This window comes from Styela clava, chromosome 10 (genome assembly GCF_964204865.1).
Source record: "Styela clava chromosome 10, kaStyClav1.hap1.2, whole genome shotgun sequence".
In the NCBI taxonomy this organism is placed as follows: domain Eukaryota; kingdom Metazoa; phylum Chordata; class Ascidiacea; order Stolidobranchia; family Styelidae; genus Styela; species Styela clava.
The window spans coordinates 12,057,751-12,200,982 of NC_135259.1; the positions used below are offsets into that span (position 1 = coordinate 12,057,751).

The 143,232-nt window shown below is 35.2% G+C and overlaps 7 protein-coding genes across 16 annotated transcripts; 5 read left to right on the forward strand and 2 right to left on the reverse strand.

Moving 5' to 3' along the window:
- Nucleotides 1-6,258: 6,258 nt before the first annotated feature.
- LOC120337253 (unconventional myosin-VI-like) lies at nt 6,259-57,067 on the reverse strand. Of its 10 annotated transcripts, none has more exons than XM_078116711.1 (32): nt 56,840-57,067; nt 56,552-56,695; nt 55,530-55,659; nt 52,583-52,744; nt 51,662-51,759; nt 48,858-49,022; nt 47,119-47,199; nt 46,470-46,650; nt 45,977-46,112; nt 45,145-45,302; nt 44,111-44,275; nt 42,850-42,977; nt 42,083-42,178; nt 41,558-41,716; nt 41,127-41,189; nt 38,726-38,858; nt 37,652-37,782; nt 36,755-36,832; nt 35,947-36,076; nt 35,200-35,290; nt 34,296-34,443; nt 33,771-33,902; nt 31,979-32,088; nt 31,820-31,898; nt 31,469-31,518; nt 30,355-30,462; nt 29,759-29,776; nt 11,163-11,245; nt 10,289-10,432; nt 9,635-9,850; nt 7,510-7,604; nt 6,259-6,962 (listed from the first exon to the last, which is right to left on the reverse strand). In XM_078116711.1, exons 1-32 carry the CDS (start codon nt 56,954-56,956, stop codon nt 6,855-6,857), a joined length of 3,837 nt encoding a protein of 1,278 aa, XP_077972837.1. In that variant the 5' UTR covers nt 56,957-57,067; the 3' UTR covers nt 6,259-6,854. The 10 variants fall into 10 exon arrangements, 6 of the variants coding, with proteins under 6 accessions (XP_077972837.1, XP_077972839.1, XP_077972836.1 ...); XM_078116710.1 differs by lacking the exons at nt 7,510-7,604; nt 9,635-9,850; nt 10,289-10,432; nt 11,163-11,245 and adding exons at nt 26,432-26,526; nt 26,821-27,036; nt 27,202-27,345; nt 28,079-28,161 and having other exon boundaries at nt 6,290-6,962; XM_039404982.2 differs by lacking the exons at nt 6,259-6,962; nt 7,510-7,604; nt 9,635-9,850; nt 10,289-10,432; nt 11,163-11,245 and adding exons at nt 23,849-25,920; nt 26,432-26,526; nt 26,821-27,036; nt 27,202-27,345; nt 28,079-28,161.
- A 2,716-nt stretch (nt 57,068-59,783) lies between these two features.
- Nucleotides 59,784-60,676, forward strand: LOC144411613 (uncharacterized). Its single transcript, XM_078117449.1, has 3 exons — nt 59,784-60,128; nt 60,270-60,457; nt 60,546-60,676. Exons 1-3 carry the CDS (start codon nt 60,085-60,087, stop codon nt 60,674-60,676), a joined length of 363 nt encoding a protein of 120 aa, XP_077973575.1. The 5' UTR covers nt 59,784-60,084.
- Nucleotides 60,677-65,710: 5,034 nt separating this feature from the next.
- Nucleotides 65,711-73,859, reverse strand: LOC120337858 (ubiquitin carboxyl-terminal hydrolase MINDY-2-like). Its single transcript, XM_039405759.2, has 8 exons — nt 73,357-73,859; nt 72,708-72,765; nt 71,112-71,335; nt 69,425-69,527; nt 68,943-69,085; nt 67,491-67,655; nt 66,634-66,701; nt 65,711-66,561 (listed from the first exon to the last, which is right to left on the reverse strand). The coding sequence occupies exons 1-8, from the start codon at nt 73,729-73,731 to the stop codon at nt 66,351-66,353; spliced, it is 1,347 nt and encodes a 448-aa protein (XP_039261693.2). The 5' UTR covers nt 73,732-73,859; the 3' UTR covers nt 65,711-66,350.
- Nucleotides 73,860-81,420: 7,561 nt separating this feature from the next.
- Nucleotides 81,421-82,338, forward strand: LOC120347876 (uncharacterized). The gene has a single exon (XM_039417991.2). It carries the CDS (start codon nt 81,466-81,468, stop codon nt 82,297-82,299), a length of 834 nt encoding a protein of 277 aa, XP_039273925.2. The 5' UTR covers nt 81,421-81,465; the 3' UTR covers nt 82,300-82,338.
- A 7,629-nt stretch (nt 82,339-89,967) lies between these two features.
- Nucleotides 89,968-97,604, forward strand: LOC120347335 (uncharacterized). Its single transcript, XM_078117003.1, has one exon. The coding sequence runs from the start codon at nt 90,754-90,756 to the stop codon at nt 96,673-96,675; it is 5,922 nt and encodes a 1,973-aa protein (XP_077973129.1). The 5' UTR covers nt 89,968-90,753; the 3' UTR covers nt 96,676-97,604.
- Nucleotides 97,605-112,161: 14,557 nt separating this feature from the next.
- On the forward strand, nt 112,162-127,560 carry LOC120337474 (HEAT repeat-containing protein 1-like). Its single transcript, XM_039405254.2, has 17 exons — nt 112,162-112,344; nt 112,679-112,898; nt 113,385-113,526; nt 113,597-113,698; nt 114,311-114,451; nt 114,834-114,920; nt 115,208-115,329; nt 116,076-116,218; nt 116,605-116,731; nt 117,529-117,724; nt 118,126-118,277; nt 118,886-119,014; nt 119,769-119,986; nt 120,818-125,220; nt 126,074-126,247; nt 127,058-127,166; nt 127,442-127,560. The coding sequence occupies exons 1-17, from the start codon at nt 112,206-112,208 to the stop codon at nt 127,528-127,530; spliced, it is 6,693 nt and encodes a 2,230-aa protein (XP_039261188.2). The 5' UTR covers nt 112,162-112,205; the 3' UTR covers nt 127,531-127,560.
- A 6,745-nt stretch (nt 127,561-134,305) lies between these two features.
- Nucleotides 134,306-143,005, forward strand: LOC120338394 (retinol dehydrogenase 12-like). The gene is made up of 8 exons (XM_039406378.2): nt 134,306-134,535; nt 135,409-135,558; nt 136,490-136,579; nt 136,933-137,085; nt 137,498-137,603; nt 138,820-139,031; nt 141,407-141,578; nt 141,754-143,005. Exons 2-8 carry the CDS (start codon nt 135,432-135,434, stop codon nt 141,926-141,928), a joined length of 1,035 nt encoding a protein of 344 aa, XP_039262312.2. The 5' UTR covers nt 134,306-134,535; nt 135,409-135,431; the 3' UTR covers nt 141,929-143,005.
- The last annotated feature ends 227 nt before the right edge of the window (nt 143,006-143,232 follow it).

Sequence of the window (143,232 nt, forward strand, 5' to 3'; positions counted from 1 at the left end):
TAAGGACACATGAGGATAACAAATCATGCTCAATTCATAACGAGCATTTTCAATATGGCGTTTTTTAAATAACTCTTCATTCTTCCCTATTACTAAAACTTATAGCCTAATGAGAGGTCATTAATTTGCACAATTTGAAACCATTGGGTGCTTCTACAATGAATGAAAGACATTTCGAAAAGGTCCAAACGGAGTTTCCACACGCAACCAGTATTTTTTCCGCTTCTCACTTTACCCTGGAATACAATTTCTTTTTTTTAGCATGGTGAAAGGATAAACTACTGATTACAGTAGCAAGACTGGAAATATATGAACTTAAAAATGATATCATATTTCCAACACACCTATATAGGAAAATTTATGGCTTAAAGGCCAGGTATTCCTAAAACGCCATTTGAACTATTGGGTGTAAAATGAGGCTTGGTAGAGTGTGGCGCAGCTGTACATGTTCAATCTGCTTCTGATAAGATCTTGCTCCTAATTATAAGGAGAAAACCTGTTTTAGATTCTTCTTCTTTTCGAAGTCATTAAAAACGTTTCATTCTGATGAACAGTGCCAATCTTCATATCAATAACAACACTCAGATATTTAATCGTACATTAATTTTTATTAGTCACTAACATTTGAAGAAATTTCACCACAAAATCAAAGATAAACAGAAATCAGACGATTTTAAATTGTACTAAAAGCCTACAACAGAGGTTCAAATGCTGGCAAAACACAAAACTACAGATTACAGAAAATTCAATACCAATCGAGAAAAAATGCAAGTAATACGACATTTTTTTCTGATATTTTCAATTTATGAATAATATTAAAATATTTCCATTTTTTTATGGATATTCAAATGTAGTATGAACTTTGCTATGATTAAAATAAATTGTTACATCTCATAGATATTATTTTTCATAAATGATATATTGGATACCGTAAACGAGCATAAAGTATTTGAAAAGGGATTCAACCAAGGCAACAGCATAGGTATAAGAATACGAAATTTTGACAATACCGGTACACCTCTTCATCTTCATTCTAAATTTCCTTTACAAAAACAAATCATTTTTTCAATCCAATCATTTGATGTGAATTAAATACTAAATACAATATATCAGGATTTTAAATACTACAGTTTTGAAAATATACCTACAAGGAATTGGCAATTTGAAAAATCATACATACACAATTAATAATAGGCAATAAGATTGAAAAGTGCTAAATCATTGAATAATCAATATATATAACTGATAGTGCTAATTTAACTAACTAATCACATTAAACAGTCAAGACTAATTGAAGACATACTATACAAAAAGGCGATTAATTTGACGTATCGCAAGACAGAAAAAAACATGAAAGAATCATTTCATCGCCGACCGAAAACCGATATGTAATTCATGATACGCAGATAAATATTATGTTACTGATATAATACAGTGATCACAATTTTAAAAACATTTTGCATAAAATATGTCACAATGAACAATTTTGCCCAAAATTATACTAATGTTGGCAATAGAATATCTTTTGAAAGAAAAGTACGTAGATAATCACGAATGTAAAATATCTGCTAGAGTAAGATGACCATAATTAAGTCACATATGATAAATTTGCACTTGGAATTATACTAAAATCCAGCGGCGGCGCGTCAATAGGGCCAACCGGGGCAATGCCCGGTTGTTTATTCGGTATAATAAAAAATATTCGAAAAATACCTCAATATCGGTTGCACAGACTGTCTACACTAGCCATATTCTCCCGACATGGTTCATTTTTCGCTCGCAAAGCCTTCGCCGAACGTCGACGGGGCGACGCCGATTTTGCCCCGGTTGCTCATTGTCTATCGTATTCTCTCTTTTATCTTCCACTCGCCGCGTTTGTCTCGTTTGTTTTCTGTTTCTTTTACTAAATCATCGGGGCCGATCGGGGCTAGCCCCGAAATTATGACGACACAATGCCGACGTTTCTTACAACAACGTGTTGACATATTCACGCATTCCTTCTCGTTCGTTGCTTGCTTGAAGAGTTGATAGCTTCCTCGCCTTCGTCTTTGTCGCTTGTTTCGCTATTTGAATCAGTAAGAGACCTTTAGTCCATTTGCTTTCGATTTTCCACATTCCTTTTGAGCTTCTCACTTCTTTCCGGCTTCGCATTTCTTAGCCTTAGACCTCATAATGAATAAGGTTGATGCACTACTTCGCACTCCGTTTTCGCAGCTGCCGCTGGAACAAAAATTAGAGGTACAACGTCTTGGGCCTTATCAACCAAAAAATTGTTCACTGGAACAATCCCATGACGGAAGAAAGCGTCGGCGTACATTCTGCGCAGAAACTTGGTATAAAAAACACGAATGGTTGTGTTACAGCGAGGACAAAAATGCACTTTTTTGTTTTTATTGCCTACTTTTTGCTACCGCCCGTGACTCACGTTGGTGTAAATTTGGTTTTAGAGATCTTAAACATCTTTCCGAGCGTGCCAGGGATCATCAATCTTCTATGGAGCATCTGGACAATGCAGTAAAATACCGAACATTCGGAAATGTTAATATTGCAGCACAGTTGGATGAAGGACGCGCGGTTTCTATTCGTCGGCACAACCAAAACGTCGAGAAAAACCGCCATATTCTCGGTAGATTGATAGATGTTTTGAAGTTCATTGGTTGTCACGAGCTGTCCCTCCGTGGGCACGGTGAACGGGCTGGCTCTTCTAATAGAGGGGTATTTTTGGATATGGTGGAATACACCGCATCCCTAGATACAGTATTGAGAGATCATCTTGATGCCGCAACTGTTTCGAAAGGGACATCTAAGGATATCCAAAATGATTTGCTCGACTAAATGTATAAAATTTATTTACAACATTTGGCTCTGGAAATTGAGAATTGCCAGTTCCTTTCGATTCAGTCTGACGAGACAACTGACATCACGTGCGTTTCCCAACTGGCTGTGATTTTTCGGTTTGTGAAAGATGGTAAATGGTCTGAGCTCATTGAGTGTTTCAATGGCATTCAGAGATTCATGTGAGGGAGTCGACAGGTCTAAAGCGTCTGCTAGAAGATGGTGAGTTTTCCCCATTTTTTCTCGCTTTTTTCTCCACAATATTCTATCACGTGGATGTATTATACGGCGCATTGCAGTCAAGGCTAATGGATGGAGCGTCTGTGCAGTCGTGTATTTCAGACTTCTGCGATGCTGTATCTCGTATCCGGGAAACAATAAAATACGACGACACATGGAGTGCTTCTTTACGCCGCGGGCAAACAACGCAGCGTTTTATTTTGTCTGCAATTTCTCATCCATTCGTTGGCTACTGTCTCCAAATTTTACCCCTTGATAAACGTGGGTAAATTGGAAAATGAATTGCGATGTATATACACCAATCAAACTTTTTTGAACATCACATCAACTTGCGCGCTCTATGGGTTCCTCATAGATAACACTCTAGTAACTACCTTTGCGGCGTCTGCAAAATTTCTGGACATCATTTTGACGACGCCTATTTCTTCCACCGACGCAGAGCGAACATTCAGCACGCTGAAGCGTATTAAAACGTATCTCAGAAACACAATGAAGCAAGATAGATTAAATTCCTTGGCTGTTTTATCCATTCACAGAAACGTTATTTCTGGGATGCATGACTTTAATCAGCGCGTTATTGAGCATTTTGCTTCCAAGAAACCGCGGCGTGTTGCATATATGTTCAAGCAGTAGAAGTCTAGCAGCATATATATCTATGAGTGAGCGACGCATGTCCTTATCTTTGCATTACCTTTCCTTTCTTCATAGTAACGTTTTAAACCCTATTTTAGGTTTTGTCTGCTTTCCCGAAGTTTCTGTTAATATGTCATTGTATTTATCTGGGTAAATATTGCCTTTCCTTTTGAAAGAGGTTTCAAAATAAACTATGTCTATATTTATTAATCCCTTGACTTGGACCGGTTTTAAAGACACTTTCTTATCGTTAAAAATTGTCGCTTTTGCCGATTGGTTGTTACCGATGGAATGGTTTTTATACTCATAAAATGATGGGAGAACTTACAGCGCTCATCCTGTCCCCGTAGATGGGGGTGACTTGGTCCCGCAGTAGCTTGCCCCGGTTGTCAAAATGACCACGCGCCGCCACTGCTAAAATCATTGTACTACGCTAATTACAGGTTGATTATAGAAGCAGCATGAAGATATAAACTTGGCACTGGTTTTATTATTTCACCACCAATGAATGAGACAATTTTAAGTCAGGGGTGTGCAACCTTTTTTACAGGAGGGCCAGATATAAGTAACTGAGTGAAGCGTCGGGCCGCACCTAGGAACTCTACCTACGAAAGGCTGTGGATACAAAAAATCCAACCTACATATTCTTCTCGTAAATATATTGCTTCGTCTAACATAAGATTTTCTAAATACGAAAGGCCAAAAACCGAAAATCTAAAAAATGCGTGTAGTACTATCAGTCTATTTCAGGTTAATATAAATGCAGTGCTTGAATAAGGGATGTCGTCCGTCGAATATCGTTTTTCGTGTTTATATAAAATCCCGAATATGGAGCACATACCCTAGCGTCTCCGTACATGTTTTGATTTAAAACATGTTACAGTTGTTTTCATTACCACAGCTTATGGCGACCTACTTAACTTTAATTTAATTTTCTTTTGTTTTTTTATGACATAACACAGAACACAGCAATGTCTAATCATCGCAAAAATACCGCGTTTCCTTGAAAATAAGACCTGGCCTGAAAATAAGATAATGATTTGAATTTTTAAAATGATTTTCATTAAACCCTACCCTTAAAATAAATTTTAAAATGTGTGGGAGAGGAAAGGTTCATTGGCCTGAAGTAAGGTGAATATCACACCACTATTGAAGATTGTGTGATGTCACAATCACAATTATGATATTTGTCACTTGATTTTTGTATAGGAAATACAAATAAAAACAATGGATGTCGGTTTTTATATAATGTTTAGTAAAAAATCTTGTGATTTTCTACAATGTAATTTTATTTTCGATTTATGAACGCAAAAGACCTCTTCCAAAAAAAACATAGTGTTATTCTTCAAATAAAATAAATCTAAATCCTGTCTAAATTTTGGGGAAACACGGTAAGAAGTTCTATACAGTGTACCAAACTGCTATGTGTAAAAAAAGCCACATGGTCATTTTTTGAAGAGCAAATTTTTGTTCCTTTGAGAAGATCGTAAAATGGAAACTTTCACAGATTAGAATTTAAATTCAATTCAATTTAAGATTTACGTATTCGAGTCGCCACCGATCCTAATAACCAGTATAATTAATAAAAGCTTTCTACATCTTTTCACGACCCACTAAGATTCCTTTTGCTACCCACCAGTGGGTCGCGACCCATAGTTTGGGTAGAGTTTCTACTGTAGATGCAAGCATAAAAATTGTTTCATTTTGTGTTTGATCTTATGACATTGTTAGAAGTCCTTGAAGAAATGTTGAGTTAAAACGCATAAATTTCTAAAGAAAATGGCTTCCCGAATTTTGTGTCACACCGGCTTTAAACGAATTCAATGAGAAATTAGTTTTTATATCATTGTGTATTTTTCAACATGATTTTGCTAGCTAGTTTTGTCAATATGACATTGGTACTCATATACTGGTATGAGCTTTGTGATGTAAATAGATTGGAATCGCTCGCACGTGCCAGATTAACTGAACTAAAAATTCGTTTTGCGGGCACACTATTCAAAATTGACACTTCTCCGTGGGCCACCCAATTTTTGTTTGCGGGTCACATTTGGCCCGCGGGTCGCAGTTTGCACACCCCCCGTTTTAAGTGATAAAATAGCGTAACATGTACCATACTATATAGGGTAAACCACCTGAAGCTAGTGATAGCGAGGAAGACAATTTTCCCACACTAATGTATATCACTGGTCTGTATTCATATATATATATATATAGGTTACTTTTTATGCTTTTCTTAGAACAAGGCTCTGTGCACAGTCAGTCACTGGTATCTGACGACACGTGGGGAGGAACTCTTATTCAAAAGTACCAGAATATTTCCGGTTTGAATTTGCCTACTCAATTTATTACACTCTGAGTGAAGTGGAGGGAATCGTATTTGAACCAGAGATGTACATATTCAAGGAATAACTTATATAGATAAGATATTATATATTATATAGATAGGTAGACCTCAAATTGCCTGTGGGGGACAAATGTAAATAGACCGTATACTGCAATAGCATCCAATTTAATTTTTTAAATCAGAAATTCATATTACCAATGAATAGGAAAAGTAATCCTACTCACAAAACAAAATAGAAACTAGAAAAGTTTTACAAAATCATAATTACGTTGCTTTTGACATAATTGCCATTCAATTGAGCAAAGATATTATGGTGATAAAACTAAACCATCTCTAAATTTAATACACTATAGCTTTATGATAATAATGAAGTGAGTTATATAGACATCAGGAAATTGCTGTTCGGGTTACATTAACGAGAGGGTGTGAACGTTTTAGGCAATCGTGTACCCGTATCATATGATTAGAATTTTAAAAAAAAATAGTTTACCGAGGAAATTTAATTTATTCATGAGTAATGACATTTCAATTTTTTTTTTCAAGAGTACAAATAATTAAAATAATATTTTTTAATACAGTTTACCAATAATTGTTACAAAATCACCATCACATAAATTTTTCACCAGAAAAGATTCAATTTATATTATTTTTTTGAAAAATGAAATACAAAACAATACGAAAATGGTTTTAAACATAAGGTGCCTAGTTCACCAAAACAATGAGGGTACAGTGCACAGAAACTGTAAATTGACCAATATTTTAATGTCCTGTATGGCATGAACAACATGTCCAGCTGTTCTTATCTGCTAGCAGCCTGTTGCATCATAGCAGTGGCATATGTGGGTCTGGCTTGTTTATTTGCTATAGCACGAAGCAAATACTCTCTTCCTCCACTTGAAGCCCATACCTGACAACAACATACAGAATTTACAAACTGTTCGAGTACGATGATTTGCAATAATAATAAAAAACTTAAAGTCTTAAAAAGAGGAGAAAGAGAAAATAAAATACCATTTGTTTATTTCTTTGACTTCAAAGTAAAAATAGTTATTATTAATAATTGGTGTTGTGATAATGCACAAAAATAACTGGCTAATAAACTGTCTGGAGAAGGTATCGTGTCTAAAAGCTTTGAATTCTGGATATGATCGAGGTGGCACAAGTTATGAGTTGCGTACATCCTCGCATATAAGCCTATCTTGTATATAACCCGACCCCTTGAAATGATGAAATTATAAAATTCCTGTATAATCCAACCCTACAAATCGTAACGCATCGTATTTACTAGGAAAACAGACTTTTGAGACTTTATCTATCATTTCCTAACAACGATCTGAAAAGAGCACGGGTTCATAGTGGTACTATTAATAGTATGACCAAAAGAAATTGATCTTACAAAAGTGATTATCTTGAAGTATTTTAGAATGAATTTAGTTTCCAAATTTTTCACTAACTTGTTCAAACTCGTGCTGTAGTATTTCAGCCCCTTTCTTTCTTGCTAAGCCAGTTTCTTCAAGAGTTAATTCACAAATCCGAATGTCATCCTTGCCTGAAAAATGATAATAAAATTTATGACTAACATAATGTTTTTCACTCAAGAATCAATAGAATAACAGAATTGATTGTAAATGTGAGCACAGACATATGTTGCTCTCTACCTAAAGAAATAGCCATATATTTTACATGTAAACATATGTAGAACACATATCAAGCATGATGAATTGACTATGACATCACAGTTAGTTTTTCCATTTGCTATGATAAGGCCAAATTTAATGTTGTTTGACATTATTGAACCGGAAATATAAAAAACACATTTATATTATTGTAACAATTCATAGTTTGGATTATGGAGATGGGTAATATAAAATAATATACTATTCTAGAATACTTAAATCGAATCCACATTACCTGTTCTATTTTCATCGTTATTCAAAAGTGGGAATTCTCCCATTATATTGATGGATTACAATTTTAAATAGGCAGAATTGATTGGATTTTATTTATTACCAAACCGGACAATGGAATCTATGAATTTTAACAAATTACTTTTTGCCTTGAATTGTTCAAAATTTATGGGATCCCTTAGTTACCTTAGTACTTTTATGTTAAAATATATAGCGCATTAATACAATTTGATACTAAATTGCAAAATACAAATATTAGGTATGGGATGACATTAAATTATTCTTATGCTAATGTTAGAGCGCCAAAAACACACAGGCCAGGCTTAGGCCACTGCAATTTATGCGGCCACAACGGGTGCCACACTTGTTAGGGCGCGTTAAATAATGGTGTAAAATAAATTTAACGACTATCAATTATATTCAGGTACATCAGCGTGTTTATTTTCTGGGAGCAAGACTCGTAAAATAACGTCTATAGCAAATCATTTCTCTTGCAAAGTCTTAATTTTCATTTAATATCGTTATATATCTACCCATACTTGGCGATACGCTTTTATAATGTCCATCAACTGTCGTCACCACATGTGGCAACTTTTTTAATTTATCATCGACTAAAATACAGCCCGACACTCGATCAAACGTGTGTCGAGCATGAATGATAAAAACATATTCATCGGCGACTTAAATTCCGAAAAACGTGTATTTTATTAAAAGTGCAAAATAAATGTAACAAAACGTCTTGTTTTGCAATATAAATTCCGATTTTCTGAAATGGGGTGTAATAAAAAATTAAATTTGATCTAAATTACGGTAATCGCAAATAATGTTTTAACATTTAACGTCTGGAACACAGCACTATCCGAGAGAACTCGAAGGCCACGGTAAGTCATTTCATTTAAAATAAAGAACGTTTCACATATTCCAAAAGTTTAAGATTTTGCAATCGGGTAATCGGAAAATCACCAGTAAGTCGGCAGTCAGTGCCTATATTATTATTATTACAAGCGAACTATATACTATAAATGTATAACGCACCAAAGGTGCAGCGCCGTCCTGGTGTCATGAATATGCCAGCTGACATTAGGGTGTTTGATGTCTGCCGCATTTGCGGTTCTATGCGAGAAAATGCGAGTACAATAAAACGAGAGAAATTTTGTTGCGAGTTAAAACGCTCATCACTGATTAATACTTAGAAATCCGAAATATAAAAATTGACGCACGGCGCAAACCGATTCCTTTTATCGGATCCTCCGCATTCGGTATTCTAATTTGCCCATCCCTAACTTAGATACTTCAAAAAGAAGTTTAAAAAAAAATAAATCCGAATTTTGTGTGTAATTTTAATTCTTTGGCGGATCGTAGTTTACCCGTCCCTGGCTTAGAGCGGCGATTCACAACAGAAGGTCCATAAACTCTGACGGGTCAGCAGGAAAGTTTTGGAATTCCGTACAAAGCACTTTATAGGTGAACTTTGATCGTATACTGGTTTAATTTACAGGAGTACATAACTTTAAAGCAATCATGAGAAAGCCGTTTAAAAGTTGACCAGCAGTGGTCCAGAGGTAAGCGCACATATGGTCCCACTATTTGGGGGTAACAGTAAAATACCTCAGTTTGAAACCCAATGTCCGACACTACTCTTAGGATTTAGAAAATAGAAATCTCAACCAACCAGCAACCAAGAGAAGTGGAAGTGTATCAGGATGTAATTCCATTTGTCGAGCGATATATGGTCCATCGAAATGTACAAACCACCATCCTTTTTTACGCATGGTTGCATCTACACCACGATCAGCAGGTCGAATGAACGGAATACGGAAATAACGCTGAGCTTTCATTTCAGCTTGTGGTATCTTTGGAAGGGGTCTCTGTTGAACCATATGAGCAGCTAAAACAAGACAACACCATCGTTAGCATTTTTAAAAAACATAAATTTTGGTTGCATAGGGACGAATTCGCAAATGCTCTTTTTTAAGAAAGAATTTTCAAATTTATTTCAGAAAAGAAAAGTCGATAAAATAATAAACTACAACTTTTCTCCTTATCCTATATATTCACTCTATCAACTCGTTATGTTTGGGAATGACAGATTAATATAGATACAAACATTACAGGTAAATTAACATGATTGAAAGTAGTATTAACCATCCCTAGGAGTGGCGCAATGGATTTTAGCCCAGATAATTCGAAAACACTTTCATCTATCGAAAATAATAATACTAATGAAATTATTTATATTTAAGCTTTGTTTTAAATTTTATCTAAAAAGTACGTCCAAATGAAAGCCTTTAGAATTTCAATATTGTGAATATCTACTCTATATTACCGTGTTGAGTAATTTCAGTGGGTGCTCGTTCCTCTTGCTTATCCTGATTTCCTTGATTTCTTGCTTTATTTGTATTTTTCCACTTATGATAGACTTTTAATCTTCGATGAAACTCAGCACGACATGCTTCCAACAGTGCAACGTCTAGAATAAAAATTGAAAAAAACATAATAACTAGGGATGCTAGAAAGAAACGATAAAACTAGAAAAGTGGTATGGATGTAATCTGCAAGCATAAATTAAGCTTTTTTTCTTCAATTTATCCTGAGAAAGAAAAGCCTATGAGTTTTATTTCAATGCCGAGCTGCAGTCTCTAGTCTCAGCTGAATAATCAATATGGATTAGAAATTGCATGGATGTAGGTTGAATAACAAGAGAGCGATGCTCAAATATATGGACACGGAGGCCAAAACAAAGTCGTAAGGGTATGCAATCTTACACAGTAAAAGACCGGTATTGCAGACTTCACCTGAAAACCAGAACTAATGCAAACACGATACTGCCACAATGATGACGTCTTTGCACACAAATAACAAATCCCACAGAGCTCGCAGAAATTTTTACAAACAAATAAAAGTAATAGCCTTCTGGCGAAATATACAATCTTCAACCGCTGAAAATTTCAAATCAATTGGTCCATTAGTATACAAGAAATGCGATTTTTTTACAACAAGAAGAGGAAAAGAAATACTAGCAACAAGATGATTAGTAACAATAATAACAAAACGTTCCATATGTTCCCTTCGTTCAAGAGCAGACGGAAGATTATTTGAACCTGCGTACTTCATACTGAGTAACCAGATGCAAAATGGAGGCATAATTCTAACGCTTCACGATCACAATTAACATTGCAAAAAAGTATTGGGACATGTACCTGTTGATGTATTAATGGTATCTCTAAGATCAGCATATTTCCATTTTGTCAAGTCAATTTTCTTTCCACTGGAGGATATGACCCTGGTCAAATATAAAAAAAACAATTATTCGACCATAATTGAAATCAACAAAACAGACAAATTTTTTGATCTAAAGAATGCATATTCTTCCATGATTAAATATCATGTAAGATCCCTTATGACGTGTTGGATAGAGTCCTCACATATGGTTTTGACGGTAAATTTAAATTGCGAATGAGACATAATCAAGTCCAAAGTAAGTTTTGTATAGCATTCAAATAAGCATTCAATAAGTAACCAAGTCCAGATGATAAAGATTTGGAAGGTTTCTAATGCTTTTTGTCGGTTCCCAATTCTTTATTTTGGATATTTACATTCACGTATTTTCAACGTGTTTTTTCAATAAAACATACTTTCGCCTTACTACATCTTATTTGTAGCTTATTGTTTTTGAGGTGGGGCACGAGACTTGAAAAGTTTGAGAACATCTGAGCTAGATGATAGTTTTTCATCCTTGGTAATCAAATTAAGATCTGATGTTACAACAATGGTCATTTGATGATGACGAGACGGTGCTCATCATGCAGGCATTTTGGCTCACAAGGTAAAAAAAGACAAAATGCTATTGATTATTATTAAAATAATCTATAAAATCATTTCATGCAGAGAATAATAAATATTTAATAACATAGATCAGCAGTTCCCAAACTGTGCGTCACAACATAGATATTTTCAATTGTGTTGGAAATATCAAACCAAGGGTGTGCAACATTTTTTTCCCAGTGGGCCATATAACCAAGTAACCAACTTCAGACATCTTGTTGGGCCACGAAAAAAATTAGTTTTTTCCATGTACATAACCAATTAAAAAATTCTCACAATGCAAAATTTTTCATTTATTTAACATTTTAGTAGAACACTTGAAATCTGAGTTCTTGCATTGTTTGTTAACAACAGCTTTTATTGAAGTTGTAGCAACCTGACTGACTAAATACATTAGCGACAACCAGAGCGTCTCAGAAAAAGGCAAAAGGAGAGAATGCGGCTTTTGCTTAAAAGTAATAAAGGCATCGGGCAAAACGGTGATAGATTTAACCCAGCGGCAAGATAAACATAAACTGTCAGATTAGGATTTTATGCTTGATGGGGCAAATCTAAACATTGACAAGGTCCACACTATATTTCTTGCGCTACCTGTTGCACACCCCTGTAATAAACCCTCAAACCAAGAGTGGAATACGACAGGACATATCTAACATTTAGTTCTAGTGTGATCGCTTATGTATAGAATTAATTAAATGTCTTTCCTGTCGTAATTTGATGTTAATTATAAAGCCAAGCTTTTCTTTTCAAAGCATCACAATTTGTATTACAGAAAGAATATGCATCCAAGTTTAAAAAGTGTAAAAACCTCCAAGAGTATAAACAGAAAAATCAAATAAAAAAGACATCTTTTTAAACTGGAAAAATCATTAAAACAATTAAAAAGAGGATATAACAAACGAGATCTGAAGTAGGTCAATCAAGTTCATGCCCATTTGTTAGCTAATACTACTGAAAGAAATCAATAATCATCGAGCCTGACAATTCTTGGATAGTATTAGCAGTTAGTAACATAGTCAGATTAAAACATTATACATTTAGTTAGTATTAGAAATATTTGAAAACCTGTACCTTTTCTATTTTGTATATTACCGTAAATTTAGATCATGGATTTTAGTTTTCAATTTAAATTGAAAGGAAGCAGATTTAGAAGTTGAAAAATTGTGTTTATATTTTATGCCCTGATGAAATTTCAAAATGCAGTTGAAAAAATGGGTATTATAGTTTTGAAGATGAAACGTCTTCGAGTGAAATCATTTTTCAATTCAGAAAGTTAAAAATTTGCCAGTTCCTTTAAAAATGAACATTTTGATTTTGGGACAAATATAACAATGTACAATAGGCTTATAATATGATTTTGATTCAAAATGTATGTCATTATTAGAATCAATTTGCAGGTAAAATGAATGAAAAGATTTTCAATATAAAAAAACCGATTGCAAAGAGAATTAAAAATAGGTTAAAATAGAAAGTTTTACATCAAGTTAATCAAACAACAAACAAAATCATATCTTTATAGAAAATCAAGCGCATGCTTCATTTTAATATCATATGAAATCAAATGATATTTATTTCTGCATTACTATCATGCAACATAAACACAAATACAAAAAATTCATACTTTGCTCATGGTTCATCCCTGCAATTAAGAGTTATTTTAATAAAAACTCGATTAATAGAATACTAAAATATAATATCTTCATATTTATGAATATTCCTCATAGCATAGAATATAGTCCATGGCTATACGTGACGAAGCGCTACCATAATTGAAACCACCAAAATTTTTAACACTATAAAATTTCTGATTTAACATAGTCTGTTACATCAAGGTTGAGATGGAGGATATAGAGCAGGGGTAGGCAAGGTTTTGGGGGGTCAAAAATTATGCCCCTCTAGACTGGCGCGACATTATATACTGTTTATGCACCTGGCAGGAAAAAAGGGATGTCTAAGATGAATCGGATATTTAAACATGATCGAAATTTTGCAAAAGAAAAAAATAAATTCAGATTCAGATAAAAGTCTGAAAGCTGTAAATAACAAAGAAGCATGATATCTGATATCACTGGATAGGACATTTAATAAGCAGGATTTTTTTAATGCAATTTTTACGGCATTTACAGTGAGACATAAAGCTAGCCACGCACACTCACTCAGAAGTGAGGAAGACCATCTAGGAGGTGTTCGAAGCGTCAACTGAAATTGAAAACTGAACTTATTCGAAATTATACCAACTTTACAAGCAAAATTGTGAATGTACTACTATACCCTTGTATTTAATTGAAATCACCCTGAGCGTTGGATTTTATTCGTTACCAAACAGGACAATGAAATATGAGAATTTGAAAAAATTACTTTTTTGTTTTGAATTGTTCAAATTTTATGTGATCCCTAAATACTTACCGTATATGATAAAATAAATACCGCGTCATACACTTTAATACTAAATTGTGAAATACACAAAATAGATATGAAAAAACATTAAATTATTACTAATGTGGATGCGCCGAAAATACACAGTCCAGACCAAAGTGACGATATGTTATAGTCACTTTGGTCCAGACCGTGGCCATTGCAATTTATGCGCCGCACTCAGTAGGGCGCATTAATCAATGGTGTAAAATAAATTTAACGACTATTACTGTAAATATAATCAACTACGTCAGGGTGTTTATTTTCTGCGAGCAAAACTCGTAAAATAACATATATTGACAAATTCACAATTATTATTGCAAAATCTAATTTTCAGTTATTAACGTTATATATACCACGTGTAGGAACTTTAATTTATAGTCGACTAAAATACTGCCGACACCCGGCCAAACGTGTGTCGAACCAATGACATTAAACAACATGATAGGCAACTCTGACGTCACTCCATAAGACTACAGGCAAAACATTGTATTTCATGATACGCTCCAATGCACATATTTCTCGTCGCCTTTCGCGTCCGTTTTCCGCTCGCTTTTGCTACTCGGCATCTTTTTTACGTGTAGTACCTGCCTTTTTGCGCCTGTAACGAAACAAAATAATCTCTATATCTAAGAAGTTTTGCTTACTTGGAAAGCTGGAATAACAGGCAAGCTGTAAAGAGCAATTCTGGACATCATAGACGTTTTTTTTTATCAGAGAAGATTACAAACGCGATAGCGGAAAGATTTGTGTGGAACATTTTGCAGATAATGACAAAGTTCAAAGTTAGTAATTTTAATGTTTGCGCTTAATCATTGAAATTTCATTTAAAGAGGGTGTCATACAAAACTGTGCTGCGATACAATTCCATAACACAAAGTTTGCACCTATCGAATTTGCTTTTGTAGGTGAATTTATTAGACATATTACATATTCAGTTAATCGTAGGTAACATTGCTGGTACATAATGCATCGTAGATAGGTTTGTTTAAATTTAGGAATTTAGCTTATAGCCCACTAATTAATATTATCTTCTATGCAGGAGGTTGTAGGGCTGAATTCAACTTGCAGCCTTACCGATCACCTGACGATGCTCATTTAGTTTGGCTCGAGCAAGTGTTCTTGAAATGCTTGTGTGAATGGAAACTACCTATATTTTTTGCCTTCCTCCGATTTTAGACAAATTTATTCTGAGGGATTTCGCATATAATTCTCACTGATTGTTGGCTGTTTATAATTCCTATTGATTGTGAATTCTGATTATAACAATGAGTTGAAAATTTTTTTACCTAATTTACTGGCACCTTTTTCTTGTCAATACTCCAAGCTGAGGTAATAAACATGACAATACATTTATGTCATCTGGAAGCAAAATATGCACACAAATTAATAGTTTGGCACATTGAGATAATACATCATGACAGAAAATACAAGTTAAAGATATGTATGACCATCACATGGTAATTAAAATTAAAAAAAATTAATAGGGGCTGTGGAGTATGGAAAGTCCAAGACAAAGAAAAGAACAAATGTTCATAGCTCATGAACTCTCAATTTTGCCTCCATTGCTTTGTGAAGGCCAATATATTTCGAGTGGCTGAATTGGTTTACCTTTATGATAACAACGATTTTGTATTTAATATAGCGAGATTATTTCAATTTAATTGAAGTGATATAATTTCCCAAAGCAATGCTTGAATCGTCTAGAATAGATCAGTGGTGTCAAACTCATGGGTTTTCGAGAGCCGCATTGCATTTTGAAAATTGTAAAAAGAGCCGCAAACAGTTTTTGATGATGTATACTTAAAAGATATTTTTTAGATAGTTTTAGTTTGTGACATATATTGTGATGCAACTAAACAGTTGGATTAAGTTTTATTATTTTCTTCAATTTCAAATGCAATTACATATTAATATTTGCATTCCACTATTATTGCAACATTTGCAAGTTACAGTATTTATTATGAAAAATCGTAAAATTCTATGTACAACCATCAAAATCATTTTTGAACAAGCTTTGAATAAGGAAAGAATGATACATACACTAAAAATAACTTAATCTAAATATATGAACCTAAAATTAACAAAAATACTACAGTATAAACTCAATGTTTTAATAATTACATTCGTCCTGGCGTTTGGCATCTTTTTTGTGTCACCAGCATACTAAGGCCAGTCTGAAATGATTTTATAGTACCAACTCTAACTAATGAGGCCGCATGATCATGGGTTTATCTGGATCTTTACGAATGTTTAATTAATTCCAGTAATGCAAAAAAGTTACTTTTATCATTTCATGTATAGATCAATAAAAAAACAAATGACAGATTTTTTCGACAAGACATTTCGCACTACATTGCGTGGCATAGGATTGCTTGAATTATTATTGATATTGATTTTTAGTAACTAAGTCGTTGTATAATTGTATTAATATACAAACACATGGAAATTTTCTGTTCGAAGTTGGTCCTCGAATTTGTCATATTGACTGCTGAGCTTATTGTGTTTTTTGATTGTATTGATGGAAATATGACAAATTAAACAATGTGCTTCAGAATTTTGTAAAGAGCAGAAATGTTACAACTCCCATTTTCTTCGAAAATGCCACCTTCTTCGTGTACTTTGCGTTTAATTTAATTACTCAAGTGTTTTATTCAAGTATTCTTTTGCTAGCTTGATGTGTATTCTTAATTGGGTCAAAATGTGGACAAAAAAAATTAATATTCCAAAACTACTTTAAGTAAATTGTTTTCTGTGTGAATAATCAATTTCACTTTAGAAGGTTTAAAAAATCTATTACATTTAGATAAAAAAAAAACTTCCAAAATACTATTACAATTATTGTTAAGCGTTCGAGGGCCGCACTGGAAGTTCTCTGGGGCCGCGAGTTTGAGATCCCTGGTCTAGATTGAAGTTGTTCAAAAAATATATGATAGTATTTTATCATGAATGATGATTATACCCCTTCCGGAATTTCTTCTATAGTACTTCCAAAAGTTGATGAACCAAATATAACAAAGGTGCAGTGAGGTACCCGCAATCCTCATTTCCAAAGCTGTTTTAAGTATGTCTGGCGTGTTTTGTGCCTTTTTACAAATAAGACCGCTTATGCAATCTTACGCTTTGGAATTTTTAGTTATTTTCCTAAGCCCTGCAGGATGTGGGGGCCATACACAACTCTACCGGATGGTCAAATGTCTTTGCATGCCTCCATAGGTTGTTTTTCTATTGCAATTTTCAATTGCATTATATTTCTTGGAATCACACTGTCACTGATATGTCGCCAGACTTCTGATATCTCCCCGTCTGCTATAGTTGTCCTGTGAATAAATAATAGGAAATTGAGTTTAGACGAATAGTTGAAAGTTTTGCTTTATGTCGGCTTAATTTCTTGATTGATATACTTACTATTTCTGCTATTGCCTCTTGTGCTGCAAGAGTCTCACAATGCTTAGACAGGTTTGTCCACAACTTTCACATCTGAAGAAAGAGAGGAGATTTATTAATTTTCGTTAAGAATAAATAAAGCAGTCTATATGATTCAGAATGGAAAAGCTAATAAATCCAATATCTCATGTTTTATTTAAAAAATATTTTACTGAATTTTGGAAAATAAACCAACTAATAAAAGGGTTTAGTCAGAAAATTACAAGCATTCGTGGCTCCAAATACTTGAGAAATCAGACTATACAATATAGACCGGTATGAGTGAAATGTTAGTTGAACTTGTTAACACTTTGATTCAATACGCAAATGAAAGTGAATGCGTAATAGTATGTTACAATGAGCAGCAATCAACAATGAGTATATATCCTCACTGATTAAAAAAATCTAACTGAAGGTGCATGAACTATTTGAAACCATAAGGAGTAAGTAAATATGTAATTTCGGCAAATGGGCAACTACGTACCGTACTGAATTAATAACTTCGTAGTATTTGACAAAGGCTGGCTTTCCCATATGTACTTAACAGTGCGATGCCCGGGTGTGATATACAACAATAGTATTCACCTTACCTTTTACCGATTTCTTTTTACCCCAACTTTCAAAAATATCATTAAAATCGACAACAACTGTCAAAGCAGGCACGAACACCATTCGTGCTACGCCTTGAAAGCAGCACACATCCGCTCGTTTTCGTCTCGTCAAGTATGTGCATTGGAGCGTGCTATCGAATACGATCTTCGGACAAAAATGCCGGAGTTGCGCATCATGTTGTTTAATGTCATTGGTCGAACTTGGACGATAGGAACGGATTCATCGGCGACTTGAATTCCGAAAAATATGTACCGCTTTCGCGATTCTTTGCGAGAAAACACAAGTATAATCAAACGAGAGATATTTCGTCAACGCTCGTCACTGATTAATGAATCTGAAATACAAAAGTTAATCGCACGGCGCCGAAGAGATGGTAACCGAATCGTGTTATTGAATACTTTTGGATTCGAATACTCAGAGATTTGAATCCTCCGGATTCGGTATTCTATATTGCCATCCCTGGTCAAAGCTCAATAAAAAAAAACTCAATATTTTTATGGTTATTGTATTTTATAAAAATAACATAAAACGATGGTTTGTTCATGAAACAATAATACTGAAGCTACTTGATCCATACATTAGGTACACCAACTTATAAGGCGTACTGCGTACGGTCAAATTTCGAGAGAAATAAGGGCTTAAAGTTCGCCTTATGGTCATTAAGACACGGTAATTGATTGATTATTTTCATAAATCAATTTGACTTATATTACCTTTTATCTTCTTCGATTCTCTTTCGTTCCATTTCCGTAGCAATTTGTGCCTGTTTTATATTTACAACGTAAACGCAGTGTTTTTTTGTTTTTTTTGTATGGACTACAAAGTAATACAAGGCGACTTAGGCCTTGTTGCAATGAACAAATTTTTATGAATGTAAATTTCGTTAATCAAACATTTCATTTCGGAATAAACAATGATGGTTGATTTTAAAAATTTGCTTTTAAAACTGATTTTTAGAATTCTTATACAAATGGCCTTTCTGATAAATGTCAGGTCAATGTGGTTCAGTATCAATTTGTTATGATTTTAAGGAGAAATGCGCTCAAGAGAAACATAGCATATTTATGTTTATTGATGAATAAATACTTTGCAATGGTATAATATTGCTGTTCTAAATAAATACTTATATTACAAGATATTTTAGAACGTACTACACATTTTGATTAGTCGAACAAAATCGATCGAAACCATAAGTACAACCCCAAGATAGTTGTGGTTTGTCAAAATCTAAAAGTACAAGGAAAATATTCAACGAGGCGAGCTATTCCATATTGCAACCTTTTTTTTCAAATAGAACCAAGACGTATTTCCTGAAATGCTTCAAACCGATTCTAAAACTTACATTCATAATTATGACCTTGGTGCTGTTGACCCTATTCCTTACTACCTAAATATTACTAACCTAGTCCAGTTTTGACATAAGCTAGTGTGTATTTATTCAATACAACAGAACAAACATTTATTGTTTAAATTGGACCAATTCTGAAAAGTCTTCAAACAAAAGACGTAACATTAAAACTGTTGGTTTCAAATCATGTGTCTTCGAAAAACATGGGGGATTGATCTAAACATTAACTTGTTAAATCAGATAGATTTATTGTCACTATCTTTGGAAATTTGAAAGCATTTCTGGGTACTGAAAAAATTTGATTGTCAATTAAAAGAGTGAATACAAACTATCTACCAACTAACTCTAGGTAGTATCTCATTTTTATATGGTAAACTTATACTATATTTAGTTTGATCATTATTGAAATTTAACAGAATGGAAAACTTTCGTATATGTGAATATTGATTCTAGGTGCTCATCAAATTTCCTGTACCACGGGTAGTTCAAATTCCAATCAAAATATTGTTTCAATAATACGAAATGACAAAAAACGGCATATCGACGTAAACAAAGTCTGTTATCGGCCTTTACTTTTTCTCTCGTTCTTGTTTGTTTATCATTTCGAATCATTGCCAGTCGGCTGTTTACAATTTACTTCGTGTTAGTTTGCCGTTATAGTAGTGTTAATTTATATGTCGCGTTGAAGTGGGTTGTTTTCTTGTCTTGTCTTTACGTGATAGGGTTTGATTCGTTTTGCATAATTTAATGTTGCTATTGTTTGCATATTCTAGAATTAAGTATGTAGTTAACCTGCCTGTTGGGTTGGTCGTAAACTTTAGCAACCCTCTACAATTGATCTTTCGTATTCTACAATGATCATTTCGACCTCGACAGTTGATCGTTGCGTCTCAACAATGATCATTTGACCTCAACATTACTTGATTTGGACCTCTACATTCTACAATACTGTGATCATTTGTGTCTCTACAATACTGGAATTATTTCAGTATTTGTTCTTATCATCACACAATTTCGTCGTTCATTTATTCGTCTATATCGTACTTGTGCACGTAGACTGGTATTTTATCGACTGCAATATATTTCGTTCATATTCAAAGTTGGGGAGTTGTTAATTATTATCGAGAAACCTGGCAGGTTATACATAAAAGGAAGTTAATAGCGCGAAGTGTCACCGCCCAACACGTTATAGGCTTCTTGTAGAGCCTCACCATAAGCACTAAGTCGCTTATAATCTACAAGACCATAACAATTATTTTTCCACTCGCTCATTGAGATTATCTGTACCTAAACTTGAGTGTAAATGGGCATGTCCATATCGTCAGTAAATATATGGGGTGAAAAGGCTTATGTCCATCATATTGGAAATTAGGCCTGTTCTCAACTTCTGAAAATTATTATATTCCAAAGTCCAGCTAAAATTTTTAATATTGAGAAATTCAGGATTTCAAGACCACCATATTGTAGAATGTAGAGCATGGCTCAAGACCCCAAAGAAAAAAGTGAGTTTCCCGAAATGTGACTTAGGCCCCTTCTGTTCTTATCCGACGATATGTAAACGAAAATGCATTGAATCAATTTTGCGCCCAGTATTGTTGTCCCCTCCAACTTATTAGAAGTGTCTTTTTTTGAGGAATTCGATGGTGAAGTTTCAGATTGCGCTTCCTTTTGGTTTATTGCGCAGTGCCAAATTGCCGATATGGAGGCCGAGACTGTGACGTTATATGGTATTCTCCGTTACTATGGATGATTCCTCGATGCTTGATCCCAGTGAAACTCTCCCCTTAAAAATAAATATTGTTTTTTAAATTAAAACATTCAACCACATGCCTCGTGCCTGATATGTACAAATAAATTGCTAGAATCCTGGGCTCCAAAGGATGGGGCTTTCATCCCCATCAAGTCCATGCATCTGAAAAATTACTGGCAACTAACTAGTAACCGGACGAAAGGCCATGATTCGCCATGTGATTTCCTTTCCCCCAGGATAAATATGTAAACCCTATAGCAGTGATTTTCAACCGGTGTTCCGCGAGAGACCTCCAGGTGTTCCGCGAAAAATTGCTTTTTCGAAGTATTATGACGTCATTCAAATAATATAAATAGAGTCGATTTGAAAACGGCGAGTCAGAATTTTGGAAAGTCGGTATAAAAAACTTGTAACCAGATAAGAAATGACAGGCCATATTCCCTTTTAATAGACTTTATCCCAGCGTGTATTTTTAGTGATCCATTCCATTCTTGACCATATAATGTTTCGAAAATGTGAACATTATACTCGACCATGAATGGAGTCATCATCGGAGTTGATTACATTCGTTGCATTTTGAAGCTTTTCTCGAAGTAATAATTAGGCCGTGGCATCATCAAAATCGTCAAGTGAAGTGTTAAATTTGCAAATTCCGTAAATAAAATTGTGAATTTGTAGTTAACGATTTTAGCTATGACAATGGTCGCGGTATTGTTTTGTTGGAATAGAAAACGTTAACACTCGAGATGATTAATTCTAATCAGCGTCTAATCAGCACAAAATAAATTGGGCAAAAATTGTTCACAATTTTTTTTGCATCAGGTCGCACATGTAAGATATCGTTAAAGAAGTGCTCTTCATCGTCATCTCGCTTAATGACCACGTAGAAATGCCTTTGTTTCAGCTTTTGAATCAACATTCAGGATTCACGCAATCACAGATTTATCTAATCACAGTATCTAATTGATTTATTCCGGAAATAACACTGACACCAGCCTGGTGCATAAGAAACTCAATTATCGTCTTAATAAATGTGTGCATCCCGTTGTCGATAATGATAATATTATTCGCTAAACTGGGACGTTTAATTTGCAAACGGCGATAAGTTAGATCTAAGCCAGCGCAAAAGATAAAAATCAGAAGAAAATTAAGTTGGAATTTAAAATAACTCCTTAATGTCATTAACATCTCTCGCCGATGTGAACGCATATAGTTATGCCAAAATATGAAACTTCGATCTCCGCCGATCGACAAGAATTAATACTTGCGCACAAGAACAAAGGCGGTGATAAGAAAACGTTCAGGGGGCGAAAAAAGTAGCGATTATGACGGAATTAAACAGTAAAAATCGCTTTGCTGCCAATTTTCAATGTTTCTATTAATTTCCAAATCGACCTCCAACTTTCTGGACTCCTGTTGCGTATAAAAAAAAACGCGAGAAATTGAGAGCCGTTGAGAAAGAGCTGCGTGTTTGTCTCTCCTCGATAACAGAATAAAATATTTGAAACTCATCGAAACAAACCCAAATATCACACTAAAATACCATTTCTGTTTCTAGCTACCATAATCATAGTATTCATAAGCAAACTTGCAAAAACATATATTTGTACCGTACTTTAGCTCTTGTAGCTCTGAATCGGAATGTGTCACGTCTTTTCCTGAAGTTGACAAGCTATATTATTGATTTTGTTATTTTATTTTCATGCCGAAATGATCGACGTCAGTTAATTGCATAATATAGTTTATTTCCAAAAATTTCGATTGGTGTTCCGCCACAATTTCAGATTAAAAAAAGTGTTCCGCGGTACATAAAAGGTTGAAAATCACTGCTATAGAATGTAGATGGCGATAAAACGCCATTGCCACATAACATCGCCTGCTGAGCGCATGTTTTGTATAATTTCTAAACACATGAGGATAACAAATCATGCTCAATTCATAACGAGCATTTTCAATATGGCGTTTTTTAAATAACTCTTCATTCTTCCGTATTACTAAAACTTATAACCTAATGAGAGGTCATTAATTTGCACAATTTGAAACCATTGGGTGCTTCTACAATGAATGAAAGACATTTCGAAAAGGTCCAAACTGAGTTTCCACACGCAACCAGTATTGGTTTCCGCTTCTCACTTTACCCTGGAATGCAATTTCTTTATATATAATTTGTATGTTGCAAGTGCTTTTTTAGCATGATGAAAACATAAACTACTGATTACAGTAGCAAGACTGGAAATATATGAACTTAAAAATGATATCTTATTTCCAACACACCTATATAGGAAAACTTAGGGCTTAAAGATCAGAATTTCTAAAACCCCATTTGAACAATTGGGTGTAAAATGAGGCTTGGTAGAGTGTGGCGCAGCTGTACATGTTCAATCTGCTTCTGATAAGATCTTGATTCTAATTTTGAAGGAGAAAACCAGTTTTAGATTCTTCTTCTTTTCGAAGTCATTAAAAACGTTTCATTCTGATGAACAGTGCCAATCTTCATATCAATAACAACACTTAGATATTTAATCATACATTCATTTTTATTATTCACTAACATTTGAAGAAATTTCACCACAAAATCAAAGATAAACAGAAATCAGACGATTTTAAATTGTACTAAAAGCCTACAACAGAGGTTCAAATGCTGGCGAAAAAACAAAACTACAAATTACAGAAAATTCAATACCAATCGAGAAAATATGCATGTAATACGATTATTTTTTCCTAATATTTTAAATTTATGAATAATATTAAAATATTTCCATTTTCATATGGTTATTCAAATGTAGTATGAACTTTGCTATGATTAAAATAAATTGTTACGTCTAATAGATATTATATTTCATAAATGATATATTGGATACCGTAAGCGAGCATAAAGTATTTGAAAAGGGATTCAACCAAGGCAACAGCATAAGGTATAAGAAATTTGTTATTATCAGTACCGTACGAAATTTTGACAATACCGGTACACCTCTTCATCTTCATTATAAATTTTCTTTACAAAAACAAATCATTTTTTCAATCCAATCATTTGATGTGAATTAAATACTAAATACAATATATCAGGATTTTAAATAATACAGTTTTGAATATATACCTACAAGAAATTGGCAATTTGAAAAATCATACATATACAATTAATAAGAGGCAATAAGATTGAAAAGTGCTAAAATCATTGAATAATCAATATATATAATTGATAGTGCTAATTAAAACTAACTAATCACATTAAACAGTCAAGACTAATTGAAGACATACTATACAAAAAGGCGATTAATTTGACGTATCGCAAGACAGAAAAAAACATGAAAGAATCATTTCATCGCCGACCGAAAACCGATTATGTATTTCATGATACGCAGATAAATATTATGTTACTGATATAATACAGTGATCACAATTTTAAAAACATTTTGCATAAAATATGTCACAATGAACAATTTTGCCCAAAATTATACTAATGTTGGCAATAGAATATCTATTGAAGGAAAAGTACGTAGATAATCACGAATGTAAAATATCTGTTAGATGACTATAATAAAGTCACATATGATAGTCCAAGTTGCACTTGGAATTACACTAAAATCATTGCACTATGCTAATTACAGGTTGATTATAGAAGCAGCATGACGATATAAACTTGGCAATGGTTTTATTATTTCACCACCAATGAATAAGACAATATTTGGTGCCAAAATAGCGCAAGATGTACCACACTATAGGGTAAATCTACCTCAAGCTTGTGACAGCGAGGGAGACCATTTTCCGTAACTTAAATAGATAAGACTTGGTAGATCTTAGACTGGGTAGACGACAAATGGAAGATGACCTTCTGCTGTAATAGCATCCAATTTTTTATATCAGAAATAGACAAGAAAATTACCTACTCACAAAACAAAAAATTTAACCAGAAAAATATCCACAATATCATAACTACATCGCATTTTTGACAATTTCGCCATTTTATTGAGCAAAGACATTAGTGTGATAATATTGAACCATCTCTGAATTTATTACACTTGATGCAACGATGAAGTGAATTATATACATATATATATGTATCAGAAAATAGCTGTTCGGATTACATTAACGAGAGAGTGTGTACGTTTTGGGCAATGATGTACCGGTATCATACGATTATAAATATATATACGATTGGAAACAATAAAAAATTTAGTTCATTAAGAATATTTAATTTATTCATGAATAATGACATTCCAAATATGTATTCAAGATTGCCATAATTTTGGACTAAAATGTGTCTATATTCTAATTAAATCATGATCATGGCATTTTAGCAAGAAAAGATTCAATTTAGAACATTTCTCCTAAGAATGAATCGCAAAACCAACGAAAATAGTGTCAAACACAAGGTGCCTAGTTCACTAAAACAACGAAGATACAGTGCACAAAAACTGTAAATTGCCCGATATTTCAATACCTCATATGACATGGTCAATTTGTCTGTTGTGTCTTATCTAGCAGTAGCCTGTTGCATCATAGCAGTGGCATATGTGGGCCTGGCTTGTTTATTTGCTATAGCACGAAGTAAGTACTCTCTTCCTCCACTTGAAACCCATACCTGAATACAACATACAGCATTTAGAAACTGTTCGAGTATGAGAACTTGCAATAATAAATAACAAAATTCAAAAGAGCGGCAGGCGAAAAGAAAATAGCATTTTCTCGGGTTACGAGTTGAACCAGAGTTAACCCGAGGGTGACCGTACATTTGAACCCACGTACATTTGAACCCATGTGTATATCCGCGGGTTCGATCTATATGCGGGTGCTAAAACCCACGGGTTAGGGTTAGTATGGGTTCAAATATCCGCAAAACAAAAAAAATTTCCATAGGTGCAATAGTATGCAGGTGCAGTTGTCGTGGGTTCAAATGTACGGGAACCTAACCCGAGACATATCGTATACCCTTGCACATAAGCATATCTCACATATAAACCGACCCCCTAAAAACGGCCCTAAAACGGTGAATTTATGAAATTCTCATATAGGCAGACCCTTTAAATGGTAACGTGCCGTACAAATTATAGCTGTTGCAATTAAGTTAGCTAGTTTCCAAATTTTTTACTTACTTGTTCAAACTCGTGCTGTAGTATTTCAGCCCCTTTCTTTCTTGCTAATCCAGTTTCTTCAAGAGTTAATTCACATATCTGAATGTCATCCTTGCCTAAAAATAACAATTAAATATAGAAAATCTGTGACTAAAATATCGTTTCTACCGGAGGAATCAATAGAACAACACAACTGAATGTATATGTGAGCAGGACAGACTCTATGTAACAAAAACAAAAACACATATCAGGTATGAATCAATAATGAAAATACACTTTAAATGTCTGTTGGCAGTGAGGTATGCGTACATATGGCCTCACTATTTGGGGGTGACATTAAAAAAACCTCAGTTTTAAACCCAATTTCCGACACCTCTTTAGGGTTTTAGAACATGATAATCTCAACCCACCAGCAACTAGAAGAAGTGGAACTTTATCAGGATGTAATTCCATTTGTCGAGCGATATATGGTCCATCGAAATGTGCGAACCACCATCCTTTTTTACGCATGGTTGCATCTACACCACGATCAGCAGGTCGAATAAACGGAATACGGAAATAACGCTGAGCTTTCATTTCAGCTTGTGGTATCTTTGGAAGAGCTCTCTGCTGGACCCCATGAGCAGCTAGAACAAGACAACACCATTGTTAGACTTACAACCTTCTAATTATCTTACTTATTCACTCTATCAACTTGTTTGATTTGGGAGTAACAGATTAATATAGATTATAACATTACTGGTAAATTAACATGATTGAAAGTAGTATTAACCATCCAATGTCTTTATTACCATGTTGAGTAATTTCAGTCGGTGCTCGTTCCTCTTGTTTATCCTGATTTCCTTGATTTCTTGCTTTATTTGTATTTTTCCACTTATGATAGACTTTTAATCTTCGATGAAACTCAGCACGACATGCTTCCAACAGTGCAACGTCTAGAATAAAAATTTAAAAAAACATAATAACTAGGGATGCTAGAAAGAAACGATAAAACTAGAAAAGTGGTATGAATGTAATCTGCAAGCATAAATTAAGCTTTTTTTCTTCAATTTATCCTGAGAAAGAAAAGCCTATGAGTTTTATTTCAATGGCGAGCTGCAGTCACTAGTCTCAGTTGAATAATCAATATGGATTGGAAATTGCATGGATGTAGGTTGAATAACAAGAGAGCGATGCTCAAATATATGGACACGGAGGCCAAAACAAAGTAGTACGGGTATGCAATCTTACACAGTAAAAGACCGGTACCGCAGTCTTCACGCCTTCACCTGAAAACCAGAACTAATGCAAACACGATACTGCCACAATGATGACGTCTTTGCACACAAATAACAAATCCCACAGAGCTCGCAGAAATTTTTGAAACAAATAAAAGTAATAGCCTTCTGGCGAAATATACAATCTTTAACCACTGAAAATTTCAAATCAATTGGTCCATTAGTATACAAGAAATGCGATTTTTTTACAACAAGAAGAGGAAAAGAAATACTAGCAACAAGATGATTAGTAACAATAATAACAAAACGTTCCATTCCCTTCGTTCCTGAGCAGAGGAAAGATTATTTGAACCTGCGTACTTCATACTGAGTAACCAGATGCAAAATGGAGGCATAATTCTAACGCTTCACGATCACAATTAACATTGCAAAAAAGTATTGCGACATGTACCTGTTGATGTATTAATGGTATCTCTGAGATCAGCATATTTCCATTTTGTCAAGTCAATGTTCTTTCCACTGGAGGATATGACCCTGGTCGAATATAAAAAAAAAATTATTCGACCATAATTGAAATAAACAAAACAGACAAATTTTTTGATCTAAAGAATGCATATTCTTCCATGATTAAATATCATGTAAGATCTCTTCTGACATGTTGGATAGAGTCCTCACATATGGTTTTGACGGTATATTCAAATTGCGAATGAGACATTATCAAGTCCAAAGTAAGTTTTGTATAGCATTCAATAAGTAACCAAGTCCAGTTGATAAAAATTTGGCAAGGTTTCCAGTGCTTTTTGACGGTTTTTCACAGTTTTTGCACATTTAGGCAAGGTTTCTAGTGCTTTTTGTCGGTTCCCATTTCTTTATTTTGGATAATTACATTCTATTCACGTATTTTCAACGTGTTTTTTCAATAAAACATACTTTCGCCTTACTATGTCTTATTTGTAGCTTATTGTTTTTGAGGTGGAGCGCGAGACTTAAAAAGTTTTGAGAACATCTGAGCTAGATGGTGGTTTTTCATACTTCGTAATCAAATTAAGATCTGACGTTACAACAATGGTCATTTAACATTATGAGACGATGCTCATCATGCAGGCATTTTGACTCACAAGGTAAAAAAGGACAAAATGCTATTGATTATTATTAAAATAATCTATAAAATCATTTCATGCAGAGATTAATAAATATTTAATAACATAGATCAGCAGTTCCCAAACTGTGCGTCACAACATAGATATTTTCGATTGTGTTGGAAATATCAAACCAAGGGTGTGCAACATTTTTTTCCCAGTGGGCCATATAACCAACTTCAGACATCTTGTTGGGCCACGAAAAAAAATTACCCGGAAGTTTTTTCCATGTACATAACCAATTAAAAAATTCTCACAATGCAAAAAATTTAATTTATTTAAGATTAGTTGGACACTTAAAATTTTGACATCTTGCATAGTTTGTTAACATCAGCTTTAACAGAAGTTGTAGAACCTTCATCTAACGAAGTACATTAGCAACAACCAGAGCACTGCGAGAAAGGCAAAATGAGAGAATGCCACTTTCACTTTAACTTACAGTAATAAAGGCACCAGGCAAAACAGTGATAAAGTTAACGCAGCTATAAGAGAAAAAAACATTGTGTAAAATTACCCATGTGAGCGCTTTTTCAAACATAAACTGTCAAATTAGGATTTTATGCTTCAAGAGGAAAATCCGAGTGTTGACAAGGGCCACACTATATTTTTTGGGCTTCCTGTTGCCCACCCTTGTATCAAACCATTGAACTAAAGTGGGGTATGGCAGGACATATCTAACATTAAGTTGTAGTATGATCACAAAATAACAATGTAAAATAGGGCTTATAATATGATTTTGATTCAAAATGTATGTCATTATTAGAATCAATTCGCAGGTAAAATGAATGAAAAGATTTTCAATATATAAACCGATTGCACAGAGAATCAAAAATAGATTAAAATAGAAAGTTTTACATCAAGTTAATCAAACAACAAACAAAATCATATCTTTATAGAAAATCAAGCGCATGCTTCATTTTAATATCATATGAAATCAAATGATATTTATTCCTGCATTACTATCATGCAACATAAATACAATAAATTCATACTTTGCTCCTGGCTCGTCCCTGAAATGAACAGTTTTTTTTAATAAAAACTCGATAAATGGAATACTAAAATAGGATATCTCTAATGGTATAAATAATTTTCACCCAAAACGAGTGGATAAGATAGAATTTACATATTTATCCTGGGGGAGATGGAAGCCGATGAGACAGCTTAATCATATGACGAACCACGGCCACTCGTCCGGTCACCAGTCCATGTCAAGTATGGGATTAGTAAGACAAATATTTGTTTCAAATGCATGGACTTGATGGTGGAGGAAGCTGTAACCGACCAGCGGTTACGTGAATCATCCTATTAGCGGCGAGGAGTCCTGCAATCATCTCGCACATAGTTATCCCCCATGGAATTCGAACCTGTGCACCCATGCAGGATGATGGGGTAATCAGAGATGCAACACTTAGCGCTATGCGCTACACTACCGAGCCATCATATCAATGTGTGATTCGATAAACAGTTTTTCAAACTCACTCAGAAGTGAAGAAGACTCTCTAAGTGGTGTTGAAAGCGTCAACCGAAGTGCCAACAATCACCATGTAAATGTTCCAAAAAAGTAAAAAGAAGCAATTATAAAACATACGGTTTCTGGAATGGTTTGGGTGTTTCTTCAATAACTTGTTGGCCCTCATCTTGAGCAATACGCATTGCGAGTTCTCTGTCACGTTTTTCTTGCTCTATGATGGCTTGTCTAAATTTAAAAAAAGTAAAGTTGAAGTAAGAAGTGAACAGTTTACAAAGTTAAAGAAGTTGGAGAAAACTCAACATTTAAATTATTCCAAAAAAGTGTATCTGATTGTTTAAATAAAACGTTTCTTCTAATTGTGCCATTTTATGCTATGAAATTTGGCAAATATAAAGAATTGCGGACAAATACGCCTATATAGAATATTACAAATCTAAATTGGTTTTAAAGCAAAACTCCAGAACCCCAACTATTCAGTCATGCACATGTACATAACTATGCCCATAACTAATATTGTACAGCCTTTTACGAACCATAAGGCGCACTGCACTGTCAATAAATTGATGAGATTGGGGTCTCGTCTATAAATAAGGCATACCGGTCTATAGGACGCAATGGTTTTCAAGAAGTATCAGGTTACAGTACCAAGCTCATTGAACAAACAAAAAACTCAATATTTATTCTATTTATGGCAATTGTATTATATTCGAAGAAAATGTAAAACAGTGGTTTGTTTATAAAACAATAGTACTGGTACTGATTTTAAGTGTAGGCAATGAAGCATGAAGCACTATCTGATTCATACATTAGGTGCACCAGCTTATAAGACGCACCATCGATTTTTGATAAAAAAAAAGTGGACGTCCGTATCGGGGGAGATGGGGGAGGGCATATTTTAACCAGTACAATCTCATTGATCCTGATGGGTGTATAGATATGGAAGGAGGAACATCAATGGGCAAAGCCAGGCCGTAAGTACCTTTAAATTTTCTAGCAACGATTAATTTACAGGAATTGCCCAAGATCTGACCGTAAAATACAGTTATTGATCGTCCTTGTCTATTTTCCCAAATCCATTTTTGCAATCATGTAAATATGTTTAATAAACAAATGAAAGGAAGCTATTACAGTTTTTTTTTCATCAAATTCGGCATTTTTTCACTGTTTGATGATTTGTAACAAATTTTTAAGATCAAAATCAATTAACTCAATAATACTACCCAAATATTACCTTTTTTCTTCTTCGATTCTCTCTCGTTCCATTTCCGCAGCCATTTGTGCCTGTTTTATATGTATAGAAATATTAGAGCAAAATTGCGGGCGATCCCTGTAATACCTAGAAGCTACAGGAAACTAAACACAATTATGACGGTGCAGTACGTGTATTCACTGCATGAAAAAATGTAATTCAATTCCAAAACACAATTATTGCAGTCTTGATAGAAAATTTCAAAAAATACAGAGCAATGTTTTTTAAAGCAAAGATACAGAGTAATATATTTAGTTTATTCAAATATCTTTTTAATACTTAGTAATATAAAAACAATTGTACACCAACAAAAATGCATTTTATTTCCCTTACCTCGATTCTTCTTGCTTCCTCCTCCTTTTTCTTGCGTTCCTCTTCTTCTTTCCTTCTTTTGGCTTCCATCTCCAGTTTTCTAAGATAAATAAGTAACAAAAATTCTTCAATCATAAATATGACAGAATTTTAATTGGGAAAAAAATCATTCAACCGTACAATCGTTTAATTTCTTCTTCTTCTCTCTTCTTTCTGGCTCTCTCTTCTTCTTCCTTTTTCTTTCTTGCTTCCTCCTCCTCTCTCCTTTTTCTTTCACGTTCCATTTCCTCCTGGAAGCCAATTTGAAAATTTAGAAAAAATCAAAATTTCATTAGCTTCTTTTAAATTTATAAACCAATTCCAATTATGACATCACACTGATATTACGTTCCACAAACCCGCGCTTTATCTTGTCCATTGGTTTGTGTAGCAGCAATAATACAATTATTGATTCCTAAGAAAAATGGCAGAAAAACGATGAAAAACCCACCATTTTCACGATGATCGGGAGGTGGATATATTTTTACCACCATGAAAACAGCCTGTATGTGTGTCTCATTTGTGGGGTGATTGTAGCGACGGCAAAGCGAAGAGATATTTCACATCTTGTCACGCAATCTATCGCGCTAACTATCCGCTCACTGGTCAGCGCAGTACAGACAGAAAAAGTTCGCGATTCAAATCATACAGCAATCCTATTTTACGAGACCATTGTTTGGTTCAACCTATCTTTGTGAATCAACATTTTTGACGTAAACTCACCATAGGATGGGATTTACATATTTATCCCGGTAGAAAGATAGCTGATAAGACGGCTTAACCATATGGCGAACCAGGTACTATCGTACAGTTACTATTTCACGTTGGGTATGCCAGTTAATTATTTGTTTTCGGAAGCTTGGTCTTGATGGCGAAGGAAGCCGTAACCGATCAGCGGTTACGTGAAACACCCAACGGCGGCGAAGAGTCCAGCACATCCTTCGCACATAACTATCCCCGCATGGGATTCTAACCTTTAAATCACATTTATATGGGAACTGGGAATGACACTATATTAATTGTTGTAACCATCAACACAGCCGCGACTCACTCATGAACTCATGACACGCCTCACTGATGAAAATCTGCAAAACACGCTCAGAGTTACAGTGTCAAGTTACACGTCGGAGTACAACACTCTGCAACATTTGATTGTACAACTGTTGAGTCCATTTTATCTTGGACTGTGCAGACTGTTTGTGAATAATCCAACTACATTGTGGTTCTACATCATGGTTCCTAGGGTATTATAGTAGTGATCACTTCAAAATCAATTTCAAAACACTCAGGTTTGAAATGCAAGTGTCATTGATAAAAATTTATTTGATATGTTGTGATATTCGTTCGATTTCCTGAAGAATCCTCCTAAAGTTTATCTATGTGCTTCTACTTGACTAAATACCAGTAATTATCAATATTTGAAGCTTAATTGAGCAAACTGACTTTTTTTAGAAGTGTACATTAAACTGGTAGCCCGCAGCTTGATCTGCACCTAGAAAGTAGCCCTCGGCCTCGAAAAGGTTGGTGACCCCTGGTATATACTATATTCAGAAAGGTACATTTGAATTTGATAGATTTCATTAGCTTCAGCCTGCATTACAAACTATTAGTTGTGTGTGCGTGTCCATGTGTGATGTAATGAATTGAAGTATATGTCTCGAAATAGAATAAAATGTCTAATTGTCTAGAAAGTCATATACAAGTGTCATGAATTTTATTAGCTTCTTCTCAATTTATAAACCATTTGTCACGTGTGTGTGTATGTGTGTGATTTATCAATATCAAATAAAATGTCCAGAAAGGTATATTCATTTTAATGAAGTTTCATCAGCTTTTTTCTGATTTATAAACCATTGTCATGATTGTATGAGTTAGTGTGTGTGCGTGTCATGTGCACATTTTGTGTGACCCATCCCAAATAACAAAAACAAACCTTAATCTTCCTTGCCCTTTCAGCCTCAGCTTCAGCAAGTAATTTCTTGTGAATTTCATTGATGATGCCTTCTTCTTGTTTTCTCAACTTATTATAACTATCTTCCATGACAGTTGGTTGCAGGACAGATGACTAAGGAATGTAAGAAAGAGCGTAATTACAAGAAAAGAAAAAGCAGATACAAAATTTATTACAGTATAAGTTTATTTCGACACCATAATCAGTATAACAGATGATAAAATAGTTGAGTCAGGTGTCATCCGAGTCGAGTCTGAGTCAAGCACTGACACTGAGCTTCCCTGGCAGTTAGTTGAGTTTGGGTCATTTTATCTAACATGTGTCATGTCATATGACATCCGAGATGAGTCAGAGTCAATCACTCAATTGAGCATCACCGAGGTTCGTTGAGTCCGAGTCATCTAATCGACTCGAGTTACTTTGATAATTGATAAATATGATTCGAGTATCTCGAGCTTCCTCAACACTCAGACATATTAATATATTTTCAAAATAACATATAGTCACCTTAATTTTGTTCATGTGAGCACGGACATTTTTCTCGTGTAGGTCGACTTTAGCAACCATATCTGCTTTTGTTTTGAGTCCTTCAGCCAGGTGACGCATTTTTGTAATTTGTATGACAAGTGGCATGGCCATCTTCAAAGCTTGGATACTGAGTATATGAATAATAACATTGATAGTAAAAAAAGCGTTTGTGGCCCAGGCATTAAAGCGTTAGAGTCAACTGTGTTGGCATCGATAGGCAATGTGAGCAACTGCTTACGCATCGTTAAAAATCAGCTGGTGATTGTATAAGCCCTTGTTTCAAGCAAAAGGCGTGAATAAGTGCCGTATAAAAAAGTTCAAAAAACAAAACCCCATATATATAGATAGAAGCACTTTAGAACCCAAAGTACCAGATAACCAGAATCATTAGAGTTAAATAACTAACTTGGCAAGTAACCTGAATGAGGTGGTGTACCAAAGATTGATGTGGGGATGCCAACAAACCGTATTTCACAGACCATAAGGCGGACTTTAAATCCTGCGGCTTATAAGACGATGAGCATAACGTATGGACCAGGTAGTGCTTTAGGCTTTATTGCTGATACTCGAGACCAGTACCGATCGTAATGCTTCATAAACAAACAATCATTTTATGTTTTCTTTGAATAAAGTACTATAATCATAAAAAAGTTTTTTTTGTTTAATGAGCTTTGAACGGTAACAAGATACTCCTTAATAAGCATTGCGTCTTATAACCCAGTGCGCCCTATATATGGACAAAACCACAATATAAGCAGTTTATTGATGGTGTGCCTTATGGTTCGTGAAATATGGTAATTCAATTTTGTTAAAAACACCTTAAAAACGGGTGATGGGAAAATAAAAAAATTCTATTTTCAAGATATCTAATTCAAATAACTACCGAGGTCTGTGTTTTTTTCTTGCAATCATTCCTCTCACACGTTTCTGAATGAGAACATATTGTGCTCGTCTCCATGCCATTTTGTTTTTGACTGTTAAAAAAATATATATTTTATTTTCAAATACCTCGAAAAAATGATTTTTCATTGAGCAAATGAAAAAATCATGAAACAATAAAACAGAATACCCATAATAAGCAAATCTAATACCTATAGATGTGTGAGGAAAATTATCCAGGTTGTTATGTATGGGCCAAGGTAGTGACAGTGATTATTTTTCATACCATTGGGTGATTTTACAGAATTTTCGGCGCTCTAGAAGTATGTGTACCAATATAGAAGTAACTAATTTTGTTCGCTACTTTACGTCAAGTTGTGTAAACGGACTGAAGCCTATGGGCAGGGGGTATTCACTTGGCTAACGAAAACCGTCCCCCAAATCGTAATAGAATGTGCAAAGCCTAACAAATTTGGTATTGTAGAATTTTTTCTACAAAAAACGGTATTACATTTTTCTGAATTTCCAAATCATAAATTTTTGAAATTTCAAATTTATTTTGTTTGGACATCTGCAATTGCCGAATCTATAAATGTGCCACCTAAAACCTAATCACATGATAAAATTGTTATTTTAATTTCATTTGGTCATTTCCATAAATACAGGAGTCAAAACAAAGCATCACAGATGTGAGTTTATCATGTGAATTTAGTACCTAATAAAATATAATTCAGAAACCAACTATACTCACGTTTTATGACTGTCAAAGAACACCATTGTACTTTCCTCCATCTTGCTCTGAGCAACCATTTCTGGACCTTTTTGATCAAAGCTTTCAAGTGTTGTGGGTCAGAATGCAAAAGTTCATCAAATTCAGCAAACTAAATAATGAATTTTTATATGAAATAAATACATAGAATTCGAAGAAATATTGGGTACTCCTGTAGTGTGTATACCAGGTTAGGGTTAGGCCATAATTTTATTCAGATTTTCCTTATTTCAGTTCTATTACAAATTCGAGGACTATCTGTGTTAGCTAAATGAATAAACACCCTGCCCCTAGGTTTCAGTCCCTTCACACAACTTGATGTAAAATAGGCGAACAAAATTTGTTACCTCTATATTGTTACACACACTTCTGGAGCGCCCTATAAATTATCTTATTCTTGTCATTGCATTTTTTGAAATAGGAGCGTTTTTTTTGATGAATGTTGTGGTTTACGGAAAAAGTCTGTGTCCAACTACTAGAACATTAGCTTTCAAATATGTTGTCATCTTAAGATGAAAGTGTTTACTTTAAATTTGATCATTCGGTCCCCCTTGGGCCATTTATTGTTCTACCCGTATCTTTGCTGATTTTGTGAAAAATTTGGTTATCACACCGATTTTCAATCTACCAAATTTGGCTAATTCGCAACAAAGAGAATATGACAATACCGATACTTCAGATCCATAATAATAGAGCTTTGTGCTCACATGTTAGGATTTAATAAACAGGGCTGAAAATGAATATAGGAGCAATTGGAAGCAATATTTCACACTAGAATATCTATACTAACCTTTCCTGGTCTGAAAAAAATCTTTGTCATCCCAAATTTGAAATCTTTCTCATTGAGTCCAAGAGCTTTGAAGAGTGCCTGAAAAAAATTTGGAAAATTGATTTTATGCAATTCCAGTCGGTAACCCTAACAAATTGAAACTTAGGAAATGCAAGAGAAATTTCTTTTTGTAAAATAGACTTCGAGTTCAAGTATTGGCCAGGCAGAAAATCCTCAATCTTTACCACCGGTCTTCAACCATTGGGCCATGGCCCACTTCTGGGCCGCAGAAATATTTCAAGATGGGCCACAAATCTATGAAAAATTTACAGAGATATTGACAAATATGTTAAACTTTGATTGAAATGAATGATGTTGATCCTTTTTCGCTCTGGGTGGTAATTCTCATTTCAATCATTTAGAGCAGGAGTGGGCAACTTCTCTAGTCGGCGGCCGGATGTGGGAAAAGGAAGTCCACGCGTGCTGTATGTTGCCCACCCCTGATTTAGAGTGTCCATCTTTGCGTAAAGACTTCTTGTCGTTTTTTCTTGCATCAGAAAGTTAATGGGCCACATAATTTTTTGTGCAACAAATGTGGGCCACGAAAGAAAAGAGGTTGGAAACAACCGATCTAGGCACAACAAACGTGCAAGGGTGTTAACAATCTACTGAAATGCATATGTCAAAATTAGGAACATTTTTAGGCCTAATGGATGCTATGTCTACACTTCGATGGTCAAGATTAGTCTTTAGTGATTCTGATAATGTGTGTGACCTTGATTCAAATAAGTTTTCATATAAAAAAAAGCTGTGAAGTTCAGAAGACAACCCATTCAAGTGGTTGAAATAGAAATATGATGTCAATTGGCAAGACAAAAATAGGCAAAAGTTATTGGGAACACAGAATATTGTCCTTACCTTACAGAACAATCTTGGATCCAATCTTTTCATATGCTCAGGCATCAACTTCTTGTACATGTCGTAAAGATCTGAGAATTGTGCTCTCGATGGAAAACCACCTTGCATTAGATCAAGCACAGATACCATTCCTGTAAAGAAAAATTTTTCAAGGTTCGATCAACCTTAATTAAGAAAAAAAAATAAAAATAGCAAAGAACAATATTTCTGCAAAGATTACAACTGAATACCATATATCCTCACACATAAGCCACCCCTAATATGGCGAATTTATTAAAATCCACATATAAGCCGACCCCTAACACGGTGTACGTAAGTATGACAGCAAATGATAGCAAAAGAGAATTAGAGTGAACAAAGTTATGCGCGTATAAGCCGAATTTTCAGCACGATCAGAGGTATGTGCGTATAGGTTGACCCCTCAGTTTGGCACCTTATTTAGTTTTATGCAATCCACATTCAAATACAATGCCTACCACCTCACCTAGGGTGTAATAAATTAGGTAAGTAACGTCGAACTGCAAAAACAGTGGTCATTCCAAAAACAGCAGCTCTTTTCATATCAGAGGCTGCTTGTGTAAGCCAGGGGTGTGCAACCTTAATAAATACACGAGGGCCGGATATATTAACTGGGTGAAACCGTGGGCCGCACCTTTATTTAACTTAAGGCTTTCTAGTAGTTGCAGGTGCAAATATTTTGGTTATTGATCTCATGATATGCATTGTTTGCTTCGCACAAGCTAGCTGTTAGGGCATTGTAAGGCCATAGGCATAGATAATAAATTGGACTCAGGTATAGGTTTTACAACGCAAATGGATTGGAATTACTCGCACATACCAGATTGAACTAAATTAAAATCTCGTTTTTTTGTGGGCTGCACACTATTCAAAATTGGCACTCCTCCGCGAGTCGCACAATTTTTCTGTGGATTGCATTTGGTCCACGGGTCGCAGGTTGAACACTCCTGGTGTAGAGCCTTTTCAGTAGTGAAGATGCCATATAAAAAATTCAATCCCAAAGCCCTTTATATTTCCAATAATCATAATTTATCCAGATTGATGATAAAAATTTACCTGCACACTGCAGTTGACTAAGAATTTGTGCTCCTTCAAATAAATCATTCTTCATTGCTAAGTTGGGTTTGACACATCTTATGAAACTAGATCCAGTCGTGTTCAATTTTTCCAATAACTTTGACAATTGGGTCTAAAGCATATTGTGAAATGTTATTAGTCTTGTAAAAAAATGAGCCATATTTAAACGTAATTTAACTGTAAATAGTGTTATTTCAATTACAGGTACAATTTAGATTTTAATAGGCATATGAAATTTAGTACCTGTATGGCAATTTTGTTAAAAAATATTTCAATTATATTTGTATTGGGATAACTACCCCAGAATACTATTTACCGTAGTTATGAATGAAATTGAAATTTGGATGGAACTTTACAACTGTGAGAATCTATGATACCCGCGATAAGAATAAGATAATGATAAGGAACAAGCATCCTGGTACTGATGACTTAGAAAGATATCTAATCTACATTAAACTGTTTAAAGGAACTCAATACGCATGCTTTTACACATTCGAAATGAAACAGTATAAAACAATTCCATGAACATGATAGAAATAAGTTTTAGCCGATTTTTTTCTAGCATATCCATCAGCACAAATCTCTGCAGATAGTACATATGGTATTTGCATGTAATGAGCAATATAACTTAAAGTTTCATACAAAGCAAAATAGTGATGTCTCAAATCCATACTCAGAACAAAAGTGCAAGCAACTAAGCTCAAAATATTATGCAATACAATGGTACATGCAGAGACATAAATAAAAAAATAGTAACAATAATTCCTTAGAATATTTACTTATATCTTAGCCGGTACACAAGGTTTTCTTCTTGAAATTGAAAAGCATATTTGAATGTGATGCAAACCATTTTTGTCATAAGAAACAATGTTAATTATTTTGATTTCATTCTTACGCATTCCAAAATACCCAAAATATTAACAAATTATGTACCTAAACAACATAGATAGATTGCATATCTATACTACTTCGTTTCAGCCGTCGTGTCCATATATTTAATCAATGCTCTTTTGTTGAATGGTCAAGAGGCAACCGAGATGTGTGGTTTAGGTCATCTCACTCGGCGACGCGCTCGGGTGTTCGAGCAACAAATTTTAAATCGCATTTTTGACTAGAAATATTTGGTCGACTACAGAATTGTTCCAGTATCAGGTCATTCGACTACTGAGGTATCACAGAATTTCCGCCACAAAATAATGGAGATACTGAGATACAAAGGCAATTATCGAATAGAAAAATTACTCCCCATTGTTAACCAATGCCGAGTCTCATGTTCAAAGTTTTGAAGTAAGAAGTGTCCCAAAATTTAATAGTCTACAATGACCGTTTTCTTCCAAAATACCCTGAATCAGTTAAAATTTTACAATATGTGCTGCTGTACTCCAAATATAATAAAATAAAACAAAGCAAAAATAATTCACCAAACTTTAAATCCAAACAACACAAAAATCAGGTCCAAATAGAGATGCCCAGAATTTTGCACTTTACTTATCACTCGTGCCAACCAACAGTAAGACAATTTTTCTAACCACTTTTGTTTATGGGCATCCCTAATTCGATACAAATTTTAATTAAACTGATTGTATCCGTCAACCAAAGTAACACAAATGATGAGACTTACTGAAGACAGTGCAACGAGCTATATTCTTTGTCCAGCTGTTTATTGTATAAATATGAAAGGTGACATAATATATATAGATAATTTGTTTATCAAAAATGGTATTTATAAAAAAATAAAAATAAGATCTTAACATAAAAAAAAAGCCTAAATTGAAGCCGTGAAAATAAATCGTAATACGCTTTTGGCAGTGACTGAAAACAAGGCATCGTATGTATCATATATATAGGTAAATTATGATGAAGACAAATGATATACTGTTTGCATCAAAATACTAACATGCCAAGAAAAGCAGAAAACAAGTTAAAGAACAGGATTCTAAATTTGATATATTTTCAAATATATCAATTATGCTTTAAAGTTGAATTTCAAAAACCAATGTCTACATTCAAAAAATTTAATGAAGTGAAAATGTTTAAATTTTCCAAAGTTTGAAATTTGATCATTTAGGAGAGTTTCCATGAATTCAAATGGTCAAAACTAATTTATTTATTCAAAAATTTGCTATTTTTAAAAAGTCAACATATATGTCATTTTGCCGTAATTATTGACAATACAGAATTCCACAATCATAGAAATGTAATAAATCTTTAATAAAAATCAATGCACTACTACCAGAATAAGCGAAAAAATGTTATATAAAACTCACAGCAAGCAATGGAAAGTCACAAGTCGAAACTCTATCTTCAGAAAGACTACTTAGGTATAATACAGTTATACACTGCATTCATTTTAGTATCTTTTTCATTTCTCCAAACTTACCCGAAAACAGGCACTGACACTTACAAACTTGAGTGAATTAACTTTCCTCAAAGTTTGATTGATCTAACAATATATCGTGATTATTGATTAAGTATTTTTTCATCAAATCAATGATGATATTTGTAGCTATTTCTACCAAAAAAAATGTGATAAGTGGTAAAATTTATCAGTGGCTACCATTCAAACAATCTTTTACACCACTTTTAGTACAAAATAATGATAAGCTTCTTGCTCTGAACAAGATTCTGCACAAGCAGTCACACAAGCAGGGGTGAACCAGTGGGAGGGGGGGCAGACCTCCCCCCCCCCTTTTTTTTTTTGAAATATAAAACAAAGCATTTTTCTATATAACACATAGCAATTTTTCGCATCTTGAAATGTTTTTTAATCCTTCAAGACTCCTAAGAACTAAACTTTAGACAGAATCTTACCTTGAATTTAGTTCCCACACTGATAAAAGAAAGTTTCCCTTTCGTTGATTTTGCATTTCCATTTTCAAATAGTCGACGAACCAATTGATCTTGACTACTTGAAATAAGAACTTCAAGTGAATGATGGAGAGCGTCATTGTTTTTTTCAACAAATTGTGCCTGAAATATATCAAAAAATGTTATTGAAATGAAAAATCAAACCAAGTTGGAACATTTAGACAGGAAATTATAGGTAAAAGAATAAGGAAACTAAAGTTTAAAATGAAATTTCTATTTATTTGTCAACAAAATCCTGAACATAAATCCCTACTTTATGTGCTGTCTGTAGATAATGGATTTAGAGGAAAATACTCAATGAATACTCAATTTGGTAATATGCAAGCATACATCAAATGTCCCAAAAAGCTTCATTAAAATCTTGGGCAGTATATTCAAAAACAGCATTTCGTTATATACAACCTATCACAGAATATAATTCATAAAACAGGGATGCCATGATGAAATACAAAAAAAAATATATCTTACAGTTTGGTAGCAAACAGCTCCAGCAAAATGACGTATAAGAAAGCCTTCATCATCTCGAAGATTTCGATGCTTCGTCAACTGAGATTTGCGAGGAATCTAATAAAAATATTTATACATGAACTCAATGATTCAATGATAAAAACTAAAGGCCTATAAGAAACGAAAACAATGAGTGTGAAAGCATAACTTTACCACAATAAAATTTAGCACAAAAAAATAGGAAAATCCGTATTCCTCAAAACAAGAGAGCAATGCTCAAATATATGGACACAAAAGGCAAAATGAAATAGCACAGGTACGCAATCTGTCACAGTAGACTATCAGTATCGCAGTCTTCACGACTTCGCTTGACCACCAGATAGCAACTGAAGCGAACACGAAACCGCAACAAGGTGACAATTTTTAATTTTGATGATGTTATTGCACACAAATAACGAATCTCAGTAAACCCACAGAAACTTTGAAATAAATAGAAAATAATATCCTTCTAGCGAAAAATACAATCTTCAATCTTGATGAGAAGAAAGACTTTTCAACAACAACAAGAAAAACACTAACAAGATGAACAACAACAATAACAAAACGATCCATAGCTACACTTAGCGTCCAATAAAGACACAGCCAATAAAAGTAGCCAGCCCGAAATATCACTACAATAATTGCTATTTAAATAGAGTTTTCAGAAACTAAGATCAAAAAGTTAATGAAAAATATCGGGAAATTAAAATACACACAGATTTACATACATTTATAACAAGTGTTCTTACCGAAATGCGAAAATGATTTGAATGTTTCTTGTGAACAGTAGATGTGAAATTAGAAGGAGATGGCCGAGGAAGTTTATTTTCTTCATCAAGAATATCAAGGATTCCTACTTTGGGAGATTCGACCAGATCTACAGATAAAAAATGAAATAAAGATAATTTATACAATCACATTTTTGTTATATATCGTATTTTACGGGCTATAAGGCGCATTTTTAATACTTTTTTTCTTAAAGATCGATTGAGTGCTTCATAAGCCGACGCGCTTTATGTCTGAAAAGGTAATGTTAAATTGCCTACACTCAAAACCAGTATCCGTACAGGTTGTGCTTTATAGCTCGGTACGCCGTATGTATGAATATAAACCCAATCTGGGCAATTTTTTGATAGTCTCATAGTCCGTAAAATACAGTAATGAAAATCTTCAATGATTCCGCGGCCGCAGCCAGGGATGTCAATAACTTGGTATTCTAGAATTCTACAGAGTAACTCGTCAAAATGGAAATCAAAGCTTCAGATTAAAATGAATAAAAAAATGTTCTGTTGGCCAAGCATTCTCAATATACAATTAAAAAAAGCTTGATTAGGCAGTAAGATTTTGTGTTCAAGATTGGTTATTTTCAAAATCTGAAGTTTAAGTAAAACTTTCTTCTATCTCAAGTTGAAGTCAAAATTTTTTGTAACTGCCGAGACAGGAGTCATTTTTTTAATAGCATTGGGTTTGGAATGGTAGTCATGTTTATATTTTATCACACTTCGTACTCCTACTTAAGAACACGACCGACTAGAATCAAACCAATCAAATTGAACTGCCATTATGCTAGTATCATTAGATGTACAACACATAAAGATAGGATTTACGTATTTATCCAGGGGGAAAAGAAAGTCGATAAGAAGGCTCAATCATATGGCAAACCATGGCCTCTCATTCGTTTACCAGTCCATGTCAGGTATGGGATTAGTTAGCCAGTTATTGTTTTTAGAAGGGTGTACTTGATGTTGGAGGAAGCCGTAATCGGCCAGCGGAAACCAGTCTGTGGCGGCGAGGAATTCAGCAATCCTCTCACACATAATTAGGCCTGCATAGGATTCAAACCTGCAATGCATGCAGGGCAATCACAGGTGCGGTGGATAGCGTATTCCTCAGGCTTAGCACTATGCTCCACATCATAAGTTCATCAATAGATTTATTACGTCAAGTGTCATGGAGTAAGTTATTTAACAGCATACTGCTATAATTAAAAACAATAAAATTCACAATTACCAATGCAGTCTTGATTATCTGTGTAATTCACTTCATGGACTCCCAATCCTTCCTTGGAATAAAGTTCTTGTTCATCGTGCAAAACTCTCATGTTGAAGAATTGTTGAAGTTTTTCGTTACAATAGTTGATGCAAAATTGTTCGAAGCTGTTGGTTTCAAAGTATTCTGAATGTAAGAAAACACGCAAGAATAATAGATATCACAGAGAAAAACAAATACAACAAGTGAATTTGTAAGCAGGTGGACATAAACAGGCAGGTAACATATGGATGTTCAGCCATGGCTGTGGATCTGTCCGGCATGTTTTCACTAGAGTGGGAGTCAAAATTGTGAGTCAAGATTTTGATGGTGATAAAAGAAATTCGAACCACAACAAGTTTACTGAGCGAAATTGAAAATATTCAAAGTTGGAAATTAAATTCAAATGTTCTGACAATTCTCAAAAATTATTAAATTGACTATGCATTCTCAACAGAACAATTGAAGCGGGTTACATATGCTATACCGAACTCTTTCGAGGCAACTGTTGACTGAAAATGCTTCAGTCAAATCCCTGCTTTTTTGGAACATATCAGGACTTCAGATATTAAAATTTTGGGGCTCCCGAAGTATGCGAACCAAGATGGCGGACATCGGAATGTAATATGTGTACTAGGTTAGGGTTAGGCCATAATTTTAGGTATAAATACTACGGGAGGCTCTTGGCTAGTCTTCGAACTGATAATAGGACTAAAATAAGGAAAATTGGAAAAAAATTATCGCCTAACCCTAACCTGTTACCCATGTTACGTTCCGATGTCCGCCATCTTGGTTCGCATACTTCGGGAGCACCAAAATTTTTAAATTTATACAGACTCCCAATGCCAGAGAGTTAAAAATTTTGACGCATGTTCTGACTCCAAGGAAACTGGAGAAACGCTACCTACTACAATGTCAATGAATAGATGCATCCCAAAAAATCAGATTTCTGAATCTGGTCCCACTGTCCTGACTATACGTCAATTGTCAATTAAGTAAAGGACAAAAAATCTCACCAAATCCAGCAATATCTAGAACTCCGATATAGCATTGGGAAGATTCAAATGGAAAGCATTCATTGATTCTAGCAACGACATGATCAAATAAATGAGAGTAGATTGCTTTAGCAAGAGCTTCTCTGGCACTTGATGCTTGCTCTTCTTTGAGAGGTACTCTGCAATGGAAATGAAAATCTTCCTAAAAAATCCGAAAGAATAGAAAAACTAAAAAAAATAAGAATAAGATGGTGAAATGCTATTCAGGTGATACTCTAGTGATGCTAAGATCTTTTGAAATTCAGTATCCGTCGGACCTATAGTTGAAAAAACAGAGTCAACTCTTTTTAAAATGAGTCAAAGTTTATTGTAAACAGAAATCATTGTACCCAACTAGCATAGCAAGCTAATCAGAAAATAATCTGATTACAGTCAGCACTTAATCACATTTACGCTGAATACATATGGCAAAGCATGGAATCCTCCAAGTTTAGCAAATAATAGTCTTTCTGACGTTTGAAAAACCAAAAAGTCGGATATTTTCAATTTAGTACTTCAAATTAAAAATGCATAAAAACCAATATGTTTACTATTCCGAATATACTTTGAAATAAGGTTTATTATAAAATAGTATATTTATTAAAGTAAACAGCTTAGGTATATCTTTGAACAAGGCTTTGGTCAAGTCACTCCTATTTTAGAAAAACGAAAATTTTTTGTTGGACGTTGTTCACCCAATTCAATTCACCCTGGGTATGGGGTTTAAAACTAATATCTTAATTCTAGGATGCTAAAATGATAAGATTGAATTATGGAATTGATGAAATTTTTATCAGCTTTAACTTGTACATACTTTATAGTGTTTGTTTCTCCAGCAGAAGTCATAGATCTTGTGGTGAGAGCTTCAGTCAAGGCCTCTTGATCAAGTCCAAGTAATTTTGCAACAATGCGAACAGTTTCTACACTGCTGTCACAAACCATGCAACCGCCTGAACATTGGAAAATATACTTTTCAGATCGTTTACATGTCTTTCACTTTGAACAAAGTTCTTGAAATAAATAAAGTAATAGCCTTCTGGCGAAAAATACAATCTTCAACCAACGAAACTTTTCAAAGCAATTGGTCCGGTAGTTAATGGTAAAAGCGATTTTTTCCACACCAATAAGAAGAAATGAATAACAAGAACAACAACATAATAACAAAATGATCCATATGTACACTTCATGTCCAACAAGAGAAAGAGAACTCAAATGTATAAACACAGGTAGCCCATGTAAGTTACGTGGCAAAAACAACAATTTTGGAAACACTAAAACCTCTATGTTCAAAAAATCAAAACTCAAACCTGAAGATCCTCCACTGTCTTCAAATTTGACGTTACCGAGGTGTAAAACTGCGGCAACAACTCGAAACAAGTGAAACATTTCATCTTTAGAAAGGCCGATATCTGCCATCGAACTTTGCATCCTTGCGAAATCTCTGTAATCGTCCAGCAATGGGTCATGGAGGCTTCCCTTTTTCTTGTGCTGTAATATTTAACAGAGGAAAATATTGACGATTATGAAGCAGTCAGAACCTGAAATATATACCATGAACAAACTTCCTAAAAGTTGCAATTTGCAATTCAAATTACCTTATAAGAAAGAAATGTATAGACAACAAAAATGGGGTAAAATAGCTAGATAGCCCAATTTTAGATATTCCAAAAAAATTAAATTGAAACTAAAATTCACAATATTCAAAACTGTTTTTCGAGAATTATATTTTTTTATTGTAGTGAAATTTTAATAAGTTCAAATTCAACTTAGACATATATCCAACCATATATTCAATTACACAAATTTGAAATTTCAAAGCAAGATTATTCATAATAACACTAAATATATAAAAGATATTATTCGAAATGCAAAATCCAGGAAGACAGAAGATCATACATTGCTCAGGGTAAAATGCTTTATAAAAGAACAATTTATAAAAATAAAATCCATATATACCTCAGCTGATATGCGTTTTGCATCAACTTTAGACGTACTTTCTTTTGACAGGAAATACTGGGTGGATCCATTACTAAGATACTGAACAAAAAAGAATCAATGATATTATTTTAAATTGTCTTCGTACGTTTTGAAACAAAGATATAATGTACAAGAAATGTCATCTGAGGAAGTCTGATTTTGGTCAGACAAAATGTTACAGAAGAAAAATCGTGGAAGTGCAATACAAAATCTTTTAAATACTCAATGTATAAGTACCATAATTTTGATCGGGGGTGTTGCCTGTGAGTTTTTACTCAAGTTTAATTTGGTATGTGGGGGAAATTCAAATCCCTTTCTGTTGCAAAGCCTATACCGGAGTCCACAATTTATTATCTATGCCTAGTACATACAAAGCATGTCATAAAATCAACAACCAAAATTTTTGTGCATTCAACCACTGGAAAGCCTATATTAAAAAAAGGTGTAGGCAGCGGTTTCCCACAGTTTGTATCTGTCCCTGCTGTATTAAAGGTTGCGAACCCATGCTTGATATTACCCAATTTAAGACATTCAATACTTCATATTTGAAGATATTTTCCAAAATGTTCTTCTTTAAAAAATGATTTGTTTTTGGTGGCGTTTCTGGATTTCTGGTTTCATTATTTGAAAATCTTTCAGAAGATACATGCGAGATGCGACACATGCAGGAAATGTTAAAATATTACTATAATAGTTGCATGTTAGTGAAGACTAATGTCAAGTAATATTAATGAGTTAGTCAATTCGGGGAATACACATAAACATCGTTTGTAATAATATTAAAAAAAAAATTATGCCCGGGCATAGCTGGAATGCTATAATATAATGGGCATCATGTACAGCACTATGCCTATGTTACTTATTATGTCTATCTTAATAAGGTTATATTGCATGCATGGAAGCAAGCAAACATACGGAATTAAAGAAGATTGGTTGTCTGTGAAATTGTTATCCAATACTGTTTTCCTTTCAAATTCATCTAAGTTAATAAAGTATAATTTGAATCAATTGTTGCATGTTTATACATTGATATCAATTTTCTACATTGTGTATTTCTTTTCCTCGTACCGAATATATTTTATTTATAAAAAATGACTGATATTTGAACAATTTTCAATTCCAAACGTAAAATGAATTTATTCAACACTGCTTCGAGAAGTTTTTTAATTATAATACTTAATAGTAACTGGTCATATACTGCTGCTTTGAATGCCCAAAAATGTTATTGAATATAAGTACCAGGTGTAATAGATGGGTGGGCAATGCAGAATCAGAAAAATTACTGCCCACTTCCTCCTATCCCCCAAAAAATAATACACTTTTCTTTGAGAAGGCTCAAAAACTAAATTCAAATAATTTTCAATACATATATTTCTGCGCATTTCGAGGATAATAATAGAAGTGTAGGTGTTTTGCCATAATTGACATTCAATCCTATTTTTGAAACTATAAATTATTAAGTTTTTTTTTTAAATTCGAACTAATAAATTACTTGAGAACTGATATCCATTTGGGTAATAAATTTCTTTTTGCAATTTTCATTCAATTTCGTAATATGCCACAACAATTTCTCGTTTTGGGCCAATAAATATTTTATGAAGATATATATATATTCCCGTACTATAAAGTATTTTGCTGTGGGCTTCACATTATTGTCCTTTTTCTGTTTTGAATTAAACTAAGATTAATGTGAAACAAGAAAAAAAAAGCTCACATACTCTGAATTTATCTGGAGACATAAGATGTAATTTCTCTTGAATATCTTGTGGTGCTCCACAACACAGTCTATAAAAAATGTGATAATTTCTTTCCTTGGAGTTTTGCAGCACAATTCGTGATTTTTCAAGCAAATAATGAGATACAAAACCACCGACAACTTTGTTCTAAATAGAAATATTTTGCTTTAAGCAAGGTCATGAGAAGTAAACTCATCCAGAAGTAAAGGAAGCTCATTTAGGAGGGAAGATACAGACAACCAGTGAGGGGCCAAGAACCACTAGGATTGTACAAATTTACGATGGTGAATTATGCGCTAGCAAGTACAGATTGCACAAGGCAATATGATCAGAAAATAGTTACAGGGTGCTGGATTCCACATAACTGGGATGAAAATTCCTTTTTACCGAAGGTGAAAGGCAGGGATGTCCAAAACCGAATACTTTACTATTTCAAATACATTCTGAGAAAATATTTCTCGAATATGAAATATTAAATACGAGTACATTCTAAATTGGAGGCACGCTCACATGAAAAATTACGTAAAGCACTATATCTTCATGTTGATCACATCTAAAATGACTTTAATATAAAGGACATTTTTTTTTCCTTGTGTTGTTTTGTTACCAGTTGAGATATGATTCGTTTTGATCTACTTGTTTGACGACTCAAAATCCCCAGTGTATTTGAATATTCGATTTGGTTTGGACAACTGACAGCAGTCTCAGTCAGTCAACTCCGACAGTAAAAAGACCTCTCAGTCAATAGAGTATAATGGCTGTGAAGATTTTCGATGGACAAATTTTACAAAAATCAGAAAAATGGTGAAAAACAATAGGGCATCAACATTTTGAAAAAGGCCCGCAGGATACTTCATATAACTTTTAATATGATCACTATCGTGCCAGAAGGCCAAATCAGAATCCCCGCTTTTTCAGTACATGTTAATTGGATGTTTAAAATGTGATTTGGTCAGCAATATGGTGAATCAAAAATTTCCATGTAAATAAGTGATGATTATCAATTTATGGGTTCAATAAGAATAAATAAACAATAATTTTCATTTCAAACCATCTGAGGATTTGTATTTTAATAAATTCCTGCTTTGAATTTATGGGATAACTACCGGTAATCGATATTTATTAGTTACATATGGATGGATACAGAAAAGCAAATAGGACTCCTAATATCATTAATCACATCAAATCACGAAACCACAAAAACCACCCCAAGTCTCAAATTATAATCCAACATAGGTACTGAGTTTCCCCGAAAATAAGACGGGTCTTTTTTCAATTTTCTTTCAAAAAATGACACTAGAGCTTATTTTGGAAGGAGGGCTTATAGTAAAATCATTTTTCAAATTCAGGCTAGGTCTTATTTTCGGGGAAACATGATAGGCAAATCATGAATGAGCAAAAATATTTTTATACACCAGTCTGGCCTGTGGATCATTTTGTAAAATTGCTGTAGTTGCGAAATATCTCCGTGCTCCAAAACTAATGGACCAATGATCTCAAATTGTCAGTACTTGAAGATGGAATGAATCGCAAGAATAGGAAAATTTTAACTTTGAATATACGTGACTTTTTTTCAGTTTTCTCTGGGTTGAACAGCGTGATCTTTCAATCCAAATTTTGATTGTTTTTATATGATAATCGGCACTATTCTTATACCATTTGGCTGGGATTTTACTGACAACACCGTAGTCATTTTGATTTTTGACCTTCACGCCCATATACTAGTATTTTCTTCTATATTACCAAATTATGTTTTGTCTTTGAAATTTTCATTATATATTAAATCGAATACATTCAAGGGCAAAGCATACCGTCAGCGACAACGACAATGAAAACACTTATTCTCTTGTCTTGATTGAAAATAATTGTTTGAATATGAATGAAAAGAACAAAGGCCAAAATCAATGTCGTTCTGGTTGATTCATTCTCAATAATGTTTTGTTTTCAGAATATATATATTCAGTAATATATTAGTGCAAAATGAAACTAACGTAACCCTTGCGCCTTTGTTGCGCTAATGAACCAAGCATGTATGGTACTATATAGGCCCTTACTTCATCCGCATTTTCCTAAATGTACTAATATTACTTCATTTCATCAAACATAAAATTATTTCAATATTGTCATTAGCAACAGGCTCACAACAATAATTGAAAAGTAGAGACATTTGGAAGGAAACATGAAAATTCTTAATGTAGGACAAAATAGAATATGACAGTGAGGGTTGTGAAGCATTTTTAGGCATCGAGATATGACATCATGCTAATATGACATCATTTTTCATTTGGAAATATTTCTATGACCTTCCATGTATTTCAAGGTTCTGAAAAATTGATTTGCTTTGTATTAATAAAACAGATACATGCATTTTCTCCTAAAGATTAACCATATTTTATTTTCAACTGAGCATAGGCTTGTATAAGATATTCGACAGTGGAAAAGTAACAAACCGGTTGAATAATAGTATGGTACTTTTTTGTATTAGTTAAGGACTCCTAACTTAACATTGACAATTTTCTTTGTTTTATCTCTTTTTCGCCAGCGAACTTTCATAAGAAAATGCGTTCTGGATAGCAGTTCTCCCAAACAAGCTTGAACTGCTTAAATTCTAATATCTGATGCAAAATATATAGAAAGCATTTAGCTCACATTCGAGCTCTTCTATCATTAGTTTTCAGCTCTTACCAGTGTTCAGACATCTAACTTGAAAGATAAATTGCCAAAGTCACTGGAATTTCACCAGATTGACTAAATTAAATGAAAACTAAAATGAAAATCAGCCAAACCTTTTCATCGAAATGAATCTCAACAAATTTTCCAAATCTGCTGCTGTTGTTGTTACGAACAGTTTTAGCATTACCAAATGCTTCCAGTAGTGGATTTGCTAAAAATAAGTTTGAAATCTTAATAATTAAGACGATAATATTTTTTTTTTCATCGAGGCCAAAACCTAAAAACCCAATCCCAACCCCAGTGTAACCCAGCGGTTCCCAACCGGGGGTCAAAGAGCAGTTAGAGAGGGGCAACAATGCAAGGTGCAAAACTGATTTTTTTTTCCCTTTACAAGAAAACTTTCGTTCCACCCAGTTTCATTGCTTAACAAGGTTATTTCACACAGCGTTTTCACCTTGCCGAGCATGAATTGTTTGAACTTAATTATTGGGATTCGAAATCCACCAATAAAAATAACACTACAAATGCGACTGTAGTGACAAACGGGGCGCTAAAATCTTTCGCAAGTGTGCCACGAGCCATAATAGGTTGGGAACCACTGGAGTAACCAAGGTTCTCAAAATGGAGAAATCCCCACTTAACTCAAGTTCAAATGCGTTGACATTATTTTAAAATTTTATCAGTAATTGAATGAAGTCTCTGTTTGATCAGACTTCATGTCTTCGAATGTGTGTATTAAGGATGCAAATTTCTTTTACCAGTATTGAGAAGTATTAAAAATAAACCAAATTTTAAATGATTTTTGACATGATCTGCAATTTTCCTTGAAAATTCTTCTCCGTTTAAGACCTCATACAGGATGTAATAATCTGGGCACGCCAGAAAGATTCCTCCCAAACTATGGTAGCTCCTTGTGCAGAGTCTTGTTTGGAGCAAAAGGCATAGAAATATGTTGTGTAATGGCATACAAAACAAGTGAATATATGCTTATAAATCTTTGTATTCTCTTTTTTTGACATTAAAATGAGAAAAACCTTGGACAATTCTTTTATCGATCTGCTCTCCACTTCCATACGAATCCGCAAGATATTTTAAAACAAATTTTGTATTCTCAGTTTTTCCGGCACCACTTTCACCAGACACGATCATTGATTGTGAAAGTTTATTCACTTTCATATCACGATATGCTTTGTCAGCTGAATAAGAAGAAAGGACTTTATTTAATTAGTAAATATACAGGTATATTGTATGACAAAATAATTGGAGAATATTATTTTAAAACTTTGAAATGATTACAAGCCTTCTTATTTGATCTAAAAAACATTGTGATCATTACTTATAAACTTAGTAATCTTAATATAGTACTTTAATTGAAAAAAAATTCTGAAAAAAAAAATATCTGAAACATTTTTAAAAAGCTATTAGTGAGTAATGATCACAATGGAATCATTCTATTGATTTTGGGGAATTATTCAAAATAGTTTCATTTGTGAAAAGAAGAATTCAGAGTTTCAGACAAATTTATTTAAAATAGTAACAAACTCTGAATTCTTCTTTTTATGAATGAAACTATTTTAAATAATTCCCCAAAATCAATAGAATACAAATAATTACAAATGGATGCGAATATCCGAGTACATAATTGTACCGTAATGATTACATTACATTCTCCATGAAACAAAACTTAATTTTCACTATTAACTACCAAAATCATGGAGAGTTCCCGACAAGAAGCCAAGTGGATTGAAGTTGTGATAGTTTTATTCTTTTAAAAATACAACAATCAATTTTATGAATCATGATGATTTTCAAGTGTATTGAGTGCCTAGAAAAGGCATGATAGCAAGTTAATAGTCTATTAGAAAGAAATTTTCAGATGCAAGTGCTGTGCCAACTAGGCAAGCAACAAAATATTTGAATAAAAATTCAGAGTTTCCAACAATAATTCCAATTGTAAAAAGATTATAGTAGAAGCAAACACTTCTTTGTGAAAATGTGAAACATTTATTTGGTATTACGCTAACATATAAGGCAAACTTTATGTTGTAACATTTCACATTATTATAATACACGCCCCAAAGATAAATGAACATTTTGAACTTTAAAAATATTTTTAAACAGGTGTGTCTAAATTATATTTCGATTAAACTAAGTTCTCCAGAAATTTGTGATACGAATTATATAGTCAATCATAAACTTAAATAGACAGAGATACACGTACCATCCCACCCGGTAGGTATGTGTGTTTAATCAATACACACAAAATTACGTCACTTAAATGTCTATAGTTCATACAACAAAATTGCTATTTTAGAAATATCTTTACTCTGCATAAATGAATGTAAACATTCAAATTTATAGAATGAAGAAATCAATAGAGAATAAAAATAATAATCTTTCGATATCAATTTTTAAAATTCTTTACAATAAATTATTTTTCCATTCCTGATTTTTTATAAAAAGTTGGACACACCCATCATATTTGATTTTATTTATATTACAAAAAATTAGTCGATCAGTAGCGGTGTTGGAGCATTTTGAAGATTGCTATTATTCATAAATTAGGCAGTGTTGTGAAAGTTTTATAACATCAGTTGAAAACATTTCTCATGAGTAATTTTTTATTAAATTTTTTTTTGATAATTTCAAATTTAAATTTGATTTGATGAATACCTCAAATAACTTCCGAAAATTCAGATGTCAATTACCACAAAAAAAAGATAATAAATTATACCCATAGTAAACCCCAGGTATCGGATATACCAGTATTTTTTCATATCAATTTTTGGCAAATAAATTATCAAGCTGCATATTACCAAAGAAACGCAATAGCCAATAGACAGGTAGTTTATTATATCTTCAACTATGATGAATATGAAAAAATTACAATATAATCCTTTCAATACATTCCAGCTCAGTATAATACCGAAGCAAAACAAACAATGAATTGGTGAAAATAATAAGTAATAACCAGTTACAACAAGAGTAAACACTATTATAACCCGGTTTAAACAATCAAACTAGCTATCAAATTCAAAATTCACCGACACGCTAAGTAATAAAATTGACATAAAAGACGTGTTGGCTCAAAAAAGGGCGGTGTTAACTCCTCTGGGAAGTTGAATAATGGAAAATCATAATTTGCTTGTACTTCTGTCACATCTTAGAAATACGAGCAGCTATATTTTTCTATGAAACAGTTATACAATTGTAATGGTCTGTGGTTATTGTGTTATGACTATCCTAACTATATTGGTGTCATACAGGGATGGCCAAAACCGAAAATTTTACAATTCAGAATACATTCTGAGAAAATAGTCTTGATTATGGAATACCGAGTACATTCTAATTTGGGGGCGAGTTTACGTGGAAAATTACATAAATCAATACCGGTATTTCTTCATTCGATCATATTTAAAACAACATAAATATAGAATCTTTTTAATCTGCTTGTTTGGCAGTCCATTATCTCTAATTTTCAAATATACAGTAAAGATTCTAAATTCCCAAATTCAAATTTTTTTTATATTGAATAAAATGAAATTTGAATGCAATCGGACATTCGATTCGTTTTGGACATCCCTGGACTCACATTCACATGTCAAATAAAACCCCGTACATACTACACCATCCAAAACGAATAAATTGGGTTAGCAATATCGAATGGGATGTGAAGATTCTGATACTTCCAAAAAAGGGGGCTGCTTGTCCAATGTATACGGACAGCAACTATTCAGATAATCAAATAATATTTCTTATTCAGAATGGTGAAAATAATCAGTTTCAAATTAAACCTTCAAAACCATGAAAACGCAATTAACAGTGTTAAACTCCCTTTGCTTTTAAACGTTGAAAAACGTGCCAAAGTATTTTGAAATATCATAAATAAATCAAACCAAATATCATTAATAATGCTGGAAGATAAACAAGTGGTGGCAGAAATCCTACGTATTCATGAAAAGACTTTATAACTGTACTTGCCTATTGCATAACAGTGAGGTGGCATCACTCCCAGAGATTTTCCCCTGTAATTTTTTATGGAATCAGCATCATACATCTTCTTAATTTCTTTGTAGGGATTCACAGCAATCAAGATGTTAGCTACATAAGTCTGAACAAAACAAGATACATTTTATATAAGTTTGGACAAAGCAAAATCAAGAGTCCCCAACAAACAATTAGGAAATACTAACTGAACTGACTGAATACTAACTGGCGTGGCGGTCTGGCTCAACGGGCCAAGCGTTAGGAATATGCTCGCCCCCGCACCTTTAATTACTCTGCGTGGGTTCGCAGGTTCGAATGCCATGCAGGGATGGTTATGTGCGAGAGGATTGCTGGACTCCTCGCCTTCATGTTCATGTAACCGCTGGTCGGTTACGGCTTCCTCCACCACCTCCAAGTCCATGCTTCCGAAAAATAACAATATAACTAATCCCATACCCGACTTGGAATGGTAACCGGACGAGAGGCCGTGGTTCGCCATATGGATAAGCCGTCTGTCTTATCGGCTTTTGTATCCCCCGGGATAAATATCTAAATCCTATTCCTAAAATTCGTGTTTGGTCTTAGTTAGCCAGGTATTTGGAAACATGGCCTTGATGGTGGAGGCAGTGAGGGGTCCTGCAATCCTCTTGCACATAACTATCCCCACAAGGGATTCGAACCTGCAAACACACGCAGGATGATCAGAGGTGCAGTGCGCCGGTGGCGAGCGTATTCCCAATGCTTAGCATGATGAACCACACCGCCGAGCAGAGTTTTATTCCGATGGTCAGGGATATGGGGTTCAGGACCCGGGTTGACAAAAATTTTGTATTGACTTGAAATTTTGAAGAAAAATAAAATAATATCAACCAATAAAAACATGTCAACCTCGAGATTCCCCAACCTTGTTTATACTCAAGTTAATAAAAATCTAGATTAGTTTCCGTATCACATTACGAAAATCATTTTCTTTTAAATATTTATAATCCTACCAAATAAGTTATATCAAGACTTACATAAATTTTATCCTTTTTGTATCTCACTCTCAGGTTGTGGAGAAGAGTAGCTTCATTGAGGTACATGAGAGCACAATTGTCATCCATCTCTTTATTATTGTCTGGTTCAGATGGAAACACTTGGCTGTAAGGGGCAGACGTGGGCTGAAAAACAATGACAATCATTAAAATTCAGGTTAAATTCTTCGTTTTCTGACAAGTTATTGGATCCAATACTAAAAAATCCACTTTTACTATGTCTCAATGAAATAAATAATAAAACGCAAAAATCTGGAAAAATGAAAATACCTTTTCATTTTTCGAAAATGGTTGAACTGTAATTGTGCTGTGACCAATATCAGTGATGGTTCCCAGCATGAATCCATGTTCAGGGTGCGGAGCCCAAACAACTTTCCCGCTATCCATCGTTGCGTCCTGATTCCTGAGTTCAGGTTGTAACAAGCTATCAAAAGATCATTGGTACACAAGCTACATGAACAAATGGTAATTAACTTAACAATTAGGTTAAATTCCTTGACAAAAATAACAAAATTTTCATGCAATTTGAGTGTAAAACTACTCGTAAAACTGAATTCAAGCTCTGATTTCAATTAGAAATGTATCTTTTTGAATAATTTATTGAGTGTGGGCAGTTAGCTGGTTAAACGATCTTAAAAATGACATCATTGTAAACAAAAAACACGGGCAAAAAATTTAATTGAATCCTAATTGGAATTACATTATACAAAAGAAAAGAATAGAAAAATATATTGATAAGTGAAAGAGTGAATCAAACTGGTTCTCCAGCAAAAAGTCTTAAGCGTTCTTTTAACTTAGTGGGCCACAAACACTTCTGTGGAACCAAACGTCTTCGGCTATGTATACCATACTGAGAATAAAAAGTGAATCACTCGCCTCGATAATTATAAACTATGAGGCCGAGTCTTGAAGCTATGAAGCTTGAGTTATGGACTTGACAGATAACTCTAATTGTACTTGGGTTACTTTTTTATCAAAGTGACTACACTCAACTCAATAAAATAACTTGACATCAACTAACGGCTGTTAGATTTAACTAGTGCTGAAGTGATCGATTCAACTCAGACTACTACTGCAGTACTGTAATTTTGTCGTCTAACATTGCTAGAACTGTAGAAGGCCAGCCCACACTTGTTTTTGTTAGGCCATACTCGGTGTACCTGCAGACCTGATTTTGCATTTGTCTGTTTGTGTGGGATGTATCACCTGGTCTATATATTATTTGAGCAACAAAGTTTTTATGGAATATCGTTTTAAAGCGAATAAAATATAGGAAAATAGTTGGTTAAACTGCAGAACTGTTGAGCGCAGGTTGAGCATATGTAGGCTGGGGTGACTTTCTGACTTTGGTGTAATAGTGACCAGACTCAAATTTATAGACTTCTGTATGTCTGTATGTAAACCTAGTAATGCTGAGCATTACCTCAAACTGCATAAAAGGTCATGTTGATGCCAGGTGTTCAAAAAGTATAACAAACCGCTGGACCGGAAGTTCAATACATTCGAGTATCTTTTGTATGATTATTTCTGGCCCAAGCCTCGTTTTTACTAGGTTTGTGTTTTTTGTAATTTATTTTTGTGTGTGTGCTGGTGGGCGGGCACATGATATCTCTCATGTTTTAAACTTTTTAAAGGTTTTTCCGCTCTCCATAATTCTCCATTTTGAATTTGTGTATATAATAACTGAATAAAGAAAAAAAATATTCTCAGTTCATGACTAAATCCCAATTCTGCAATTTCAGACTACCAACTGACTGACCAAACAGCCAAAAGAGAATTAGTTTTACTACCACTACAGAACTTTGCAATACATCAATACCGGTACCAATACCAGATACAATGTGACTCGTATCTAGTCTATTCATTTCACTGTTGTTTTTGAAATCTACCACGGTTTAATATTGATAGCGTAATATTTCGCACCTCAAGTTTTCGCTCAGAAACGACAGTACCGTACCGGCGTTTATTTGGGAACTACCTTATTAAAGTTCGCATTAAGTAATTGGCACCAAATTGCTTACGTTTTAGTCACTTTGATTGGTACCGACGTCTAAAACAATATTTGTGCGGCGCCTTTGGTGTCGACCCGGACCATGCGATGTGACCATAAATTGGCTACATATTCTTTTTTCGGTGTCAATGAGGGATCCTAAACTCCCCTAGTCACCGTGAAATGGTTTATGCCTCGGAGTGTCCCTACTAAACTCCTCTAGTACCCGCAAATTGGTTTATACCACCATTTGACGGTTACCGACACGGCTTCCTTTACCTTCCTGAATTGTAGCAATCATGAGATAGATATCGGTACATTGATAGTTGGTGACGGGGAATTCATCAACACATTGGTGGATGTTCAATGTGTTATATGCCTTAGCCCGGCTTAGCCGCAATTTATTTAGGTCAGTCACCCTTTGATGGAAACATATACAGTAGTGAAATTTGCCATGGAAACGTGAGCACACGTAAAGAATACTACATATTATGGGAAACTTCACTTACGTACTAACCAGTTTTAGCTACATGGAATGGCGACATGGTGCAGCATAATTTTTATATTAGCATTATAAATACTGGTGACCTAATCAAAGCCATCTGATCTAATCATAACAAGTTTTTGAGTGATGTCTAGCTCCCAGTCGAACAAGATTGGCTCATTAAAAAACAAGACTGAAAAGGCAGTGGAATCAAAACATAAAACTCAAGCTAGGCCTTTTTCACACATATACAGTACTATATATACCGAATGAATTTAAATGTTGTGGCGACCGAAATGAATTCTTTGTGTTTATATAGTTTTAGACATTTGTTTACAATCATGTTTGTTTACGTGTTAGGGCCCATTCACACCAACGCAGTGCGTTGCGTTATATTTTGACGCAGATGCAACGCAATGCGCTGAACTTGTTCACACTGCGTTGCGTTGACGCATGTCAAAAGGTCATATTCCGGGTGCCCGTATTTTGGATCAGGAACTTGATAGGCATTGTGTTTAAGAGCAGAGTAGGTAAGACAGCTGTTGTTTGGATATAAATTTGAGACGTTTTGGCGATTGTATAATGCCGTTGTATATCAATGATAGTTATTATTTTCAAAACAATGAAAAATGTACAATGATTTTTATACAGATTGATTAGATATCGGTATGGCAGGTATGGACTTAGAACATCTCATAGTTGAGGTCAGAGAAAGGAAGTGTCTTTACGCTGAAAAAGAAGCAGCCTACAGGGATACAATTAAAAAGGGAAAGGCGTGGGAAGAGGTCGCAGAGGCGTTGGGAAGAAGTGGTAAGAAAATGAGTATGAGCCTAGAATAGTTATCTGTTACTATATTGCATCTAAAACCAATTAGGAAGAAATTAAGTAAATGCAAGATAACAGAATAAACTTCAAAGTTAATTGCTTTTCAGTGACAGATTGTAAGACCAGATGGAGATCTACAAAGTATAGGTATAGGAAAGAGAAAAGAAGGGAATCAGAGGCTACGAGGAGTGGGGCAGCAGCAGGGGGATATAGAGCATGGAGGTGCTAAAGTTCCTAGACGAGCACGTCGACTTTCGAACGTAAGTATTATTTGCTTTCGTAACAAACGCAATAATATTTCTAATCCCTACCCCACAGTATCAACGGTCGCAAATGACTGACTGACTACTCCAGATCTCGGAACCCCAAACTATGACCATGTAACTTACTCTTTTCCAAAGAACGTCTTCAAATATTGACGAGGATGTCACTCTTGTGGTGCTCCAAGATGGAAATAATGTCCAAATGAGTGGTGAAGCTGACAACTTACCTAATATGAACACCAGTTGCACTACATCAGCATCTGATAAAGATGCACTTACAAAAGCGACTGATCTTGACGAAACTATCATGAGTCTTGTCAACAAAGGTATTTAATTCTAAAACCTTTCCATGAGGCATATTTGTGTCACACAAATGATTTCCAATCTAATAATCATACCTTTATTTACATACAGAGAGTGATGATGCTGAAAAATTTGCATTGAGCCTCGTAGATACTCTACGCAGGCTACCAGTACAACGTTTGCAACTTGCGAAAATTAAAATTCACGAGCTTCTGTACAACATCGAATTTGGGGAAATATAATTTACTTGGAACACATTGTTTTCAATTATTGATTATATGGTAATCCTGAAGTATGTGAACGAAGATGGCAGACACCGAACTTAGTATGTCTACCAGGTTAGGTTTAGGCAAAATTTTCAGGTACAAATACTAAGGGAGTCGCTTGTCTAGTCCCCGAACTAAAATAAGGAAAATTGGAATAAATTATGGCCTAAACCTAACCTGGTAAACATACCAGGTTCAGGTGTCCATCTTGGTTCACATCCTTAGGGAGTACCAAATATACTAGCATATCAGATTTGTAATACCTCTGCAGTTCAGTAATCATCTATAAAATTGTTAAAAGATCAGCAATGGTGCCATTGCCAGGGCACAGCACCTTCCCCTGCAAAGTAGTTGGCAAAGGTGTTGCGAACAGATTGTGCGCTGTGTTGCACGGCCACCACTCCCGGGTATGTCATGCAGCAGTTGAGTGGACACTGTAATATTATCGTCAACTGGTGCAGCCCCAGCAACATCTCTTCTCAAAAAATTGTGTAGGCAGCATGTTGCCTTTATGACAGAGTCGATATTGCTGGGCTTCAATGGTATTGGTCTGTGATAGACTCTCCACTGATTAGCTAAGATGCCAAATGTGCTCTCTACCATTCTTCTTGCCCGCGATAGGCGATAATTAAAGATTCTTTTCTCCTGCGAGAGACCATTGCCAGGAAATGGTCTCATCAGATTTTCTTTCAAGGGAAAGGCTTCATCCCCAATGAATACGAACGGAACAGTAGGTCCATCCGTTACTGGCAATGGCCTGAAAATAAATTTGCCCTATTTAGCCAGAAATACAAAATGAGGTTTAGGTAGGAGGTTTTTCTGCATAAACATGCTTCATTTTTATGGGTTATTACTAAGTTGTTAAAATAATAAGCCTTTATTACTTAGGTGTAAAGAAAAATCATAGCCTGTTTCGTTATAGAAAAAAACATCAGCAGTCATTTTCAAGTCTAGGTGGACTACTAGCTTAAATAACCCACCTTGGTGAGGGTAGACTCAAGGTTCCATTCTGCAGCGACGGCCAAAACATGAGTTCGCAAATATTCCCCCATCGCTTGCTCTGCCATAGGCGCCAATGTCCACCGCAAGAAATTTATAACTGAAAAATATGAATTTCATTGAATTCTTGATGGCACTGTTTGGAATAAATGCCCATGTATAATCCACATAATATTGGGAAATAATTGGTTTCTAATTTATTTAGCCATTCATAGAAAGCAACCACAAGTGGTAAGTTACAAAAATTGTTTACCTATGAATACAAATTAGTGTGATACAAAATCAGGTTTAATATTTACCATGCATCAACAATAGCCAGGAGCACAATGCTATGCGTTTTTTTGTAATTGTAATACAACGATCCAGCATTGCTAGGACATTTAACAACAACATGCTTTCCATCAATAGCGCCCAAACAGTTTGGAAATTGCCATTTTTTGTGAAAAACATCGGCAACCTCAGTCCATTCGGAACAACTTGATGGGCATTTGAGGAAATCCCCTCTCAATGCATCCCATATTGCAGAACATGTTTCTGAGACAATGTTGCTCACAGTTGATATGCCAAGACGATAGCTGTTAGCTATAGTTCTATAGCTATCGCCAGTAGCTAAGAATCTGAAAAAATGAAAGATAAAGTAAAGCAATTGACACATTATGTAATAATAAATAACAAAATATGCTCATGTGTGAATGAATTTATAAATAATAGTCTATCATAAAATGGAAACATATTTTTATATGCGGCCAATGGCAAACACGAGTGCACATTATTATCAGATACAAGCTGATTACTGTGATGTTTATCCCTGGATATACAAATGTTTGTATTTGCTATCTGAATAAGTGTTTCTTAACCTGTTATATCATAGACATAAACTTCTGAATAGCTCATCCATATTTTTGGTTTCACAAAGTGATATAATGAACCGCTTTTGCTAACTTATCAGCTAATGTACCTCAATGTTACTGCAATTCTCTCTTCTGGTGGTATCGGCTTCCTGAATGCTGTAGCTTGTTTACTTATAACAGGCCCAACTAAAGTTATTAAAATTTGAAAGTCTTCGACTGACATGCGGAGGTAGGTCTCAAAATAGCTTCTCCTCTCCAATCTCATCTCTTTCAAAAGCCTGTGGTACTCGCCTGTTAACGTTACAATATTCAGATATTACCCGTTAAGGTACCGGTACCGGTAATCATTCAATATGATATATATTTTCAAACCTCTCAAATACTACTTTTTGCACTAAAATGAGCTGTAGACTATCAGTAGAGGGTACCGTAATACTACAGTACTATGATAAGCACTGTCCAGACTGTCAGAACACCTTTCAGCTTTTTAACTACTGAACTAGATCAAATACCTGAATACTGGAATATGGCACCGGTCTAAAGGGCTACCGTAGTATGGTATGTTAACTGTTAAATCTAGAACCATGTAAGTAGCAAATTCTGTTTATTACAAACGGCTAGAAATACGGTGCAGTCGTATACGTACCGTACCGTACCCAGGTACGGTACCGTACTGGGGTACGGTAGGCCTACCTACTGCTGTACTGTGAAAATACTGCAATACTGGTACCGTACCTCTAGTCTCTCTTCTCTGCAAAATAGGATGCACCCACCACCTTCTTCTTTTGCATCTATTTTTTTTATCCTTGCGTCTTTTCAGCCACAACAGTAATCCCAATTTTTGATGTTTGCTCAAAGCCATCGCCAAACCACAGAACAAAGCACCGGAACTCAACTCAAATCTCAGACAACGCAGCGCGTCAACGCAAAGGAATGTTTCCTCGAGAATTCGTTGCGTTGACGCAGTGCGCCAAAATGATGCGTTAACGCAACAACGCAAGTTTAATTAAACAATTAAAGAATAACGCACTGGTGTGAACAGATGTGAATGGGCCCTTATGTCGTAAATAAATACTAATTTAATTAATATACGTATAAGCTTATTTTGAACGCCAACTCCACAGATTTTCTAATTGCGCTGCGATGTTGGTTTGTTTCACTGGTGTTTCTGTTCATCTATGTTAGGTAGTCCGCATGCATTGCTTGAAAACAATATATTTATTGCGTCATTGTGATAAGATTGTAACCATTTCCTGTTCCCATGTCTTCTAACGTATTTCTCCGCGTGAGATAATGTGTATTTTTAGCACAACAAACTTTGTCAAATGAAATTAAAACACTTTTGACTAATATATGTAAGATTATTAGCCAGATAAGCATAAAATATCGATAATTTTTCATTTGGTATTTGCTAAATTGTAAATATGGCTAAACCAATGTACAAGGTGTCTTAAAAGTAAGTATACACTTTGAATTTAAATTTGTACTTATCATAGAGCGTTCACTACTTCAAAAAATATAGTATGGATAAATAGTAAAATTAAGGTATTATTTGCATTTTTCAACAACCCACAGAATGACCGCAAGGAATGAGGTGCAATATTGCTGTTTGCCAAGAAGCATATAAATCAGTAAGGCAAACCCAGCGCCTCTTTACCAAGAGATCTAGAATTAATTCGGCTCCTACCCGACGAACAACTTATGCAATTCATCGTAAATTTATGGAAACTGGATCTGTAGTTGATGCACAAAGATCAGAAAGACCAAGGAGCGGACGCTCCGAAGAAAACATTCAGAGCCGAATTCTCATCCAAATCCTCTGTTAAAGAGGCGATGAGTTTGCTTTATGGATTTACGGTATATGCTTCTTGCCAAACAGCAATTTCGCACTCATTTCTTGGGCTAATCTCCTTGTTATGTGAAAAATGCAATTAATTCCTAAATTTTACTATTTATGCATACTATGTTTTCTGAAGAAGTGAATGCTCTATGATGAGTACCTGAGACCAAATCGAAATCTGAAACCCTGTATAATACGCACTCCTTATTGCGACAGCAAAACTAGGCCTCGAAAGTGTGCGTTATATACGAAGAAATGTGGTGGCTGTGCTTTTGGTGAAACCACCCAACTGTATACCTGATGAGTAGAATAGGATTTACGTTCTTCCCGGGGGAGAGGGAAGACGGCTTGAACATATGGCGAACCACGGCCTCTCGTCCGGTTACCACTCCCCGTCGGGCATGGGATTGGTTAGTTATTTGTTTTCGGGAGCATGGACTTGATGAAGGAGGAAGCCGTAACCGACCAGCGGTTACGTGAACCACCCTACGGCAACGAGGATTCCAGCAATCCTCTCGCACATAACCATCCCTGCAGGGGATTAGAACCTGGTGGCGAGCGTATTCCTAACGCTTAGCACGATGAGCCACAGCGCCCGCCGCGTCATATAATAACTAGTAGTTGAGAACTTTAAACATAAATTTGATTAAATTATTGTATGGTAATGTTCGATAAAAAAAAGTTTTAGCTTGTAGATTCATCAACTACATTTGGCTTATGAAACTTGCTATTTCTTCGAGTTCCAACTATTAGGAAATACTTCAAATGACTATACAATGGTTTTTTTTCCCAAATCGAATAAAAATTGGATTTATGATCAGAGGCCCACCTAAAAGCTCATGTTGACTATACTTAAATCCCCGGTTTTATATTACGGTAGCTTTGGAACTGTTATGTGTAACCCATCGAATATTTGATCTTGAAACAGCTATTTTTTCCTCCCGAATGTCTTGGCCTAATAGGAATTATTTTAGAGGTCTGTCGACATAGTTGACTTTGTAGTATTGCTTTTGTGCAATGTAGTTGTTGGTATGTGGGCGCGTACTATTACGGGTTTTTTTGTGCAATGTGGTTGTTGGTATGTGGGCGCGTACTTTTTAGTTTTTCTATAGTTATGCTCCCTCCCCGTATCTCCGCATATGTTTACCCTTGTGTTGTTTCAGAATTGATTCATGTCAGAATACCGGAATAGGATTGATAATCGACGTCCACTCACAAGCAACGTCCCTCTCAAGAGTAACTATTTGAATGCAAACACTACTCAATAGTAAAGATATAAAACTTATGCTGAGATATACTAGGAATTCGGCTCAAACCATATTTACAGTCACAAAATTTAATATAATATATTAAGAGCATAAACACAGGATCATATACTTCAACATTCAAACTAACATGAAAAAAAACTTCGTAATAATCCCAATATTTATAATGGTATACCAATTCACACCAAGAGCCAAGGAGAACAATAATACTGCTTTGGGGATTTTGAAGAATCCTGGGAGCCATGTATTTCAACATAGAGCATCTGGGAAACTATATCACATGATCATAAATGATTTACAAACTAGCGTGACATAGGCTAAGACTATAGAGCGTCTAGCAAGCTTCTTTTACATTCATATGTCATGCATTGACATTTTCTTGGTTTCCGTTTGCTTGCGACATCCAGTTCCATTAAAGCAGTCAGATTACAAAATTGACAGATGTGAGCCTTCCATATTACAGAAAGAACTGCTTTTGTAAATCACTATTGTCCTTCTTAAAAAATAAACAGGTTAAAAAGAATCTCATACTACCGAAATTCAAACCAAAAATGTAGATCCTACTGCTTTACAGAAAGTCTCAATTGTGGTAATACATTTTATAACATTTGAACAACATACTACACTATATGGTATGGTACTATTAGTTGAAAAATACCCGGTCCCGTCATTGAGGAGACTTGATATGACAAATGCTATAAAATGATGCAATTCTTATTATTAGAGTTTTCATTGACATGTGTGGAGTGCGGTGCACTCGTAGGACGAGCTGGTCGATGGTCAGTGCCCCTACTGGGTGATACTTGGGCCGTCTGAGGTCTCGGCTGAACTGCATGAGCAGAACCAGATGGACTTTGCTGCTGTGCCCTCAGCTCTTCATTATGTAGTTGCAATGCGATTTCGTAACTGAATTTAAAATAAAATTTAAATGAATATTTTAAGCGATTATTCAATTCAAGCATAAAAAATTACACATACTCTGATTTTTGTGGAGCTGAAGCAGTTTCTGGCATGTCTTGTTGCATACTCAAAGCAATCTGCAAATCCTGAAATAAATACTTTCCATTAATGAAAATTGATGTGGAAATTTATCATTAAAACATCTCAAGAAATATAACAACTAGAGGAGAGCTAACATGAAAACTTTTGATAGAAATAAGAGAGAGAGAAACAGTCAAAGAAATAGAGAAGGCGCATTAGGTGCTAAGCATTAGGTATACTATCGCCACGACCCAGGTTGGCAGGTTCGAATCCCATGCGGAGTAAATTAAGTGCGAGAGTTCTGAATAACCCTTAAATTTTCATTGCTCATTGTAAACCAGTTCATACAGATTTCAAATATCTAAAATGCTAAAATGAAATATGTCATGCTGCACACTAACACAAATATATATGAATTTGTGTATATCTTGAATCACTTAAGATAGGTATCTTTACTCTTGCTACAGCATCCTTGCATTATATGCATACGGATCCGCCGGCACAAAAGCATAGAAGTAGTTAGTCTGGCAGAAACCAAATCATTAGCACATGAAATATGTCGTTGTTGATTTATATTGTTTAAACAAAAGAGCGATAAATGCTATAGGAATTTTTGAATCATTCATTTTAGATATTAATAAAGGTAAGCATATTTAAATGGCGATGTCATTCAATGGTAAAATTACATTGAAAAGTGGGGAATGGAATGGATATTTTCAAGCATGCAAAAAAAATCACTAAAACCAAAAACAACATAAATAAAGGTTTCTTTTATTTCTCTCAAACTTGGATTATACATAACACCAAAGTTATTGATCATCATAAAATTTTCCCTACTTATGACTTTAACTCACATAATCTGTATTTTGCGGACTGTTTGAAGTTTCAGTTTTAGGTGGAGAATTTAAGAAGTTGCCATCTACAAAATTTGAGTCACCGTGGACACCAGATAAAGTTTCCCAAACAACATTGGATTCTTGCAAAAATCCAAAATCAGTAATTAGAGTAAATAGTTCGTCCTGAAAAAAATATAAAATATAAAAATATGCATAACAACGATGAAGTTAACATTTACTGTTTATGTCACATGAATACCATGAGCATTGATGAAGACAAAATTCCACACCCAATTTTTTTTTTAGTTTAGATTAGGGGCGTAGCCAGGATATTCAAAAGGGGGGTTTTAAGAATAGGAATAAAAAATTGCTGTGCAACGTCTTCTAAAACAGACGCCACAATCACGGTACTCATAACAATCGTAGGTGCTCCCGACGTATGCGAACCAAGATGGCGGACATCGGAACGTAACATGGGTAACAGGTTAGGGTTAGGTGATAATTTTTTTCCAATTTTCCTTATTTTAGTCCTAATATCAGTTCGAAGACTAGCCAAGAGCCTCCCGTACTATTTATACCTGAAAAATTATGGCCTAAACCTAACCTAGTACACATATTACATTCCGATGTCCGCCATCTTGGTTCGCATACTTCGGGAGCCCCCAATCGTAAATAAATGCAACTCTTTACCCCAGTGATCCTAAAGCATATTGATGCCGCATACCACATACCGGTAACTATTTTAGTCATGGGCATGTGACACTGAATCGATAGAAAAACATGAAATAGAATAAACTCAATAGAAAATTCACATAAAACCGAGAAACCACAGACAACAATATTATTCCGCAGCATTTTGACTGATAATTACTGTTTTCTTATATAAGAATTGCAAACCCATTGGATCTTAGATTTTACATACCACTGAATTCAATGGAAAAAAATTATGCAAATTCTCGTGAAACCACAATCACAAACAACAATATTATTAGGTATAATACAAAATTTCGTGATTACAGTTCTAACCAAGTATTCTGAATCAATACTGAGTTTCAAATAGAAATATCGGAGCTCCAAAAGTGTATGTACCACTGTAACTAATGGAGGTAACTAATTTTGTTCGCCTAATCCACATCAAGTCGTATAAAGGGACTGAAACCTATGGGCAGGGGGTATATTCACTTAGCTAACACAGACAGTCTCTGAACTCCTAATAGAACTAAAATAAGGAATACATACTACTACGGAAGTACCAAAATTGCAATATCACTCGTTTAAGTCAACCATTTGCATTAGCATTAGGCTACCAAGATTCCAAAAATATCACCCTTTGACCATAAATTCATTTAATCTACTTTCGTTATGCTAACAGTAAGTCTTTTTTAACCCATGTTGGAAAACGCAGCATATAAAACAACTATTTACCAGTACAAAGCCAGGCAAAAGAGTTAGCAAAACAAAATATCATACCTTGTGTCTGTATAATGTAGAAAAATGATTGTTCCGAAATAGAACTGCAAGATCTCCGGAATTCATTTGTTCACAGAGAGATACAATGCCGTGGCAGGTAATTTGAGAAGCAGAAGACTCAAGGAATTGCTGTGCAATCAAACCTGTGAATAAAATTTTCATCATTTGAAAATGGCTACCATTTTTGATAAAAAAATAGAGTACACTTGTAATGCAGCAAATTTTTTATTTAGTCTCAAGTTCTAAAATCTTCTAGATATATACATGCATATATACAAACTATCTTGTTTTAGCCAGCATGATGAAGTATGAGAATAGATACTGGTAAGTAAAGAATATTAAATACAACTTTCTCAATAAATCATAAAATTATTTTCTGTTATTGACATGCATTTTGTGGGGCCTGTTTTCAGCAAAACTCTCCTCTGAAAGTTTTTTTATAATAACTGTGCACTAGGTATATATAGAAATTAAGAGCCTACCTTTTTCAACTGTAGTTTCATTTTCGCTTGATAAACAATTCACAATTTTTTCAACTATTTGGTTGTAGCTGTTGTTCCCTATAATATCACATGCTCGAGAATCCTGGATAAAACAAATTGCTCTTAAAATAAATAAGACATACATTTATAAATATAAGAAAATAATTTGCCTGGTGAATGCAGAAAATTAACATTGGATTAAAATTACAAATTGGGGAAAAAAAAACAATTCATATTTTGAAACTCCCCGAGATTAAGAGTCCCTATTTCAGACGTCCGATTGTGGAAATCAAAGTCAAGAATTCAGGCGAAAACTAAAAAAGCATCGAGATTCGAGGGACTTGGAATTCTCATCAGATAACCGATGTATTAATATTAGGAATGGGCCGGGATTCGGATCCGGACTCCGATTCGAATCCAGGCATTTTTTGGTTTCGGATTCGATTTCGAGTCTACATCGTTTTTACAGAGTCTATAATCAATACTGTTTTTACTAATTTACGCCTATGTTTGTACTTTTACCTCTATAAATCTTACAACATACCTTAATTAATTAAAATTCAAGGTTAAATATGTAACAATATCACTCATGTGTATTATAAACACTCCTAATAAAAACGACGACCGATATCCAAATATTATAACGCACATTAAAAACTATTGATAGCCTATACCAATGATGCGCCAGTCACCTTCAAACTATCTATCCTCTTTGGTATACATGTGGTACACAAGAAAATATGTGTTAGCGCGATTCGAGTTTTCGATTCACGTAAATAAATATGAAACATGCGCAGGATCAACCCAAGGGGGAATCTCATCAATACCTCTTTTAAATCGAGTTTATTATGTGCAATCCTTTCTCTAAAAAGGGAGCAATGGAAAGCATGGAGCGTTTTAGAACGTTTTCTTGAACTACTAAATTGCAAGCATTGTATTGACGACGAGTGGCATCTCTCTACCATTTGCACACGCGACATAGTAAATTTAAGGCTAGAAATATCTGGAATTATGGGAAATCAATGTAGTCAAAAGTTTTGATTTTTCATATTGACATGTAGTAAGAATTTCTAAATAGCCGCCCGGAATTGAAGCAAGGTGGTGGGCTGGAGATCCAGTTCACAGCCAAGGCGCACATTGACCCACGTTTACGTTTGTATTATCGCCGCCAAAAAAGAAGTAAAATATATTTTTAAATTGATCCAACAGCTATCTGTGGAACCATTGGACAAAAAATATGAGCTACGACGTATGTTTGTGAGCGCGCAATGCTGTAGTATGGTCAAAAACGTGTTTTTCTACTTTTACATTGTGACATCACGGACTCGGAGGATTCGACTCAAGTGCTTGACCTATTAATCGGATTCGTCGAATCTCTGTAATGCCGGACTCGTCCCATCCCTAATTAATATGCGATATTCTCTGGGTTCGAAACTGGGGTCAGAATCAAAATTTCCTTCACACTGGCATCAGAGCCAAATCGAGAGTTGGGATTGTTACTTAAATGGGTGTAAATAGTTGGGTGTAAATTGTCAACTACATCTGACAAAAATCAATGATTTAATTAAATATGATGATTCAAAATCATAATGGTAAATCTCGTACACATTGAAGTAGACATGTATTCAAGTTTTTGAAACTTTATAAAGAATATTAGAGAAGAAAACAAAACAAATAACAGTACTACCTGGGGATCAACTAGCCATCCATGATATAATGGTATTCGCAATAGATCAAAAACAGTTAATTCAGGTGTATATTCAAATGATGCAACAGTTGAAAATTTCACATTAACGTCTAATCCTGTTTGAAGATTTGGAAATACAGACATTGCATCTGAGACATTCTGCTCATAATTTAATCGTTCTTCATCTGGTAATTCTCTTGGCATATTTTCCCATATCACATCAGCTGAAATAATGAAAGATTATAAGCTGATTATTAAAGAAAGTAATAGTATAAAAACTATTTGTACTATATAGGTTACCATTAAAACCTAAGAGCAAATTCTGATGTGGGAATTTTTGTCATATTAATACAAGGTCACTCACACTCATTCAGAAATAAAAGAGACCAATCTGTGGGAGAAGTTACGGGAAACCACTGAGGTGCCAAATGTTATTTATAACCAAAATTTGCATCAATAAAATGGCAAATAGGGTACTTTACAGTGAGCCTATTAAAAAAAAAAATAAATAAATGTCTGTGGCAATCATGAAGCGATTGAACATAGTAATAGTAAACCGTATAAAAGTAGCTAAAAAACTCACATCCAAAATAATTTTAACTCGGTTAACGATTATATTCTTTTTCAGTGTACATTATCTGTAAATGATTTTTTTTCTGTGAAACTACAATATAAAATGGTACAAAAAACTCGCGACTTTGAGAAAAATTGATTCGACAGGCAGGGCCCATCACTAAACCTTGTAACATACTTGTGCCAATTTGTTTTTCAAAAAGTCAACAACAACATAATGATAATCAAATATATAATATGAATAACATAATTTATTACAGGAGAACACATGAATCAATCCTTTCACTCAAATTGGCTAACATATTTGTCATTAAAAATCGAAGTCACATTGAAGGAGGTCTCGCAGTTCAGAAATGATATTTAACAAGTTTACAAATGTTTAAGTCCATTTTTCACAGATAGTTTTGTTCGTTGTTTTTTCTTCATAATAACATCTAAATTTATTCTCATCAATTATCAAAATATTCTTAGTATTTGACATTGCATTATTAAAATGAAAAATACCGTTTTCAATACCACATCGTTTTTATAAACACAATAATGAGTGTGAGTGTGTGACTAATACTTAGAGGTTCACCATTCAATTAATCATGGCAATTGAAATATTCTAAATAGCTAAACGCACATCATGAACTGTGACACATTGAGCATTATATCATCAATAAGACTTATTCACAAATATTACTATCATCACTAAAACATAAGGCTGAAACTGTAACAATGGAGTCTTTATTACCAAAGCAATTGTTTATTGGAAGTGATTGTTTTCTGCCATTCCTATAGGATTGTATTTAACAGAAATAAATTTGCATTGATTCACCAAAGCCCAAAAACGATAAAATATGTTATTATTACAAAATTTACCAAAATATATACCATTAAATTGACGGAACTGGAAGCAAACAACTTTCAGACTTTTATCTAATTATAGAGGCGGATTCATTATTATATCAAGATCTCCTCTTATAAAATTAATTGATAAATCATTTACGATAATCAATATTTAAAAATATCAGAACTCACCAACATGCGCAGTTATTTGGTTAGAAGTCATGATTTCGACATCGCTTCCAAGTGTTACCTGAAAAATAATCATTTCGAAATTTAAATTACTTACTTATAAAATTGCAACTTCTGCTTAAAGTTCAAAAAGAATTACAATCATAGGACACCAAAGATGTTATCAATTGGGATCAAGATGTCATGCATCTGAAACGAATACTCGGTAACTATTTTATTAGGCTTTTCTCTCCCTCAAAAAATACGAATAAATTTAATCCTAAAAGTCATATGCTAAACAAGTGGTGTCTTGAACAACTGTTAAAACACAAATTGAGGTATTCAAAACAAGAGGTTAACATTTTTGTACTTCCCATCAATCACACATTTACATATCAAGCATTGCTGGCAGAAATCTGCTAAAAAGGATACTTCTGCAGTGTGTGTACCAGGTTAGGATTAGACCATAATTCTATTCCGATTTTTTTTATTTTAGTTCTACTCATGTTCGGGGACTGTCTGTGTTAGCCAAGTGAATATACAGATATACCACCTGCCGATAAGTTTCAGTCCCTTTACACAACTTGATGTAAAGTGGGCGAACAAAATTAGTTACCTCCATATTGGTATACACACTTTTGTAGCGCCAAAACGTTCAGAAAAATATTATTACCTTTCTTGATAACAATAGTACGTTAAATATTGCAAGTAAAGGACAAGGTCCATTCTCATTCTGTGTCACAATGGGAGTTCTTTCATTTCTCCAACTAATCCATTTTACATGATACAGACTTTGCATATCATCTTTTTTAGCTGCAATCGAACTACTATTCATATTATCGATAGCGTCTGTTTCAGCAGTAACTTGTTCAGCTGTTGAACTACGATTTACATCATTATTTTCATCGGTGATAGCATCTGCTTCAACAGTAACTTGTTGCGTGTGTTCGCTAGTTGTTGGCTCTGAGCTTCTATTATCGGCATCTTCAAAAACTCGTTTAACAACAGTCTCTCCATTACTTTGATCAGTAAATGTTTTTTCCTCCATGATAATTTATATATTATTCAGTACAACATTGATTTTTTCAAATCAAAGATGAAGATTTTCATCAATTTAAATATTCACCAATGTACAATATATATAACAGTATATATACTGATATATATAACAGTATAACTAACACTTGAACATTTACATTAAACGCTTCAATATTTGATATATTTTTACTATAAATTCAGAAATTATATCTATAAAAACAAATAACTAAGTTTATGTACAAAATACATCAAATTTCAAAACTTTGGTATAGCATATAAATTGAAAATGAGTTTCCATATTAAAATTTTACCTCTATGTATGAAACACATACAACATTTCAAATTTTGTCAAAATAAAACAACGATGGATAAAATTGCTTATTTGCTAGGCTTATATAGCCCAGCAGTATAAACAAAATTAATAATGTAGTATGATAATAGGTAGAACATTCATTCAAAACTTAAATTTCTGGTAACGGTAAGCTACCGTAGTAATTCCGCAATGCCTATTACTATCTTACTTAACGGTACAAACTGACAAAGCTGAAACTACTAAACTAACATACCATTCAGTCAGCCACGTACTGAAATAACTCGCAAAAACTATCACCACAACAGCATGCTAGACAAATCTACATTAATCGCTATCACCACATCCTAGGTTTCAGATTATTAGGATTGTCTTTTTACTAATTACGAGAACAAGATTTAAGGAAGAGAAATTCATTGCGGCCTGGTGGAAAAAAAATCCTTGCTTTTTTGCTGAAATGAATTGCGGAGCCAATATAGAAATATTGTTATTCAATTATATTTTAGGTCAATTAAAGTGTCATTTTTTTGTTTGGAAAACTTCACACTCACATTGGACCGGTATGTTAGTCGTTGCATTGGACAATGACTTATTGACGTGAAATAACTTTGCTGTTTTCTACCATTGCAGTGAAATATTCAATAATTAGAGAATAAATATGCAAAAACAAATATATAACTTATATTGAAAGCAGAACTGTTCCATAGCGCCCATTCTTCAAATAATCATTAAGTTGCTTCCATCATTTAGTTGGTTTTTATTGGACACGAAATGGACATAACGATCGTTTCAATATTATGTTGTTGTTGTTGTTGTTCTTGTTCTTTGACACGTTTTTAAAAAGTCGCTTTTCTCTTCGAATACTGGACCAATTGCTTTGAAATTTTCAGTGGTTAAAAATTTTTTCGCTAGAAGGCTATCACTTTTATTTATTTCAAAATTTTGCGTGAATTCTATGAAATTTGATATTTCGTCTAAAATTTTGCTGTATTATTTTTTATCCATGGGAACACGGATTTTAGTCAGTGTCATGACTGGCTGTACGTTTTGATTCTGCAAAATTCTTGCTACTGGAAATTCAGAACTTTTTTGAGGGTACCGGTAGCGTCAAAGGTACCGGTAAGGACTGATTCGCTCTGGTCTAACGTGTCCATATATTTGTGCGTAGCTCTCTTGTAATTATTTGTTATCACAAATACGTTGTATGTATGCCAGGATTCTCCAGATGTCTTCAAGTAGAGACACCTGCAACGCTGGTACCGCCAACAATATGGGTCTACTTCACAGAGCTAGTCCAGCGCCCCTTTTTTCAGTCATGTAATGACTGTTAGTGTCGAGTGATTAAACATTTTTTTAGTTTAGTCTGTATGAGTTTGCTTGGTTAGTTTAATCAGAGCCATTATATAATGGCTCTGGTTTAATGAATCCGACGGGGACATTGTTTTATATTTCTGTATTCAATCTTACATTTGCTATTAAACGCTGCATTGGATTTAGGTTATGTTTTACGAAAAAAGGGGATACCTTTGTGATTCAAGAATTCATTTATATTGTTGAGGATAAGATAGCGTCATCGTACTTGGTTCTCCCAAATTCAAGTCCTGCATCTGACTTTGATGCATCGTCTAAAATTTGATATTATTATTAGAATGTTTTGGTTCACCAAAGCAACTAAACAAAACACGTGTAGCCTATTTTTCTTGGTCGGTGAGTAAGCGCGCAAAGTTTCGTGATGTTCAGCCAAGATTTTGCTGATTTTCTAGCAGTCGCTTTTCGCGTTTGAGTCTTTTATAGACATAGAGACGTTCCAAATGGAATGGCTATACTGTCATGATTGCACAATCAGTTACGCAATGAAAATGTTTCAATGTCAGCGGAAAAGAAAATACGGTCGTAAGGACCGAATCGGGCCGAATGTGGTTTTCTGACACCCCTTCGCTAACGCTAATGACGCACTCTTTGTTCTAGATGAAGATGACGTCATTTAATTCAAGTCCATGATTTGCTAAACAGTTTATATATATGGATGACTAAGTTCTGTTTTCTCCGGATTTTGGCATTGTATATATATATACACATGGACGCAAAGTCAAAAAGGGGTCAGTAATATCATCGATTCTCAAAGTGGGCGATATCGCCCCCAGGCGAAAGAGATAAAGAGGGGGTGAAAATCCGAAGAGGTTGCGACGATTGCGCATTCTCAAAAAGTCAAATTTGGTTAAAATCGCTGATTGTTTTCTTCAGCATGATATTTAGGCCGTGAACATCAGTATTATATCGGTAAAATATATTTCCGGAAATTCCCTCTATCTCCCAGGTATTCCCCTGGACGGTTGGACATGTGGCACACGATGTCGATAAAGGGTTTTTCCTGTCCATAACTGTGTGGTTAAGTATGAAAAACTCGTTATTATGCGACCATCTGAGGGGAGATGCTAAATACATCCGCGACAGATTAAAAACTTTTGTTTAGATGTCGTAAATCGCAAAAAAAAATCGGAGTTTTTGATTGGAAACTATACCAAAGTCACCTGAAGTTGATCAATTTCATTATCCATTTTTAAGTTACCGTCGGTTAGCACTCGACTTCTTTCCGGAATTGTGGTGATGATAGCCTATATAACTAATCAATGTAAAATATTTTTAATAATTTTTTCATCATTCTGAAACAAATTGTACCCTTTGGAAATTTATTGTCGACCTTGGGAATTTTCCAACGGCGATATCTTACAAATAATCAGTATCAATAGTGTTGCAAGAACAGCTCAAATTTCTAAAATCGCAAAAAAAGAATCAAATTTAAATATAATCGGGCAGTTTTCAACATGTACACAGATTGCCTTAGTATTACATTACAGCAGCGTTTCCCAGACTGTGTGCCGCAAGAGATTCTCAGGTGTGTCGCGCTTTTCGTAATTTTAGAAAATACGCTGTTCGTATTACACAAATGCATGCATGCAACGGGCAAGCTTGTGAGACTTGCGTGTACACTGTACACTATCCATTATTAGATAACTAATAATAGTATTGCAGTTACCTTGTCGATGTAGTAATGGTGATTGTCACATTATAATTGTATTGATTGTTATGTTATAATGTGTTTGTAAACAAGACGTCCACCTTCCCCCATGTTGACTAGCGCGCTTAGTTAGGCTAACAGGAGAAGAGCAAGTTTGGATGAGTTTTGGCTATCTGCTTACAAATCCTATTTCATCATTGGTACAAAAATTATCAAAATAATCTTGCCATTTGCATCTTCATGGCTATGTGAACACGGATTTCCTGCTCTGACTGAAATTAAAAACAAAGAAGAGAGCGACTTTCTTGGAATTGACGAAATGTGGGTGTGCTAGGCCGGGGGTCGCAAGACCTTCCACTCTGGGTCGCAAAACTATTTGAACTTGCCATGAATAATAGCCACCGCGATCGTGTATTGTGTTTATAAACTGTCGGGTTTCTTTTAAAGAACTGGATTTTATTTTGCTGTTTGTTTGTCTCCATTTTACTATCCGACCTCGCTAAATTATAGTCCTATTGTCAAATTACTTATTAGCCTATTACATATTCAATTGCAAAAAGGGCTTGTTTTGGAGTATCTTTTGTATTTTTCGTAGAAATATCAATTGCTAGAAATTTTTAAAAAGCTGAAACGAAAAAATATGCCAAAAATCAAAGTCGTTTACTTTAAAGTTTCAATATAACACCTTCAGATATTACTTTCCTAAATATTAATAGTCAAAAATAATCCACTACAATGATTGGAAAAATTTCTTGAAATCATTGCTGAAAAATGTTAATTGCGTTCCACGCGAACATATTCCAAAATAATTCAGGTTTTTCAAAAAAATAAGTATTGGTAATGAATAAAATAAGAACATTATTCAAGGACGACATGGAAAAGGCATTAAGAAATTCAGATTGTACTCGATTCTGTATGTACTCGACAAATACTGGTTCTTATATAAAACCTTACAGATGCAAGAAAGCTAGAAGAAGAAGAAGTATATTTGTTTCAAATTGTGCCTACGTAAACCTATCATTTTAATTTACTGATCAACTATTCATTCAAACAAGTTCTCCATTTCATTTATAAGATGTTTTCAATATCATGCAGTCATGCAAATGACATTTACTATGAACTTATTATAAAGGGACTTTATTTCTGCAGAAGAGTAAAGATATTTACAGCTTTTTTGTAAACTCAGAAAAGATAAAAAGTATAGTGAGTGTGAAGGAATGTTTTATAGTATATATCAAATCAGGGCTGGGGAGTCGGAGCTGGAGCATGGAGCCGTGACATTTTGATGGAGTCGGAGTTGGAGCTGAGCTGGCCATGATAGATGGAGCTGGAGCCAGAGCCGGAGCTGACAGAAATTTCAGCGGCTCCAGCTCCTGACAATAGAATTATTTTTTTTTTTACTTTTCTAATTTTTTAATAATTTCTAGGGTTGAGAAATAATAATTACGCCGATTTTAATTCTATAATTTCTGGCGTCTCCAAACACTTAACAGAACTAAATAGTTGTATAATTACCGGTAATCAAGTTACTATTGTTCTAAAGTAAATAGTGTTGGATTATATCACGGATCTTGGTATTTTTAAACGGCGATAACGATTTGGCAAGATCGCAAAAATATGAATCAAAATTAATTATAATCGGGCAGTTTTCCACACATTTTACGTCCGTAGCTTGTCATTTATGTCAGAGATGCTTTTATTATTTCGTAAGTCGACGCAACATTGAGTTACTTTGAACAGAATAAAAACAATAAGGCAAGTGCTGGTATCGGTAATGGGTTACATTTTTAGCACAATAGAAAATTATTTTCTGACAAGTCGTTTTTTTTTAAATATTATAAACAAAATTATTCGCCAAAGCGCAGGAAAAAGTATAAATTATATTTTCCTAATCTTCCCAATAAAGCAACTTATTTTTCCGACTTGCGAAAGTTTATTGGGGTATCGTAACAAAACGTATGAAAACACCTTATTTAATATATGACCTTGGTTGGATCTAAGCGAGACGTGTGAACATAATAATATTCAAATTTTGATTTCACTTCCATTCGCTCGCGGGATTGGTAAGAATAAACGCTTTGCGGGAAGGTTTTCTAAAAGTTAGTGCGTTTAGTTGTTAATAATAACTTTACATAATTAATAATTTCCCGACGTAACTGGAAATAAATGCGAAAATGGCGACAATATCCACCACGCAACCGTGAAAGAATGCTGTAACGCGCACTGAAAAATGAATATATATACCAAACAATCTTAACAATTCTATTTTGTCGTCTTGAATACACATGACAAAGTGCATAAAATCGTTTGAAGATTTTGCACGGAAACGAAACAAACAAACAGCTTGCGAAAAGTGACTATTACTTTAAAATTTGAAAAAGTATCGGAATACTTTGATTTAGCAATATGGACTGATAAAGTTATTTTGTCGTGAAAAATAGCGGTAATGCATTCTGATATACTGTTTTCTGTGAAACTTTAAGTTTCATGCTTGAGAACTACAAGCAGTCGCGGTCGTTAACGGGGTTGCACACTTAATTCATTTTTTGCTATACAATCAAATTACCATATATATGTATACTAATATTTATTGATGTCGATTAGTGGCCAATGCAACCGGCTATTTTACGATTACCTGATTACAACTCCTCACTGCTTTTCTTTTTCTAATAAATGATATTTACTGGCAAGTGTTAAAAATACTTTTGTAGATAAAAAAAAAACAGACGACTTAAATTTCTCAGAAATATTATTTGCGAATAATTTGATTTCGGCGATCTAAAAAACCTCATTGCCGCTAACGACTACTAGTAAAAAACATAACTATATTGCAAAGATGGGCGTTTTGACTATTTGGGAATCCCTAAATATTATGTAATATTTCCGAATTTAGATCTGAAGTGTCGTATATAAGGTTAGGTCATCGGCTTTCTCAGCTTGGTTATATATAACGAAAAATGGATTCCGAAAAAAATGCGATTTGTTTTCTTGTCTTCGTCTCATAAATTGCACCGCGATATAATGATGCGACGCGGTAGGTCACATGGAGTGTGTTCAGTGGATTTAGTCGAAATCGGGATTGCGCAATAATTGATTGTAGTACAGGTGTGGCTTGCGCAATACATCGGCAATTGTGGACAAGAAAAAAGCGATCGGCCGATCGCTAATTTACCTTTGTGACGTAACTAACAGTAACGACCACGTAGACATGTCTGGGCATGTTCAAGCAATGCTGAAACATGACATGTTGGTTTGCATGCCTAGGTGTCGGAATGGAATGTAGACGATACAATTTCTCGCTTGTAGAAAATGCTTACCTAATCTTAATGCCATTCATGACAATATAATATTTCATTTTAAATAGTATTTAATATTAAATTAGAGAAAATTAATTTGTAAGAATGCAACCCTTGTACCATGGCTTGCAAAAGTAAAAAGTCCGCAGTGTTCAAATATTTCAAAGAGAGTGGAGATAAAAATGCACTAATCTGGAAAATATAATCTTGGAAAGACATCATTTTGATGCATTCGAGTCTGTCAAAAAAGAAGACAGTGAAGACACAAAGAGAGACAGCGATATAAGTAGACAAACCTCTGTCTCAAGCTACTTCACAAGTCAAAAAGTGACCATTTCCATGACTAAAGAAAAATTCCAGAGACATATCATACAGCTGGTGGTGAATAATGCAGCTGCACTTCAACTGTTCTCTTCGAAAGCATTCCTCGGATTAAATGGAGAAATGGCCAAAAAATTGGGAGTATCACTGGAGAGACATGATATAAGAGATATGGTGGTGAAGGAAGCCGAGTGTCAGAAAAGAGCGTTAAAATATATATTACATGGGAAATTTTGTTTTTTGAAAATGGACGCTTGTACTAGACAGAGAACTAATTATTTCGCTATAAATGTTCAATTTGTGGATTATAAAAATGAAATAGCCATCCGTACATTATCAGTACGGGATACACAAGCTCAACACACAAGTGAATTTATTCAAAAATTTGTTGAGGAAGTTCTGAGAGAGTTTGAAATTAGAAAAGAACATATATTAGCGATTGTGACAGATAATGCCTCTAACATGACAAAAACAATAGAGAGACTTAATGCAGATATGATTGGGGACGAGGTTGAACGTGATGATGGGTTGAATGAAGGTGAATCAGATGAAGCTTTAGTTAGTGCTGTAAACAGCATAACAGCTGTTTATACAATTGAGCACATGCGGTGTGCAGTACATACCCTTCAGCTTGCTATTCGTGATGGTTTGAAAGAAAAGCATGTACACACTTTACTAAGTATGCTACGTCAAACCTCATCCATGGCCAGGACGCCTAAAATAGATGCTATATTGAAGCGTAGAACAGGAAAAGGTGCAATAATAGATCAAGCCACTAGGTGGGGTAGCACCTACCTAATGATTCAGCGGCTCTTAGAAATAAAAAACAGTTTAATTGACATGGCCAATCCAGACATAACCTTGACTGATTTGCAATGGCGACAGACACATCAATTAGAAGAATTACTTCGGGAGCCCTATTTAGTCACCAAAAGGTTACAGGCACAAGATTTGACACCAGGGTCTTTTTATAAAGAGTGGAAAAACCTCATTTATAAACTTTCACAATCCAGTAGCATCATTGCAGATGCTATAAAAGCATCTATGCTGCGCAGAGAAAAATGTCTCCTCGATAACCCTGTATTATTAGCGGCTATTTATATTGATCCTATGTACAGGGTTACCCTAAGTGAAGAACAGCTCAATAGAGGAAAGGCAGCGCTATGTGATATAGCTGTCCGAATGCACCGTGGATCACGAGCTACACAATTTGAAGACCAATCACTCTGTGCTAGTGGGCCTTTAAGGAACTCCTCTGATTCTGGTTCCGAATGCGAAATAGATTTTGAAAAACACCTTGACATTGAAGCCAAACGTCGTCGAACAGAGAAAGAAAGTAGAAACTCAAATTCAGATCTATCACCGCTTTCCAAATTCAAAAGAGACTTCTTTTATGCTTTAAATGATGTAGAAAAAATAGATCGCTCATATAAGTTGGATATTCTAAAAGCCATCCCAGAATATCCAGAAATAGTTCAAAATGTGGCATATATGGTGACAGCATTGCCTCCAACCCAAGTTAGTGTGGAAAGATTGTTTTCGGCCTTGCGCATAATTCGTTCGGACCTGCGAGCCTCAATGAAAGAAGATTTAGTAGAAGCGATACTGTTCTTAAGAACAAATTCATTTTAAATGCTCGTATGAATTATGTGATGGCCATTCAATGTTCAATTAGTTTTAATTCACTTTAATTTCAATAACATTTAGTAATATACTGTATTCCCCGGCAAAAAAAGACGATGTCTATTTTTATAGCTATCCAATAAGACGACAGAAAAATTGCTTTTCTGTTGGTCAGTTATGCACTAATATGCGCCATGCGGTAATAATTTTATATGGTTAGAAACAGATCATGTTTGTTCGGTATAATCATACTCACAAAATTAACTATTCATAACAAAAACATGGTAATTTTAAGTTAAAAAGGTAGTGAAAACCATTTTGAATGTTTGTAGGGAATATGACAAATAACAGCTGGCAATACAAAGTCAATTAAATATCATGATTAGCAGACCCTTTGGCGTCTTCGAATACATACGGTAATTAAAACTACTTTTAATAGGCAAGTTGTTATTTTTGAGTGTTCCATTCCATGTACAAAGATTATTGCATTTCACGTTTTCTGTCCTGCATCGACTGTAGTTTATAGAATAGTGCTCAGAGTGCAATTCTATTGTTCAAAAGCAATTTACCAGGTGAAATTTGTGTTACATTCCCATTCACAAATGTGATTTCATTTAAGTATGGCCGTGGTTCGCCATATGTTTAAAACTCTTTGAACCCTGAAAGCTGCTATAGCGGCTTTCCCGAGAAAGTCTTCTGACGCTGAAAGCCGCTTTAGCGGCTTTCGCATCCCGTAAGAGGTATGCAACTTTGAAACCTTATATCTCGCGAACCATTTATTATATTTAGACAAGTTTTACATCGTGTGAAAGATAATCTACAGGACTGTCTGAAAGGGTTTTATCTGCGGCCGAGGATATGATACTGATGCAATGATGACACAATCTGCACTCAAGCTGTGAACGACCAGATGTGCAATTGCGCAATATACCTCACGCAAAAAGTTACGCACGATACGTCGCATGAACGTTATCACGACAATGTCGTCGTCGCCCTTTGCGTCCTTACGCAAACTTGGCGTCAAAATAGTTGATCAATTTTGTTCGCGAACCATTTGAATCGATAGTACAAATTCTGCAATAAAATGAGTTATGCGTATGTTGAGAAAGTCATCCGTATATTCTTCGAAAGGTAATTTTGTGTACTTTTCAAAATCTTACTTATATTGATGATACATTTCTAAAAAATGTGTTAAATATACTCAAAATACAAAAAAATAGTAGATGGGGCTAAAAATAGGCTTACACATCTCATCAAAACATCTCGTGAAAAATAATGCCAGTTAAAAATAAAAGACTAGATAAGCTTTTTCATACATCTTTTATATTACAGACCATCTGATATCTAATGGTTTAGAAGTTATTTTGATTCGAAATTAGGGATATTATAATTTTTTAACGCGTCAAATCGATGCGACGGTGTGGGAGGTCAGGGTGAGAGAGTAGCATCGTTCTGGGGATTCAGAGTTCAAAGAGTTAAGCTCTTTTATCGGTTCCTATATGTAAATCTTTTTTTCACAATATAAAATATATCAACCCAAATGTACGGTTAACACAAATCATGTTTGAGAAAACATCTGCGAAAAATACGCTGATCAGTTGGCCACAGAAATCAAGCAAGCCTAGCTGCCCAATAAGATGCCTCAGGCCAAAAAATGGGGTCTATAACAGCCGGAAAATATAGTAATATAAGATATCCATTGAAACTCACAATATTAAGTGTTAACTTGATTTTTCATGATTCCCTTACCAAGTGTGTGATAAAATCATGAAATAAATAACAGTGAGGCATTGACTTTTTGTGAATGATAAGCTTAGCAGTACTATCAAATACATTATAGTGTGCGGAGCCGGAGCTGGAGCCAGCTCCGGGCTAAAAAAATGAAGCTCCGGAGTTGGGAGTCGAAGCCATAGCTCGAATATACTCTGGCTCTGGAGTTGGAGCTGGAGCCACACTGATTTTAAGCCAGCTCCCCAGCCCTGTATCAAATAGCCTTAATCGTTTTTTCATCTTTTTTTTTCAGATAAAAAAGTTTGCAGAAATACGCAAAAATGCATTCGTGTAGGACTTATATAAAAATGAACAGTTTCACACCTTCATACGTTTTTACTTAATTAATCTTCCCCATGTGACCAGGTAATTTAAAGGATATTAAATACTGTTGATGTTTTATATTTCTGATGTTTTATATCACTTGCTTCAACGCAACCATCGCTGTAGTATAGCTATTCTCAGTGGCGGCGCGTCAATAGGGCCAACCGGGGCAATGCCCCGTTTGTTTTTTCGGTATAATAAAAAATATTCGAAAAATACCTCAATATCGGTTGCACAGACTGTCTAGACTAGCCATATTCTCCCGACATGGTTCATTTTTCGCTCGCAAAGCCTTCGCCGAACGTCGACGGGGCGACTCCGATTTTGCCCCGGTGGCTCATTGTATATCGTATTCTCTCTTTTATCTTCCACTCGCCGCGTTTGTTTTCTGTTTCTTTTACTAAATCATCGGGGCTAGCCCCGAAATTATGACGACACAATGCCGACGTTTCTTAGAACAACGTGTTGACATATTCACGCATTCCTTCTCGTTCGTTGTTTGCTTGAAGAGTTGATAGTTTCCTCGCCTTCGTTTTTGTCGCTTGTTTCGCTATTTGAATCAGTTAGAGACCTTTAGTCCATTTGCTTTCGATTTTCCACATTCCTTTTGAGCTCCTCACTTCTTTCCGGCTTCGCATTTCTTAGCCTTAGACCTCATAATGAATAAGGTTGATGCACTACTTCGCACTCCGTTTTCGCAGCTGCCGCTGGAACAAAAATTAGAGGTACAACGTCTTGGGCCTTATCAACCAAAAAATTGTTCACTGGAACAATCCCATGACGGAGGAAGCGTCGGCGTACATTCTGCGCAGAAACTTGGTATAAAAAACACGAATGGTTATGTTACAGCGAGGACAAAAATGCACTTTTTTGTTTTTATTGCCTACTTTTTGCTACCGCCCGTGACTCACGTTGGTGTAAATTTGGTTTTAGAGATCTTAAACATCTTTCCGAGCGTGCCAGGGATCATCAATCTTCTATGGAGCATCTGGACAATGCAGTAAAATACCGAACATTCGGAACTGTTAATATTGCAGCACAGTTGGATGAAGGACGCGCGGTTTCTATTCGTCGTCACAACCAAAACGTCGAGAAAAACCGCCATGTTCTCGGTCGATTGATAGATGTTTTGAAGTTCATTGGTTGTCACGAGCGATGAACGCGCTGGCTCTTCTAATAGATGGGTATTTTTGGATATGGTGGAATACACCGCATCCCTAGATACAGTATTGAGAGATCATCTTGATGCCGCAACTGTTTCGAAAGGGACATCTAAGGATACCCAAAATGATTTGCTCGACTCAATGTATAAAATTTATTTACAACATTTGGCTCTCGAAATTGATAATTGCCAGTTCCCTTCCAATTCAGCCTGACGAGACAACTGACATCACGTGCGTTTCCCAACTGGCTGTGATTTTTCGGTTTGTGAGAGATGGTAAACCTACCGAGAGATTTCACAGCTTTGTACCAATCGTTGATCGCACGGCTTGCGGGATATCGGCTGTACTGAAAGAAGTGTTACAGCCTTACAACGCGAAGTCAAAATTGATAGCTCAAACTTATGACTAGGCGGCAGTCATGAGTGGGTCGAAACATGGTGTTCAAGTTTATATAAAAGAAGATTTTCCTCATGCGCATTTTTTACATTGTTATGCACACCAATTTAACCTCGTTATTAAAAATATGTGTCTTGATACCCCTCTCGTCCGTATATTTTTTGCAAATGTTTCGGTTTTTTTTTTCATTTTTTTCCGTTTCGCCGAAGCGCTCTGACCTCCTTCGCCAGATATGTAGCCGCCGTCTCCCAGCTTGTGCACCAACACGTTGGAACTTCCAATCACGCGTTGTGCAGGGCGTGTCCGAAATTAGGTCTGAGCTCATTGAGTGTTTCAATGGCATTCAGAGCTCTCCGGTTTGGGACGAACGCTCTGTGAGGGAGGCGGCGTGTCTAAAGCGTCTGCTAGAAGATGGTGTTTTTTCATTTTTTCTCGCTTTTTTCTCCACAATATTCTATCACGTGGATGTTTATACGGCGCATTGCAGTCAAGGCTAATGGATGGAGCGTCTGTGCAGTCGTGTATTTCAGACTTCTGCGATGCTGTATCTCATATCCGGGAAACAATAAAATACGACGAAACATGGAGTGCTTCTTTACGCCGCGGGCAAACAACGCAGCGTTTGATTTTGTCTGCAAAGGAATGCTGTGACATTCTGGTGAATCAAATAGGCGATCGTCTGCGCACTGAACACCTTGCCGCGTTCTCTTTGATGAACCCCAAAAATTTTTCAAAATTTGCGCGTCAATTTCCCATCCATTTGTTGGCTACTGTCTCCAAATTTTACCCCATGATAAACGTGGGTAAATTGGAAAATGAATTGCGATGTATATACACCAATCAAACTTTTTTGAACATCACATCAACTTGCGCGCTCTATGGGTTCCTCATAGATAACACTCTAGTAACTACCTTTGCGGCGTCTGCAAAATTCCTGGACATCATTTTGACGACGCCTATTTCTTCCGCCGACGCAGAGCGAACATTCAGCACGCTGAAGCGTATTGAAACGTATCTCAGAAACACAATGAAGCAAGATAGACTAAATTCCTTGGCTGTTTTATTCATTCACAGAGACGTTATTTCTGGGATGCAGGACTTTAATCAGCGCGTTATTGAGCATTTTGCTTCCAAGAAACCGCGGCGTGTTGCATATATGTTCAAGCAGTAGAAGTCTAGCAGCATATATATCTATGAGTGAGCGACGCATGTCCTTATCTTTGCATTACTTTCCTTTCTTCATGGTAACGTTTTAAACCTTATTTTAGGTTTTGTCTGCTTTCCCGAAGTTTCTGTTAATATGTCATTGTATTTATCTGGGTAAATATTGCCTTTCCTTTTGAAAGAGGTTTCAAAATAAACTATGTCTATATTTAATAATCCCTTGACTTGGACCGGTTTTAATGACACTTTCTTATCGTTAAAAATTGTCGCTTTGCCGATTGGTTGTTACCGATGGAATGGTTTTTGTACTCATAAAATGATGGGAGAACTTACAGCGCTCATCCTGTCCCCGTAGATGGGGGTGACTTGGTCCCGCAGTAGCTTGCCCCGGTTGTCAAAATGACCACGCGCCGCCACTGGCCTATTCTATTTATCTGTTTTATTAATCACATGTAGTTGTGTGTGTGTTTAATAAACCTGGACAAGGTATGATTCAAGGCGGTAAGCAATTATTTTTGAATATTACACTTTTTTTTATTATATACCGGTATTTAAACCGTGTCGAAGCGAGGAATTAATTGTGCTTAATCAATTATGTTAACTTATACTTTTTAAATTATATTGAAAAAGGATTTTTACTGTGTTGTTTGTTATTTGAATATTCTGTAAATATAAATTCACCAAATTTTTGTGTTTTTCGATTATGCAATATTTGATTAACGACTTATTTGAATATCTTTTTTCGTTGTTTTTTCAGTTGAATGAACCAAACAGGTAACACCAGGAATGGCTATGAAGACACAAAACTATAGGCCTTTTAGAAATTCACTGTTCTTATCCATTCTACCTTTTTTATTAATCTTCGCATCTGAACTAAAACTGTTAAAAGTCCCGGGAAAGTGAAAATCCATCTGTATCAGCCAAGCATGATCCAACTTGCGTTAATTCTTGTGCTGCCAGCTGACCTTGATAAATGTTTTTGTTTATGTCTTCGTAGTGGCCCATGTGAAAATGGCAGTTTGGCTTACAGCTAAAAGTTACAGCCCTGTGTCGCATTTGTGTAGCTAATATTGGTCTTCATTCCCGCAGCAGTAGCAACATCTTTTGTGCAGTACCAGCCACTGACATGATCAATATGCCTGTGCTAGGAAACAGACATCCATTTTTATTGAACACCAAGTGTAAATATGGATCATTTCGTTATGTTGTTCTTCTTCTAGGGGGGAAAAAAAATCGATTTTCTCCCTACCTACCGCACCAATCGCAAAACCGTGCGACGGCAAAGCCGAAAGCTCATCGAGACCGGTGTGGCACTGTGGAATAGGTACCGGTATCGTACGGTAAGCTACTGTAAAAGGTGAATTGGTGAAAAAGATTTGATACTACAGTTGTGAGTCGAATCATTGGGCATTTTTAATCAAGTTGGCACGAGACGCATGATCATCAGCGTCCCAGGACCTGATAAAGCTAGGACAGTCCGGTTACCCGTAGCCTACTACTAAGTTCAGATGTTACGATGCTTCACAGTTGCATCTTTGTCAAGGATATGATTTTGGGGGAAACTGTGAGTAAAATATTTCGTTTTGGCCTTTGTGTCTATATATTTGAACATTGCTCTCTTGATGTTGTCTATTTCACATAGCTGTCGAATATCTGGGTCAGAACGTATGTCTATTACTTAATTAAACACAGTCAGGAGGCGCAAGTTCTGAAACAAATATCTTGCTCTTCATGTTCTATTACTTCGAAATTATCTACAAGAAACTTATCCGTTGGAGCATTAAAAAGCGGTAAACGGGAGATAACGACATTTCGGACAACTATAAATTTTTCGGGATCCCAACTCGTCACTGACTTACCGTTTCAACCGAGTATTTTCGGATCTGCATCACTTAGCAATCGTAGTTTTGACTGTTTATTTTTTACCGCCTGGTGATCGCCAATGACAAAATTTTTAAGTCATAATCAGTCTTAATCAACTCATCTTGCCCACGTCAGTTTCCTGTTTCATCATTTTGAAATCCTGTGAGCATGTCACAACCACAAAGGTCCTATGATACTTTCACATTTTACCTCGTTGCACATGATTGTACTTAGCAATCTTAGTTTTGACTGTTTATTTTTTACAGCCTGATAATCGCCAATGACAAAATTTCTAATCCATCTCAATTGTAATGCAGCTTTTTTCTGCTTTTTCGTCACTTAGATTCATAAGGTAGGTTCCCTCAGCTGCTTTTTTGAGTAGATATTAACCAATAATCCTGATTTTGAAACGCCATCATCATTTGAGGAAATATTTGTTATGGCTTTTGAAAACATAAAATATTCGCGTTGAAGCATATTTTCTATGATATTTTTACATTTTGCATTGTTGTACATAATTTAAATTCTACAAATAGCGATGCTAACAGTTTCATATCAGCCATTACGGCTCATCTTTACGTTTACTGTACTTGGCATCGACCGACAGTCTTAATCAACTCATCTTACCCGTGTCAGTTTCCTTTTTCATCATTTTGAAACCCTGTGAGCATGTCACAACCACAAGGTTCCTATATGATACTTTCACATTTTGCTTTGTTGCACATGATTGCACTTAGCAATCTTAGTTTTGACTGTTTATTTTTTACAGCCTGATAATTGCCAATAACAAAATTTCTAATCCATCTCAATTGTAATGCAGCTTTTTTTCTGCTTTTTCGTCACCTAGACTCAAAAGGTAGGTTCCTTCAGCTGCTTTTTTGAGTAGATATTAACCAATAATCCTGATTTTGAAACGCCATCATCATTTGAAGATTTGTTATGGCTTTTGAAAACATAAAATATTCGCGTCGAAGCATATTTTCTTATGATACTGTTGAGGATGATTGCCGTTTCATTCCTAATAAGGCAGTGCATATAGTGTTGCCACATATTGCTTTTCTTATGCAAATATTCTGATGTATTTAGTCACTGCACATTGGTATTTGTATATTATTTCATTTATTTAGAACTGTTTTAGGTATAGACTTAGTATCCACTTTTGATGACTCGCATTCAATTGACATAATACTTTCTGATTGCAATCTAGTGCCCATACGTAATTGGTATATGGTGCATATTGTGGCAACCTGTTGTTGCGACAGTCTCTTGGTTTATCAGCACTGGTAAAAGGGCCGCACGTTTTTTGTTGCAGATTTAATAATAACTTAGGGTTGTATTTTAGTGAACTTAAGGTTGTGTTTTATGTAGACATGTGTTGAAATAGCGATTAAGTTATTAGGATTGTACCTAAAACTGTATTTATTTTTGCATTTAGTTACATATGTATATCTGATTAAGTAGGATTTGGATGCGTTGCAGTCCAAACTATTTTTAAATCACCTGACCTTACACGAGTGGCCACAATAGCACTTTATGTTGAGTGGTAAAATAAAACAAGTTCGATTCGGAACTGTGTCTGGTTTAGTGCATTGGAATTTCAGCGGCAGTCAGGTTAAGCGTATCCAAACCCAGAAGGCAAGCTCCCATCGTTGACTTATCAGAAGGATTCCTGGCACAACAAATAGGCTACTGGCTGATTGAAGTCAGGGAGTGTGTGCCACAGATATTCACCATACCGATCATCATTTAAAAATAGTACACGGTACCCGACTACCGGTGGATTATGGCGAAAAATATACAATACTCTGAAGTTGCTTCCACGCATTCATCTAGCTCAGCGAAAACAAGACTTTCATCAACATCATCAAAGTGCCTCCAGGCAGAACTGATGCTTCTTGAAGCTCAAGAAGAATTGTTGAAAGAAAAAATAGAAACAGCAATGACAGAAGCGAAGAAGAAGAAGGCTGAGCTACTTCTAAAGGCTAGTTCATCAGGGACTTCGTCCAGACATGGCGACTCAGTGGATCTCACGAGATTGCATTTTTCTTCTGATGAAACAGTTCACCAACTACCAATAAGACAATATGCTTCAGATGTAGGTCACGCACATATGGTTCGTGAGCCTTCAAAATCTACTGTTGTTTGGGAATCTTCCCCTATTACAAGTGAAGGAGTGCTGCAGAGCTGCGGTTCTGTACCACCTGTGTTAACACATGCTACTGGTGCGCATCAGCCAGTAGTAAATTCATATGCAAGGGAAGGAGTGCTGCAGAGCTGCGGTTCTGTACCACCTGTGTTAACACATGCTACTGGTGCGCATCAGCCAGTAGTAAATTCATATGCAAGGGAAGGAGTGCTGCAGAGCTGCGGTTCTGTACCACCTGTGTTAACACATGCTACTGGTGCGCATCAGCCAGTAGTAAATTCATATGCAAGAGAAGGAGTGCTGCAGAGCTGCGGTTCTGTACCATCTGTGTTAACACATGCTACTGGTGCGCATCAGCCAGTAGTAAATTCATATGGCAGTGGAGGTGTCGTTCAGAGCGGTTTTGCACCATCTGTGTCAACACTTGCTACTGGTGCGCATCAGCCAGTAGTAAATTCATACGAAAGTGGCAATCGTCAAGTTGGCGATGGGATTTATCAGGCGGTACCGAATTCAGCTTTGCCACTTCAAACAGCAAGAAGTGCTGTTCCTCCAGATTATGGTGCTATGATTAATGCTCTGCGAGAAGGTTTCACATTGCCCAAAGTTGAACTGATGGAGTTTGATGGAAATCCCCTGCGTTTCCATGCCTTCATGAAGTCATTTGAGACTAACATTCATTGTCACCAACATGCGCCTGAAACAAAGCTTGCACAGCTGATTCAATTGTGTTCTGGCATCGCAAAGGATGCCATCAAGAATTTAGTACTAGTGTCGCCACCAAGCAAGGGCTATCAGATGGCGTGGCAAACCTTACATGAACAGTTTGGTAACCGAACTGTGGTAATTGAAGCTACAAGTAAAGAGGTAACAAATGGTCCCAAGATTATGGACGATGACACTCAAGGACTTTGCAAGTTGGCCACTCAACTGCGTAATTGTGAGATTGTGCTTAGTGAGTGGAATGCAAATTCATTCATGGATGGCTATGAAAATCTTGAGCGTGTATTCTCACGTCTGCCCATGTACTTGCAACGAAAGTATGCGGACCAATTTGATGACAGTAAACTTCCTACATTTTCACACTTGGTTGCATTCGTGGTGAAGAAAGCGCAGCTAACTACTACATTTTATGGTCGGATTGTGACCAAGAATTCTGCCAAACAGAAATCAACTATTCGAGTCACCAAACCTAGGATGACAAGAACTACATCGTATGCAGTCACCAATACCCAAGAGAAGACTCCAGGACCCAAGGTAGCTGATTTGCAGTACAAGTGTGTGGACTGTCAAGGAAATCATGCTTTACACAACTGTGTCGAGTTTAAAGGGAGAAGTGTTAATGATCGCGCCGAAATGGTGAGACGAAATAATCTTTGCTTTAATTGCTTGTATCGTTCTCATCGTGCAAATAATTGTCCTTCTAAATATGTGTGTCAAGTGAATGGCTGTGGTAAATTACATCACAGTTTATTACATGTTGATCAAAAGAAGCCACCAACCACTGGTGCTCATTTTTCTAGCAATGCTAATTCTCAAAATAATGTGTCTGCCCCCAAGAAAGAAAATGGGGCCGGTGCTTATTTTGCAAATGTTAATTGTTCGGAAAATATTCAAAATTTTGTTAGACTTAAGGTTGTACCTGTGGAGGTTACCAGCAATGGTGCTTCTGATGCTGTGTGTACTTATGCCTTTTTAGATGAAGGGTCTACCAGATCCTTGTGCTCCCACAATTTACTTGCAAAATTGGGTATTGAGGGTAAACCTGAAGATTGTATGCTCGCAACAGCGAATGGTAGTAAATTACACGGTGGTAAAACAGTTTCACTGAAAGTAAAAGGTTGTGATTCGGAAAGGGTTGTTGACATTCCCAATGTTTTGGCAATTAATTTACCCAATTTAGAGAGTTCTATCCCGACTGCTAATGTGTTGCAGAAATATCCTCATTTGAGTGATTTGGAATTTCCTGTGCTAGGATCTAGTGAGGTTGATTTATTGATTGGTGCAGAAGTGTTAGCCAATCATCCCATTTCTGAAATTAGGCTTTGTGATCAAAAGGCAAAGTTTCCCGCTGCTCACAGGACAGTATTTGGTTGGGCTCTTTTCGGTCCTGACAGAACTATGTCTCATAGCAGTTGTGAAAGTGTAAGTGATGTTTCATGTCCTCGTCTAAATAATGTGTGTGCATGTGATACTGATCAATTTTTGTGCAAAATTTGTGGTCATGATTTTATAGATTTAGATTGTGATCCCTTCACCACTGAACATTCCCTAGATGATAAGAAAGCTCTTGTAGTGATGAATGACACTGCAGTAAAAGTAAATGGGAGGTACCAAGTTGCTCTTCCATGGAAAGATAAAAATATTAAACTTCCAAACAATCGTCAAATGGCAGTGAAAAGATTAGAGTCCCAAAAACGAAAATTCATTAGGGACCCTGATTTATTTTTTAAATACAAGTCCAAAATTAATGATTACTTAGACAAGGGGTATGCGGAAATAGTGCCTGAGGGTGATCCTGGGTCTCTGGGTAGGACTTGGTATATGCCACACCACTCTACTGGGGCCAAGTTCCGGGTTGTTTTCGATTGCAGTGCGGAGTGCGGCGGCACTTCACTTAACAAGAATTTACTTTCAGGTCCAGACCTAAATACGAATTTGGTGAGTATTCTACTGCGGTTTCTCGAGGAAGCGGTTGCCTTTATTTGTGATGTGCGCGAAATGTATCTACGTGTTATTCTGGACAGTCGAGATCGTGATGCGATGCGTTTTCTGTGGTATCCGAATGACGACTTGGGAAAGAAACCTATTGATCTGCGAATGTGTTCGCATGTTTTTGGCGCGACGTCGAGTCCTTCGATTGCGTCATTTGTGTTGAAACGTGTCGCTGATGACAATCTAACGAATGCTGATCTGGAAACGATACAGACAGTGCAACGCAGTTTTTTCGTTGATGATGGTGTGAAGTCGAAACGTACCGTCGATGAAACACTTCAATTGATAAATCAGCTGATCGAATTACTCGCATCGGGTGGGTTCCGTCTTACAAAGTTTGCTTGTAATAAAATTGAAGTAATGGAAGCGATTCCCGAGGCGGATCGCTCTACCGCAACGAAAGCGCTTGACTTTAGTACAAAGTTGACTGAACGTACGCTGGGAATTTATTGGAACATGGTGCACGATGTCTTCAAGGTTCGGGTGGAAATTGAGTTTCGACCCTCAACGCGCCGTGGCATGCTCAGCATGCTTGGCCAGGTATATGATCCATTGGGGTTTATTCAACCGTTTTTGATTCCCGCAAAGCGCATTTTGCAGGATTTGTGTTTTTTGGGTTACTCGTGGGATGATCCTGTCGAGGGAGACTTGTATGATGGTTGGGAGAAATGGATCAGCACCTTGCCTAGTTTGAGGGAGTTGACTATACAACGTTGCTACAAACCGGAAGGATTTGAGGCGGCGAATGTGCAGCTTCACTGTTTTTGCGACGCAAGTAGAGTGGGCTACGGTGCAGTAGCGTACCTAGGGTTGGAGAACGAATCCTGCGAGGTTCACTGTGCATTTGTAAAGGGTACTGCGCGTGTTACCCCCAAGAAGCTAGTGACAATTCCACGACTAGAATTGACGGCGGCAGTCGTTGCCACAGAACTTGCTCATTCTGTTACAAATGCACTAGACTATGAGATACACGAAACTTGTTATTGGACAGACTCGATGACTGTGTTGCAGATGTTGAATAGTAGATCACAGCGCTTTAAGACTTTTGTAGCCAATCGGGTTAATATTATTCAATCAATTTCTGATGTGTCGCAGTGGTCTCATGTTCCAACAAATGAAAATCCAGCATACATCGCTTCTCGTGGTCTTATGCCAGATAAGTTGGATAAGGCAAAATTATGGTTTCAAGGTCCAATTTTTTTGTGGCAACAAAGTGTTTCATGGTCTGGCACTTCATCAGTGTCAGATACCATACCAACTAATTCCGATTTACATTGTGAAATTAAGGTGAATCTTGTTGAAGTTCAAAAGAGATCCCAGTATTTTCCTGAGTTGGTAAATCGCTATTCAACGTGGGAAAAATTGTCGAGAACAATTGCATGGATGTTGCGTTTTAAGTTTTTTATTTTGTGGAAAACCTGTCGATCAAATGACTCCCCAATGACTGGAGATTTAACTGCTACGGAACTTAGTGTAGCAACTATTCAGATCTGCAAGTTGGCCCAAATTGAATCGTTTTCTCCAGAGCTCGAATATTTCAGTGAGCGTGTACATGACGGACCAGACTACTTGAGCAGTGGCTGTAAGTTGCCTACATCACCACATTCTAAGGCTCTCATTAAACTTAGCCCATTTTTAGACAATGATATTTTGCGGGTGGGTGGCCGTCTTCGACACTCACATTTATCACCGGAGCAGAAGCATCCAATAATATTACCACCTCATCATCATGTAACAAAATTGATAATAGAGTATTATCATCGGCAAAATGGTCATTCTGGTACATTGCACACTCTTTCCTCTGTGCGGGAAAAATTTTGGATTCTTTGTGGACAGGCGGAAGTCCGTAAGGTGCTGAATGCTTGTAAATTGTGCAAGTTGAGGGCGAGTAGACCTGGTTCACAGTGGATGGCTCCTCTGCCAGAGTCGCGTGTTCTGGGTGGTCGCACTCCTTTCTATCACACTGCTGTAGATTACTTTGGTCCATTGAAAGTCAAATTGGGACGTAAGGAATACAAGCGGTATGGATGCATATTCACCTGTTCAGTCACTAGGGCTGTTCATATTGAGGTCTCGGAATCACTTGATGCATCTGCATTTTTGCAGGCCTTTTTTCGATTTTGTGATAGGCGTTCAAAACCATCCCATGTAATTTCAGATAATGGCACAAACTTTGTGGCTGGTGAGAGACTTCTTGCTGAGGGGATTTGTAAGTGGAATCAGAGTCAAATTGCAAATTCTCTGTCACAACATGGAATTCAGTGGGATTTTCAACCGCCTTTAGCACCTCACCAAAATGGCTTGGTTGAGATAATGGTCCGGGAGGCAAAAAGAGTTCTTTATGCGATTTGTGCGAAATCACGAACATTTACTGATTTTTCGCTCATCTCCATGCTGACTGGGGTAGAAAGAATTTTGAATGATCGCCCATTGACACCTATTAGTGATGATGCAAGGGATTTGGAGGTTCTGACACCAAATTCCATTTTGACTGGAAATCTTGATCCCTCTATTGCTCCCGATAAGTTTACGCGCGGTGACGAGTTTCGCGAAAATTGGAGACATGTCCAGCTCAGTCTTGATCGATTCTGGAATCGCTGGACAAAGGAGTATTTACCGCTATTGCAAAAGAGACAGAAATGGCTCTTTCCTGAGAGAAATTTGAAAGTAGGTGACATTGTGCTTCTGTATGGCGACGATACTCCGCGCGGCGTTTGGCCCAAGGGTAGAGTGATTGAGGTATTTCCCGATAAGGATGGGATGGTTAAGAGGGTTAAGGTTCATACTAGGAATTCTGATCTAGTTCGTGATGTTAGGAAACTCTGCCTACTTGAAGCTGCTTAAGCTTCTGTCCTTTATTGCCAAACATGTTCAGTGGTCCAGGTCATTTTTTGTATATGTTGTTTCATTTCATGTTCTCAGTATGTTATTTTATTGCATGTTTTCATTGTGTTCGATTGTTGGATAAATCATCCTCATTGTTTAAAATAATTTTGTGAACAAAATGATTGGGGCCGGTGTGTTGAGGATGATTGCCGTTTCATTCCTAATAAGGCAGTGCATATAGTGTTGCCACATATTGCTTTTCTTATGCAAATATTCTGATGTATTTAGTCACTGCACATTGGTATTTGTATATTATTTCATTTATTTAGAACTGTTTTAGGTATAGACTTAGTATCCACTTTTGATGACTCGCATTCAATTGACATAATACTTTCTGATTGCAATCTAGTGCCCATACGTAATTGGTATATGGTGCATATTGTGGCAACCTGTTGTTGCGACAGTCTCTTGGTTTATCAGCACTGGTAAAAGGGCCGCACGTTTTTTGTTGCAGATTTAATAATAACTTAGGGTTGTATTTTAGTGAACTTAAGGTTGTGTTTTATGTAGACATGTGTTGAAATAGCGATTAAGTTATTAGGATTGTACCTAAAACTGTATTTATTTTTGCATTTAGTTACATATGTATATCTGATTAAGTAGGATTTGGATGCGTTGCAGTCCAAACTATTTTTAAATCACCTGACCTTACACGAGTGGCCACAATAGCACTTTATGTTGAGTGGTAAAATAAAACAAGTTCGATTCGGAACTGTGTCTGGTTTAGTGCATTGGAATTTCAGCGGCAGTCAGGTTAAGCGTATCCAAACCCAGAAGGCAAGCTCCCATCGTTGACTTATCAGAAGGATTCCTGGCACAACAAATAGGCTACTGGCTGATTGAAGTCAGGGAGTGTGTGCCACAGATATTCACCATACCGATCAGATACTTTTACATTTTGCTTTGTTGCACGTAATTTAAATTCTTGGCATCGATCGACAGTCTTAATCAACTCATCTTGCCCACGTCAGTTTCCTCTTTCATCATTTTGAAACCCTGTGAGAATGTCACAAGAACAAGATTCTTATGATACTTTCACATTTTGCTTTGTTGCAAATGATTTGAATTCCACAAATAGCGATGCTAACATTTCTATATCAGCCATTATGGCCTATCTTTACGTTATTTGTGCTTGGCATCGACCGACAGTCTTAATCAACTCATCTCGCTCACATTAGTTTTCTTTACAAGGTTTTCATGATATATACTTTTACATTTTGCTTTGTTGCACCTGGTTTGAATTATACAAATAGCGATGCTAACAGTTTCTTATCAGCTATTACCGCTTATTTTTACGTTATCCTGTATATACTTGACATCGACACACAGTCTTAATCAACTCATCTTGTCCTCATCAATTTCTCCTTTCATCATTTTGAAACCTTGTGAGCATGTCAACAAATATGTTGCCACCCCAATAAACCATGGGTTGCACGCACAAACTCATCGTAGAATCAGAGATAGCGAACTTGCTTCCACACAACTGAATTTGTCTATGAAATGTCTTTCTTTGGAAGAAGCCAGAGCAGTTTGTACAAATTCTCATGCTGTCCCGACCCTGGTTTCCCTCAGCCATTAATGGCTTATACTGCTTCAACAGTTGCACATTATGTGATATATTCCGCTTTTCGCAACAGTGAGATACAAAATTCTGATCAAGATTGAATCATTTTTATGAAATATACAGAGATATATTGTATTACATAGCACACAATTTCCATTTTCATCATCAAACCAATACTTTATTTTGCTACCCACTGGCAGTCCATTATGCAAGATCTTCCAACTCGATTCTTTAGTTTTTGTTAGATACTGGCAGTTGCCATACATTTTGCCATTTGATATTACATGTTAAACCTAAGCATTGTTGTATATGACTCCTTCTTGAATCCACAAAATTACTTTCATTGGGACAGTTCGGATTGAACCAAATGTTTTCGCAAAGTACCTCCTTCTTTGTTTCGGGTGCATTTCTTTGAATTTTCAATTTTCTAAATATTTTAACACTATTTTGGTAAAATAATGGTATTGAATTTATACCTACCTTTTATATGTTAAGTAAAGCATATCCAAATTGTTTGTACACTCGCTGGGAGGGTAATTATTAATATAACATATTGCTCTTTTGGCCCATGGACTCTCATTCTGTTTCAATAAATGTAAAATCCACTTCACTTGGAGAGCTTTGAATTTGAGTTCGAAGATTAATCATTTTTGAGCCACCATCATTTTGTTCTGCACAGCAGATATATTGCCCTATCATTTGTGGCTTGTCATTCCAGAGAAAATTTCATATCATAGATTTCGTTTTTTTGTATAAATTCCTAAGGTATAGTTTCACATGTTGCCAAATACCAAATTTTTGATATAAGCATAGACTTAATTAATATGTTTTTCCCAACAATGGTTAGTCTTCTTCCCTTCCACAGATTGACTATTTTTCGCATTTTCGTTACAACTGTTGTCCAATTATCTGTGCATACATGTTGGTTCGATCCCATCCACATTCCTAATATTTTTATTTTATCCCGAATAATTTTATTTCTTCTGAAATGCATCTCACTGGGCAAAAAGCAACTTTTTGCTTCCCCCACAAGTAATATTTGGGGTTTCTCCATATTTAGTTTTATTCCTGTGGCATTTGTATATTTTCCCAACAGTTTCAAATAGGCATTTATCGATACTTTATTTCCCAACATCAAATTAGTATCGTCTGCAAGCCTTTGTATTTCTCGATTTTACCTGTCTGTTCTTAAAACCTATTATTGTTTCTTTTTTTCTAATATTACATGTTGACAATTCTGCAATCAAAGTATATAACGCCGGTGAGAGAGGGCAACCCTGTCTCACCCCACGTTTTAATTCCATTGTTGTCGATTCCCGCTTGGAAAATATCATCTCTGATGCACATCAAATTTTCATGAATACATCTTCGCTCAATAAAACCTGTTTGATCAGGATGTACAATTTCCGGTAAAATTTGTGTAAGTCTATTCTCCAAAATTTTTGTGAACAATTTATATTCAAAATTCATGAATGTGATCGGTCGCCAATTATTTCAATTTTCTTTTTCACCACCCTTAAATATCAATACAATCACTCTGGTTCTAGCCCTCTTGGGCATCACCCCATTTGCATATGTTTCTATAATAGAATACAAAATGTGTTTATGTCATTCCAGAAGAATAAATAGAAATCTTTCGTTAGGGCATCTATACCTCGAGATTTGCTCATTTCCATATCTTTAGATGTTTCCTCAATTTCCGTAATCTGTATACTGCCATCTGTCTGTTGTTCAGTAAATCTTGTTTCTATTTTTCCTATGAAACTATTTTCATCTAATGTCTCCTCTCTTTTGTATAACTTTTTGTAAAGTTTCAGTTGTTCATTCTAAATATTATCTATTCCATAAAACATGTTTCCATTTTCACCCAGTACTCTTTTAAATAAATTCATTTTACCTTATCTAAATTAGGAAAATATTTAGTTGACGTTTCTCTCTCTTCTGCCCATTGTATTGTAGCGTACCGGCAATGTATGAAATAATTATCCAGGTTCAGAATATCTTCTAATTTGATCTGGCGTCAAGTCTTTATGCTATTTTATGTCATTTATTAACAACTCGAACAGTAAACGATCCAAAACAACCAAACACTCCCAAAGGAACGAAAAGCATAAAATAAAAATAACAGATACCAGGCAGTAAAATGCAAAAAAGACCACATACACAACAAAAACACTGACAACGCCTGAAATCTAAGACAACTCTGAATAAAAACCAAATGACCCCTAGAATCTGGTACCATAAACTAGCTACTGCAATTTGCAAAACAGGCCGAAAGTAACTTATGACAGGCATTTAAAAAGACCATAAACAATTCTATAGGTGCACAACATTTGAACAATACGGATAAAAGCTAATTCCACGATAAAACTGAAAATACAACACTACGGTAAATGAACTGTAATGACACTGTACTGGTAAAACAATAACATGGTCCCCACGTCAGCCCACTGTCCAGCACAAAACATCCGACAGTCACACAACACAGACAAACATCCCTGAAGACCAGAGGCATTCACACAGACACTCAAAACCCACCAATCCAACCGAAACACTCAGACGACTGCATCTGTCACACACAGCATACACCAACAGACCACGCTGCCCCAGAGAACCGATCGACCGTGTCGCAGCGTCTAAACTGCTAGAATACCAAATATGGAAACGATATCACATGACGTCATTTAACAGATAAAACAAGGGTCCTAGAATACCAAATATGGAAGCATATTACATGAAGTCATTTAACAGGCAAAACAAGGGTCGTCACAGTATTCTCGATCCATTATTGCACCCTTTGTTTGACTTTCCTTATTTTCATTGATTTCTTTTTCTATCTCACCAAATTATTGACTTGTCTCAGAGTCTCCTCCATTCATCTCAAACTCTCTTAGCTGCTTTTCCTTTTTTTCCTCTTCAAATTTTTCTTCAATTTTCCACAATGCATGGCCCAAATCTTTATTTTCCCTTTACACTGTTTCCAATAATGACCCTTTGATGTCCCTCCACGTTTCTCATTTCTACTGTCAATTTCCACAACATTGCTTATTCCTTTACAAAAATGGTCATTTTTTACCAACTCACTATTATATTTCCAATATCCTGGTCCCCTTTTCATACTTTCCGCACATTTTATGTTTAATATGACTGGTTGATGATCAGACAAAGGTGGAGCCTCAATCGTGATATTTTTTACATTTTTCTCTTTACCCTTTGTAATACACCATCGGTCTAATCTACTCTGACTATCACAATTGAAAGCTTTTCCTCTCCATGTATACCGTTCCATATTCTTGTTCGTTTTTCGCCATATATCCAACAAACTTCATTGTTCATTTCAACACAAAGGTTTCCAAATCTTTCACACTACCATCTTTCTGAAGTTTATTTCAGGTTTTCTATCAATTTTTTCCATTACAATATTGAAATCCCCACCCAAATATATATCACAATCAATATGCCATACTTATAAAAAATTGATTGAAGTTTTTCATCAATCAGCTTAAATAAGTTTTTTCTTTCAGTTACTCTATTAGGGGCATAGCATGAATGAATCTGCATTTTGTAGCAACATAAATATATATCTACTCATGGTATCTACCTCAGTTTGAGTAATTGTAACATCAATTTTGTTGGGAAATAGTATAGCCACACCATTACATTTACTTGCGAAAATACTCCGAACCCCTTCACTCCTCCATTAGTTGTTATTCCACTGATTATTTTCAGTAATGTTACTGTAGTGCGTTTCCTGCATTAACACCACATCTGCTTTTATTTTATGCAGATATGAAAAAACACTTTTTCCTTCAATTTCATTTCTTACTCCATTCACATGATATGTGACAAAGTTTAAGTATTGAAGATCTTGCATACTAAACTGACTTAATAAGAAGCAAAAAACATAGAGGAAATTATAACAATTTGCACAGTGATTAGCTATTATTCTCAATAACAGCAATAACAAAGTCGCTATCTCCTTCTTCGTGTTTTTGTAACTTTGCTTCATCTGAATCCCGACCATGTTTTTACGTGATGTGTTTTCCATCACATTTTTAAAAAAATTAACCAAGACACGACATGCACCCATTGGTGTTAGATATGTTCCATCAGGTTCAAATAATTTAGACCAATCCTTATTCTTTTCAAAACACTCGGGTGGTGGAACATATATATATTGTATTATTCGCCCAAGATGATTCAATTTTTATTGCCTCATTAATTACAGTTTGTCACACCATCCGGTTCACTTATTCCCTTTTTGGTACGATTGCCATCAAATACACAGCGTCAGCATATTGAGCAGCTATCTGTTTGTTCCTAAATATGTAATCACCGTTTTGTTTTGTTTTAACCACTTTGTTCCGTCTCCCTCCCGATATAACATTAAGGACATTCATAACCTTTGACCTGTTGCAACTTTCACATTCGCCGATGCAAAAAGAGGTGACGCCTACGATTTCTTGCTCTGAACGTTAACGCGTCTTTAGATACAAGTCTTCCTAAGGGAGGTGGTTTGTATTTCAACCAAATGATCCATTTACAATTATACACAACTATGATGACTGTTGTATGAGCTCGAGCATGGAGGGTTTTGCTGTAATATTCGGTATTCAAATCGAAATTCATCTGAAAAAAGGTGATATACTTTTATAACACGAGTATGTCGATATGAATGCTCACAGCTATAACCAATCTTACCTTATAACATTTGCAGCAGTAAATAGGATAACTTTCTTGCATTTTGACAATTTAAATCACGAGAAACGTGATTTGTTCATTAGTATTATCAAATTTAAATTCATTTCTTAGATAATCACTTGCTTTCCGCCAGATACGGCTCATTTAAATACTTTATAATCACCCGGTATGTTAGTCGTTGATAATCACTGAACTATTATGACGCGAAGTCACGTATTCAATATTAATTGGTTGTTTGAATAACATATAAATAAGCCTTTCAATGAAACTAAAAACCTAGACTAGTCTGGAGAAGATTAAGGTACTGTGGTATACTGTGTGTTGTGGAAATCTACAAATGAAATCAAACAGAGATTTTCTAACGTATCTTCATTCACGTGGGCGTGAACGCTGAAGTGTGAACGGGCGACTTGCAAGACTGACATACCACTGTTTCTCTCTTTGCATCGAAATAATTCTAGAACACAGTATTCCTCACATTTCTTCTATCCATCCTTTGACGAGGTGTCTGTTCGTTTTGTTGCCTCCTCACGCATTTCCTTCAAACGAAATGAATATGGTATGAAATACTTTTTGTTCCTTATTGATTGTTTCCTATACATCTGTTTCTTTCCCCCTACTGGGGAATCAGCCCTTCTGTTTACGATATTCGTTTACTTAATTAAACAGCAATAATCTTTCTAACGGTACCGGTACACAACTGCCAGCCAGGTACGCTCCTACATTCGCCGTCTCTCTCTCACTCACTCGACTGAAAATTTTCGGCTTTGGCGTTCAGCCAGCCAGCATAATATACGAACGTTGCCAATTAGCATTTTCTCGTTACTGTGTAGCGTACAGGTAGCCTATTTACTGAAGGTGAAAGCGTGATTTTGTTTGTTTCGTTGTTTTCCGCTAACATTGTTAGAATTTGTTACGTCAAGAGCCTGCGGGTCAGCGGTACGTGAAAGCCATTATTACATGTAAAATCAATACTGATCGGTCCTGCTCCGACTTTTACGAGAATGTAACATTGAACAACGTCTTTTGAAGAAAATGTTATCTACAGAAAAGTATGATTGGGCGAATAAGTGAAAGAATATGCGCACGAACTCTCGATAAAAACAGGAAACAGCCTTGAAGGATGTCTTTAAATGTAGGCTTATATCGAAAAATGTAAAGTTAAAAAATCACGGCTAAGGATTTAGGAGGCGTCCCGCTTGGTAATATGATAACCCTTGGTAATGTGGTGTTAGTGTTTATGTACAGTGTAATTATTAGATACGTAATGTACTCTTGATTACCCGAGTTCTGTGGTACTTGTGGAATTAGTGTTATTAAGTTTATTGAAGCCTAGAACCGGTATCCTGTTAGCTTTCATAACAGATAACTTTTCTACTTACCAATATCAGTATTATATATTATGATAATCGGGACTGATTGAAAACATCGTGCAAGTTTATTATGCATCGACTTCATGTCAAATAAGTGGCTAATTGATAACACATAGCAGAAAATACTTGGAATTCAGGGAGTATATGGAGAATTTGTGCTTGGGTCAAGGTCGTAGACCCCGAGCCAAAGTTTCAATCATCATATATCGTCATTGAATAAAATTCACGAATGGCGCAGACTCTGGGTTTCCGAGTATCTAAATCCAAGTCTACATTTATTCTTTTCACAAGGAAACAAAAAATACCTCATCCATATCTCATCTTCTTAATTATGAAAAGCATAATGAATATGTTCAGACGAAGTGTATCAGAAGAATAAAATGGCTACGTTTACTTTCAAGGACTACTTGAGGTTCGTTTCTCACACTATATAGGACACTCATTTGTTGATTGATTGAATACGGATTTGAAGCATATTTTTTGCCCCACGAACATGGGTCGATCCGATCATGAAAATTCAAAACTCATGTCTATGAATATGTTGTGGCTCAATGCCAAGTTCCAGCATCAAATCATTACAAGCGGCATCCGGAGAAATGCCACTACACATCCGACATCTCCTAAAATGCCCATTTTATAGATGCCATCTATTATCCTACAGCAGCGTTTCCCAAACTTTTTCGGTCACGGAACACTTGCACTTTTTATCTCGCTTCGCGGAACACCCAAAAATTGAAAGAGTAAAATTGATAAAGAAAAACGGTATAATGTGGCGGTTCCCAAACTCGTGGCGAGTTGCCAACTGCAACCACCAGAATTATGTTAAACATAACTAAAAAATGATTGAATATTTTGCATATTGCATTTGATATAAATGTTTTATTGTTTATTAATCTAAATGCTGTGTATATAAATCAATTCATTCATTTTACCATTCTATGTCGTTTACTTTCCCTAACTTAGTGTTTGCCTCTAATGTAACGTCTAATGAAGATAGAAGTACTTGCAGCAGTTTATTTATCTACTTAATGGAGTTTAGCAAAAATGAGAAATTTTTTCAGCATTTCAAGGTAAAACCAGGCAAACGTGGAGGAGGAATAGCCACGGTTATCGAAAATTCCACTACCCCACCCTAATTAGTTCACTTTAGGCCGACGGTGACCGCGATATCGAAAGGTCAGTTGGGCGACCAGTTCACGTCCCATAGATCGTCATGGCGACCATTTTAGACGTATTTCTAATTCTTTTTCCACGGAACACTTCGAAGACGCTCGCGGAACACTAGTGTTCCGCGGAACACAGTTTGGGAAACGCTGTCCTGCAGCATAATTAATCATTCTGCCCGCTCCATAATCAAAGACTCGTGACAAGAGATATATCCAGACTCCGTCACATTTAACTCATTCAATATGATCACAAAATCCTTAATATTCCAACAATTTACAATAAAACCAAGGATAACATCATCGCTACCATACTGAAACTATGATTGCCCTTATGTTGATCTTACCCTAGCGGAAGCTCTGAGCAAAGATGTCTGTCTGTCTGTTGTACGTCTGGCTTTGACGGAACATCTCGAACATTACTATCGAAACTATTTAAGAATTTTCACAGACGGATCAAAAAATGAAAATGGCTGTGGATCCGCCTTTTACGTGCCATCGAGATCGGTCGATAGTATATATTTACGGTCGAACACATCTCCCCCTTACCTCAACTGAGCTCATCATATAGTGCAGAACTAAATGCAATCCTACAATCGCTGAAATGCGACGATCAAAGCAATGCATAGGTAACATTGTAGGTAACATTGCTGGTACATAATGCATCGTAGATAGGTTTGTTTAAATTTAGGAATTTAGCTCATAGCCCACTAATTAATATTATCTTCCATGCAGGAGGTTGCAGGGCTGAATTCAACTTGCAGCCTTACCGATCACCTGACGATGCTCATTTAGTTTGGCTCGAGCAAGTCTTCTTGAAATGCTTGTGTGAATGGAAACTACCTATATTTTTTGCCTTCCTCCGATTTTAGACAAATTTATTCTGAGGGATTTCGCATATAATTCTCACTGATTGTTGGCTGTTTATAATTCCTATTGATTGTGAATTCTGATTATAACAATGAGTTGAAATTTTTTTTACCTAATTTACTGGCACCTTTTTCTTGTCAATACTCCAAGCTGAGGTAATAAACATGACAATACATTTATGTCATCTGGAAGCAAAATATGCACACTAATTATTAGTTTGGCACATTGAGATAATACATCATGACAGAAAATACAAGTTAAAGATATGTATGACCATCACATGATAATTAAAATTAATAAAAATTAATAGGGGCTGTGGAGTATGGAAAGTTCAAGACAAAGAAAAGAACAAATGTTCATAGCTCATGAACTCTCAATTTTGCCTCCATTGCTTTGTGAAGGCCAATATATTTCGAGTGGCTGAATTGGTTTACCTTTATGATAGCAACGATTTTGTATTTAATATAGCGTGATTATTTCAATTTAATTGAAGTGATATAATTTCCCAAAGCAATGCTTAAATCGTCTAGAATAGATCAGTGGTGTCAAACTCATGGGGTTTCGAGAGCCGCATTGCATTTTGAAAATTGTAAAAAGAGCCGCAAACAGTTTTTGATAATGTATACTCAAAAGATAGTTTTAGTTTGTGACATATATTGTGATGCAACTAAACAGTTGGATTAAGTTTTATTATTTTCTTCAATTTCAAATGCAATCACATATTAATATTTGCATTCCACTATTATTGCAACATTTGCAAGTTACAGTATTTATTATAAAAAATCGTAAAATTCTATGTACAACCATCAAAATCATTTTTGAACAAGCTTTGAATAAGGAAAGAATAATACATACACTAAAAATAACCTAATCTAAATATATGAACCTAAAATTAACAAAAATACTACAGTATAAACTCAATGTTTTAATAATTACATTTGTCCTGGCGTTTGGCATCTTTTTTGTGTCACCAGCATACTAAGGCCAGTCTGAAATGATTTTATAGTACCAACTCTAACTAACGAGGCCACATGATCATGGGTTTATCTGGATCTTTACGAATGTTTAATTAATTCCAGTAATGCAAAAAAGTTACTTTTATCATTTCATGTATAGATCAGTAAAAAAACAAATGACAGATTTTTTCGACAAGACATTTCGCACTACATTGCGTGGCATAGGATTGCTTGAATTATTATTGATATTGATTTTTAGTAACTAAGTCGTTGTATAATTATATTAATATACAAACACATGGAAATTTTCTGTTCGAAGTTGGTCTTCGAATTTGTCATATTGACTGCTGAGCTTATTGTGTTTTTTGATTGTATTGATGGAAATATGACAAATTAAACAATGTGCTTCAGAATTTTGTGAAGAGCAGAAATGTTACAACTCCCATTTTCTTCGAAAATGCCACCTTCTCCATGTACTTTGCGTTTAATTTAATTACTCAAGTGTTTTATTCAAGTATTCTTTTGCTAGCTTGATGTGTATTCTTAATTGGGTCAAAATGTGGACAAAAAAAATTAATATTCCAAAACTACTTTCAGTAAATTGTTTTCTGTGTGAATAATCAATTTCACTTTAGAAGGTTTGAAAAATCTATTACATTTAGATAAAAAAAAAACTTCCAAAATACTATTACAATTATTGTTAAGCGTTCGAGGGCCGCACTGGAAGTTCTCTGGGGTCGCGAGTTTGAGATCCCTGGTCTAGATTGAAGTTGTTCAAAAAATATATGATAGTATTTTATCATGAATGATGATTATACCCCTTCCGGAATTTCTTCTATAGTACTACCAAAAGTTGATGAACCAAATATAACACAGGTGCAGTGAGGTACCCGTAATCCTCATTTCCAAAGCTGTTGTAAGTATGTCTGGCGTGTTTTGTGCCTTTTTACAAATAAGACCGCTTATGCAATCTTACGCTTTGGAATTTTTAGTTATTTTCCTCAAGCCCTGCAGGATGTGGGGGCCATACACAACTCTACCGGAGGGTCAAATGCCTTTGCATGCCTCCATAGGTTGTTTTTCTATTGCAAATTTCTATTTTCAATTGCATTATATTTCTTGGAATCACACTGTCACTGATATGTCGCCAGGCTCGCCAGACTTCTGATATCTCCCCGTCTGCTATAGTTGTCCTGTGAACAAATAATAGGAAATTGAGATTAGACGAATAGTTGAAAGTTTTGCTTTATGTCGTCTTAATTTCTTGATTGATATACTTACTATTTCTGCTATTGCGTCTTGTGCTGCAAGAGTCTCACAATGCTTAGACAGGTTTGTCCACAACTTTCACATCTGAAGAAAGAGAGGAGATTTATTTTCGTTAAGAATAAATAAAGCAGTCTATATGATTCAGAATGAAAAAGCTAATAAATCCAATATCTCATGTTTTATTTAAAAAATATTTTACTGAATTTGGTATATAAACCAACTAATAAAAGGGTTTAGTCAGAAAATTACAAGCATTCGTGGCTCCAAATACTTGAGAAATCAGACTATACAATATAGACCGGTATGAGTGAAATGTTAGGTGAACTTGTTAACACTTTGATTCAATACGCAAATAAAAGTGAATGCGTAATAGTATGTTACAATGAGCAGCAATCAACAATGAGTATATATCCTCACTGATTAAAAAAATCTAACTGGAGGTGCATGAACTATTTGAAACCATAAGGGGTAAGTAAATATGTAATTTCGGCAAATGGGCAACTACTTACCGTACTGAATTAATAACTTCGTAGTATTTGACAAAGGCTGGCTTTCCCACATGTACTTAACAGTGCGATGCCCGGGTGTGATATACAACAATAGTATTCACCTTACCTTTTACCGATTTCTTTTTACCCCAACTTTCAAAAATATCATTAAAATCGACAACAACTGTCAAAGCAGGCACGAACACCATTCGTGCTACGCCTTGAAAGCAGCACACATCCGCTCGTTTTCGTCTCGTCAAGTATGTGCATTGGAGCGTGCTATCGAATACGATCTTCGGACAAAAATGCCGGAGTTGCGCATCATGTTGTTTAATGTCATTGTTCAAACTTACATCGGAAGTACGAAATAATGCTGTTTCGTTTACAGACGGGTCATTGCCGAATAAATAGCCATTTACAAAATAATTTGGATGTCATCAAGACGGATTATGCTCTTTTTGTCACGTAAAAGAAACTATTGCCCATTTAATTCTGTTCTGCAGACGTTTCAATAATCAACGATCCAATTTACTAAAATTGTGTGCCGATTATAATGTACCGTTTCGGTTTCAATATTTACTAACAGATTGTAGAATCTCATGTGCTGAAATTTGTCGAATCTACTGGCTACCCATTTAATAGCAAGAAAAGAATTCTGTCAAATCTTTTTTTCTTAGATAAATAGCCTATCATGACCTGGTGCAAAAAGCTTTGATCGAGATATAAGCCCCATACGACTCCTATCACACACACATCATATTATATCGTCGCGTGGGGGATGTATAGAGCAGAACTTTATTGTAAATTATCTGATACTGCCCTGTCGGTCGACACGTGCGTTGCTTAGCGCTTGCTAGTTAGGATAGGATAGGATTTACATATTTATCCCGGGGGAGAGGAAAGCCGACAAGACGGCTTATCCATATGGCGAACCACGGCCTCTCGTCCCGTTACCATTCCAAGTCGGGTATGGGATTAGTTTTACCGTATTGTTTGTTTTCGGAAGCATGGCATGGTAGTTCTCTTGCCTTTGGTTAAATATTTAACAAAACAAGTACCGGTATTAAATACGGTACGGTACCGGTACACCGTGCATAGAGATATTGATAAAGTGAGGTAGAGTATAGTAGCCTACAAATAGAATGGTCTTTTGTTCACTCATGTTGTTGAAAGTAGACTACCGTACCTACCGCACTTGGATCTGGTACCGTAAAACCGGCTAACTTCGGATGATTTCACTATATTTTGAACAATATCTCCGCCGCATGTTGTTCAACTGAAGCCAAATTTGGAATATAATACATTGTGGCTATTCTCGTCTTGATAAAGTCGGTTCCATATCCATCAATGCCTTTTTTCATTGAAATTATTGTCTTTATTCGTCTATTCTAAAATTATCTAACTTCGGATGGCCACTTTTCTCTTTGCGTCAACTCGTCGTGAGAGAGAAATGTCTGCGTAAGCAATGACGCGTGACAACGTCGCTGAATAGACCTTACGCCGCCACGACCTGTCTTGCGTGTTGCATACTGACGTTTGTACGTGACGTTACTACGTGACGTTACTCTTGCCGCTTCGCGAAGCTTAACTATTTATTCTTGTGTCCTTTATTATAACTCGTATATATTTCACTAACTACTCCTAATTTATTGCAAAATGCTAGTTCGTTCTTTTATGATCGTTTATTTTCAATGCAAGAAAAGGATTAACAAAAAAAAAAAAACGGAAGAATTGAAAGTACCTACCACTGGTGTAGGTTGAAATTGAAATGCAATATGGAACAAGTAAAGAATGAACAAAAATTAGACAATTAAAAATAAACGGCAAAAAGAAACTTCGCCACTTTTTTTCATTTTGCGCCTCACCTGTATGTGGTCCAACCAAAAATCGACAAATTTCATATGCATTAAGCGTATGCATACCCATATTTTTAATAACATATGACTGAGACGATAGTGATGTTTTTGTAGGATTTAGTGACTAGGATCATGGATAAGCATAATTTTTAAATTTCACAAAACTGGGCGCCGCGATGTCTGGCGTTCAAATGTCGCAGCGAGTAACGCACGAGCTACGCAAAGTGACGTCGGCTACGAAGAGAGAGAAAGGGATTTGCGTCGTTGACGTCACGCTGTACGTAATCATCAAAACGTCGATATTTTGATGTAATTTTTAAATCAAAATAATCGATTTCACTCGAATCTCGTACGACACCTTGTGATCACTGTATATTTTTGTATACATTGTGTACGCTCTCTAGCGCTTGGCGGTGATTTGACGAAGGTAGCGTCTGTAGAAGTTACGATTTGAGCCGCTCGAAAAAACGGTGTCATTTTTTTGGTAAAATATGATTTTTTGAATGATAAAAAATCAAATCGAGCGATTGGAGGCTACGGCAGATTCAGATATGTAAGGCCTTACTATAGAAACCGACAGAAGCGCAATACGACGAAATTTAGTTGAGATATGAATGATTGAAAATTTCATCCGAAGTTACAAGGCATCCGAAGTTAGCCGGTTTTACGGTATAGTTTAGTACCACATCCACTTCTAGTTGGCCTAGCTCAACAATTTTTGCATATTTCAATCCTAACCCCTACCCCTACAACAATCTAACCCCGCAGATGCCATTTCGGGCGATCGTAATTATACCTTGGCAATCCCTATGACGTGATGGTGACGTCGTAGTGAAATTATCTTCCTCCACCACCAAGTCCATGCTTCCGAAAACAAACAATATAACTAATCCCATACCCGACTTGGAATGGTAACCGGATGAGAGGCCGTGGTTCGCCATATGGATAAGCCGTCTTATCGGCTTTCCTCTCCCCGGGATAAATATGTAAATCCTATCCTATCCTATTGAATATCACAGAACATGGTCAACAGAAAGTTTTTCGTTGATGTTTCCACATTCTGTTATTGCCATGATAAAAATATAGTCTAATATATGAATCATTCAATAAAAAGTCCACCATTCTGCCATTCTTGATATGTATCATACTATTAGTACTATTCCACAAGTTTATCTTCAAAAACAATAAAACTTATGTTTTTCAGGGGGTAAACTTAGTTTGTATGGGATTCTTTTTTAAGTAATAAGCATGACATCATTGTCCGAACAACTACGAAGACTTGCTCTTCCAGATGCTAAGCTTGGAGAAGAATTAACAAAACGACCTTCTCTATTGTTTGATTCCCACAAAGCAGCTACACTCGATCGAGAAGCATTTTATGCTTTGGGTAAGAAAATATTAAATTTACCTGTTACAGACATGGTATATGTGCAATTTATTCCAACTTTGCCAATTTGCAAATTATTTCTGATCGAGGAGAAATTTAATAACTAGCGATAACTGTATTTTTGAAAAACAATTTATTTATGTCAAAATGCAGTTGTATTGAAAATTAAATGCTTTGGATTTGGACAATATACCATTTTTTTTGATTATCAGTGGAAATCTTTCAAGCATGACTGTTTAGAACAATCTTTTCCTGACATGTATTTCTTGCTATTCGACTTGCTAGGTTGAGTCTTTGCTAAAAGTTTCTTAAAATTTTGTTTTTCTTATTGTAGGTGTAAATGGTTTTGAAGAGTTATGTTCAATTGATCAAACTCTCTATGTGGAATTCTACGATACCTTATTCAGTGAAACCTCAAAGAATACAGAGAGATCTATTTTGACAAAAGATGACAACAAAAAATTGGATTCACAGATCCGAAATTTTTTATTGCGAGTTATGCCTTATTTTCTTATGAGACCTGCACAGAAATGTTTGGAATGGATGATTTATAGGTATTATTGTAAATACCTCATAAATATCTTTCATATTAAATATATAAATTTATAGACGCTCTTAATAGTGAAAAGATGTCAGTATGTCACATGAGCCGGACCAACGGAAGGACAGGAACTAGGCTTTATCAAACATTAATGAGACTTTCCAGGATGTGGAATAATTAATTTGATTCATCTGAAAGTGATGAATAAGATTCTTAACTTAGCATTTTGAGATTGGTAAGACTATGACCTGGTATTGAAATTTATTTAACTGGATAATTAATCATCTATCCAACTTGATAGTCATGAAGCTGTAGTTAACAATTTGATTATTGCCACCTTATTGCCCCTTCCTTCACCCCCATAAGAATAAAATTCTGATATATTCTTTCCTTTCCTATTTCGAATGCACTTCTTGAACTGGTAAGCAGACGAGATTCATTTTCCGATAGGAATATTTTTCTGTCGTTGGTTAATACCTCATTTGCTATTTATTTTCAGATTTCGAATCCATTGCTTCAATGTTGATGATATTTTGCAAAGTTTCTTACCATACCATGAAACGAAAATGTTTGTTCGACTTGTACAACTTCTGGATATTTCCCATCCGACAAACAAATGGTGTTGGATAGCCCCGATTCAGGTATGTGAAGGCTATATCTGATTCTAGCGTATTGAATTGTTCATTGTAAATACTTTGGTTTTTTATTTAGAAACCTGGTGTTTCCCTGATGAGAGCTACAATATCAAACCATTGTGTGATTGATTCTGCTTTCTTCTATTTTATCTGTGACAGTGTTTCAAAGGCAATAAAGGTTTGTAATGTATTAGGTTTTGAGATCGTGCATTTTCTCATTTCATAAGCGATAGAAGCTTTTGATCAGAGTAGTAGAATGATATCAACAAAGATTATGTTTCCCACATCTTATTGTTTTTGTAGGGAATTTTACTTTGTATTTACGTGTAGATTACTATTATTTTTAAATCATGTAGTAGTAGTATTGCAATGCAATATATTTATGCGCACATTATAAAATATTAAAACAGTGAAAAACCAAAGTGGAATGGTTGCGTGTATCGTCTGCCAATGATTCATTAAAGATAAAATGTAAATAACTACAACAAATGTAAACAGTTTTTTTTTGGATTTGTGTCGTTTTGGGGGGGATGAAGCGTTTCAAAATAGATGAAGGGAGGTATCTATTCAAAGAAGATTAGAAGCCAGTGGTCCGAGCTATGATGATTTAACACATTGGCTAACTGAAATTGCTTGTTAATGAGTTGAGATCCCAGAGTATTCTTCAATTCAAATTAATCACCTTTCCTTGCATTGACTCATATATATGGGCTATAGCGAATCAAAAAAAATATTGTTGTTTCTCCAAATATTTTTCTCTTCTTTGTTAAACTTTATTTTAATTTTTCAGGCGAATTCGCAGGTCTCTTCTTCGGCCAATGTCCTTCGACCAATAATAAATTTTTACACTGCCGTTACTCTCGAAACAATTCATAAAATATCAAAAATTTCTGATCAATTTCTTGCTCAGCTTGTTCCTTTCATCATCAAGGTTTGTGAAATTATTCGAGGAAATAATTTACTGTTGAGGTTATTAATGACAGTTATATTATGGGAAGTAAAAAGAAAACTAGGATTTGAAATTCTACATTCGATTTTAGTTTTTAGTCGACAGTGTTTCCAAACTAATTACTGTGTACAGCAGTGGTTCCCAGCCTTTCTTCAAGGAATCCACATTTTTAAAAAAATTGAATTTGAAAAATCTTGCAACCCAAGGATATCGCAAATACTAAGCGACATGTAGTGCTTTTCTGGACGCAGAATTAAATATCCATACAATTCCAAGATTCATCGCAGAAATTTTATGAAAAATAATATTTATTACATTGTACTTGAAACAAACGATATATTGATTAATCTGCTATTATTTTCAGGGTCTGAAGTCGAATATCACCGATTACAAATCTGCAACGTATATGATAATATGCCAAGTTTGCTCGAAAGCTATCCTGACAGAACAAGTTAGTCATAATTATAATAATAATGTTAGAGTACTGTTGCCATTTTGTTTTCTTTTTATTGTGTATTTTGTACCTTGGCTCAGAACAGGGCTCTAGATTTACCACTACTATTATGCTGGAAATTTTTTTTTCATTGAACATGGGTCTGTAGTAGTTTTTTGTTTGGTGTAAGCAAGTAATTCAAATTAACAAAATTTAAATTTAGTTTGATTCATTTCTTGTTTCGTTCGTGGTTATTTTTAGTTATACATTTTAAAATTATCCGTTCTTCCGGTTTTATTAATCAGGTTGCGTCCTCATTACTGAAATCAGCTTCCAAGCATCACACTGGCAAACTCTACGAAGAATTTTTGACCACTGTTGTTGTAATTTGTCAATCACAGGAAAAAATGAAGGCATTACCAAAATTGTAAGTTTTGAAACTAAATTTATCTTCATCAGAAAAGATGATGTGTGCGGCACATTTTTGAGGAAATTCATAAGTAGCCATTTATATTTACAACTTTCTCTATTCTAATGGGATACCCAATTTGTTACGCCATTGTAGGTATGTAGGATGCAATGCTGTGGGTTCTAAGTTTGGCTTGTTTTCACTGGAGTCAGAGTTTGAAGTCATATTTTCCAACTCCTGTCATCAGGGTTAAAATTTCAAACTCTAAATAGTGATAAAAGAAGTTGAAAATTTTTTGCATAAACTTAAAGGTATTAAATTTACTAATTTACTAGTGCATATGCTAAAGTTTCTTATATCTATGTTTGATTTTGTCATAACAATCCTTAGTTGGGAGTCAGACCCATGTTTTTTTTTCAATGTGAATTGATAAGTTAGAATATACCGTAATATGGTAAATTTTACCCAATTACGCTACGCACCCATGGCTGGATTTACTACCTCCTATTTTACTAGTGCCACTTTGGTATGCGATCTCACTTGCTTGTTAACATGATCTCAATCAAATAAAGACATTATCATAGAATTCAGTTCCTAATTCTATCTAAAATCACTGGGATCACAAAACCACCGGGATCGCATACCAAAGTAGCACCCTTTGCGTGATGTTTCGTTATAAATGATATTTCCATTCATGTTTTATTCAATTTTTGAATTCAAATGTTGAATTGTAATGTTTTATGTCTTTACCTTTTTAATTGCAGATGTGTTCAGAAGTTATGTGAAATACATAATTTGTCTGAATTGCTTGAAGAATTTTCCAAAACAAAGGGAATTGAAAAATTTCTTAAAATATTCTTCGAAAGTCTGATTCCTGCAGCATTTAATCAAAAGGATTCATATTCTGGTGGGTATCATACATTTTCAAAGTTTTAGCCTTTGTATATTTTTATACATTATATTATTGGCATATTTGACATGATATAGATTTTTCTTTGTAGGAAAGTAGTTGTTATGCACTATTATTACTGGAACTTTTTAACACTTATATTTCCCTCCAAGCGTACTGATTTAAAACTTTTAGTCCAAAACTTTTAATACCAATCGAGTTTCCTTTGATGTTTGACTATAAAATGTGAATTGTTGTGGATTCAAGGTAAATTTTTCTATTCTCCAAGTTTAGATGTAGAAACTTTTTCATATGAATTCAGACTAATTACACATTGTACGCTGTACACTTTCGTGAATCGTGATTTTGCTGTTCCAATAGTTTTCTCTATTTTTGATTTTTAGTTCCTGATTCATCAGAAATTGATGAAATCGAAGACCCCGATGAAATATCTACAGATTTCAGTAAAATTTTAATGAAATTTGTGAAAAATTTTCCAATGTCGAAGAATATACAGAAATTATTTACAAGGTATGTATATAACAAATAGTAGATCCTACCTAAAGGCTATAGCTTATTGAGAACCATTATTGACTTGAATTGAAATTTTGAAGTTTGCAGACGTTCAATAATTTGAATAGGTGGTTCTAAACTTTTTATTTCTGTAATTTTTCGGGATTTTCAACAGATTCCTGCATTCGCATTCTAGATTTGAAAATACTTTTTTTTACTTGTGTGCAAATTGCAAATTTTAGATTTTGTTTTTGATTTTTTTCTTGACAGTAAAATATCACGGGGATAAAACTAAATTAGTAATACACAGCAGTTGAAGCAGATTCCTCTGACTTTCTTGCTGTTATTTCGACTGTGCTATGTCTTTGATGTCATTGTATTTTTCAAAAAAACTTAACGAGTCAGCATGCCAGTTACCTACCGTAGTTAAGAAATCCTGAATTACGAATATCTGGATTTTAATAGGCTTATTTCCATGGCTATAGAGTAGGAGTTTATCTTATTTTTAATGTAGACAGAGCTCCAATGTTTCTTGGTCATGCTTTCAATCGTGATGAAACAGGTCACAAATGAATAAGGTTGTACAATCCGAAGAATTTTCTCGAAATTCCAGGCTGTAGTCAGAGTCAACTATTTCCTGAACCTGGAAATCAGAGGCTTGTCATAATTTTTGTCTCCACAGCCCTGGTTACTTGTTCACGGTTTTCTTATTTTTGGACAAAATGCATATGTGTTTGCCTTTTCCATTGTTTCATGATCAAATTAGATATTTAGTCATTCCATTTTTTTCAGTCTGCTTTTTATTATATTCACAGATTATCTGTTGAAGAATTCATGAGGCAAGACACTGAATCTGTTTCTTTTTCTGAAATAATAAAACAAATTCAACGAAAATATCCAGAAGAATTTGACAGTGCTATTTCTAACTTATCAAGAAAATCATCACCTGGCAATTTTCCAGAATGCATAAACAAATTCATCAGTATATCTGCAGAAACTGCTAAACACCAGGTAGGCTACTATTTGAAATTGAATTTTATGAATCAAGCAGTGTACTTCAAACTTTTTTTATCACAACCAACTTGGCACGACCCTCAGGAATTAAAAAAAAATAAAAATAAAGTGAAATTTGATAATACAGGAAATATTAAAAAAATGAAGAAATCGAGAATACCTTCAATAGGGTGCTTACATATTCTGACAAAAAAGATCGAATCTTGGCTTTATTTTGGCCATGGTGGGTCTTAGTACTGGTTCCAAATTTGATTGATATTTTGTTTTAACAAAAGTGAGTGTCGAAAAGATTTCACCGCTATCCCCATTGAGGTTTTTTGCAATCCACAGGGGACCCCAGTTCGAAGAGCCCTTTTTTAATATATTATAACTATTTGCTCAATGTATTATTATTACAGCTTGTCGTAGACGGAGAAACGTCATTGATGTTGGGCTTGTGTTACCCAGAAGCCACTGTTCGAGCTTCTGCAGTTGAAAATTTGCAGAATATGTTGAAATTTAAATCAGAATTGGTCAAAAGTGACTTTGTGAGACAATCAGTGAAACACAGGTTCGTGTTAGTTTTTGAAAGCATACTTGTCATACTTGGAAGATAGACTTCATAAACTGTTTTCGGATTTTGAGGCCCAGTATTAAAGCGTCTTCTGCTCTTCAGAATATGTCTTTGGCTTTGAACAAGGTCATGCTTCACTGACGTCCAATGATATATAAGGAGATATTATTTTGACAAGACCGGGATATTTCTGGTTCAATATTATCTACCTAATTTATTACATCCTGGGTAAGGAAGGGCATTGAAAGCTGTTATGTTACACTCATCATAATATGACTTTTTATGTGTATTTCACTCAGAACGAGTCTCTGCCACGGACTTGTCACTGACATGTAACAAGCTAGTATGTTTTATATTTTCTAGTTCATTATTGTCTCTTCAATTTATCACACGCAGGGTGAGGTAGTTGGTTTAGTATTTTAAACTGAGATTTTAAACTTGCGATGATAAAATAGTTCATTCCACCATGTTCTATAATTTCCACAATCCTAATTACGATACTATACTTCAATCATATTTGTTTGTTTTTTGACCCACAATACATGTAATAGAGAAAATGTACTTTCTTATATAAATCATCTTAAGAGGATATATTTTTATTCCAGGCTTGAAATTGACGATTCTCCCGTTGTTGTGTTGAAAGTATTAGAACTTATTCATGCACACACAGAAACATTCTTCTATGACCTTGATACTGCTTCAAGCATTCTCGTTAAACTTGTTTTGAAAAACAGGTCAGTACAGTTAACAGTGAGTTAATGATTTAAATAAATGTTCATAATTTTACTTTTGATTTGACTTTTGGGGTTGAGATGTTATGGGATTTCCTAATAATTATATTCTTCAGATTTGCTCACAAGTAGTGTTGGGTAGAATTATTACGGAATTGTGGTTAGTTGAGTGAATCATTTCACTTGAATGACTAACTTGGAAACCTCCGATAAATAGTAACCTGAGCCCTCAAGTTACCGGTAGGTAATGACTAGAGTCTCCCAAACAAAACAAATGTAAATGTAATAATGTATTATATAAATGTAAATTTACAAAAAAATTTAAATGTATTGGTTTTTTAGATGATTCATAGTTTCTCTTATTAGTGAAATAGGATTGATGAAACATTTTTTGATTACAAAACAAATCGAAATAATTTGATGAATATAACTTCTAATGGCCTATAAATGCATGGTCTGTTTTTTACGAATGTTGGTGAGGCTGACTCGACTCACACTCAAATCATCATTAAATAATCAAAGTCACTCAAGTAATCTAAATGAAATGACTCGTCATCAGATTCTGCTCGGGACTAAGATGATTCGTGATACAACTTAACTCGTGACTTGTGGTTTCTTTTTCTACTAACATTTTTTCCCAGCTATTCAGAGTTTGTCAAATGTACTGTCAACTGTTTAATTTTCATAAGTTATAAAGTCAACTGATTGTAATCACTGTCATAACTTTGTAACAAAGGGTAATTTTCTCTTTTTTTAGGAGACTACCAGAATGGGACAATGTACTTCTGGCTGCCATCACTCTTCTCTGTAGTAAACTTTTCGAGTCTTGTTCTGACCAATGCAAAAGTTATATCAATATTCTCTTGTATGATATCATTCTTCGAGAAATCTGCTTAAATGAAGAGTCATCAACGTATAATATTGCTATCAGAGGATCGTTTATGGAAAAAAATTCGAAACTCTTGTTTCCTATAAGTATGTTGTAAAGAATTATTTTATGTATTTTAAAGATTAAAATCGCTGGAATCACACGCTGTCGTTCATACAGCGAAATCATGTGCGATTTGAATTTGGAAATTAAATTCAGCACAAGATGGTTTAAATCCAATGATCTATATTGTTAAAAATTGAACTAGGGCAATGAACAACTTAGAGTGAATAGTTTTGTCAGATGTTTGTAACATATTCTATCAGGCTAACCTATATGGTAAACAAAAACATGTGCCTTTTATCTACTGAACGATTGTGAAGAATTTGACCTACCATTTTTGCCTTAGTTTTTCAAATTGTTTTTATTCACTCAAATTAGGCATCAATTGAGGATGTAATTACCAGTAATTAAGCACAGTCATTTAATGTAGTTTTTGCAAAGAAATTGCCATAAGTGTAAAAACTGGTTAAAAATAACGAATTGTTTGAAGCAAAAATTTGCCAAGTGAAATCTAAATCATTTTCGTAATCATTTCGATAGTTTGTTGACAAAATAATCCCATATTTAATGAGTCATTTTAGTAACACTTTAAATTATATCTGGCTCAGTGGACGCCACCTTTTTAGAATTTGTCAAGTCTCGTTTCAGGCCCTTTGTGGGGCGCACCCCACCATTTGACAACCACTAATCTAGCTCATTAATATTATGTGTATTAATTAACTCTATATGCCAATATTCTTAATGTTGTTGACATGTTCGCTCCAAACACGGCACTGAAAATGCTTCCTTTTAAATTACTGTTCTTTGGTCTGTGATTGTCAACTGGTAAATCATAATGCAAGCAACGATGCAAGATATATATTTATGTTTTACAGCTCCAGGAATGACAATTGATGGTGTTTTATCCAAAATGAAAAACGCACTGGAAACTGATGTTGAATTGCTATCTACCACTTGGAACGCAAGTCGAGAAATTAGTCATTTCTTACAGGACAATCCTGACGAAACACGGGCTAAATTAAAATTGCCTTCGTATTTTGTCTTCAGTTATATCACTATTAGCATGTCTCAACCGCAAAATCATGGAGCGCTGAATACGTGCCAAAAAATGATGTTTGAAATTTTAGAAGATTTGAAAAGTTTTGTTACGTCTTTCAAAGATTTAAAACAAAGTGAAGAACCAAGAAAAAAGATGCAAAAACGAGACGAAAGTATTAAATCGTTCAATGAAAACTTGTCAAATCTTGTAGTTGGTTTCTACAATTGTCAAACACACACCACATACACTTTATGTGAGATTGATTTATTGTGCTCTCTTCTTGTTGAAATATTCAAAATGTTGAATCGAATTGGATCTTGTCAGGAAAAAGGAAGCAAATTTGACCAATGGGGGGTTGGTTCAAACAATGGATCCTCAATGGAAATGGATAACAACGTTTTTTGTTGGAATGCAAAGCGTGCGATTTATTCCACTCTTTCCGATCTCATTTCAGTAGTTGAATTTGGTGTCTTTGAAAATGTGAACTTGATTAGTGTGGTGAAAAATCTGATGCAAATTTTTATCACAGATGTTTTTTCAAACAGTGACGATTTTGTGTCGTTTCTCTCCCCTTATTGGACTGGATATTTCAACGGACGAAAAACTGGCGCAGTTGCTCAAATATCTGCTCTTTATATTGGAAATAGTATGTTACGGTCTAAAATAAAGAAGCAAGTGCTGGAAACTTCTATACCTAATCTTTTGGTCTGTTTGTCAAGCGAGATAGCGTCTGTACGAAAAGCATCACTCATATGCATTAAAACTTGTTCAGAATTGTCAACTTCATTTCAGGAATTATTACGTCATCTAGCCGAGCATAAGGATGAAATAGAGTCCGATTCGTCAGCGGTTATTGAAGTGTTTGATACGTTTTTTTCTGCTGAAAAAACTTCTGCCGGTAACAAAAGGTCTTCAAGAAAGCGTACAACAATACTCGATGGTCTTTTGAAACATTATCTATGTTGCGATGATATTCCGACAAAAGTTCGAACTGTTTTACTGAAGAGTTTGAAAAAAGTGAAATCTCAAAACATGTGTCTATTACTTGTTCCAGTTATACACAAACAGTTGGAAACGATGAAAAATAGAAATTTGGAAATGGAAAAGGATGATACAACCCTAGAAGAACAAGATGAATTTATCTCTCCTGACGATTCCTTTCTTTACGAATCGATTCTTAAAACTGATGCAGAGTTTCTTGATCATGAAGATATCCAATCTGTATTTTTCAGACTAATTTCATGTGATCAAAAATTATCTTTAGGGTCTGAAGTAATGTCACCACAATCCATTTCTTTGGGACTTATAAATCGGACATTTGCAGCTAATCTCGGTGCAGAAGTACAACAGAAATTATTATCTCATGTTCTTGATATTGGTTCCAAATCATCAAACCCTTTGACGATAAGTTCTATTTCAAAAGCATTCAAATCTATCAGTTTAGATGCAGAGCATGCAGTTGAAGAGTTTTCAAAAATACTTCATCCAACGAAAGGATCTTTAGATAATACGTCAGAAATCAAATCTAAAAAGCTAAAAACAACAAAAAATCTGCAAAATTTGAATACGGAGTTGACTTTGGATACGCCAACGTCTGGGATTTGGAAAAGGACGACACTTCTTCTAGAGCTTTTACAAAATAAGAAGAAAATATTCAACAGCGAAATGCTTTTCCCTTCCTTATTTGGATTACTAGAGTTTCTCGTTGAAGTATCGAAAGACCAAAACGAATCTGGGGATGCAATAGAAGGTTTTGAATATATCAAACAACTCTTACTCACAACGATGTTAAATATCTTCCAAAAATTGAAGTCTCGCATCCTGAAAGATGATAAAATGAATCATTTCATTTCTACAGAATGTAGAATAGAGATAGTTGTTCATTGTATTCAGTTGTCAGAAAATTCGCAAACCCAGCAGCAGGCTTTGCTACTCTTGTCAGACGTTGCTTCAATTTTTCCAGATAAAGTACTTCATAACGCTATGTCGATTTTCACATTCATGGGTTCACATATTATAAAACAAGATGATGAATATTCCTTCCAAGTTTTGTCAATGACAATTCGTTCGATCCTTCCCGCTTTGGTGAAAAGTGGGGAAGACAATAATAATGCCATATTAGGAAAAGAAGAAACAGTGCTTAAAATTATCCGCGTTTTTGTAGACGCTTTAGTTCACATTCCAAATCATAGAAAATTGACGGTGTTTCATGAAATTTTGAGCACTCTTGGAGATGCTGACTATTTGTGGGTTCTTATTGTTCTTCTCGTCTCTCAATTTTCGTGCAAACCAGTAGTTGCAGGAAGTACCGATCAAGATGACGTAACAAGTTGGGATGTGGGGACTGATGATGATGTGTCACCTTTACAAGTTGCCATGGAAACATGGTGTTCGATTGTCCAATTTTCTTCCGATCAAGTTCAAATTGCCAGTTTTATATCGTGCTTGGATTATATTACGACCCTACCTAATGAAAGCACGCCTAGTCATCGCCGTTCTGTTCAGAGAATGATGAAACCAACAATGAAAAATGTTGAAATTCTGATGGTTCGTCTTTTTTCTACAAATCAGCTTCGGAGAATGAAATTAACGTTGCTTGCGTTTTTTACACATTTCCTTGAACAAAATAGAGAAGGGTTTGTAAAACATTTCGCTCGATTAGAAGATAAATCACAACAAGATCAAGAAATGACTGATGAATTTGAAACATCTGAAAATAATACAGAAATATCATCACTATTTCGATACTTTTTTGAAAGACTACTCCACGTAATTCACATCTCAGATTCTTCCAATAAGTCTCTAGTAAGCAAGTCGATTGATTCGAAAACTGCGAAATTCTTGAAGGTCCTCACTCATAAAGCATACGACGTTGTGCATAAAATAAACTTTCTTCTTCCGTTGCATACTTTCTTACTTATTATTGAAGAGTTATTGGGAAATGAATCGATTTCAACTCAGAGAAAAGCTTTGGAATTGCTTGCTGAGAGGATTGGTGCTATTGTCGATGAATTACCACCGAACGAAACCCTAGCAGTAATAAAACTAGGAAAAGAATTGGTGAACATTTCAAAAACAAGTGACGATGTGGAGAAAACTCAATCTCAGGAGAAAAATCTGCTGCGATATTCATCTCTTATTACACTCAAACTTGTTATAAGAGTTAGTGGAAAACAGAATCAAATTGTGTTTACAGACATTTTACCTGACCTGGGAAATATTGTGAACAATAAACTGGAGGACAACCAGATACTATCAGCTACATTTTTATGTTTAGCGGAATTATGCGCCAATCTGAAAGCGTATTGTATATCTCATTTGGGCTGTTTTGTACCTGCGTTATTGCAATTGACTTGTTCAACTCGAGCCCTGCAAAATGATATGCTGCTCTTCTCATGTGTAACAGTGTTACACAGATTACTGGAAAATTTGCATAATTTTGTTAGTCCCCATCTCGATACCATTCTAGTGAGAGTCACATCTCTTCTATTATTGAAAAAATACAATATTGAAAAAGAAAATGCTGAGAATAATAGCAATAATAACATGACAGTAAAAATCGGTACGAGATTGAAAATTATAACAAATATTCTTTCGACAAAAATTTCGTCTCGTGTTTTGATTCCCGCTATCAACAAATGTCGAAAGAAAAATGAGAAAAAAAGACCGGCATGCATCATTCCTTTGTGTAAAATAATACAAAAACATGTCGCTTCGCTCGACAAAGAAAAAATCAACCAAAATTGTATGTCGCTGATGAAGATTTTTATGGAGCTTCTGGATATTCATGAAGACAATGAAATAAAACTCAATTATGATGAAACAATAGATATTAAAAACCATGTCATCAATGCACTTATAGCAATGATGTTGAAACTCTCGGAAAATTCATTCAGACCTTTGTTTTTCAAGCTTTTTGACTGGGCATGTTTGTCGGAAAATCTCCCCGATCGTTTGCTGACTTATTATATGCTGATGTCCGAATTATCATCCAAAATGAAAGGTTTATTTACACTTTTCGCTGGTCATTTGATGAACAACATTGCAGAAACATTGAAAAATGCTGCGTTACTCAATGATTCAGAGATTTTTCCTATACAGGATTCTCTCACTGGTATAAAACGAATTGCTTTACTGGGATGTCTTTGTGACACTCTACATAATACACTAAAATACGACACAACTGGATTCCTGAATCGAGAAAGATTTGAACTTATTCTTCATCCTTTAGTAAACCAGGTACGTTAGCAATTTACACTTTTTCAGCATCTTGAGATGGTATGAAAACATAAAAAAAATTCTCAAATTGTAGAATTTTTGGCACTTCAGAAGTATGTGTACCAATATGGAAGTAACTAATTTTGTTCGCCTACTTTATATCATGTTTTGTAAAGGGACGGAAGCCTATGGGCAGGCGGTATATTCACTTGGAGCTAACACAGACAGTCTCCGAACTCGTAATATAACTTAAATAAGGAAAATCAGAATAAAATTATTGCCTAACCCGAACCTTGTATGCATACTACGGGAGTACCAAATTTTTGACGGTTATGTCTTATAATATCTTGTACAAGTGATTGCAGATGCCTGGGATGTATTGTTTTTAAAACAACTGCCTTGATATTGATACAGGTTTAAACTAAGTCCATGATTAGTTTTGTTCTGAAAACAATTCGGTCCTGTCCAATAAAGTTCCCATTAACTTAAAATTCATTTATTCCAATCAAGTATCTGGTTATCTACCAGTCTGATAAAATTAAATTGTCTGGTCAATGGTCTCGCAAATAGGCATGGGAACCACCTAAAAAGTATTGACTTATGATCATGTCTGTTTTTGTGACTCTTGTCTGAGTGCATACCTAATTTATACTAGCCCAAGGTCATTTAACCTCAAGTCACTCAAAAATTGATTCTACTCAAGTTCTATCTCATGAAATACTCAATGCTAAGGTTTTTCTAAGTTTTGAAACATCACATATGGTTGCTGGGAGCGGGACTACTAAGAAAGTAAATGCAATTAAAAGTCCAATATGATTCTAAAATCCTTATCGATTAAACTGAGATTTTCTAATATATTCATTTTGATATTCAGCTGAACAATGTAGCGGTTATCAATGAACACATAGATGAAGATCAGTTGGATACATTGCTGAAAAACCATGTAATTCCTTGTCTTGGACAAGTGGCGGCTTCTGTTACTGATGATATTTGTTGGAAACCTTTCAATTATCAAATATTATTGAAATCAAGACATGAATCATTGAAGGTAACTGAATTTTATATCCGAAATTTTCTTGAGTTATAAAAGTTTACATGCAATCAATAATAATCATTATCCACTCAATATACTGAAGACTTGACTATGTATGCTGATCTGTTCAAATATTCATTAAATATTTGTCAGATTAAAAACAAGTGATGGTATATTGTCAATCCAGGCCCAACAATTCACAAACTGTAGGGAACTTTTTTGAGTTTACAACACTTTAAATTTGGAGCGAGGGTTGTTGTACTTATCTATGGCGCGAGTTGGTTTATGTATCCTCCAGTTCAGTGATTCTTCAACTTTTTAAGCCGCGCCCCTTTTTAGAATTTTTCAAGTTTTGCGCCCCACCTCAAAAATACCTAGCTAACAGTAAGCTACAAATAACAGATAGTAAGACGAAGGTATGTTTTTTCAATATGTGTACATAATAAAGAAATGTAAACAAGAAAGATATGTAAATATCCAAAATAAGGCGGGCAAGATCAAATCAGACAAATATTTTCAATTAGCTCCACGCCCTTTCAAAAAATTGTCTACGCCCCCACCATTTGAGAACCACTACTCTAATCATTTACTCTCACTTCCACCACATGTGCCTATAAACTCGGGAAGTTGCGTGGACTATTCTCATGGACGACAGCTTGTGGAGTGTATTGTAGTATTGTCTTTCCCCAGTTTTCATCCCACTCTGTATCATGACTTACAACTTGACATATGTAATTAATTACCTTGTATTATAAAGTTGAAGAATGAATAATTAATATGTTCTTTGCCCCTAGTGTCCAATAATTTTTCTTATTTTTTTCCAAGGTCCGATGTGCTTCGCTGAATGCAATACAAGTTGTTGCAGAAAAATTAGGGGAAGATTACATGACTTTACTGCCGGAATCTGTTCCATTTTTGGCTGAATTGATGGAAGGTATGCCCCTGCTGACTGGTGTTTATGTGCAATTTATTAATTACTGCAAAAATTACTAACATAGAATGCAATGAAATGTTGGCTCAAACATATACATTAAGTCCATACTCTTCCATTCTGGCTTAAGAAAAAATGTTTATAATTAAAGTGAAGCTGTAAGATCAGTGTGCACATGTGTATAATATCAGCATGACATTATATTCTGTGAAAAAGTATTTTTCCTATATTTTGTTGAAAACATCGCATGATTTCAATTTACAATATATATTTTACAGATGAAGAAGAAATTGTTGAAAAGAAATGCCAGGATGTTGTACGAAATCTCGAGAAGATTCTTGGTGAACCTCTTCAAAAATATTTCTGAAATTTTCGAAATAAAATATGATTGATGGGAGTGTTTATTTGATATTTCAGTAATTAATGGTGTGATAGCATAATGCCAAGGTTTAGAAATGTTTCTAATGTGCTTCGCAGAAAGATAGTAACTCTAAATAATACGTCGAGTGGTGGAAACCTGCATTCCCGGTAGGATAAATAGGATTTACATATTCATCCCGGGGGAGAGGAAAGACGACTTAATCATATGGCGAACCACTACCCCTCGTATGGTTACCAGTTCATGTCGGGTATGAGATTAGTTGGTTAGTTATTTTGTTTCAGGTGCCATGGACTTGCCCAAAGCAGAAGGATAAATTTACAGGCTTGAATGCTCGGTGGCTTAATGCATCATAATGGATATTGAATAAAGATAATTTTAGTATCACGCTAACTACTTCGGGGCCGAGTTACGATTTTTCTATTTGCCCCTCCCTGGCAGTTTTTTATTTATTTTCCTGGCCTTTTTTTCATTCCCATCTTAATTGTTCTACATCCAGGCCAGAATGATTTTTCTCTCTCTTCTATTATTAATTTCTATTTTCACTTGCTCTCTGATATTTATTTCTCCTGACTGACTGCATCGATTGATTTGGCATCGCTGATTTTCATTCATTCCCCTCTTAATTGGGTACTCCCGTAGTATGTGTACCAGTTTGGGGTTAGGCCATAATTTTATTCCGATTTTCCTTATTTTTAGTTCCATTGTGAGTTTGGGGACTGTCTGTGTTAGCTAAGTGAATATACCCCATGTACATGCTAACACAACCTGATGTAAATAAAATAGGCGAAAAAAGTAGTTACCTCCATATTCGTACACATACTTCTGAAGCGGCCTTGCCTTGAATATCTTCTATTTTTCCCCACTTTTGGAGCCTGGACTTTCTGCTGTTTTTCTCATCCTTATTTATTCATCTTTTTAATTTAAAATTCACTTCATTCGCCTTTGACTCCCTTGCAGTTTTTTCATCCTCTCATCTTTTTTTCTTTATATTCTGACGGAGCCCGTTGTGTCCTCGTCCCTTTTTCTTCTTCCCTCCACCCAAATTGGCTTGGAAAAAAGAATTTTTTCTGATTTCCTTTCCTCGACCTGACGCAGCCCATGTGCCCTCTCCTCGACCTTTTTTCTCATCCATCGACCTCCCTACCTACTCCTCCTCTTCTCGACAGCTTGTGTGTGACCTCTCTCGACCCCACAGCTCAGCTCTATCCTCATGTGCTGCAGCCTGCCTAACTAAGTGCTTCCTCCCTCGATCACCACTGTATGCTGCTCCCTATAGCTCGTTTCCTCCCTCGACGCGTCTTGTATGATGGGATGCTGCAGTCTGCCCTACAGCTCATTTCCTTGTCATGTGCTGCAGCCTGCCCTAACTAACGACGTCTTTCTTGTATGATGGGATGCCAGGGTCTACCCTACAACTCATTTCATTTGCTTGTTATGTGCTGCAGCCTGCCCTAACTAACTGCTTCCTCCCTCGACGACCACTGTATGCTGTTCCCTATGTCTCGATTCCTCCCTCGACCAGTTAGACATCATGTATGATGGATGCTGCAGTCTGCCCTACAGCTCATTTCCTTGTTATGTGCCAACTAACTGCTTCCTCACTCGACCACCAATGTATGCTGCTCCCTATAGCTCGTTTCCTCCTTCGACCAGTTACCTACCTACCTGTCTTGTGGTTTGCTCATGTCATACAGCTCATTTCCACCCTACCTACCTGCCTTGTGGTTTGCTCATGTCATACAGCTCATTTCCACCCTAGAACTAACTGTCTTGTATGCTGCTTCTGCCCTACATCCCATTTCCTCCATGGATCACGTCTTGTATGCTGCTCCTGCCCTACATCCCATTTCCTCCATGGATCACGTCTTGTATGCTGCTCCTGCCCTACATCTCATTTCTTCCCTGGACTACGTCTTCTATGCTGCTCATTTGCATCCTTGTTGCCCCGTCTTTCTGCTGCTCCTGCCCTACATCTCATTTCCTCCCTGGACCACATCTTGTATGTTGCTCATTTCCACCCTTGCTGCTGCTCCTGAATCTCATTTCCTCACTGGACCACGTCTTGTATGCTGCTCATTTCCATCCTTGCCCTGTCTTGCTGCTGCTCCTGCTTTACATCTCATTTCCTTCATGCTCATTTTCATCCTTGCTCTATCTTGCTTCTGCCCTATATCTCATTTCCTCCCTGGACCACGTCTTGTATGTTGCTCATTTCTATCCTTGTGACCTGTCTTGTATGTGTGTATCAATCACGTCTTGTATGTTGCCTGAACCACGTCTTGTATGTTGCTCATTTTCACCCTCTACCTGTCTTGTATGTATGTATGTGTATCACGTCTTGTATGTTGCTCATCTCCACCCTTGACCTGTCTTGTATGTATGTGTATATGCATGTATGCTGCTCCTTGCCTACCTACCTGTCTTATATGCTGCTCCTCCACCTGTCCTCGTTGTCTGGTGGCACTGCCGTACAACTCATTTCCTCCCTCGACCACGTCTTGTATGCTGCTCCTGACTACAGCTCATTTCTTTCCTCAGCCACCTGCCTACCTGGTTATATGCTGCTCCAGCCCTACAGCGATCACCTGTCCTTGTCTGCTGGCACTGCCCTACAACTAATTTCCTCCCTTGACCACCTGTCTTGTCTGCTGGAACTGCCCTACAACTCATTTCTTCCCTCGACCATCTGTCTTGTGTGCTGCTGCTGCCCTACAACTCTTTTCCTCCCTCGACCACATGTATTGTCTGCTGGCACTGCCCTACAGCTCATTTCCTCCCTCAATCACATGTCTTGCCTTCTGGTCCTTACCTTCAAATCAGTCTACACCGTGGGGTTTGAACCCTCATACCTGGCCTGATGTTTGACCCTGTGCCAACGCGTCCCCTGCGCCACGGCTACTAACAAGCACGGCTCCTACTTTACATATTCAAAAAATATAATACACACTGAAAATAACACAAAAACACCATAAATTTGGCCTAAGAGTCCCATGACGGTCAAAGGATGCTACCGTTGACCTTGGAGATGAAACGTGATAAATTGTGCGAGCGATGTATCTTTCTATTCAGTCTGAAACTACGTCAAGTCCAAACGCCATCTTTTCTCGGATTATGATAAAAACTAAGGTAATCAATGTAAAGTAAGCATTGACCAATAAGTTTTCTATTCTACTGAAATAGATACATTCTTTGCGATTCCATTCCAGGTCGTCTATGGAAATTTCTGTGGCGCCGCCTTCTCCTTGGTACCCTAAGCACGTGCTTATTTTGCATAATGGTCAATCCAGAAATGGCGCCACCTTTGACTATTCTGCGAGTTAAGCCATATTATTGCCTTTCCTCTCCAACGGGATAAATATGTAAATCTTAAATGAACTACGATGTTTTCTTCTTATGATAGGCCTATGTGATTCCTATCAGTTATTTGGATGAGCGAAACTTCTCTGTATCACGTAAATATCTTTGCGCCGGAGGCTTTAGTTAGACCTTTTTATTTGATGGAAATGAAAAAATCAGTATTAAACATTTCGCTTTCATACAAAGTTTACATTGTTTGTGAACAATCGAAAAAGAATAAATCGTGTTCCAAGAATTGGTCTATTTTGGATTAATGAACATGAGCTTTGTGATAGATCAGCTTTCCAAAAAATTCCCGACACCTATTTCAAAATTCTATTTAATTCAATGAGTATCTCTGTAACCTTTGTCTGTCTTCAGACAATCATTTTTCAACTAAGACAATAAAAGCGATAGTATGCGCATATGGATCCGCTTTCGCAAAGGCATAGAGCAAGGAGAGGTAGTTACTAGCGTAACCACAACCAATACTCATTCCAGAGTTGCAAATAAAACAACAGTGAAATTGAAAATGTAAGGGGAGTGGTATCTAAAAGATTGATGTTTCATTGGCCATGTCGGAGTTTTGTCACAAATTTCTGAAGCTATAACTTCACTATAGTGTAGGGCAGCGTTTCCCAAACTTTTTTGGTCACGGAACACTTGCACTTTTTTATCTCGCCTCGCGGAACATCAAAAGAAGAAAGGGTAAAATTGTTGAAGAAAAACGGTGTATAATGTAGGTGTTCCCCATGGGTTTGCCGTGGCGAGTTGCCAAATGCGCCGCGAAAACAGAATTGTGTTACCTAAAATAGAATTGAATATATTACATGTTGCAATAATTATAAATGTTTTACCGTTGCCTAATTTAAATGCTGTGTATATGAATCAAAGATTCATTTTATCTTTCTATGTCGTTTACTTTCCATTCCGCAGTGTTTATTGCCTCTGATGTCGCGTCTAATGGAGACAGAAGTACTTGCCGCAATTTCGCGAACTGCAGACATGCAGTGTATTTATCTGCTGAACCATGTTCATCGAACATGAGTATTTTTTTCAGTAACGTTAAAGTAAAACCAGGCAGAGATGGAGGAAGAAAAGGAGACCATTATTTTTATTTAGATAGACCAACTTGTTTGCCTATAGCAAAAAGGATTGCTGTAAACTTGATAATGAACTTAATTAACAGTCAAAAGGCAAGGCCGATGGTTAACGAAAATGCAACTACCCTGCCCAAGATAGTCCGCTTTAGGCCGACGTTAAAGCGTTAAATTTCACGATTCCTAAATCGCCGTGGCGACCAATTTAGACGTAATTGATTTCTTTTCCACGGAACACTCGGAAGACGCTCGCGGAACAAAGTTTGGGAAACGCTGGTGTAGGGAGTAGGCTAATCGAGAAAAAGATATGATTTATTTCGAACTTAAAACGTAAAAATGACAACACGCAAGACTAAAATTGAGATAAGTTACCAAAATTTAAAACTAAGTTTAATATATATATATATGAGAAAAATACCATAGCACAATTAATTCGATAAAGACGCGCAAAAGACAGAATAAAAAACCTCGATGACGGGCTATTTTCGAGTACCGGTATATTGTTCACCATTCCACGATAGAACCAGTAATTGCAATAACGTAGGCCGCCGGGTATTGCAGAGTAAACGATTGCTCTGACCACTGTTGTAAAATATTTTTGTTTCTGGGTCGATTACTATTCGATTTTTCTACTCGGTATCGGCGCCGCACCGAGTTCCTTTCTAAGTAAAATAGCTAAAACACTAGAAAGCGAGGATGAGAAGCGAATCTTTTTCTAAAACTTATGTCATTATCAGCCTTTATTTGAGACAAAAAAAAAACTGAATGATAAAACATTCTATATCACATTACAAAACGTTATTTCCTATTTATATACAAAAAGTATATATGTAGTATTCGGCGCCTTTTCGTTTTTTTACGCTGAGTATTCGTATTTAGGCGTAATTAGGGTTGGAATTGTACTGGGATGGTTGTACGCCTTACTACATTCATACGGCCTTAAATATGCCTAAATGTCCTGAAAATACTCATGTCTTCGTATATTGGTAGCAGGCAGCTGTTTGTCCACCGGCTTCTTTCCCGATGATAAAGACTATAAGTAATACGGCCATTTAAAATATCGATCGAAATCGACAGATTCCTAAACGACGACGTCGCAACTGAAACTGAAAAAGTCTGACAGGCATCACGTTTTTGGAGCAATGTTGTCTTATTTCTACGGCGTTGCTTATTTAAGCCTCGGGTCGATTTTGTGTTTTCTTTGATAAATCCCCTTTCCATACTAGAGCTTTATTTGATTCGATAGTCGAAAACAATTCATTTGGAATTAGAAATTTAACAGACGGAATAAATATATATATATATATGGTAATGTTTTACCCGCCATCAATTGTTACATTTTTATATGAAAATGATACATTTTACAGGCGCGTAATCAAAATTATATTAAACCCGCTAGATAGGTGATTATATATTTCAATAAAAACCCAGTCTCTTCACTGAGAACACCTGGTCCGACTCCAAATTACGTCTCAATTTGTGTCGCAAACTACGCCTTAAAAATATTCTATATATATATAATACAAAATATAATAATAGATCGAAACTTGCTTGCGGTTGCGGGCACAATTCCCATCATGCAATCTGGCCTCCAGAAGCCTGCGATTTTAACACCCTGTCGTATAAAACAGCGTTTTTGATAGTAGAGTGAATCATTTTCGAAAACGCGTCAAAACTGCGCAAGTTTTACAGAAGAGTTGTGAAGGCAAGAGATTTTGCTCTTTCCATTTACAATTAACTTTGAACTGACAAATTTTTACCCCTAAACCCCAATATAAAACAAATATTTTTTGCTTACATTTAAAATTCGATAATATATTGTTTTTCACAAAATAAAATCTATATATAAAAATGTTTTCATATTTCACTTAAATATCCTCCCCATCAAACGATGTAAAAACACTCCTGTATATTTGACTTGGTAACGGCTCACTGATGTTCGTGCCAGCATTGTTATTTATTTCTAGTTAATACGTGCGTGCGGTTGAATCAACACCCAATGCAAACATACGTCATGAATGCTAAAACTTGTCTGAGAGTAATTTGATACATTTGGCATTTGCAAAATAACATTTCATAAATCTTCGGGAAATTTATACATTGATAAAACGAAAATAAATAAGCACCACTTTATACGAAACTAAGAATCGAATGACGATATCTACGTCAAACCGACGTGCATTACGTCAAAAGGCCCGGCCTGAAGTTAAAAATAGCGCGAAATGAGACAATGAAGGTTTGTCCACGTGACAAAAGAATGCTTGATTTTAAAACTAAATCACCTACCGCGTAGCCGATGACTTCACATAAGCATGTCGAGAGAAAAATTTCCGGTTGGACATTTTGAGAGTGATTATCGCTTAACTTTTCAAGTAGAATTGACGACTCATATCATTTATCCCACGATATTTTTTCTCAACCTAATCAGGATTCGTGAAACGGACTTTGGTGGCAGAAATTAAAAAGGAACTCTTCGACGTTGAAAACGCCAGTACAAGGATTAGAGTGCCCAGAGGCGAAGTAACGTACAAATATTGCACACAAAAGTGCGACGGTAATAAAATGTTAATTGCTAAATTTATTTACTTTGGGAATGCGGTGTGTGCGATAAATAGCAATAATATTATTAGTTATTTAATATCGCGCTCGACTAAGAATAGCTCTTGCATTTCGTTAATGGTTAATAAACAGCATTACATTTCCATGTTGTCAGTATTTACTTTTTATGGCGAATGAGCTCATAGGGGCATGGTGGCTTGTTTACTTGACCATCGGAATTCAGATGTGTGTGTTCATGCATTTGCGGATTATTATGAATACCAGTAAAGGAATTAGGGGGTTTAGAAGGTAAAATAAATCGGGGGTTTAGGGGTAAAATAAATATGGGGTTTGAAGAAAGCCAGATTTGCATCAGTTAATTTGGAATATTGTGGTGTTTTTTGTAACCACAGGAAACACGCTACTAATTATTGTACTTTGCATCCACTTATAACCAGGATTCGGATATTACAATTGCAAATGCTCAAACAAAATTACTTTTGACAATAAAAAAGGACAAACAGTAATCCGTTTGCTATGTCATGGACTAATTGTATTCAAATCTATAGCGTATTTATATATATGCTGCATAAATGTTTTGAATATAAACTACGTCTTATGTAACTAATAATTTGGCGGCTTGGACTTACATTCATATGTAAACTTCCATATGCCGCTCCAATGGTAGCGCATAGGGTTTTACTAGCTCGTACGGTGACTGCGCCCACCGATTTCCAAAGTTATGATACTCCCTTACGGTGGACGATAGTGCATACAAGGACGGTTCTCCATCACTTCCCTTCTGTACGTTTAAACTATAGGCCCACAGGAAAATAGCTTGTGAGTTGTGAAATAAATAGGTGACTAAAGGAAACTATTTTGATTTCAGATCATAGCGTAGAAGAATATACCATGAATGAGATAGCTTTATATTCAGCCTGTTGTTCGTTATGGCTATATTTATTAGCTGTTGTTATTCGAAGAAAACTGCAATGTGTTTGTGACGATCGAATGGATGGAAAAACGGTGATTATTACAGGTATATTACTACTGCTTTGTACTGAAGTTCTTCATAATCTCTTTCTTTTGCCATGCAATATCTGAAAACTGTAACTGTAAGATCGTACCGGTACTGATAACTGTTCACCGATCGACGTGGTGGCGTGTTTGCTCAGAATGCGATTGCCACAAAAGCAATACCCGCTTCGATTTTCCGAGAAGTTTTATGCTTTCGCGAGTATTATCATACGGAACAAGACACACTCCATTCTCAGAATAATTTTTCTTATTAGACTATGATGCATTGTGACGTAATATCAATAATACGTCACTGGCGGTTAAAAGAGTCAACATCCGGTCTCTTCGTCGCCCATGAACAACCCCATAATCGCTTAGTGAGCATGACGATGATAAATGAATCATACTTCATCAAATATTTGGCAATTGATGGATTGTTAACAGGCCACCACTTTGGGGTATAACATGATTCGACGTGCATTTATTTACCCAAAATTAGTGTTTTTATTTCAAACTTATATTCTTAGTCTATCCCGATATTTGAAGTAAACATAAAATTTCGAATAACAAAAATGTTTTTCCATGCTCAATCTCATTCTAACCTACTTGAAAAAAGTAGAATTAGTTGTGAAATTGAAGTGGTGTACTTTACAATCCAAGGTCGGGCCGAGGATAGGCGCTAACGCGGCCAAAGTTGAGTCCGCGATCTCAACCCGTCGTTCGTTTATTACTTAATGAAAGCCGTTCTAATTCACCTATAGGCAAAATAGTGATATATTGTACCGAATCGGGAGTATTCCAGTCCTATACGCGTGTCTGACTTGGAGAGACTATGTGAAACGTATAAGACATTTTGAATGAAAAAAAGTACCATCAACCATAATTTTGGATTCAAGAAATTTCCAATTCAATTAAATGTAAACTTCTATATCGTAAACCATTGTACATTACAGGTGGAAGCGATGGACTGGGTAAAGCAACGGCTTTTAATCTGGCACGACGTGGAGCGAGAATTATTATTACCTGCAGAGATTGGCAGAAAGGTTTCAATTTTAAAGTTTTGTTTTATTTTCATTTCTTTGCTCTTCAGCGTAATACCGGCATTTAGTTTCTAATTACACTAATGTGAACAATTTAATATATAAATACAAGCACTGCAATATTATAGATGGCAGAATAATTCATTTTCAACGAAAATATAATTGACATCGTTTGAATATATGGGCAAAATTCACCGAATTGACAATACTGTTTCATTTTTTGTAAAATTATTACTATTCTGATTCAAAATTATTTAGAAGACGTAAAGAATTACTAAGTCTTCGAATATGGGCGTCCGTAGTCCCCGTGATTCATTTTCCCGTCCATTTTTATTGAAAAATGACTTTATTTTAAGGTTTAGCAGTCAAACAAGAAATTGAGATGAAAACTGATAATTCGGAAATAATATTAAAAAAGTTAGATTTGTCTGATTACACATCTGTTCAAAAATTTGTTGATCGAATCGTAAAAACAGAAGAAAAAGTCGACGTTTTAATAAACAACGCAGGTAAGTACAAACAGGCCCAAATATTTAATTTATCATTCTAAGACTTTGAATATTTCCCAGCACTTTTTTGGTTGAATTTAAAACAATGTTTACCACATTGACAAGATCTTAAGTGGATAATATATGGATAAGCACACTTAAGTTTTTTTTCTCCGGCGGCCATGACATTTAATATCATTATATTGTGCAATTAAGTCGTTGCAGGAACTCTATTTTAAAGAAAATTGTATATAATTAAAAAAGAAGTATTCAATTTCTACGAATGTTATGTAATTTAAAGCAAAAGAAATTGCATAGCTTATTCCTAGCTTGTCCGGTTAATATACAGATTGCCAAAATTTTTCGTTTAATTTTATTTTTTCTGAGACATATCCCATCAACGGCGCAATCTTATCTTTATTTATTATTCCAGGAATCGGTATCGGATCCACGGTTAATAAAAACGGACATCCAATCATTTTTGCTACAAACCATCTTGGACCATTCTTATTAACACTCTCACTGATGGATTTGTTGAGGTGAGATCACAAATTATAATTACGTTGTTAGTGCTTGCAATTACGAAAATCTAAAATACTTTAAAATATTTCCAACTTTTAATGCTATATCATTACTTTCTCATACTTTTGGAAAAAAACCGAACAAACCAAATATTGCATATGAATCTGTTTTGAAGCAAAATAAAGATGAGCGATGTAAAAAAAATCGATATAATTTAAAGCTATGTAAAAGTTGATGGGAATCGTAAATTTTCAGCAAAAACAGCAAATTTTACAGAAATATCAGCTAGTCTAACTTTTGCTGACTTTTTGTTATTTATAAATTCCATTGAAATCAACTTTTTTAAATAAAGTCCTTTTTTAACTTTTTCATCTTAATTATGTTCTTCCTCTGTCAAAAGCTGATATATATATGTGATTTCCACAAAACATCACAAACCATGGCAATTTTTCCCTTGCGTTTGGTAAATATAAAACAGAATTCTTGGAGAAAAAACTTGAGATGTTTTCTTGAACCCCATTCGCATATTTTCTCTGAATTCCCATTTTTTATGAAGATAAATTTGGGTTTAAATCGCTGACGATCCATATTTTAAAATTCAAGTGTTTTACGTATTACGGTATTGACGCACGATGTGACATTTTGACTTTTTTTTAAATGTTTCTCCCCTTTATTGTCAAAACAAGTTTTGAGTTGGAAACTGGATACAATTACAGGGTGGTCTATATGTTGACAAAAGATCATTTGCTAAACCACAATCTATTTTGATTTTCTAGATTTTACAATATTTTTACAATGTTACATTGAATAATTCAATCGTACTTTCTTCATTTTTCGACAATCATTTTCTCAAAAAATAAAAGGTCACGCGAACTCACTCAGAAGTCAACGAGACTCAACTCGGAGTGAAGCCACGGTAGACCATTATTCATAGCGGTTACTACCAGAAAATTGACTTGAGCCCATTCACTTGAGAATTGAAGCAGTCAAGTAGCGAATTTCACATAAAATATCAAATTTAATATCAGACCATTGAAATATCTAATCATCCACTAATAGCCACATCCACAGAATGAGAATGGTTTCATCGGTACCGCCACAATCGCGTCCTTTTCATTGCCAAATCGGGTTAGTAAGCCAACCAAAACTAATAGGTCTAGATTAGAGAAGCCATATTCGAGGATTAGTGTTTCATTCCATAACCGACATATTTTCTTATTCAAAATTTTCCAGAAAGTCGTCAAATCCAAGAATCGTTTTTGTTTCTTCGGTCGGTCATCGATGGGGTCATATTGAATTTGATACGATTGAAACAGAGGACGGAGGTTCGGTACCAGCACAATTCCGTGCTTACACTCAAAGCAAATTGGCTCAGATATTATTTATGAAAGAACTTCATAAAAGGGAACATAAAAATGGATTCAGCGTTTTTTCTGTTCAACCTGGTAAGTTTGATCATGAAATAAATCGCGATTGATTTGGTTAGATAATAAATTTTTATTTGACATTTACAACTTTAATGGCACTTGATTGGATAACACGTATTGTGTAGCTGCACTAAAAAGCAAATCCGTTGTCTACTCTATAGGACAGCCCATTAGACCTGTAAAAATGAGGCAACTCTTATGAGGAAAGATACTTTATTTAAATTCGTATTTCCAACTGCTTTCATTGGGCAGACTTTGTCGAGAAAGATATTTTGTCCGGTCCAAACCTAATGATTAGTTTGTCGCTTGTTGCATTTCTAAAGTTCTATTTGTTACAAGTCGTGTCACACTTGAGATAGAAATGTCAAAAAATGGTAATTTTCGTTGCGATTTTGCAATAATAATATGACGTGGACAGTTCAAAAGAGGTGAAAGACTAGTGCTGTGTGATATTTCAAATACCAGTCGTGAAAGTTATACACTATACTACCTCCAAATTCATACTAAAATAATATGATTTATATTAATATTACCTCAAACGTCAAACTTCGCGTGCGCAGATAATATCGAAGGGTTTTGTCGTGTGCACGATACATTTATTTATCATTTATCTACAAGCATCAAGCTTACACGGGTCCGATAATTGCTCTCTGTAATCAGATAATTGATCTTTGCTTTGAAAGTGGAAGGTTATTCAAACATGTCGTACATCAGTTTTGTTTTACTTAACATTTAAAAAGAATTGGACAATGATTTACTTTGTCCCTGTGAAGGATATAATTCATTTAACAAAGCAGCAATCGGTGCAAAATTGCAGACAAATGAATAACCGCAAAAATGTATATATAATTACCACGTTTTTCAATATTTAAAAGTATATCATCGAGCTGAAAAACTACTTAATAAAGAGAAAATTTTATCACATTCAATCATAGATGACGTTATGTAAAAATAAATGACGGCTTAACAATTTCGCGATATGTCAAGATTAGTTTAGGGTTTTTTTCGATTCTAAATAATTTCCGAAACAAGATAAGAAGCAATAAGGTACAATTACCTTTATAAAAAAAAACATTACTTATGTTGTTTTTTGTTTATTATATATAGTTTTATTCTAGTTTATTACATTTGTGGGCGACGGAAAATGTGTAGACGTTTAATTAAAATATAACATATGGTTTTAATCTTTAAACTACTCAAAATAACAATAAACAAGAACGAAAAAGATATAATTTAGTAAAACTACTTTACTTGCTTTCGAGTGTTGCTGTTTATTAATTTTTCTATTGCTTCTCCATTTTTTTTGCTAAACTTTAGTAATACATCACAGATAGTGTTCCTTGAAAGTCACATTCATTAAAATTTCTATTGGTAAACGTGGCAACATAGATGACATAATATAATCTGAGAGATAATCTAATTGTCTCTTTGTAACAAATTAGTTGTTTGGCATGTTTGTGGCCTATGATTTCGCTTTATAAAACGTCGATTCACTCCGAAAAAACTCTGGGGATTTCGCAATTCAATAACGTCATTATGTGATAAAATAATTTGAAGATGATAAACGAATAACGGTCGTCATCATAAATCGGTCTTTAAATTACATTTACTATTTTAAGGATTGAGAAATGAATCTAGAATAGCAATGAAATGCCAAAGATGATCGATGGCATTGTGATATGGAACACGCTTCAAAAGTGACATTATACTTTGCGATACGGAAACATGATGGCGTTGGACACTCACAAACTATAATTGTTCAAAATATCTAAATCTATGTAATAGGAATGAAACCGATCGAGTCACTACCCCGGAAATACCGGACCGGAAAGAAGCCGGTCTTTCCAAAAATAGCAGCGTGAATAATATCCGTCTTAAAAACTTTCCGAAATAATTTAATTTAATAAAAATTTTAATAAAAAATTTTCGATTATGTAATATCGGATATATTCTAATTACGACATATTAAACAGATCAATTTTCTTTCATAAATTAAAATGTAAATATATATATATATATATACAAAATACATTTGGCAATACAGAAAAATAGAAAATAATGTTGTTTTGATTGATGTCATATTCAACAGATCAATCTGCACAAATCAAAATGTAAATATATACAAAATACATTTGGTAATACAGAAAAATTGTTTGATTGTCAATTTTTACCTTGATAAAAGTTGAACGGAGCCTATTGCTATGACTACCAGATATTGAATGATCAGAATTTGAAATTATATGTAAAATCGAAAATTTACTATATCGAATTTAACCGATCATAATCCACTAGAGAATGCCCAAAAAAAATTACAATTCCGTAAAACGAATCTGTAACGTAACGAAACAAGAAGATGGAAAATAATTTGTAAATTTTCATCATTTTACTTTCAGGTACAATTTTCACGGGAATTTTCCGAGGTTTTCCATGGTTGCTTAAACTCATTACGTACCCATTGTTCTATTTAATTTTGAAAACAGCTGATGAAGGTTGTCAAACACAAGTACATTGTAGTGTAAGCTCAGGATTGGAAATTTACAGCGGAAAACACTTCACAGAATGCAGGTTAGATATCCAAGAAAATGACAATTTGTTAAACGACTTTACATGTTTTGATATTGTTTATTCTCAGATCTTGACACAACCTAAACAATGTTTTGAATTGGATTACTGGTGCTTTATAAATAAACCATACACCACAAAGTAGAAAAGTTTGTTTATATATTGAAATTCCTTATAGGCCTGAGGAACCGATTCTGCCGGCAAATCATCAACAAATTGCTGAAGATTTGTGGGAATATTCTGAAAAAGCAGTTGGTTACTTAAGCAAAAAGTCTTCAAATATTCAACCTTACTATGAAGAAGCATCTATCCATTATTTTACAAGTTATCTTGATGATTTTCGACAACGTTGATAAACTATTAGGCAGTATTTTTTATATAAACAAAAGAGCAATGCTCTAGTCTAATATGAGAACACGAAAGCCAAAGCGAAGTGGTATCAAATCTTTCACAGTACCGGTTTATCTGACCACTAGATCACTGAAATGTCATCACCGAACCCGGGCACGGTGCGCAATTTTTTAATTTCGATGGCGTCATCACACAAAACTTCGAAGTGAAAAACGAATTCCATAAAACCTACACATATTTTTAAAATATATAAAGTAATAGCCTTCCAGCGACAACAAGCAAGCTTTAGCCAGTGAAAATTTGAAAGCAATTGGCCCAGTAGTTGGAGAGAAAAGCGATTTTGCACAAGAACAACATAATAACAAAACGATCAATAAGGCCATTTCTGGCCAGTAAGCGAACGCATGAAAGCAAGGGTGGCGAACGCAGTAAACCTTTTCCGTTAGCATTACTTGTTTTTTCAGCATTGATCCTCGTCCAATGAAGCCAAACTTTTCGATCTGTTTATCATTGATCAATCATTTGCCAAACCTTAATCTTTTATTTTCTATACTCTGCCACATTTAATATTACAAATATCCTTCTACTAAGTGAAAATATCATATGTTCATGTCTGATACGAATGTTCTTGGTGCTGTTTACATGCAATCCGATTATGGCTTGTCATGTTTACATTTCGATTACGCAGATAAAGCCAGCCAATTACTTACCCATGAAATCCATTGTAATCCGTCCATATCAACTACTCAGCAGAAATTATTCAGACAATGCAAAAATGCAATCTGCAATTTCTTTTGCAATGCATGATAAATAGAACGATATTTGTATTTACAACTAGATCAAATCTGCCTCTATTAAGAGATATCTTGAATTACACTGTAAAGCCTGATAATTTACAACTTTCTAACAGTATATTTTTTATTACTGCTAGTTCGTATATCATATTTGTATTTCAGCAGTGTACAAATGTGTGTTATATAGCGTAATTTAATTCCCTTTGATCGTTATTGTTTTTACATAATAATTATTGGTTAATTAATCATATACCTATATGCAAAATAAATTCAATTTGTGAATCACATGTAGTATTTGTATGAATTGCACAGTACACTTATGGGCGTAAAAAGTGAACATGAATAAGGCCTAAGGTAAGACAAAAGAAAGACTCATTAGAAATATTTAATGTAGTGGAAGTCTGTTAGTTTATACAAATAAATGTTTGTATATCTATAGATAATTATCCTGGGAACTGAAAGTGTGTTTATATAAAATGCAATGAGAAAAGTAATAAACAAATGTTGTATTC

What these genes read in the sequence shown, in the direction of transcription:
- LOC120337253 (XM_078116711.1), bottom strand. Translation starts at nt 56,956, where the DNA reads ATGGATAGCGGGAAAGTTGTTTGGGCTCCGCACCCTGAACATGGATTC. An exon ending in GGAGAAACAAACACTATAAA is followed by an intron (nt 45,303 to 45,976) that starts GTATGTACAAGT and finishes TTTCCATTGCAG; the next exon opens with AGTACCTCTCAAAGAAGAGC. An exon ending in TCCACTTCTCTTGGTTGCTG is followed by an intron (nt 7,605 to 9,634) that starts GTTGGTTGAGAT and finishes ATCATTTTTCAG; the next exon opens with GCAAGGATGACATTCGGATT.
- LOC144411613 (XM_078117449.1), top strand. Translation starts at nt 60,085, where the DNA reads ATGGAGGTGCTAAAGTTCCTAGACGAGCACGTCGACTTTCGAAC. An exon ending in GAGCACGTCGACTTTCGAAC is followed by an intron (nt 60,129 to 60,269) that starts GTAAGTATTATT and finishes TCTTTTCCAAAG; the next exon opens with AACGTCTTCAAATATTGACG. An exon ending in CATGAGTCTTGTCAACAAAG is followed by an intron (nt 60,458 to 60,545) that starts GTATTTAATTCT and finishes ATTTACATACAG; the next exon opens with AGAGTGATGATGCTGAAAAA.
- LOC120337858 (XM_039405759.2), bottom strand. Translation starts at nt 73,731, where the DNA reads ATGGAGGAAAAAACATTTACTGATCAAAGTAATGGAGAGACTGTTGTT. An exon ending in TGAAACTACAGTTGAAAAAG is followed by an intron (nt 69,086 to 69,424) that starts GTAGGCTCTTAA and finishes TTTTATTCACAG; the next exon opens with GTTTGATTGCACAGCAATTC. An exon ending in CTACATTATACAGACACAAG is followed by an intron (nt 67,656 to 68,942) that starts GTATGATATTTT and finishes TATTTTTTTCAG; the next exon opens with GACGAACTATTTACTCTAAT.
- LOC120347876 (XM_039417991.2), top strand. Translation starts at nt 81,466, where the DNA reads ATGATTCAGCGGCTCTTAGAAATAAAAAACAGTTTAATTGACATGGCC.
- LOC120347335 (XM_078117003.1), top strand. Translation starts at nt 90,754, where the DNA reads ATGGCGAAAAATATACAATACTCTGAAGTTGCTTCCACGCATTCATCT.
- LOC120337474 (XM_039405254.2), top strand. Translation starts at nt 112,206, where the DNA reads ATGACATCATTGTCCGAACAACTACGAAGACTTGCTCTTCCAGATGCT. An exon ending in ATGAAGGCATTACCAAAATT is followed by an intron (nt 115,330 to 116,075) that starts GTAAGTTTTGAA and finishes TTTTAATTGCAG; the next exon opens with ATGTGTTCAGAAGTTATGTG. An exon ending in AGACAATCAGTGAAACACAG is followed by an intron (nt 118,278 to 118,885) that starts GTTCGTGTTAGT and finishes TTTTTATTCCAG; the next exon opens with GCTTGAAATTGACGATTCTC.
- LOC120338394 (XM_039406378.2), top strand. Translation starts at nt 135,432, where the DNA reads ATGAATGAGATAGCTTTATATTCAGCCTGTTGTTCGTTATGGCTATAT. An exon ending in CGTTTTTTCTGTTCAACCTG is followed by an intron (nt 139,032 to 141,406) that starts GTAAGTTTGATC and finishes TTTTACTTTCAG; the next exon opens with GTACAATTTTCACGGGAATT. An exon ending in AAACACTTCACAGAATGCAG is followed by an intron (nt 141,579 to 141,753) that starts GTTAGATATCCA and finishes AATTCCTTATAG; the next exon opens with GCCTGAGGAACCGATTCTGC.